Here is a 144,179-nt window from a genome sequence, read left to right on the forward strand (position 1 = left end):
TACCAAGCTTTATGAATTGTCTTTACTGGTTACAGCAGCATTCCTTAACTTTTGTCTCCCTGTTGCTGTCCACGTTTGAAACATAAACTATTCCTCATTTCCCACGAAATCCCTCATCACTCAAATGATAAATTATTATTGTAAACTTACCCTTGTGAATTGGGCTAAAGAAAGGAGACAGTTTTCAAAATTGAATGTTTATAAACTACTTTTTGTACATTTAAACCAGTAAAAGTTGTGAATCGCAGCTTTAAAAATACAAATAAAAAGGTTGAAAAATTGTAATGATTTACGAAAAAATAAGATCTGATTTGTGAGTTTGCACACAGTCAATTTTGAAGAAAGTTTTGAGCATTGACTCTCTCGCTGTCTCTTTGTGTCATTGTCTCTCTCTCTCGTTCATCTCACAAAGCATCTTTCCGGCAAGGCTGAAGGAATCCATCCTGAGATTAGACCCAACTGCTGTCTGGGATACCATTGACATTTCAACATGACATTTGAGACGCACTCCATCTGACTGAAATACACCTTCTCTCTGCATTACTCCATTATGTGCATCAGAAACATTTACAGAATAACAGACTCCATCACATTAACCTTTAACATGTGACTGACAGCTGGGGTTAAAGGTTTCATTTTATTACGCTTCTTTCTCTGGAGTGATAGACAGCAGTTGCTCGTATGTAACAGTTTATGATATTAGTAGTGTCTGCAGAAGCTTTTACATATTTGATAAATGAATGCAGATTGTAGAGGTAAAATAGTCTGGATTTGAGTCAATTTGATGAGAAATGTTTAAATTCGTATTGGGATCTTCAATGATATTGACTTGACCAAACTGAACTCAATTTGTGACATCGTTGAGATCTCTTCTGAGACTCTAATGGAGACATTTGTGAGATTTCTGCGTCTTTTTTCTGAGGAGAAATCTCTGAGAGGCAGACTTTATTAAGGCAAGTTTCCATTTGCTCTCAATTTAATCTCACTGATGTCTAGGAGAAATATTCAAGACATTAAAAAGACCTGATCTGTGATTTTTCTTTTGATCCCAAAATCACAGCGGCAAGGTTCGCACGGTCAAAACAGACAATAAGCCTGAGATTGTGTTGAAGAAAAAGCCCAACAAACATCAGCTAAAGTGGGTTTTTGATGGGATTTGATCGTCTAATCACATTCCTCGTAATACCCATCAGCGCTCTGCGACTCATCACGGAAGCGCGGCGGCCAAAATCAGCTCCAGAGATTGAGAGCGTCCTGGTGATTAACGTGCCCATCCACTGATGGAGACTTCATCTCTACGCTATTAACATCCTAGAGATGGTCTCAGCCCTCAAGTTGTTCTCGTGAAAAAATACGCAAACGATTTGAATAAGATCCTGATTCCAGCTCCACTCATTTGTCTTATTGAGATGGAAATCGAGCGTCTGACAAAACCAACGTTTCTCCAAAGCCTCGCCATCCGCGTCGGTCGACCCGCGCTCACCGTCTTTGTCACATCTAAAGTAGATGTAAAGGCATGGCCTTAAGCACCCGATCTCATCTGCGAGGTCTTATTATGCAAACCACTCCCTGACGCCCACAGTCTAATTAGGCCTAAATTAATTTGAGTGCAATCTTTTATGTCTCTGGGCCAGGCTGCAGCACTTCCCTCCATTTGCAGAATCATATTAATGTTGGTGTGGGAGCACTACTCTTGGAGATGAAAAGACTGATACAGTTAATGAAGTCCCGGCTCTGTTCTTTCCTTCTCCCGGCACAGGAACGATAAGTGCAATGAGCGGGGCCTTATTAACCCCATTATATGGGCTAATAAGGAAGATCATATACAAATCGAGGATGCTGCACTATTACAGGGGAATGCAAATGACGCCAGCTAACGAGCTACGTGTCAACGCTGGAAATGCGACGTTTGAGAAATGCGACGTTCGGCATTCTCCACGCGGCCGCGCTTGCGTAATTGCATGCTGCGTGTGTGCGCGAACGACTGTTTGACATTCTTGTTGCGTCTTCTTTATTCGGTGTCAACGCGGTGTGAAGAGTATTTGGAAAGCTGCTTTCAGAACCATGGACAGCAGCCACTGAGTTACTGTGATGTTGTCGGACGTCATCGGCTCTCTTCTGGACTTCAATTCACAGATGTTTCAAAACCTATATATGACTCTTTCGTATGTGGAAAACAAAAGAAGATATTTTGAGGAATGTCTCAGTGGTTTTGTGTTCATACAGTGGAAGTCAATGGGATTCAGTGATGTTTGGTTATCAACGTTCTTTAAAATATCTTCTTTTGTCTTCTGTAGAAGAAAGAAAGTCATACAGGCTTGAAATGATATGATGGTTATTGTGTCGTAGAGAAATATATTATTATTTGTTAGATTTAATGAAACCATTGTAATACAAGTTTAATATTCAGTATTAGCCAAACGTTGCACTAAACTGCCCTACACATCTAATATTTTAACCAAAATTGCTTGAAAGTGACAATACGTTCTTATTGACATTTTCCAAAACTAGATTGTTCATCAAGAGTGTTTTGAGTAGTGGTTGTAATAGCACATGTCAACCTGTAGGTGAAGTTGTGCAAGTGATCCTTACTAAACATACACAAATTTTTATCTATTACAGCTTTAGGGTAGTTTCTATATTGGGGGAAATTTAGAATGTGTAGATCATCTGTACGTGCAATTTACTGTTTGAAAATCTCTCTCTGAATAAACTCATAAGGTACATAAACAAAAGTAAAACTCAAAACTCCGCGAAATCCTGTCTTGTCAGTTTGTACATTAGGCTTGTCAACACGTTTGTTCATATACCCACATTTCTCTTTGTGTGGTTATGCCTGTATTGTGTTTATTATGTTGATAAGTCTTTTCTGTGATAGTATTAAGAAAAGGCTCGTGGCCAGAATGTGGGGGGGGGGGGGCGGGGTGTGCCGGCAGAGCAGCTGTATGCAAATGAGACGCGACAAGCACGCGCCGCACAGCAAACACGCGCACGCACACAATCCCATTAAAATGCCATCGAAGTGCATTGTGCTCGGTTAAACCAAAACAAACAAACTTCTCATAATGTTAACATAAGCAAAACTTCTCCGAAAAACGGGAAAAGTATACAGAATGGAAAATCTTTAAGTGAGGCAAGATTTTAAATATTGATGAGAAAAACTCCGGCCGTGCGCTCGCGCATGATTAAAGCAAAATGTGGTGATGTTGAAAACATTGAGATATGCAACATTGCATCATAATAGGAATGTATCGTAGTTTTGTATGTGTTTTGTTAAACTCTGTATCATATGATGTTTGTGAAAGTGCAGGAGAGAATGACAGCAGGCGCATATCTGAATGCGCGAGCAATTATTTGACTGGGTCATACAGCAGCTTTATGCTAATGAGGGGAACAAAAGATGAATGCAAACCCGCGCAACACGTCTGTCCAATTATGCGGCCAGAAGAGAATTTAAAGCAACTGTTTCACAGAATTAAAAAAGTCTAAACCTTTAGATAAAGTAAACGCACGGAAAACATCATGGAAAATGAATTCAAGAAATTTGAATACAGGAATTCATTTCTGACATGAATCAAAACTATCTGAAAGTCTATATAAAGATGCATTCAATAAAATGTTTATGTCTATAAGTAAACTACGGAACTAGTTTGAAAAGTTGCGTCACAGCGGCATGCTGAAGGAATTACGCGCAGACCGAAAACTAACTGTTCTGTGCTTCCACTCGTTCATTGTTGTTATTCAAATTGTAGTAAAACAGAGCTACGCGTTGGACAAATGGAGCGAATAACAGAGCATTCTTGCTTGAGTTGTCGTTGGTGTGGGCGGTTTGGAGTAATGTAATGATGGCTGACCCCTGGCTTGACCTCGAGGTCAGTGCGCATCTTTGATTGCGTCCAGCACGCGTCTCCCTTTTGGCCAGATTGCGCGTGTATCCCTGTTTCACAGCACAGAGGTCAATTTGCTTTTCAAAGGCAGAAAAGGCTGTGACGGCTGGCCAGACGCGGCCATTGTGTCCAGAGATGAGATGAGAGCTGCTTCTGATGACTTATGCATGCGTGAGCCAGCTGATTTATACCGCGCGCAGACAGACGCGTGGCATTAGAAATGCCTCCTGATGGCCAGATCCGCAAAGTTAGACAATGCAGGGAAAGCACTTTGGGCGCACTCGAAATCTTCATGTTTCATAAGTACTGATTAATAAATCAACAATATTCACCTTGCGTGTAATCATTTTATGGAGAAGATACTTGGTTAGAGCGACCTTAGACGAAATATAATTTCCCAACCTAAATATTTTTCCAAATACAAAAAAACATTATTTTACAGACAGTGAAAGGTATTATAGATCAAATTCAAATGTAAATGATACATTTAAAGTTTAACAAATAAAATCGATGTGTTTTTCACAGTTGAAAAGAACACTTTTTTCTGTATTTCCACCCAAACGGATCATTTTTTCATTTTAAGTAAAACTAAAATAACAAAAAAATAATCATGTATATTCAAACCAGGGAAATGCACCGACATTGATTTAAAGATCAAAGCTAAGCACACATTACAAATAACAGATCTAAAACAAGCACTGGAAACCAACTTTCTTTGTTGTCACTCATTTGAAATTCTGATGATGATGGCAGTGAGTGACATTTCCCTCGCTCCCCTATAGCCACGGCACGCGCTCCTCTCTATACATGTCCATCAGACCGTGAATAGAGACCAGCGCGCATCGCTAGAAGAAAGGCCAGGTACATCTGCTCTGTAGCCCCCGGTCCGAATCTCTCAGCCCTCCCACGGGCAATTCCACAGAGATCGGCGCTCGCCTCTGATTGGACGAGGTGGAAGCGAGCAGGGGCGAGAACAATAACATCATCCCCGCTTAAAAAGAGTGCAGCTATGCGTTAAAGAGCAAAAGCATCTCTCAGAGGGAGGGAGGCGGACGGCGCTTCTGTTACTGTGGATCATATACCGTTCGTCCTGTTGTGCCTTGTCATCCTCGCCTCATCCATCCGCCGACATGCCCAAAGGATTCCTAGTAAAAAGAAACAAGAAGGCAGCGCTCATCTCCTACAGAATTCGCTCGGATGAGGAAGGAGGCTCAGCTCCAGAATGTCACATCCCTCGGATGGAGTCATCTTTCCCCGCGCCCGTCTCTTCCAAGCCGGACAGAATCATCTCAGCATCCCCCTCAGATGGAGCAGATGCACCGGTGCCTGTCCACAGCGCGAAGCCAGTGCAGTTTGGCAACCCGGAGACGGTCTACCAAGCCCTGTACAGCCCCACCCGGCCCATAAGCAAGGAGCACGACAGAAAATATTTCGAGAGAAGTTTCAATCTGGGCTCGCCTGTATCCGCCGAATCGTTTCCCACACCCGCCTCTCTCACCAGCCTGGACCATCATCATCTTCTGTTCGCTCCGGTTGACTTGAAAATCGGCACCAGCAACAGCAACCGGAGCGGAACGGCGAGCAGCGTCGCGCACGCCCCGTCAGTCAGAACCGGCACCAAAAGACCTTCCTGCGACGCCGAGCGCAAAAACGGCGGCGTCAAAAGCGCCAAGAAACCCAAAGCCATACGCAAACTGAATTTCGAGGACGAGGTGACCACGTCCCCGGTGCTGGGCCTGAGAATCAAAGAGGGACCGGTGGAGATGAAACCACGGACGGCCTCGAGCAACAACACCAACAAGCCCTTGGGAGAGTTCATTTGCCAGCTCTGCAAAGAAGAATACTCGGATCCCTTCTCTCTGGCACAGCACAAGTGCTCCAGGATTGTACGGGTGGAGTACAGGTGTCCCGAATGCGACAAAGTCTTCAGCTGTCCCGCAAACCTGGCCTCTCATCGGCGATGGCACAAACCGCGAGCCCAGAGCACACCGGGCTCGCAAAGCACCAAACAAGCCATTCAACCCGCCAAACCGTTCCCAGCGGAGCTTAAAGAGTTCTCCGCCGACAGAAACTCACCGAGTCCGGGTCTGTCGGAGTCCAGCTCGGACGACGGACTGTATGACTGCCAGCACTGCGGGAAGAGATTTAAACGCCAAGCCTACTTGAGAAAGCACATGTTGGGACACCAAGCGCTCCGAAATCAAATGACGGGAAACGCTTTTCACAACGCGGAGAGGAGAGTGGAGAGCCCCGATGTCGTGGACAGCCAAAGGAGCCAAAGTCCACTCAATCTAAGCCCCGTGGACTGTCTCATGTGTCCCGCGTGCGGGGAGAACCTGCCCAACCGGGCGAGTCTGGAGCGACACCTGCGCCTCGTGCACGACGATTCTCAGGCGTTTCCCTGCAAGTTCTGTCCTGCCACTTTCTACAGCTCCCCGGGTCTCACCCGACACATCAACAAATGCCACCCCACCGAAAACAGGCAGGTCATACTGCTCCAGATGCCCGTGCGCAACGCCTGCTGAAGGGCACCCGCGCGCGTCTCCAAAACCGACACCAACGTGTCGTCTTACATGTCATCAGTTTCCTCTCGCCTAGAACCCCGGAGAAACAAATAAAAAAGTGTTAGTTTGGTCCTTACAAAGGTATTTTTCTAGAACCCTTGCACACATCATGGTAATGTAATAGCTTCTAGACCTAAGACACGTTCGTGTACCTCTGCCTTGAATTCACATGCTGTGCGTTTCGCGTCTGTAGCTTTAATCTAGTATGTGAATGACGGGACTAACAGAAAAACAAATAGATCTTCAAAAGTTTCCCTTTAGTAGCCAGAAATGCCTTTAGAGAGAAATACAACAAACTACTGCCTTAAGAACTCTTAAGCGTTGAAATGATTGTTCTTGATTTTTGAATGTTGCACACAATGACTTGTGTAATAACTTGCTATCATGCTGTAAAATTATTGTAATATGTTTATTATCGGTAATATTTTATTTTATTTATTTATGTATTTATTTAATTTCAATGGCTCCGTGTACCTAAATTATTGTTTTGTGATGTCGAATCATTTGTCAAAGTCTCGGGTGGTGTCAAGTTTGGATGTTCGCTCCCTTGAAACGTAAAGCTCTTATAGATGCAATCCTTTTCTACGTATACAGCCTATTTTCCTAAATGTTTGCTACCTAGTGCTTCACGTGTGCGTCCGTGCTGTCTACTCAAATAAAATATTTTCAAAACGAAAAGCTTTCTATTCATTTATTTATTCTTGCACTGTAAATACATGTCAGGCTTTAACTTTAAAATCAAATGATGTAGTTTTGTTTGGGTACTCTGTATAGGAAGTCCTTTTCTCTACTTCTCAGTCACTGTATGTGAACAGCAGATGGCAACTCATAGTTCTTTCATATGGATTTCAATACAACTGAACTTCAAGGGGCCCCTTAATAAAATCCCAAGGGCCAGATGCCCCCATTCACCATACATCACACATAACCTAATGCTCTTTAATGTTTTTATATATCGATTAATACAACTTCTACAAAACATGAATGTATTCTGAAAAAATATGTCTAAACAACTCTAAGGTTATGAGTATTGAAACAACAAAAGCATTCTTCTACAGGTGTCCGAGATCATTTTAACAACCCATATAAAAATAGAATATTTCAGTATTTATAGTAAAATTCCTACATGCTATAGTGTTTTGGAAACTAACCATAGTAAACAATATAGTATACTATCAATTCACAGTTGTTAATACTACAATACAGAATACAAAGTGTAGTAAAACAATTTATTATTACAATTATTTAATATAAATTACAAGTATATTAACATGTTCTATAGTAAATAATGAAGTATAATACAGTATTTTCTCAAGTTGATACATTTACTAAGTGAAAATACTGTATAGAATCCTAAAAAACACATTAAAGTGGGGAAATATAGGACAGGTTATGATAGTAAGTTCTGAAGAATATAGTATTTGTTAATGTGGGTTTAGTGTCTGTTTCCATTGTGTTGTAAACCCTGTCCTTGCTTAAAGTGCAGTCGTATTGATTGTAAATGTGTCCGGTCATCCTGATTCCCAATGCAAGCCTGACTTGATCAATAAAATCATGTATATGGCTCACAATAATTCAGCTCGAGTCACTAACCATTGTGGTAATGAACACAGATTTGTACAAATGTGATGCATTTCTGCACAGGCAGTATTGATTTTGAGCCGGATTCATCACACCTCTTTTAAAGACCATTTCTGACAGTGGTAACAAAAGGCTGTCCATCATAATCCAGAGGTTTACAGTAATACTGTTACTAAATAAATAAAATCAGCGTATGTGAGGGCAGATCAATTACAAATACGAATCACAGCGAGAGAGAACACACGTCCTCCAGAATGAGCAAACAAATGATTGACGTGTGCACATTATTCAGATGTGCAACGTTCAAAGTCCCTGTCGTCTGTATGACTAACATGACTTTACTACACCATGATTTAATGCACCTTTAAGGCAAGACGCAGGTAAATAGGATTTTTCTTGTTTGAACATGTTAACTTGGAATTTTATCAATAAATGATATTAACATTTTTTGCACTGCAAGTTTTCTGAGAAAACCTGTTTTGATATGCAAATGAGCGAAAATCTCATTAAATATGTGCATAATTACATATATTTAAAAAGCAAAAATCTAGACACTGAAAACAGTTACACCTGTAATCTTTGTTTCATTTAAACAACATATCAGTGCTAGACAATTTTAAAGAGCAAATTTCTGAACTTTTTTAAATATCAAGATGAACGTATATAAAATAAATTATCACCATATTTTTACACAAAAGATGGCATGTAAATCAGCTAAAAAACATTTTGAGAAAACGGCTGCAAAAGATACACAATTAGATGAGGATGGGAGTAACAAAATACCTAAAATCATTAATTTGATTGTGAACCTTGTCATTTTTAAAGTATCACTGTTAAAGAAGACATGTTATGTAAGCAAAATATACCAAATCATCTGAACCATCTGAAAATTTAACGCTATTCACCAAAATGAATGCCTTCCATGTCTCGCCTGAAAGTTCTTTAGCTTTAAAATATACACGCACACACACACATATTCACACAGGTAGGCAATAATTACATGCAAGTGTGATGGAGGCCACCTGCACGAGTTGGTGGTGTTGGACTGCGTGTGCACCTGTACTCTGGTGAGACGGTCGGGAGGAGACGGTTCTCTGCTCGCCCAGCAGCAGGGGAGACAGATGGGAGGAGGTTCAGGTTACTCTCAATATTCCCTCAGCGACAGAAGAACCTCTAACCCCGAGCTTCACCTCCACCCACCCGCTCCGGCACACAATATGTCCAAGCATTCTCTCACAAGAGCACAAAGCCACGGATGATTTTAGACACACGTAAAAACATACGGGATGTGAAGAACGTTTCTTCAACCTGCTCACAGGCAGGAATGCGAGATGTCAGATGTGTCTGAATGTTCAGTATCACACATAAGAGTTTCCAGTGATGAAGTGCTTTGAAATTCAGAGAAAGATTTTTTAAATAAAATACATGAAAGATTCACACAAGATTCAAAATAAGGTTTGACACTGAAAAAGTCCTCAAGACATGAGGAATTTGGGCATCATAGTTTCACCAGTTCTTGTAATTCCATGTAGTTTGTTAATCTCATATCATAGAAATGATAATTATATAAGAATTAGAAAACACTGCTTACCATAAGAAAGCAAAATCACAGATCTCTATCTCAATTCTCTATCATCAATGTGATTAAATGAGTCTCATATGCATCTCAGGTATTTCTCCTGAGAAAAAGAGTCAGAAATCTCACAAATGTCTCTGTCATCAGAGTTTCAGAAGAGGTCTCAACAATGTCTCAAATTGAGCTCATATTTGTCAAGTCTGCAATCAAAAGTCAATATTCTTAAAGATCTCAATACTCAAACATTTCTCATCGAATTGACTCAAATCCAGATTAATATACCTCTACAATCTACGTTCATTCATCACCTCCACTCTCTTCACGCGTTTCAACAACTGTCTCCAATTTGAGGAGAAACACTTAAAATTACACCCAACTGAGATTTTGGCAAAGACATGAATGAAACACACACACATTGCACAAAACATGATTTCAAATCGATTTAATGAAATGTTTCAATTTCTTCACATTTCTAGTAAAGATAAAGTAAGTACTTTGTCTATTAAAAACAGTCTGATATGTTAACAAGTCAGGATGAAATCTTCAAGCTTCAAGGTCTTTTACAAAGATTATATTACAGGCATTAATATATTTATATCCTTCGAAATCTTAGCATTCAGAAAAAACCCCAAACAAACAAAGAAAATCCCAACACATAATATACAAGGCTAACGGCAAGTCTACGATGAACATTATCATTAAAATTGAATCAGGCCATGTGCAGTAAGACACGTCGCCGGCGAGCGCTACGTCAGCATGCTGAACCCAAAAACAGACGGCCCGTTTCAAATCTGCACGAGGCGCGACAGATCGGCGTAGTGGCTCGGATTCGGGCTGTCGATTTGCATACATTCGCCAACGTTTTTCATTCAGAGCGGACTCAGAGATGACGATTCCTATGTTATCCGAACAAACAAACAAACAAACACGACAAACAGGCAACACAAGACAACAAAGAGAAACGTGTACAGGTAAGGCAAAGTAGTGTGTGTCCTGTTGCAGCTTGGGTGGAGCGTTTGTAACACCTGGCATCCATGGCAACCGGGATGGGTCTCTACGGAAACAGAGAGGGGGGGTGGCGGGGCGTTGGCGAGAGCCGGAGAGAGAAGCTCTGGCATGCTGCTGGTACGGCAAAGGGCACTCGGAGAGGCACGTGGGATTCAGAGGAAGCAGGTGGAAAAGAACCCCTATCCAGCATCTAATCAACAGAAGCGCCTCTTACAAAACACGGACAATCTCCTTCAATTTACTCCGCTGAAATGTACGTATCACACAAAACAGTGCAGCTCGCAGGGAAAAGATGGCGCTCCGCATCCGGTGAGTGCCGGAACAATTAAAGTTGAGGAAAAACAATACAAAACAAAAAAACAATGCAATGCAATCACGCTCCAGTATGGACAAGCAGGCACTGTTAACAACTCCCCGTACACACACAGTGCATTGAGTTCAGGTTTACCTGAGGCTCTGCCGGAATCTTCATCTCCATTGAGTCAGGTGTACATCACATTACCATGGAAAACATTCTCCCATATATACACCAAACAAATATATATTATTAACTGAAATGCAAAGCACAGTACATCCAATCACGGAGAGAAGAAATGAAACATAGATCTACGTAACAGGCCGAGTGCAAAAAACACGTAGAAAAACATCGGAATGTCAGAGTACATTTACACGAGATCACAAACCAATGCCTGTTCCATTGCAACACGTTGCATAAATCAAGCCCGTAAAACAATCAAACGAGTCGTTTAAAAGAAAATCATAAGACAAAAACGATTTCATAGCAACCTACTGTAGTTTGAAAGATGTCACTGATTGTCCGCTCCGTTTACACGTTAGCATTAATAAACTTTTTGTGTGAGAATACAGGAAAGTCTGATTCGCGTCTTCAAGAGGTTCAGTATTCTGTATGAACGAACATTTCAGTGCTGGTACGGACATTCAGTGCACTCGCTGTCATTGGTCCAGTTTTCAGTGTTCCACACTAAGACATTTTCTTTATTCTGCATTACTATACACCAAACCAGGAAAACATTAAAAAAGCTTATCAGAGTATTTAAAAGGTTGAGGAAAATTAGCCAAAGCCTCAGTTTTGTAAAAAGATTTCTTCATAGTTAAGTAAGACAGTCAAAAACAGTGATTTTGTTGGTTGACTCTGAATCTTTCTACGTGACTGGTGATGCATTACAATGCATTATTGCGAGCGACGGTTGCGTCTTTCAGTGCTACTCAGAAAGAAAACCCAAAATATAATAAGTTCATGAATACATTCATCCACACAGCTGAATGACGTTGCAGTCCGAAGCGTTCAGTTGGAGGACTTGCTGATGGCGCTGGCCGAGCGGCGGATCTTCCCGGAAACCCTGTTCTTGGAGGCGCGTGGCATGGTGGGCGAGACCTGGTCGCCGGAGTCGGTCACAGTAACGCTGAGGTCGGCGCTCGTGCTGTAGCTGAGGGAACCTGGCGAATGAGAAACGAAGATATTACACGCAGAGCGACCATGCTATAGACATGCTGCCTTTAAAACCAACGGCATGCCATTACTGGCTCTGACAGAGGCGGATGTGAGCGGAAATAAAGACACTCAAGAAATATCAATCACGTCTATCTGCTTAAACTGGAAATTAGTCATTTTTATAACAATCGTTCTTGAAGGTTGTTGCTTTACTAATTTAGAAGTTGTGATGTGAAGCGCAAATGCGAACTATGGATGTGCGACACTCTAGAAAGCATCTAAATTAAACAAGCTTCCTGCTTTGTCAAGATGGCATCTGCTTGGCTATTTTCTTTCTTTCTTTTCGACCGTTTTCTGTGTTTTTTTTTTACGGGCGTCTCAAGTTTCCGTGAGCAGATGGTGCGGGGAACATGCGCTCATTGGAGAGGACCTCCACTCCAGGGCTTCTTTGAAAGAGGGGGAGGAGTCTCAGCATGTGAAAGGAAAATGGGAGGTGTAAAAGAGAGCGGGGTGGGGTCCCACCCAGACGTCCGTAGAGACCAGCGCACACATCTCAGGAAGGCCTGAGATGCCGGCAGAGAGGATCCACACTTACCCACAGTGACAGGGAGTTATGTAGGGGACGTCTGCCAGCTATTGATCACAGCTATATCTCTCTGTCCTACGTTTTCACAAAATTGTTCTCAAAGCACTATGAAGATCAGATTTAACTCCGATTGGTGAGGTGTGTGAATCAAACCAAACATGCAAGCACCCAGATTTTTTCTTTATGTGTGATCCTGTTTCTCATAAAGTGCCCTCGAAAATCATGGAGAGCACATTGTGTTTGTCGTGTGAAGGAAAGTGTGAGAAGAAAAACTAGATCAGCATTATAGGAGGCCAAACATAAAATAACTATATATAACATGCTTTACTGTTTCTTATTTCTACATTTGAAAATAATCTCATTTTAAACGTTAATTAAGAAATATAAATCAATTTAAATTGGAAATAGCAAAGTGGAACAAGAAATAATGATTTTGCTACACACCAGTCAAAAGATTGAACACTTCCAAAGACCAAAGACAACAAAATTAGAAACATAGCGTGTTTATAAAAAACAAACGTGTTACACAGCGTTTACAATATAAAACAAATCTTAAATTTCAGATTTGTTTCTCTAACCGCTTTGAAAATGTGTGCTGGGCACGTGTTGAGACCTTCAAAATGACGTTTTTTATTAAAATATTAAATAAAAATATATAATAATTTAAAAAGCACAATTTGTCTACGAACAACTTTTAAATAGAAGACTTTACAACAAAAGATTACGAAACAATTCCACGTTTCCAAACTTTTGACTGGCAAACATATGATCGGATTTAGGTGCATATAAAGATGTATTAAAAAAGCTTGTATAGTAACCAACTCCCTATTTCAAATGTCTACAATTATTTTCTGTTTGGCCCCTTATAAAAGCATACGTTAACTTGTATATAAAGTAAGTATAATATAAGGTAACCTCATTCCCATCGGCTGCCTGCAGCAATCGGAACAAAAGGCGTAAGTGACAAAGACATTTTCCAGTAGGGCAGGTGTTAGTGTCAGATGCGGCCTCAGGCAAACAGACACACGCCGAAAGACAAAGCAACAGGAGAAAAGAGTGGAAAACAGACAGAGAGAGAGGGAGAATAAAGCAGAGACATGCAGGAGAGGACGGGGACTCGTTCATTCATTCATGCCGCCGTTCAGAGCGTGCTCAGATCAGCCAGCCCCAGCGCGGCGCTCCGTGTTCCTCTAAAAGCTGCGCGCACGCCGATCATTAGTAAAAAATAAAGAGGGGAAAGATGAGGAGACGGGCCGGGGGAGGAGGGAGGGGCTTTTGTTCGGCCCTAGACTCTTACCTTCGGTTACTGTTTTGACACCTGTAACACATTTAATCTACAGGGGAGAGAGAAGACAATAGAGGAACTCGTAAGATCGCACCATCACGGGAAAACTGTGTGTGTGTGTGTATATGTGTAAAGAGAGAGAGTGAAAATGCGTGTGTTAGTTATCACTCCTGATGGGTACAAGATGAAAGAATGTTAAAAACACACACAAATAACACATGGAAAGTGAGTGCCCATTCAGACTGTCCCACTTCTGCTCTTTGTGTCATTCAAGAATGAAAAAACACTGAATGCCGTGAACAGGAGAGGAAAACGGTGGGACGTAAAACACGTAAAGGCAAAAGCACATCGAACATCACTCTTTTCAGAAAGCTACGCACAATATGTGCATTAAACTTGGGTACTGTAACATCAGTTGTCGGCACCAGAAAGAGACTCTAGTTGACGTTATTTTGGAAAACCTGATGTCTGAGCGAGACGTGAAAACCTTTGCAGTGTTATTAAATCTATTTTGCACGTCACGTGATGCTATTTGTATGGTGACCATAAATGACTGGTACTGAAACCTGCTGATGTAGCTCACCAACCCACAGCACATGTATTATATCCGAGATTCATCTCACAACTTAACTTAAAAAACAAACAATGATGTGCCGGGGAGAATGAATATGTTCTCATTACACTTTTATGGGATGGACATGCAGGTCACTTGAAAAAAAAGTGAAATGGGGGGTGGGTGGGATTGATGACATATGTGTAGGGCCACATGCCTAATGGAGGAAACAGGCAGAAAAGTCTTACAGTCCAGCTTGGCCCAGTAGTAATCCATGTCCCAAACCATCCCTGGCCAACGCCTGCCCGCTGTCATGGGTGAGATGAGGATGAAACACGGAGCAGCGTCACACACCCCGAAAAACACACAACAGCTAGAATCCTAGAACGTCTTCTGCAGTCTGTGTGGTCTTTTGAACATTAGAAGAGTCCTTATCGGACATTTGGGTGTGTTTGTGTTATACTTGTAAGCCATTGAGAGCACTTTTTTACAATCTTAGGACGAAGGAAGTAATGGAAGGTCCTAAATATGTGCATGTACTGTACATTGAAGGTAGCAAAGTCCATTAATAGCAGTCCTGTTACTTCTTATTTAACATTCTTCCAATTGGTAAATGGTTATTAAGATCTCATCTGTCTCTTCAATGAAATTGTTGTATTTCTCTATTGACAGGCGAGAAGGCGGTCCTGTGACAGACTAACGTTTACACGATTAGAACAATATACATTATATTATATAATTATACTTATTTACTTATTGTAAGTAAACACTTTTCCTGTAACGTTGTCTTGTTTTTTCTGAGACGCAAAATGAAATGACACAAAAAGAAGAAACGGGAGAACAGGCACGTCAACTCAGGTTAAGCAAATGAAAGTATGAACATGAGAAAATCATGAAAACAAACCGATCTGGATAATTGGCGAAGAACATTTGATGTGTTTGATGGTTGAACAACAAGAAATCGAGGGAGATGCAAAAGAAACTGAGTTTGATGTGTTTAATGGGGTCACTCTCTCTCTCTCTCTCTGAGTGGGCGGGTCCTTGAGCTGTTTAGTATGCAGCTTTGTGACAGGTCCAAAGAGGTCACCATAGTGATTTTCAACGCCCCTCATGGAAATAAAATGAGTGTCGCTTTAGAAATCAAAACGGTTGGAGCTTTGCCTCAATCATTCTGTAAATTCCCCTTAGGAATGTGTATTGTATGATGCATCTCCCACTATTACTGTCCATATAAAAAAAAAAATTACAAATACAAATAAGATAGGAAATTGTAAATTTAACTTACACAAAAACTGAACACAAGAGTCAGGGTATGTTTGGATTAAATAAGGCAGTGTTATCACTATAGCATGTAGTTCAGCAAAATAATTCACTTAATATTCTAAAGCCTGGATATGACATCCATAAAATATTGTAAATATTTATTTACAATACTAAAATAAAAATACATGAAAACTAAATAAATAACAGAATGACACAAGCACAAAACAAATTTGCTAAAAAAACTAAAATTAGCATGAACTCTAAAAATAATAGGATCGAATCTAATTTAAAATATTTATTAAACTGCAAAAGAGCTTAATGAAAATACTAATATAACTCATCTTGACTAGTAACTAGCTCCTATAACTGAAATTGTTTAAATTATTTAGAAAAGTTAATGGAAAAACGTATTTATTAATCTTGTTTTTGGGGTCAAGGCTTTATATAATATAGATAACAAGCAAAAGAATCCGAGAAGAAAAGTTATTTGGCTAAACTTTCCTCAAATATTTTGAATTTAGACTGGTATACCAATCTCAAGCGCTAGATGCAAGTATGTCCCAAACGGCTTCATTATATGCGACAAAACTACGGGACCCATTCAACAAATTGTTTATTTAATACATTATTATACAATAATATAATAATAAAAATGAAAATAGTTATATCATTAGACACTAACCAACACAGACCGGAAGTTAACTGCAGTCCCGGCGCATGCGTCCGATGAAACGGTTAATACTTATACAAGCATGAACATTACCAGAAAAGCCATAATTCATAAAGCTGTAATGCAGTGTGTTCTCAGCATGATGAACGGCATCACACACCCCTGCTTTCCTCCTCAGACTGAATAAGGATCACAGGCCATATTGATTTTGTGTTTGCTGTCATAAAATGTGGCGTTCAGATCCAGATGACCCGTGTAGGGATGTGTTTCTTTCACCCCATGACCTAATGTAGACCCGTGCTCTTTTAACAGCATTATGACAACTCAATAAATAACCACCAAATCCAAAGTGGTAATTTCAATATCACTGAAATGACTCTTCTTACTACTAAACATGTGTTTGACTGCTTCACTGGATTGGTCACTTGACGGAAGTGATCCAATTATAGTTACTATCTGTCAATGCAGAGGTTTTATTGTATGTTTTAAGGAATAAATACACAAAACTGAAGAGACTGAAGCGGTAGGAAGCAAAAGAACGTGATCGGATTCACACAGATGGGTTCTTACCTGCACCTGCTGATGGCCAGTAGCTGGGAGAGGGCGAGAAGACCTGGGCCGCAAAGTCCTCAAAGGTCATGTTCTCCTTATGATTCTGAATGATGGCTTCCAGGTAAAGAGCCCTCTCTTCATAACTGAGAAAGGCCATCAAGGAAAATGTGATTCACAACACAAGGGTCAAAAATACCTGGCTCCATGGAACAAAAAATAGGTACTCGTTATTTAAGTATAAAAACTATTTGACAAGATGTAAACAAAATTGGTCCAGATCCACTTTCTGTTTCTAGATTTTGAACACTACGCAAACACTACAACAACAACATGTAGCCAACTAAACACTGAAATGAATCTAAATGTTGATTTTTTATATTTTATCAAAGTCTATGTACTTTATTATATTTACCATACTGCATTTGCAAGATGTAAACTTCTGACGACCAGAGATAAACATAGAACACATAGAACAGTTATTTTTTTATCTTGTACATCCGTTAAAGTGTAATATTATTTATGTTTGTAGCAGCAAGAGGCACTGCACATGTAAGTTAAGTTTTATTTGTGTGACGAAAAAAAAAAAAATATATAAAAAAAAACATAGAACATTAAAGTTTGTTTATTTAAAAATAAAACATCAGTCCTGAATGTTCTATCCGGCATCATGTGTAAGTAAATCAATCTAAGCGATAATGGAGAGGGAATTTGTTTTTATCTCAACATCAAGATATATTTCATGTTATTTGTTGTCCAAGCTCACTCAGACTGCTCAAAGCATTTCTCTTTATGAAAACAGAAAAGCTCAGAAGATTTTTCTTTTTCAAACCTGACAGCTTCTAGTCGGTCACAGTTTTTTCTGTATGGCAAAGAACAGAATGAACATTCTGCTCAACATCTCCTTTTGAATAAAGAAACTGATTTGGAACAACACGACGTGTGTTGATGTAAGAATCTCAATGTTTGCATTTACTGTCATTTCAGAACATCTAAAACCCTCTTATGCTTCCACAAGCAGCTAAAGAATTGAGGACTAGACACAGTTTGCTTTGGTTTCGATCGTGATTTATCCTATCCCACTTAGTTTTTTACAGTAAAAGACAAGGTGGGCACGGGTTGTACGGCAGATAAAACGAATCCCGCCGTCCGTCAGACTCGTGAAGTCTTTGGCTTTGGAGTCATTACACACATGGCGAGCGTGGCCTGTTCAGTTACAGAGCTCCAGTCCGTTAACCGTCCAAACAAACTCAGGAGCAGGTGTTTCAGCCTCCGCACACCAACTCGTGCCTGCCAATCCCCCAACAACCAACACACGTATACAATCTGCCTGTACGGCTGTATTTATATGTATAAACGGACGAGCGCGCGCTCTGATGTCTAATGAATAGCTTGTGGAGTGGAGGCAGGGGCGTTCCAGGGCTGAAATTCTGGAGGTCCCCACTGATGCCATTCCCATCTCATTAGGAAAGCTGCTTATTCCGCCAGGCGCTAGGCTGTTGCCAAGGCCTCTGCGCTCCGTCGTGACCGCGGCGAGCCGGCATGTGTGCGCACGCCACGTGCCGGCGCAGCAGGGGCCGAGGCAACCGTGACAAATTGTTGAAAAGGCCCGTCTGAACCCAGCGCTGACAAGCACCTGAGTCTGCGGGCTACACATGAGGAGGGAGCAATCTGGACACTTTTTTTTGTTGCTAAACACGCAGTGGAGGGGTGAAGAGAACTTTACAGCCGTTACGGCCTACCCTCGCAATAAAAACGATCAGCGCATCAGTGGCGACAGTCGCTCGGCGACACACGGTGTTCCGGCCCGCCCCGTTTGCTCTCAGGGATCTCTAAATCAGACCTTGCTACTATGGAAACAGGGTCACAGTTTTAGTTTGCTGGGAAAAGCGCACAAAGCAGAAAACTGGTAAAATGTAATGAAAACAAACGGTCGACGTAAAGAGAACAAAGTAGTAGGTGTACAGGAAAGTGTATGCGCGAGAGGAAGGGAGGGGGGGGTAAAGAGAGAGAGGAATGAGAATAAGGGATAATAAGCCTGATCCCACTAGGTCAACAGAGCCATATGGCGCTCCATTATCAGAGATGCAGATGACTTAAGCGTGGCTCGGCTATTGAGATTCCTAAAACAAATATTGACCTCAGCCGCAGTCACCGCTGCCAACCTGCACTCTCTCTTCCCCAGAAGAAAAAAAGACCCTTAACACATTTACACAGCGCTCATACCACACAAGACATCGTCTCGTAGATTCAATTGCGTCCGTCAGTTCTGATAACCTCCGATTTTCGTGATACACTTGCCAGCTGTTTACATAAACACACACTCTGGATTTGCCTTGTCACTCGTAAACAAGCTTAATAATACGACAAATGGAAGCGAATGTCGTGGTTCAACCATAAAACCAACTCCTCAAGTCAAAAAAAAAAAAAAAACACGCTTTGACTGGCGGCCAACTCAATTTCTGGTCGTCCTTATCAAACATCTCCGTTTCAGGTTTCTCTGACACTCCAATTGTTGTGGCACAGGTTGCTCCGCTGAATGAGAAGGGTTCACAGATGACGTGGATTAATTTAATAAAACGGAGAACGGTGACGCAGGTTAGCGGGTAACAATCAGGCCGGCGTTGTACATCGAAACATTGAGCTCCGAATGTTTGCACGGACAGAGGTCGCTCACAGGACGCCGCTCCAGCAAACCACAACGGCTGCGCTGAGAGAAAAACAAACACGAGAGATTTTTTATTGAACCTGCACGAGGTCCGGACGGGTAAGCGAACAGAAGCTCAGGGATTTCCCATCGTGAATGTAATTTAAGTCACCATTTCAGCACCTGCGGTAAAAAAAATCTCCGCTCTGGTAGAAACAAGTGTTGAGGTGGGAATTTCCAAAAACGTCATCTGCATGAAGAGAAGGACGCGATGTCAAGAGGGCAAGTTTAACTCCCTCTTCCCCCCGCCATGTAAAATAAAACGATGACCTCATTCAAGCACGGGTCAGAGCGATGGGAGAAACGGACAAAGAAAAAAATCATGTAAACAAAACGCACAATAGCGCGGTTAAGCTAGATGGGAGAAAAACAGGCAGCGAAAATCCACTTTGAGGAAAAGCGTACTTGAAATTATTTTGCAGAAAATGCTTTTTTCCACTCTCTTGGCCTCCACTTTTCCGCCCCGCGGTGCACCAGGTGACAAAGGCGAGGCATTAAAGGCCCCGGGGACCGTACAGACTCATTGAGTATTCAGGAAGAGTCCAAAACAATTCATTCAACTAGGTCTTCTACCAGAATGGTGGAGCAGAACACAGTCGCACAAATTTCAACTGTTGTGTGTATACCGTACTTAACAAAATGACAATAAAAATCAAGTTCATACGCTATTGTACCCAAATGTTACCCAATTAGCCACCAAGAAAACGATCGTTTTTTTCTGATGTCAATGATGGGGTGTGAAGAGTATGTGTGCTGTTGTCCAGATGGTAAGGGGTGGCCGGTGGGGAATTGAGAGGTCAAACACTTTGGCAGATCAAAGCCAAGGTCAGATGGCGGTAGTGGCCACGTTCAAGGTGCGCAGGGACTGGAAAGGCCTCAGATGGCTTCTCATTAGCAGTCAGCTCAGGCCCCGGACCCCCGGGACCGCCTTCTGAACCCGGCTCACCCTAAACCCCTCCCCTTTGTCCACACAACAAAAGATCTCACCCCGCAGGACACCTCAGCCTGGATATAACACCAATGACTCTGGGTCACAATGGCAGTTTGGCAAAAGGCATAAATCCGACATTAACATGTTCATAGAGCAGCAGATAATGCGGGCGAAGAGTTATGAAGATCATATTGTCAAATTGAATAGTAAAGTAGATGTCATATTGCATATAAAAAATAAATGGCACGGAACGAGTCTATTTAAGAGGTGAATAACTGACAACCAACAACTCTTTCCGCAACGCATTTTCAGCACCTCATTGTGTAACATTATTACAAGTACAAGCTTGTCAAGGGCAGGGAATTGTTGTGCCATAAATGAGGAAAAATCATAAGTGGTGGCGAAAAGAGATAAAGTTCAGCCTTAAATAAACAAGTCTTATACCCTGACAGAGAGTTATATGCATTACTATATTTTGTAGGTATCATTGAGTTATTATAGTTTGATTTCAGTGTTATAAAAAAAAAATGTAGTTTTATTTTCATGTTAAATTCCGATTGTTTCCGATTCCGATGTTTATTTTTTATATTGCTTAAAAGTAAGTATATATTTCTCATTTGGATTTGGATGAGACAAAGTGAAGAGAGCACAGATGGACAGAGTAACCTAGAGGCCTGAGGAGGAGGCAGAGGTTCGACTCGAGAGCCCTGACAGTTGGGTTTAATGGTTTATTAGCAACGCAGGAGTCAATTAGCAGACAGAAGGTTGAGGCCTTGCACTGCTGAGTCTGGTTAAGCTGGAAGAAAGGCCAGGTCTGGTCAGAGGTGGAGACTGTAATTGAAACATAAGAAGCCTGGAGCTGTAGCCTGAGGAGAAGGACCGCGCTGCAGGGCCTGACACTGGAAAGTCACAATGATGCACATGACATCAGGCTGTTGAGTACCACAAAAATACTTTTGCCTTGTATGAAAAAACAAACAATTGCAGAAGTGCGTTTAGAAAGGTTTATAGGATGAGACTGCCCAGGAATAAATGTTTAAACACCATATATACAATTTTTTTTTTTACTATTTTCAGTCTAAAAGGAATTATGTTGGTAGCGCATAAACAGAATAATGATCCCACTATGAATATAATGATGTACACACATTTACAGATCCGACCAAAAAAAAATACAAGCTGCACTTTTTTTAAATATCTTGTAACGCAGATTTTTAAGTCTAGTGCATAGCTAGGGGTGTCTACCTCTTTTATTTATTTTTGGTTTTATTTGGCCAAGCACTGTCGAGATTGCAGAAATGAAGCAGTAGTGCCAGAGGAGAACTGGTTTTCCTGGCTGGGACAGGGTTCTCCTGAGTTTTTTGGGGGGTTCCTCGCCCCCTTTGCAGACTGGCTGCACTCGTTTTGCTGGGGATGCTGACATCAGCTTTAAAATGTTGTACTTGTTAATATTATTGTTAATTGTTAATATTATTGTTAATATTATTGTTTTGGTGTGTCGGTGTGTGTATGTTATGTTCGGTGTGTGCAGGCAAGCATATGGGTTGTGCGCTGTGTGAGTGCGTTTGTGTGCGTTTCTGTCTCATGTGAGTGAAGGTGCAGTGTATATATATTTTATATATATATTTTTCTATTTTATAAATTTAATGAACTGATATAGTTAACATGTTTTTATGTACAGATGCTTTGTAAGAATGCAAATGCGCTATATAAATAAAAATGGGTTGAGTTTCACAATATAGAAGCATTGACTTTTTCGATGTTGAAATTGTTGAGATATTGTGACACCCTTATTGATTACAGAAAAAGATGCTATAAGGTATAATACATTTTAAAAGATAAAACCAAATGAAAAAAAAGTAATGATTGCATTAATTCAGCATAACATTAATATTGTGAATTTGTTTGGCCAAAATAATCGTGTCGTGAAAAACAACAAAACAGGGATGGTCCTCAAGCTTCTATCACATGTCATTTTAACGAACCTTTACTAAGGCCATAATAAGATAATAACTGACTAAATGTTAAAGATCAAGCCTCTGAAGATTCAAGCACAGATGCAAATTTCCGTCATTTCACCTGGGCCACTATTGAGGCACGGCAGAGGTTAACAATACATGCCTGCTTCCCTCTCTCTTATTTAGCCTCTGAATGGGCTTTTATGTGAGGACGAAGAAGTTGAAGAACCGGAGAGTGACCATGCATGCTCAACCTCCACTCCAGCCAAGCACCAGCCATTAACCTCGACCAATCACATTGACCTTGCCGTCTAGTCAGGGAAGAGGATAATTGGCTGGTTAGGAAAAAAGCCCCGCTGCTTTTGGGATATTCTCCGAGCTGGCGTACTGCTGACATTCATAGAATGTTCCGCATACAGATGCCATCCGCATTTGGGCACTAATTAGGCACCGACATCAACGGTCAGATTACACGGGGACATCAACAGTCCCCGTCTAAGCGCCACAATGTCATTTACACTCGTAATTATACACTATTACCGTAACGGAGTTTGTAAGAAGACAGGATTTTGTTTTACAGTCGACAAGACTGAACTAGATCTAATAATTACATTTCAGTACACTGTGTTGAGGCTGCAATGTTGCAGTTTAAATGTTTGTAATGTTTGTTTAAATAAAAATATAAATTTTAAATCATTATGCAAAATTTAAAGTGGTAAGCTTAAATAATGATTTATTTAGAAACGTCAGTTTGATGTCATTAATTAAGTAAAGTAACATGCAGTTTAATGTTTCAAACAGAGATGGCGATAGAGAGGGAAAGGTTTCAGATTGAAGCTCTTACGTTGAAATAGCCTCGAGGAAATGAGTCTGACTGTACTCATTACTCCTAAAACCGCTGTATTCAATCGAAATTATCCAACTGGGTGATGAATAGCGCAAGAAATGCTAGCCCCATGGCATGCTAATTACGCTGTTTGTGAACACGAACCATTTCCAGAAGTACACCCAACCATAAACGTTAACTCGGAAATGCTCGGCCAATAAAAAGCCCTGGAGTATCACTTTTGCAACTAATGAACCATTTCTGAGGGCTTTCATGGTAAGGAAAAAAGCATGTGTCGAAAAGCACAACTAAGAACAGCGGCTGGCGAGATAAAACCGCTAAAAAGAGAGCGCGAGTCACTCCTGACAAATGGACTTGATGCCAGTTACTGTCAGCTCTATCTGCCCATGGGATAGCAGGTGTTGATTGGTGGCTTTCTGTGGCGCTGCCATAAGTGTACCTGTTGTCACGGTACCGGACGGAGGCGAGAAGTGCGTCTCGGTGGAAAAGCCCAAAGGAGGTGTGAGGTGATTATGGGACGGATGGGGGAGGGCGGGAGAGAGAGCAATCCGGAGGGACGAGTGAAACAATGCTGCCGATATGCTTGTCATTAGCTCAAGGCCCTGGCGTCTCATTAGTCAGCTTGTTCTCAGTAAGACACGATGATTACTGATCAAGAGTGCAAGAGCGAACAAGTGTGTACGAGAGCGAGTCGAACCATCAGAAAGCGTCCGTAAGATATGTGTGTGTGTGTGTCTTCCGCTATAAGCCGATGCTAATTAAACCCAAAGCCTAGAGCTGAGGGGACGCGGAGCTAAGACAGGTTAATTGAACCTCCAGGGGGACGATCACAACCTCCACATCTCACCTCTTCAGCATCCATCTCAGAACAAGACGCAACAACGTAGAATTACGAGCGTGACATCACTGGCCATACGGATTCCCACATAGAGCTGCCATGTTGGCCGCGTCTTAGCGCAGATTTACGGCGGGTTTAAATCAAACGTCTGCCGTTTCCCCGCGCTACCTGAGCTTGCCAAACAAAGGGCGCCTCTCCCTACGGCGCTCTAACTATTGATCCGATCTACGGGTCAAGGAAGAGGGCTTGTCAGGACAGAGAGAGAGAATGTGGTTAGGTAACAGGTTACACCATACTGAAAGATCCACAGCAGTGATACAGGTGGCAATCGTATTATGTATCTCGGGAGAGATGTCAGTGAAAACGATGCGTGCGTGACTCAGCGGCTCTCCGCAGCCACAGATTAACCAACTCGCATCTGCGGACCACCTTAGGAAAGCTCTGATTTTCAGGTCTGAAGTATGACAAATATGACTGCATATGGTCTGTTTTGAGGATTTGGAAAAAGCAAGCAAATTGGATTTTTACAAAAAGCACAACTTGACCCGAATCGTCACGTTGTCATTGGGCGACGGATACCAACATCACTAAAAGCTTCTTCATGTTTCATATGTCACTTTAACAAACCTTTTTTCGCAGGCTGCCATCTTGCGTGTATCCGATCTGCATCGTTCAATACTCTCTTTAAAAGGCTTCCATATGGGATGCAATGATAATGCGAATAAGCCAATACTATAAAAGGCAACAGGTGACAAGCAGCGCTTTTAAAGGAAGTTTTAATAAGATGGAGCCATCAAGGCAGACGCATCTCAAGTCGGAGGTGGGCAGTGCAGGTTCTTTGAAGAGCTCTTTTGTATCAGACACAAGGCTCTTTGTGATAAAAAGCTTCAGCGTTTATAAAGCCCTCCTCGCCGAAACAATGAGATTAATTCACATGCGAATATGCATCGGGTGCTGAATAATTAGCTAAACACAGGCTTGTGAATGGACGTGGACTACGAGATGGAATCGGTGAACCTCTTGTAATGTATCACACAGATGTATGAAAATTAATAAAGGAGTTCAAATAAATAAATAAATTTGTCAACGTTGGACAAAACCGAGGGGAATAGACCTACATAAACTAAGGATGACTGTAAAACTTCTGTATTAAACTGACATTGTGACTCCACCGTTCTGCACTCGATATGTTTAATGTAACTTTTATTTCGATTTTTTCAATTTAATGCAAAAAGTATCTGTTTTTTTAAGTAATTACATTTTTTAAATGCCTCTATATTTTTAATTAAAGGGATAATTTACCCCAAAATGTAAATTCTTTTATCATTTACTCATCTTCAAGTTGTTCAAAATCGGTATAAATTTCTTTGTTTAGATGAAAACAGAGAAATATATTTGGAAAAATGTTTATAACCAGACAGATTTTGCCCCCATTGAAAAAATACAAAGGTAGTCAAAAGTGCCCCAGATCTGTCCTACATTCTCCAAAATGTCTTCTTTTGTGTTCTACAGAAAAAAAAAATGCTAAAGTAATTTTTCCTTCTAGGGAAATCAAGATCTGTCTGGTGATAATAATTTTTCCAAATATCTTTCTCTGTGTTCATCAGAACAAATAAAAGTATACAGATTTGCAACAACTCGAGGGTGAGTAAATGATGACAGAATTTTCATTTTTGGGTGAAGCTTCCCTTTAAACACTTCATTTGACAAAAGATATTTTGAGAAATGTCTTTTGAGTGGTTTTGAAATTTGGATTTCTGTCACGTGTAACTTTTCAAAACGAAGGACGTTTAGGTGGGGATGGGGAAAAGCAGTAAACACACTTTGGGGTTAGAAACTCTTTCAATCCATCCTCTCTTTTCTTTCTTTTCTTGGGGGGGTTAATTCTTGCCTGCAGGCGTCCCGAGCAGTCAAGCGCACTATTACGAGGCAACAATTAAGCAGGATGTGGAAGGCGGCACCTGGTCCGAGGCATTCAGAGGCTTTCAGGAGCAGCTGACTGTACAGTGTCCTCCACACCAGGTGGTCCTCCTTCAATGACATTAGCTAGTGACTCCAGGGTTAATAAAGGGCCCGAACTGGCCCAGTGTGCTCGCACAAATCCCATTCACTCGCTACACACACTGGCTTCTTAAATAGGATGACCAAACAACGTGCTTTCCCAAGACCCACAGAAAGAGAGCTGAAAACACAGCAGACACATTGAGAACGTTACTTGGGATGGCATTTGAAAGCAAGGCTTTCTTCTCTGGATACGTCACTTGAGGAGCCGTAATGTTTGCCACATAAATGTTGCGCTTTCTTGACCGATATATATTGAAAAACTACTTCTTGAACAGTGTTACCTTGAAACTACAGACTGTGTCTGTATCTGGATCCTGTTTATTAATTTTTGTTTGATCCACAGAAACTCCTGCTCACACATTAGGTTTCAATGTGTTCTCTTTCAGTTGTACACTGTCATATCATTTGTAGTAATAGCAACAAAAAACAAAGTTGGAGTTAGTAGCAAAACTAGAGTTAGTTTTATGGGAAACAAAGGTCTGAGAACACAAGTTAAATAGCTTACCTATTATTTCTGGAACAAGCACGATTTGAGCAAGTTCTAATGAGCATCTTAGGTAAACATGGAAAAAGTAATTAAATAACAGTATAGTTTTGTGAAAAGAATTTAAAAATCACGTATCACAGGCAGTTTCTGCCAATCTTTACTGCCTATACAGTAATATTGTATATTTCGTATCTTCAAAGATTGTTTAGATCGATCAAATGTATAAAAGAGAGATACAGCTGTACGATTATTTCAGGAAAAACACGAGCTTCTAGAGGTGTTACTAGTGGGGAGAGTGAAATAGAACTAGAGCACGAGCAAGCAACACATCATCACATTAATCCCTTCGTGTTTTGTACATTATGCTAGTACACGTCGATTGCCAACAAAACACGGACCTATGACTTACAGCGTGCGGTTCATGTCCGGTATCATTTAGCACTGTGACTGCGCCATCTATCAGTTTCAAATGATCCCCAAATCCAGCCTTATATCCACCGTTTATATAACATCCATCACTGAAATGCTGTGAACAAACAGACACACCTAAACTTCACTATCGCAAGATTAACGAGCTGGAGCGCAACCCATCTTGACGCAGCGCAAATGACCTTGATTGTAAGTAGATTTTGCTCGTCGGTTAGCTCGTGGGCAGGGTCTTTTGCCTTCACCTTGCTTTTGGCCAATAAAAGGAATAGGATCCCTTTGACGACAGAGATCCAGAATTAGAAAAAACTTTCGGAAACAAGTTGGAGTGCTGGGGGTGTGTCAAGTACAGTAATACTACGTAATACTTCCAACTCGTTTTTTTAATAAGTTGAACATGTTAAGCATGAGAAGCAAGCGCGTTTAAGAGTGTAAAGTAGTCAGAATGCATGACATAGCATGACAGCTCCGCTTTAACATGACATAAATTTAACAACAACAAACAATTCACTGTGATTTCACACTTTTGGACTGCACTATATGCACAATGTGCATTTAGTTGTCACTAGCTACCCCTAAATTCATTATTTGGAATTTCTTCACAATTAAAATACAAAAATGAAACAAAATAAAATGCATATTCATTTGGATGGATTTACTAAAATTGATGTGCAGCTATATGACATGGATTGTAAACAATGCAGCAGCATTTTGTGTTGAATACAGGGGTTTGACACTGAAACAACTTTACAGTATATGTGCAGCTAGGTTGCCAATCTTCACATATTTACATTTTGTCAGTAAGTATGAAAGCTGAATTAGCAAAGCATTAGCACAACTGTACAGAAAATATTGCAATCCACACAACATAATGGGAGACATGTCACAGGTCAAATATGAAAAAATTGCTGGTGCACTTCTCGCTGGTGCATCTGTGAACTCAAGTGCCTGGTTAATGTCCCCATACTATGACAAAGAAAATATTTTTTGCAAATATACCCTCCAGACATCACCTTTGGCCACTATTGTACATGAACAAGGAAAGCACCAGAGGGTGAGGCAATCTGGACAGAATTGTAATTACATTGTACATTGTATTTTTAAAGAATAATACACAAAACAGCTTACACAGTACTATAGAGGTGAGTTGGGATGTCAAAGTATCAGATTTTCATCATCATAACAGTATTATCATAATATCTACTGAAAAAAAACTGATATTAATCAAATTGATCTTTAATTTCGTTAATTTCGTGTTTTCTATTTGTTCCACCTATAAATTACACTCAAAATATATCTGTAACCATTGTGCATCTTAAAGGCAAAAAAAAGAAATTTGCTAAATGATGTAAGATATCATTAAATGTGTAGAACACGATTATCAATAGTCGTGTTTTTATAGTTATTGTCAATACCGGTATATTGTGACACTGAAGTGGACGAAAAGAATGAGTGTATCTTTGTATCTGGAAGATCAAGACTAAATACGGGTTGAAAGGGGGTCTAGGGACACTTTCTGGTCCTTCTCACATCAGAGCTTTGTGCAGTAAGCATGAATAAGACTAATATACATGACAACAGATATAGCTTTGTAGTGGTTCTTCTATAGTAATTAAAGAGCTGTCTGAACGGTTTGAAACCAAGATGTGTAAATCACAAAAAAAGGCTAAGTGCTTTAACACGCTGGATGTCTGGAAATGAAAAGAAGGACCCAAAATAAAAGCATCACGATTGACTGATGTGCAATGAAGTTCTGAAGAATGGCATTGCATTACAATGAACATTTAATCGAAAAATTGCATGTTTTGTCGAGATGACGCATCGCTGTGCATTTACGGAACGCAGTCATCCAGCGTGTAACATAAGGGGAGCTTAGCAATACACCAAACAAACTGCACTCTTGCACTTCAGCACCTAAAGAACCTCCATTTCCACATCAAAGCCCCGACAGAAAAAAGCACGAGGCACACTTTAATGTCGCGATGCGTATTATTTCGTTGTTGTTGTTTTGTTTATCTCGCCTATCCTCTTCGGACAGACTCGGTTTTGTGCGAACATGCAAATGGAGAAACACAAGGACATCCTTTAGCTCGGAACAATCGCGGGCAGCTCGTGGAGACGACGTCTGTTCCCTTTGAACTGTTTAAAGTGGTATTAATGTCCAACTTATAAATAATCAACTAATTCCCTCTTTAAAGATATCCGCCAGGAAGCAGGGCGCGCTAGTCTTTAAAGAATCGACCGTTCTGACCCGAACCTGCAGTAAAACAACCTCGTGAAGCTCTGCGGGCATTTTTTATGTTACAAAAGAATGATTTCCAACATAAAAGAGCTGTTAGGGGTTATTCGCAACAATGTCTGTGAGCAGCATCTGTGGCATGCTCTAGATGACCGAATCTATGTAACTTGATATGTAATATCGAAAACATTTTTGGGATTGGAATGCTTTTCGTGATAATGAAACATGTAGCTAGTGCTATTCAAAAGCAAAGCTCATCCCAAAATAAAAATTCGGTCTTGAATGACTCACCGGAACTTAAAAGAAGATATTTTGAGGAATGTCACAGTTGTTTTGCGTGCTTTAGTGTTTTGCAGAGAAAGGGACACGAGAGTGAGTCAATGATGTAAGTTTTTTTATTAAATTAGCATCAAAGTTACTTTTGTTTAAAAAAAGAACGAAAAACCACACATATTACAGGAAGAAGAATATAGTTGCGGGTTATATGGCGGCTGACATTTGAGTGACATTTAGGAAAGAATCGGAGACGTGCGGTATATGAAGGGATAAAAAGGGACGGCGGTCTTCATTCAGGCCGAGAGAGACAAAACTGAGGAGGAGATTGAATGCTAATCAGGGCACTGCTGATACTCTCCGATTGAAGACTCTTTCTCACCATTGGAGGATTTCAATATCACAAGAGCCCTAGAGGCCGTATTCTTATCAGCGGCGGCCGTGGACAAAAAAAGCCAAATGAGATACAGCGTTTAATGAGGGCCCGTCCAGAACAACCATGACGATTAGTGAGAGGGAAATCAGGCGTGCATGAAGACCCAAACACAAAGGCACGTAGGCCCTCAAACGCGCACATATATGCTGGCACGCACTCGCGCGCAAACAAACACGAGCCTTGAGACGAGGGAGCGCTCCAAAGAAATCTTTTGAGAGACGCTATTGCGCGAAGAATACCTCCGCTGCTGTAGGCAATTGAATTCTAATGAGCGAAAAACAAAACACAAACAAAACAAAGCCATGGCGCTCTGGATACGCGCCGTCTCTCGTACGTTCAGATGCTCTCGCACTTAAGTGGCGAAGCTTGCCAGAATTGCTCATTATCACTCCCTTTACAAGACTATAGACAAAGAGCGCCCGAGACAAAAGCCACACGCAGCTCATCAATGCGAACGCACTCATTGTGAAAGAGAGCGCGGAGAGGCGTCCATTCGGATAACCTGAGAGGGCTAACAGCTTTCTCCTGGAGTTGGCAGGCCGAGGAGGGAGGAGAAGAAAGTTCATTAATTAAACAGGGCTTGGGCGGACAGATGGAAGCGCTAGCTGGATGCTAATTACTCTGAGAAGACGAGCAGGTTTAACACTCGTCCGCCCCTCCTCCGCCATCAATCACAATTAGCGCGCCGTTCCAAACGTCCGTCCTGCCCAGCGGATCGACAACAGCATAAGCAAGAAACAACAACAAACTACAATCGGCTGACCGCTTCACGTCCAATTATGGAAAACCAAAGCATCATTTATTTTGTCTTGGATAACGTTGATTAGGGGCAACTGCTCTGCAACAGGTTATTCACATTGGCGTGGCATGTAAACGTGCACTAGCATGCTACTTTTTAAGCACCAAGAATCATCAGTGCTGGAGGTCAGGTCAACCTCGTCAAACATTTCCTGAAAAACCTGCTCATGTGTCTATCACGGTCGCCTCATATCCAGAAACAAAGTAAACAACAACAAAACAACACCGAGTGCAAAAAAAAAATGGGTGGGCAGGTGCCAACAGGAGCCGCTCTCACGCTTACGAGGCGCTTTAGTACCGTCACTCCTGAGGGAGCAGTAATAAAGGAGCAAGCTCTGAGTAACTCTACCTCTCTTTCTCTCACACACACACACACACTCGCCGGGGATCCCACCCTGAGCTGGCAATGGCCCCTCCATTCACAATAGTGGCAGAACATAGACAGATGTCAAGCATGAATGCCGAATGGAGTGCCGGGGAATTCTTTCTTTTGTGGGAGGAGTTTCAAATTTAAATGTACACTGTCAAATTCAAACTCAATGAGAACACAAAATGTCCTGATGACAAATACGCCGCTGTTGTGCCTTCAAGAACCTTTTTATTTTTTTAATTCACCCAATTACTCTTTATTACCTCATCCTCTTTAAAACTCATTACCAGAGATATATTGATATTAAATGAGGTAAAACAGTGGGGTAATTCCTAGATTTGAAGAAAATGCTATGCAACAATTTCAAGGGGACTAGCAGGACGCAGGGGTTTATTGTCATTCTCTATTTATGTTGATTTAAATCATAGGAAATGTTGAGCAAAAAATTATTTGAGAAATAAAAAATGTTGACCTTGCAATGAAGGGAATAAAGTGTAAATATAGGCACTACAATTATTAACAGAAAAAAACATGAAATAAATGTGTAACTGAAATAAATATAAATAGGAATAATAGTTTAATTTGAGCTACTTTGACATATTTTTTATTATTCATATTAGTACTAATTAAAAAATTAACACATTTTAGCGAAAAATAAATAAAAAATACTACAACGAAAAGGAGAATAACTTTTTTCGCGTGTGCTTAAATGTTGTGAATATTCATGTTGCTTTGCAGTTGCTTTTGCATTCTGGATTGTTGCTTGGGTTTTCAGGGTGGTTGCAAACGGACTCATGTCAAAAAGTCCACCTCAAGTGTCTATGATATTTAGTCTGATAATCAATAAAAGCAAAACCACCTCTTGTGGTCATAAAATACAACTTTCCTGTAGCTCAATGGTAAGAGCATTGCGTTGACAACGTAAGGTTGTGGGTTCGATCACAGGGGATTGCAAATACCTATGTAAATTGTATACGATAAAGCAATGTAAGTAGCTTTGGATAAAAGCATCTGCCAAATGCCTTAATATAAATGTAAAATCTGAGGTACACAAACAATGTGGAACTATAGTTGAATTCATATTTCTTTAATTCTTATGTAGGAGCATTAGTAATGTTGTCTAAGCAAACAAAAGTAACAAAGAAACTGTGAGTATTTTGCTTCACATTGATACACATGAAGAAGTTTGACCCGGTAGCATGCTGTACTCCTATCGAATTAGACCTGACTCGATGACTCGCGAGTCTTCCTGCTCCACACGGAAATTTGATTAAAAAAGCTATTGAGGATTCCAAGCATGATTATAATGCGCAGAAAAGAAAGCCCAGGCCGAGTCCAGATAAACATGAAGTACACGCACCTATTACATCTGCCACCTGTTTTGTGCCAGCTCTTTTAACTCTGTCACTGAGTTGTTTACTGACCTGTGCTTAAGTTCTGGCTTTACCATAAGAGAGAGTCCCCTACGGGCATGAATGCATGTGTGTGTGACTATTCATTGTTCCAGGCATCAGGAGCAGCAGGAGGGGTAGAGAGAGAGAGAATGAAGACTAATGCTATGAGTCATTTGGTGCTGGAGAGAGAGAGAGAGGGTGGGTAGGTGGGGGGGTGAGAGAGGGAGAATACTTGAGTATTTCATATAAAGAGGCAGCAGTGAGACGCCATATGCCATATGGGCAAAACTGACTTTCCACTCATGGCTGTGCTTGACAAGCCTGTGGATGGCAGCCCCCCCCACTCCAGCGTGTGTGTGTGTGTGTGTGAAGAACAACAACAGTGTTAGGCTATGTTCAGAATGGCATATTATTTAAACAGTATCTTAAAAGTACTTCATAATTCAGACATCAGTATTCTACACTGATCTCATTCCATTGAACATGAAGTCTTCAATAAATAAACATCAATCCGATTTAAACCCAATTTATATCTTAAGTGTATTCAAGAATGTTCACACCAAAACAACAAATATAAAGGTAATTCGATTTTAGATTTAGATTACTTAACATTTGTATTTTTTGTTACACCAGTATATACAAAACAACTTGTAGTGAAATGTAAATCTGTTAAGATTTATCTTCAGTGAAAAGATTTGTATTATTTTTACTGCATACTTCTATTACATTTTCATTCAAATGTATTAAAATAATTACAAAAAAGTATAATTGTAAAATTAAAAACAAAAAATGTGTTGTTATTACATATACAACACAACAGAAATTTAGGTGGTGACATTATTTCACATTTACATTCAAAAAGGATTTTGATTGGCTGTCAATTTTTTTAAGGCATCACCTTAAAAAAAAGTGCCCCGAAAGAGACAGCGATTATATTGTTGATGTTTTTTTATTTTATCCTAGGTGTAAATAGTCACGAGAGTAAAATCACTGCTTATATAACTTTTGGTTTGTCCGCTGCGCTGGAAATAGAAGTGCATTGCATTGTGGGATGCAATATTCATCGCAGGGTGGTCTGTTGCATATTATGGCGAATCCAGCTGGTCATCCGGAGAATTGAAAAGATTAGGATTCATCCAAAACATTGCTGCAACATTAGGAGCACTATTCTAAACATAGCCACAGACTGTGTGCATGTTTGTGTGCAGGTGTGGAACCGATGCCGAGAGGGGAAAAAGAATGGGCGCGTGTGAGTGGGTTGGCGTAACTCGGTGATCAAAACGCGCCGGACTTTGTCGGGTCCTCCAACAACAGCTGGTGAGTTGGGTAGAACAGGAAAGCAAGCATGGGGAGCGAGACAAAACCACGTGGGGAAAAAGAACAGCATGCTGGAATGAAAATGGGATTAGAGGCTCTGAAGTCATCTCCATTCATCTCTAAGATGCTCTGCAGGGCCAGAGACATTCTCCAGGGCCGAAAATAAATGCGAATGCTTGGCCGTCGCTATCAGGCCCTATGGGAACATACTGTAATCATTTCATCACTCATCTGTAAAATAACACACTATCCATAACTACATCCATAATTCTCTGACCTGAACGGCTTGCATTCGAATTGTGCTTTACATGGGACCACGCCCCAACCTACCCTTAAACATCCTCCTGCGGTCACAGGTGCTAAAAGCACAGTCTTGCATGACTGACGGCAGGCAGGAACAGATTACGGCTATTGATTTGTGCCCAGAGATGGATGCGAGCCAGGAGGAGAGAGCGGGGAAGGAAGCAGGCTAACTCCATCGATTCTCGGTCAGCGGGGGAGGCAGCAAAAGATACTGAAGGTCAGTGAATCTCTGCCTCACGTATTAAAGGCCACCGGCCTGCCATTAGAAAGCCCTCACGGGCTGAAGCGTCTCTCTTGATATTGCCTCTCGCAGAGGCGGAGAGAGGGGCTGCCAAAAACACATTGACTTTAGGCCAAGAAGAGGTGTTGACTGTTGCCGGTGAAATCCCACCACTCCCTACTTGAGGGCATATTTTTGGCTGCAAATCAACATTAGGCTCATAGTGTTAGTGATGGGAGCTTTTAACTACCCACCACATGTGTCTGGTCGTGAACAATATGGATTGAGAGTTATTCGGTGTGAACCGGAGGTCAGAAGGACCCCTTTGGTCACTGTCAAGGTCAAGAGAAGCCCACGCCTAACAACTGCCACCAAAAATAGAAAATATTGCTCCTGGAGTTTGAGAACATAGTTGGTCAGGCAATAAACACAGCGGGGAGTTGAGCAGATGAGGCTGTTAACATTCATTAACTCACTGACAAACACAGTCGTGTGCGCCGACTCTTCATTTTCAAAACAATTATGCAAATTAGGTCAACAACTGAAATTCGCTGGTCGCGGACAATTAAAACCAGGGGGACTCTTGTATCAGACTAATCTTAATTCTTTTGTAATACCCTGTTTCGAAAAACTTGGCCTGCATCAAACTCCAGCTCATGAATCAATAATCTTGGATCCTTATTTCACCTTCGGCACGATGTGAATGGTATCAGCGGGAGATGGGACTGTCCATTCAAACATCTCCGTTAAGCCCTTCGGAAAAACGTAATCCCAGAGCCGTGCGTGACAGAGATCCATACTCACCTGCATACACAGGCGTACGATTGCAGATAATAGAGTGCAGGCGCAGGCCAGCGTAGGGCACAGGGGTGGATTGCGGTGCCCCATGCCAAGCGCTGGTGGTCATTTCACCAAAACCCATCCAATTAGAGCTGAGTGATGGTTCGGACCGCTGGAGTCCCCTCCATCACTGCAGCGGGGCCAGAGAGAGACACCTGCTTTTATCAGCCGGCGCAGGGTGCACGAGGACTCTCTTTGAAGAAATATTCAACTAATTACATTGGAGCACCGAGCACAACAAGCGGGAAGATTGCAGGGACCCCGACCCATTGTGAAGCAGAAAACTCCAGCCAAGATTTCATCTCGGCACAAAAACAGACGCCTTTCAGAACGAGAGGCATGGTCATTGTTCTGACCGAGAGCAGAGGGAGGAATGGAGTGGAAGAGGCTATGTTCATACCGCAGTTAATGTTAGAATTTTTTTTCCCTTTACATGTGATGCAGACCTGCCTTTGGATGACAATGTGAACTGGAAAAAGCTAATTCTGGGCTGCAAAAATGAACTTCTTCGTATTTCTAAAACTTAGATTCTAAAACGTAATAAACATGCAAAATCTGTAATTCGTTTTTCTAGTTATTATAATATTTATCAAAAATATGATCAAATTTAATTCAATTTGATAAAATAAATGTATAAATAAAATAATTACGTTAAATAGAATTTTTCTAGCCCAATCAGGCAGCCATTTTTTATTGTTTTTGGCATAAACTTTTTTTAAAACAAGACTAGACGTTTTAGATAATTTTGCTTCTCAGTATAATATATCTCGATTTAAGTAATTGCAGACATTTGTATAACAAAACAAGACAAAGATCGCATTTTTTGTGTCTCCTCTATTGGCATGACATGTTTTTCCGTCTCGTCTGGGTCAGTTTAGGACAACAGTCTGTGAAGCCCCATGTCTTAAGTGGTCCAAGTTAAAAAGGTCATGTTAAGAACCTCAAAACAACTAAAGAAGGATTTTACCAGAAACGTCGCAGAAGAGATGTAATGGAAAGACCAACAGTGAGTGAGTGAGCGGGAATGCACTATTGTGCCGATACGTACAAGTAGTGACTCTAGAGCAGATGTTCATACGACAGACAGATAAAAGGCAGTGGTATAGAGGCAGCAGTAAAATGCAGATCAATTATTCATAGGGACAGATCAAGTTATTGCAGGAAGCTGTGAAAACGAAATATACTTAATGGCAGTTCACAACCTATTCACAGGAGACCCAATAATGATCAGTGACGTCATATTGTTCCATGAATGAAAACACTTGGTAAAAATGTAAGGAATGATGTCTGTTCCACTGCACGCTGGAGGTGTTATACGGGCCTATTGCATGACTAAATACTGATTACAAAATAATATAACGTCTTTTCTAGTGCTGCTACTTTGCCCTACTTGGATTCTTTTTGTGGATTGGTCTGACTGTCTATATCTTGTAAAGGCATGGTATTTCTTTATGTCAGGTGTTATGCGTTGATGCTGTCGATATACTCCAGTTCCATATTAATGCAAAACATACCGATAATAGCATGTGAGGATCTCGCAGTCTTTAAAAGTAAAGGATACAAACTCTGGTAGAGTGGCAATCGAGACTTCACAGCCCTGCTGGCGTTGATGCATGTGGCCCGCACCAGACTTGGCAGCAAAGTTCCCGTCACTATCGCTCCGTCAAACAGAGGCCCGAAGAACGGCACCTGATGGATGGGAAACAGAAGAGAGGACACGGTGAGACAAGCGAAACGGAATCGTTTTTCGACTTTCATATCTAAACCCAAGACCCAAGAAGTCTAATCCCAACGCCGTGCGCAAAAAGCAGAAAGAAATAAATGTGTAAAATAGCTTGAAGCAGGACAAACGAATCCAGTCGATAGATAATGCAGCACTTCCATTTGTGGAGGCTTGTGTTTATCGAGTGGATGAAATAAGAGTTATTTGAGCGTAGAAGCAGATCACGGCGGCACAGCCGAGGGAATCTCACTAATTGCGGCTGGTGACAGAGAGCATGAAACGTACATCGGACGCCCGTCTGATTATCGCGGGCCCGCTCGGCACAAAGCAGCAGAGTTCTGTGGCGGTGACGTGTTTACGAGAAATTACAAATGATGCGAGTTGGGTTTCTCTGGGGATCTAGTGGCAGATGCAGGAGGAGGAAGATGAAAGGCAGCTTGACCGCGATGAGAGCGGCGTGCCGACGGTGCAGTAATGGACTTTGAGCATTAGTGCTCTCAGAAACGAGACAGGAAGAGAAACTATCCCCTCCAGCCACAATCCACATCTCCTCCAATCAGAGAAACATCACACATCCTGATCTTAAGACGCCTCTGGAGAGGCATTTCACGTAAGACGTGAAAATCGGGTGAATTACAGCGGATTGTTGCGGTATATAATGTAACGTAATGTCATTATGATCACGTTAAGGGACATACCTGCGGTTTCTTCATGATCTGAATGAAGAACATGTGGTTTTTCATCGGGTAGATGATGATCAGGACGTCTCCGAAGTCGGTGGGGATGATTCCTCGCCTGTAGTCCCGCGTGTGCTCCGACCACACAATGTGCACTTCGTCGTTTCCCAAGTGACGAAGCTATGGCAAAACGCATCAATAAATCTTACGCTCAACCCATAAAACCTTGCGGACATTAAACATTCATTTCATCGCAGAAAAACAATTGCAGAAATACATTTGTGGAGTGCATACATGTTGAGTAAACAGAAAAAAGCCTGAAAAATAGAACACAAATGTTTACAGCAATCAAAAAATCGCCTGCACACATACTGTATATTTACATGCAGAGGGGTGTTTTTTTAATAGTGAGCAATAATTCCAGAAAAAAAGGGCAAAGGCAAAACATCTATTTTAGTCTGTAACAACTCCTGAAATTATTTTGGGAATTTTCAATCTTCAATGAAATGAGCTGGAGAGATTGGGCTCATTATGTTTCAGTCATTTAAACAAATTGATTTTACCTAGAAAATTGCTTAGATTTTCATTTTACATACAAATACACATATAGGAAAAGCATTTTTGCAAGCTCATTTTGCTAAGACCCTTCCAACTCGAAACGCAGGAGCTCCGAGAGTCTATTTAATTTGTAAAGCAAATGTTAAACCACCAGTAATGTGTTCAGATCATTTATTTCACATTGCTTGTAAGGAAATGTTCATAATAGGTGCAGAGATACGTAGTGTACCAGCATCCCCAAAACCTGTTTTATCTGTCAAGTTCATGCAAGAGAGATATTGTCTGTATTACACCAGTTTAGAGTCGGGCCGTATACTGGGCTAAACATTTGTAAACCAGTATACATTTCAAGCATCATTTCGAAGTTATGATTCTACTATAGTTGCAAGAAAATTTTAAATAACTCACAAAACATGGTCTAATCTAAAAAATGGACATTCTAATGTGAAATGTTTTAAAGCATCTTTGAATTTAACTTTGATGGCAAGAGTTCAGGCTCTCTTGGTGTGTAGTGCCTTTCCACTCCTGTTGAGATGTGCTGCAACGTAGTTTTTACAAAGATGTGGTATTAACACCACTTGTTCATTATTCATGTGCACCTGCACAACCCACATCTTCAGTCTCGTCTTATTAATTGAAACACCTGACTCTTATTATTTCTGGATGAGTTGTTCACACTTTTCAGTCTGTACTGTGCACGACTGTGTTTAATACATAACTGTACGTTATGCGTTATTAATCAGATTACGTTTCTCTATAATTGTGAGTTGCGTTTCTATAATTGACAGTAATCATGCAGAATTCAGAGGGTTTATGCAGGTAAACTCAATGTTTTCTTGCAACTGTATCTAGAGAGCAGAATGGCTGATTTTCTATATGGATGCTATTGAATTATACATAAGCTGTAGATATATAACTGATAAATTACATTTTACATTATTTACTCAAATAAACTTTGAGTTTGAGAAAATGTGTAAAAAATGAAACGTTCAATATTCATTGAAAAGGACTGATGCGTGGTGTGGCACTGTTATCTCTAAACATTTATTGGCCTGGTCAATATAGTGGCGTTTCGTCAAAATTGATCAGACTAATTGTTACTATTGCGGTTGTGGATAAAAACAGGCAAACCAGTCACTTTAAAGAGTACATAACATGAGATTATGAAAATTACATTTCATGCGGTGTGTAATGTTGCCGTGTTTGAAAGTAAGCAGTCTATCAAGTTGTAAATCCGAAGGAGAATGAACAACAAAGTTATTGGCTTGGAGTAAAGGGAGTCGACTCTGAATCACGCAAACGAGTCGTCCCTATCCCGATTCGTGAAGCGCTGCAGAATTACGTCACTACATTTAGTCCCCACCTACGTTTTGCTAGGACTGCCTGCGAAAACTTCACTCTTCTCCCCAAAACACTGTAGCTCGTGAGCCTCATTCGCATTAGACCAATCACAGCAGACTAGACCATCTAACCAATGTTGTAGTGGAAAGCAGAGGATTAAACAGATGAATGTGGGAACGAATCATCTGAGATTCAGTCAAGAAGTAAGGTGAGAATAACTGCATATTATTACGAAATAATAGTGTTTTACTTCTATGTAAATAAACTTGTTTTTGGACACTCCATAAATCCCTAGTTATGCTATATAACTATATGATAGGCCCGACTAACATGGCATTTTAAAGGGTCTTGTTTATAAACCACCAGTCATTTAAAAGCACATCACAGATGTATATTATTATGATATCCCGATCCTATGACCTGATTTAAATTTTTTGCTTATATCATCCACATCCACCGTGTGTCGTACACCGTAAACGTGATCATGTTAACACACTGTACATTTGTTTCCTTGCGGGATCATGTATGTCCAAAATCTATAAAACTGCACCGACCACAAAGACTTCACCGTAAACAAATGACAACAATAAAGTGGACTTACTAAAATGGTAAGAATCAAAGTGACCTGTTTTGAATTTTGGAAACAATGTGGTCGCGATGGCACGACCTCCAGCGAACTCCTCTCAATGGGTTGTTAAACATCTGCCGGTGCACCGAAGCCTAATGAGCCATTACCAAAACATGTCCTCTTCACCAAAAAATGCAATTACCACATTTCCCCATAAGCCCTTAATTATGCTAATAGGCTAAATTAAACAAATCCACAACAAGCTGATTGGGCCGGCGCATACCGAGCCATTTGGAGAGACGGCAGAAGAATCGGTGGTATGTAAACAGGTTGGGCGGAGACATGAGATGCGTGACATACTGTACGTGAGCACCAAATCTCAATGAAAGGGAGCAGGTGTCAAAGAACGCAGACTTTGAAGAAAGCCTTCTATTTGACTTCATTTAAGAATAGATAGCCGTGCCTGCCCGTTCCGAACTGGCCATTAGCATTTTTGAGTTGCGACAGCGGCTGTCAGGGTGTTGCTTTGTGGTTGCTAAGGGTTCTTGAGTGGTTTTAGGTGATGCTTACATTATCAAATACCACTTATAAGAGAATATATCAGCTCATACGTTGCCTGGAGCACAACATATACGTTGTCTATTAACACTGAACAGAACAGAAGAGATGCCCTGAGGCTCAAATGCTGCCTTGTACAAACAGCAGCGTCCATCGCTCTGCAACAAAGAACCGTGTGTGCGTGTGTGTGTGATGACCGGCTGCCTCCTGACACTACGGCCTCGAATGGCAACACCCTCCCAGTAACTGCATTACCGGGCAAGCCAGCTGCTCGGCTCCCTTCTGCCCCCCAGCACTCAATTGGATTCAGAAATTCTTTCTCTGTGTTTTTCATGGTGTTGCCCCTCCTTTCTGTCCCTGTCTATGAAAGTTGCGTTTGTAAATTAGAGGAGTTACTTCCTGCCTGTAGCAGATAAAACAGCCCTACCCCCGCCCGACGGTCACCCTCTCTCGCTCCTAGAGTAATTACGGAGCCAAAATGAATGGAGCGCAGCTCTCGGCACACGAATCGGAGTGCGGCTGAGACGGGCTAATATGAGCTCTGACAGAGTCCGGGTGGAGACGGGAGCCTGATTAATTTTTCTTCTCCGCAGGCCACATGATCGGATCGAGCGTTTGAGCTACGCGGGTTTCCACCGGCTCATTTCGCCAGTGCCAACCTGCTAACGCACGTCAATCGCTATCCTGCCGACACGGGCGGAATTCGATAGCAGGGCCCTGCTGGTATCCGGCAGGCCTTTGGCCCTTGCGGTGTGAGTTAATGTGCTGATCGGGGCCCCGGTCACAGTGCGCGCGAGAGCCCGGAGAGCCAGAGCTGTTACTAAATCTGAACACGCTCGGATCCCTCGCTGACAACATGGTGTCTGAGCTCGCAGCGGTCTGACAGAGACATGCAATCGGTGGAACATCTCTGGAATCACGCTTCAAACACGTGTCACTCGCTTGCTGCTGTGCTTGAGTGACACGCCAGCCATAAAACACAGTAAAGGCGAAACTAAACTGTTTAAAACATGATCAGGGTCTGAGTCGGGTGGATGATATAAACCCAAATAAGATATTCATATTTTTACAGAAAAAAGTCATTTCCACTCTTTTTTAACTACAGAACTATATTGCCCACGACTTATTGAAATAGTTTAATACACATGAACATGTCTAAGGCAATGGATACAATGTGTGTGTAACGATTTGTGATATTTTGAATGTACCTTTTTAGTGATGGAATCATCTGAGTCGGAAGGCATGCGAGTCGACACGTGGAAGATGACCTCCACGTTGGAGGTAGCGTAATACGGCGCTGTGTTTCCCGTGCTGCCGTTCCTCTGTAAACCTCCCATGAACCCACAGTGAGTGGCCAGATCCACCTGAGAGAGAAACAGAGAGAGATTAACGATCACAGATGAAGACTGCTGAAGTTGGTTTCATTTAATGTGTTCAATTATGTGAGCATCACCTCCCATCCGAGTCCAGAAACAAAGTCTTCATAAGCCTGAGTGCCTTCAGTGTTGGACAGAATGGAGTATTTTTCTTCTTGGCCTTCTCCAATGTAGAAGACGGCAATCTTATGGGTCTCTCGACTGAAATAAACAAAATAAACCAAAGTCGTTTGGATGAAAATTGATAACTAACGTTTATTAAGGCTGCAAACTGTCTTGGTTAAAAAAAAACTAAATTTGGTTCTTGAGGAAATACAGAAAACATTTGTGTTTAAAACGGTCCCCTTACCACAATTGTAAGTTTATAAGGATTTATAAGTTCGGGAAAGTTTATGTTATTCGTTTTCAGAACCTGTTAAAATAAGTGTAAATTAATCTGCAATTTAATGTTTCAAACAGAGATGGCGATAGAGAGGCAAACGTTACAAGATTACAACTTTACATAAGCTTTAAAAAAATGAGTCACAGACATATCTTTTAATATGGGATGGGTATCGTTAAGATTTTATCGATATCAATACTGCTTATTGTTACCTGTACTTATCAACCCTATGCTCTATAATTTGATGCAACAAACACATGATGTGAAAAGATGTTAAGATTCTTTATTACAGCTGAGCTTTAGAACCGTAGATTACAAATGCCTCTGAGCATACAGAAAATGCCACATTACAAAACGTGTGTTCTTAAGCAAACCACTTAAGGCACTTAGCATGTGCATAGGAGCACATCATAATGTAATTCAACATATTTACTTTACATCACTATGGTTATTTGGCTGGTAGAATTTATTTATTTCTTTCTTCTTTTCTGTTTTAGGTCTACACAAATTGAAATACTATTTTCTAAGCAAGGTATATTTTTATAAGTATATATACTATTTTTTATAGTTAAATTCGATTTACTAAAGTAATTAAATATACTCCGCGGCTGAATTATTAAAAACAATAAAGGACTTTTATTTTGACGGGTTGCCGCAAAGGGGTGTTTGTCGGAAGCTTCCTCGTTGTGAAACGCAGACGCTGAAAGCTCCACAAGCGGATTTAGCGCACCCATGCCAGTCTTTTTACTCATAAACACTCAGAACAAGCACAAATACTATTACAAATACATCGCGGAAATCATATGGCCCTAGATATCACACATATGTCGAGCAAACTTCGGCCATTATTCAGGGATGGATAATGACAGGCATCAGGAGCAGCCTCTAATTCGCCATTCGCCACAAGAGATAAAACAACGCAAGTATCGATAACAGTATAGTTATTCATAAAGCTTATCGATACTCGGGTATCGACCCAATTATGTACCGTTCCAGAAAAGTACCGGTTCTCTGTACCCATCCCTACATATGATATAAACTTCTTACATTTTTGTTGGTATTTTTATAAATGCACAAATCACTAAATAATCCTAAAAGAAATTAAAAAAAAAGATAAGAGGGAAATAAGAGTGTTAATTAGTAGGAGTGAGAGGAGTGAGGAGTGATAATAATATCAGATTTAAATTTCCCCCAAACTACAACACTAACAATTTTTCTTACAACACAGCAAAATCAACTCAGAAAAAAAATTAATGAAGAGTCCACATGACCACATGATAATATTACTTGGTTGTGAAAATGTTATAAAGTATTTCCCATTTTAATAGGGACATTAAATGGGCTACGAGAAATAAAGAATATATAAAATAAATATACTTTCAGAAATGTTTTTTAAATTTTGTTCCTAAAACGGACTAAATAGAAAACTTCAATAAATGTGTAGAAGCAATTGTTGGATCAAAAAGGAAGGCAAAAAGAAATGGATGCGTTTCCACCGGCTACTTGTTATACTGGGAATTTTATGTTCATTATTAATTTACATAACAAATCTAGACAGATACGGTCTAGCAAAGAAGCCTACGTGTTCAACCAATCCAGAATTCACGAAGACATGAATTTGAAAAGACAACTGAAGCGTTGTTGCACCGAGTTCCTGTCTAGGAAATAAACAAACCACTGGTATGCGTGAAAACGGGCGAGCGGCGTCTCTCTCCGAGCGGTGTTGCTAGGGAAGCATCATGCCCTTGCAGCGAGACGTTTGGCATGCTCAGTCAGCGGTTGCCATGCGTGGGGCAACTCTGAGCACCGAGGGGAAGTGCGGGCCGGTCCTGGGGGTATTCTTTAATAAGCCTCTGTAATTAGGCACTCTGAGCACCCATTGATCGCTGCTGGCAGAGAAGTGTGGAGCTGTGATCAGCCAGACGTGAGCAGGATTAGGCTGTGAGGAGCAGAGGATCTGAAAGTGGTCTTAAGACATGTCTCTTTAATAGTGCTTTTAAAGGATTTAGCCGCTCTCTGTAGACTGGCATTAGGCTGCGTGATTGAGCTCTCCAAATGCTGGCTCTTATTTGCTAAGATTTGTAGCGTTAAGTGCCGTGAAATCTAAAGGAGGGTTAAAATAATGTTTTCCTGTGGCGTTGTGCGTGATTTTCGGCATGAAACTTTAAGCCACGGATGCTTTCTAAAAAACGAAAAACCTTACCACTGTCTTGAGTCCAAATTCTTCAGCTCTCTCAAGAGCTTGGAGTTCTTCTTTAGAAGATGAAAGCTCTTCCTGTGGAATAAGAAAATGGTGTAGTTAGGAAACCAGACGTTCCACTAGTATGCTTACTTTTAAATGGTAAGAGTAACGTAAAACATTGGTTACACTAAAAAACATCTCAAAGTTCAGTCAGATTTTTACAAAACTAATTAAATTACAGTATTTACATTTACACTGTAGGACGACCGATTAAAAGTTTGGTTTAATAAAAATCCCCCAAAATCGGCCCAATTAATCTGCTTTTTGGGATATTAAATGAATCGAACACAATTTACATATGAACGCGAATGAGGCATATAAACATACACCAACACCACTGTCTCTCCTGCACTTAGCCATCTTTGAATGTTGTGTATGGAAGAGCTCCAGTGAGAGTGCTTCTGTGCTCTGCTATTGGTCAACATATTGGTTAACATCACTACACCGTCACAGCTGTCGTGAGCGACCAGGGAAAATATTAAACATGCTAGTCTTTCTGTTGTGATGTAGTGCGACCTAGCAGGAGCAGTTTTGGTTGTCGTATACTATGGCGAACTATACGAGACGACACAATTGAATCTTGTGAATAGATGCCCAATGTCGTTTACGAATTACTATGATGTCCTACGACTTGCAAATCGGGCTAAAATCGTGTAATCTGGAGAGGCCATAAGTATGTGTTAGAAGTCTGAAATGGGGAGAAAACATTCTGCTTGATAGGTACGTTTTTCGTCATTAAACAAAACTTTTAACTTTTCAGCAAAAGTTTAAATCCTGGCTTGTTAATTCCCGTTGTTTACGCATTATGTCCTTCGGTGGTACTTTCCTGTCAGACTTTCTACTATCCAATAAAACAGGAAAAGGCTCAAAGCTAAGTAAAAACGGAGTTATGAGCAGCAGGCTATGTAATATCAGGGATTTTTTTATTTTTGTTTTCACTAATATTATGACTATTTGACTTATAGCAGTGTCTGATAACAAACATAAACAAAAAGCTTGCCTCAGAACAGTTTGAGAAGGTGCTTAAAAGTTTTTGGCAATGTGTAATTACTATGAATTAGACTGCTATCTTGAACCCTGCAATAAACACTTACTCAATCTTTCTCAATCAAGTGAAAGTGACCTATTTGTCAGATATGTAGTGCACTGATTTGAAGAGACATGTCTACAATAAAAGCTCAATTTAACCAATATTTTCTATCACTTCTTATTACGGCATACAACAGTAGCTTCTTTCAATGTCCAGGACTGAGTTTAAGGGAACCGCACTTGACAATCGGCTAACTGCTGTGTCATTGCCATCCGTACGACATGAAGCATGTGTGTCTACAGTAGTTACTATTTGCTGTCAGTCACTAATGTTGGGCTATCCACTTCTCTTGGGTTACGAAAAAATGGCAGAAAATGGGGCTATTGTGTGGTCTGAGAGCCCAACAAAAGCCCTGTTAAGTGTTCGAGTCACGTGTTAGTAAATACAGTTGTCAATCCCAAATACTGTCTTTATGGTTGTAGTCTGTATGTGTTTTAATAGCTAAAAATAGATAACAGATGTCCGAAAAACTACAAACATCTAGAGTATAGGATAGTGGAATTATTAGCATTCAACTGGTTAGATTTTCATTGTTCTCTGAAACACAAAAGAATGTGTTTTTTAAAACTCTTTCCCTGCCTGAATTTTACATACTTTATCAGCCGCCATTGGCTCATTTACGCTACAATGCTCCCTGCATTTTAATGTTGTATAGTAGGGGGCACTGTTACACATCTTTTGAAAGACTACAGCATCCACTGATACAAAAGCAACAAATACTCTGTTTTAATCATCATTCTGAACCTGACGTAGTCTTTGACCAAACGCATTTCCTCTCTGTCGCCTGCGAATTACCTGCGGTCCCACGAGTTCATGCCGAGGTCATTTAGGAGGAGTCTACAAAGGTAAAAGGGTGATTTGGGTTCCTGGTGCGTGGGCTCTCTCTGACAGGCCGCTCTGATGCTGGAGTCCTCGCTTTGTCTCCTCGCCAGCTCCTCATCCTCCTGCTGAATCTGCGTGAGGATGGCATCCATAATAAGCCCTTCCATCTCAGGGTTCATGCCCATGGGCGGAGACGGCGGCTGGGTGAGTCTCTGCTCGGGCTGCGGCAGGCACTCCGGGCTACTGTTTCCCAAGTCTTCCAGCAGCTGATCCAACACATCCACGCCATCTTCCACCTCCACTTCTGAAGAATGGACGGAGTTCTGTTTGGATGCATCAGCAGGCCGGATGGTCTCGTGACATGACCCCTCTCTGCTGCCAGCCGAATTCGAGGCAGCTCCTTCCAACGTCTGGTAAAGAACGCCACCGTCCCACGAGTACTTTCCAGAGATGTCCCGAACGATGATGCGGACCTCTGAGGAGTAGTCTCTGGGGTTTGAATTAACCGGAGCGGTGCTTGAATTGTCGGAGGGGATCTGCATGTACGAGACTAGCGTGCTGTCATTGAAGACGAAGAGCTGCAGATTGGGGCTCTTGAAGACTTCGGAGGAGAGTTCGGAGGACTCTACGTAAGGGTTGTCGTGGTTCTCATTCACCAGGCTGTTTAGGATGGCAGGGCCTCCGCTCAAAGGATAATGTCCTAAATGATTGACCAGGTGTGTCATTACCATGCGAGCAGTTAGGGGAATCAGCTCCAAGCTTCTTCTTTTCTTTTCTGAAATAAAAGACAATATAAACAATATAATAAATGTAAAGTTTAGCACTTTACATTTGAAAAATGACTTAACCTTAGTTCATCTAAGATGAAGGTGACACTGTTTCTACAGCAGAGAAGTTTTTTTTTGCTGTTTTACCGAGAAACAATGTCACCTTCATTGTGGATAGCATGGGCATGAGAGAATTAACAGCAAATGCTTACTTTTCGGAAAACTAACGCCTTCTGGATAGTGCAATATAACAAATTTGTTTCACTAATAATGGACTGACTGTGCATTACCTTGTACATATTGAAATCTGGCTTTTAGCACCATCCAGTAGTATGTATGGGGGGGCTACCAGACACCTTAAAAATATCTATTCAGTCTCTTAACACCCGTCTGAAAGAGCTGCACTAATGAGCATCACACCTTTAGCCACGAGTGAATGGGGCTCGACAAACAGCGCACAAATTAAAGACCTCCGAAGGCTGAACATATCTCCAAGTGAGAAATCTAGTGTTGTCATTAGTGGATATTAAGATTAAGATGAGAGAGCGAGGAGAGGGAAAAAAAGCCAAAGTGCTCACATTGTGACAGTGCTATCAATACTATCATCCTCATCAAAGTGGAAAAAGCTCTTTGGAAAGACGAGCAAGTCGCATTAGGGATGCATGGAGCTTTGAAGTGAGCTAATCAATATGAGCTAGGTACTGGAATATTGCTCGCGAGTTGCTCTTTGGCTGGGCTTCTTTGTTTTTTTTCCTTCGCCGAGATATAAAAGGCATGTCAATGGACTGAGATGTTTGCGTTGCAAAAGCCAGCATTCTTTCTCTTCCTCTCTGCCGCAGATATAAATGTACTGTCATAAAAGGCAGTTGAAAGAAAGCACTACACCCCCACCCCCCATTCCCACCCACAGATCAGCCCACCAAAAACACATGACATTTGATGACATGCCAAGGTAGAGAACACAGAAGAGGAATATTGCCTAATGGATAAAGCAAGGTCGGAGGAGGAAAAATCATTTCTTTAATAATTGGCATAAATGGGCTTGCTTTGAGTGGATGAGGGAACTAATGCACACCTCTTTAAAATTCTATTTCATTTCACATTGTGCTACATTTGCTCTAATATGATTCAACAGAGCTCAGTCAAAATTTAAGGGACAGATTAAAAATGGCCCTTTTTTGCTCTTTTTCTTTGTTGTTTCTACGGGGATGCAGCAGTTTTGCAATTAAGGATGAAAACCTGAAAGCTGCTGTAATACGTTTTGTAAATATAAATATCCAGAGTGCTTTGTCTTGATGAGGCAAAAATATTCCAAACAAATAATAATTATATCATGTAACACACATAAAGGTGTCTTATGAAGATCACAAAGAAAATGTCCACGTCCCAAATCAAAGTGCACAGTATGTGTATATACTGTGTGTAGAGATAAATCATCTTGGCCTGTTAGGAATCACACTGTACTAAATCAGGATTATTGTCTCAATGTTTTGTGACTTTCACCAAAATACTATACAAAGGTAGTCCAGACAACCTTAAATATGAACAATTATACTGATTATGTTTACACTATCGCCAGTCCTTACCTTCAGCCACAGTGAGCAGATTTCCAAAGTCTCCCATGGCATTGTGTACAGGGGTTGGATCAAAACTCTTGACTTGGCCTAGTGTAAGGAACGGCTCGTAATCTGTGGACAGGTCAGCGAGACTGAGGAGGTAGTGACTCTGTTGAGTGTGGAGGTTAGACCCTGATACACAAGTGTGGAGCACCTGAGATAGCGGAGAGAGCAGAGAAACAGTAAATTAATATTCTAATGTATAACATATGCTTAAAAATTACACAACAACTAAGAAGCTGCATAGGGTCTAATACAAAACTTTGAGGAACACCTTCACAACAAAGGTGAGATCGAAAGGTAAAAACTATTTATTTATTAATTATCAGCTTTCTTGGATGTAGAAGCATTGTTGACATTCTGCCAAAGGTTATTTAAAGGACTTGAAAGCCTTTTACATGCATCGAATAGTGGACTCCAGCCATAAAGATTTATTTTTTTGGCAAAACACTGAGATGCATTTCAAAAAATCTGTCATACACTGAAACGTTGTCACACCCATACGGTGTGGTTGAGCGCTACAGGGTCACCATATGGAGATGGGAAGATATTTACCATGCTAAGCCAGCAAACCCAGGGAGAGGGGCTTTATGGGCTAATAATCTATTTCTTGTGTGATATGGGAGTGTATCGATGTGCAAAAACAGATGGCCATGACTCGAATGGCTAAAGAAGATAAGACACAGTCCAGCATAGTTTATCATACTGCCTGAACAGGTTTGCTCTGTTTGATTTAATTAAGACTTTATCCCTTGGCTCATTCTCAAACATTGCACACTCGCATGCAAACAACCACCCTGTAAGCTAAATAAACATAAAATCCATGTAAAAATACCTTAAAATACAATAATGCAACTTTAATTTCGAGCATAATCACCACCCTTGAGCCGTATAGTGCAATCTGGTTCAAATGCAAATAGCCGATGTTTTAGAGACATGGGTCATTCAAGATTGTGACGGATGACCTCTCAATGTAAATCAGTAACAAATGGCATACTTCACAACTAATTGTCTAGTACATGAAGCAAGATTCATTTGAGCTACATTCTAATTGTAAACTGCAGCAAATGGATGACTTTAAACCACATCAAAACTTCTTCCTTCATGTCAATACATTTTTACACCATACCAAACAGTAATCAAAATATTTTCTACATGTTATAATCATATACAGTTGAAAGGAAAAGTATGTGAACCCTTTGGGCTTACTTGTATTTCTTCATAAATTGGTCATAAAATGTGTTCTGATCTTCATCTAAGTCACAACAATAGAGAAACACAGTCTGCTTAATACCGCACAAACATTATACGTTTTCATGTTTTTATTGAACACAACATGTAAACATTCATAGTGCAGGGTGGAAAAAGAATGTGAAACCCTAGGCTAATGACCTCTCCAAGAGCTAATTGGAGCCAGGAGTCAGCCAACCTGGGGTCCAATCAATGTGATGAGATTGGATGTGTTGATTAAAGCTGGCCTGTCCAATAAAAAACACACACCAGTTTTGAGTTTGCTGTTCTGAAGAAGCGTTGTCTGATGTGAACCATGCCTCGCACAAAAGAGCTCTAAGAAGACCTGCGATCAAGAATTGTTGACTTACATAAAGTTGGAAAGGGCTACAAAAGTATATCTAAAAGCCTTGATGTCCATGTGTCCACGGTAAGACAGATTGTCTACAAATGGAGAAAGTTCAGCACTGTTGCTACACTCCCTAGGCGTGGTCGTCCTGTAAAGATGACTGCAAGAGCAGAGCGCAGAATGCTCAATGAGGTGAAGAAGAATTCTAGAGTGTCAGCTAAACACTTACAGAAATCTCTGGCACATGCTAACATTTTTGTTGACAAATCTACAATAAGGAAAACATTAGACAAGAATGGACTTCATGGGAGGACACCACGGAGGAAGCCCCTGCTGTCCAAAAAAAACATTGCAGCACGTTTGATGTTTGCAAAAGAGCACCTGGATGTTCCACAGCACTACTGGCAAAACATTCTGTGGACAGATGAAACCAAAATTGAGTTGTTTAGAAAGAACACACAACGCTATGTGTGGAGAACAAAAGGCACAGCACACCAACATCAAAACCTCATCCCAACTGTGAAATATGGTGGAGGGGGCATCATGGTTTGGGGCTGCTTTGCTGCCTCAGGCCCTGACGGATTACTGTCATCGATGGAAAAATGAATTCCAAAGTTTATCAAGACATTTTGCAGGAAAACTTAAGACCATCTGTCCGCCAACTGAAGCTTAACAGAGGATGGACGATGCAACAGGACAACGACCCAAAGCACAGAAGTAAATCAACAACAGAATGGCTTCAACAGAAGAAAATACGCCTTCTGGAGTGGCCCAGTCAGAGTCCTGACCTCAACCCGATTGAGATGCTGTGGCATGACCTCAAGAGAGCGATTCACACCAGACATCCCAAGAATATTGCTGAACTGAAACACTTTTGTAAAGAGGATGGTCCAAAATTTCTCCTGACTGTGTGCAGGTCTGATCTGCAACTATAGCAAACGTTTGGTTGAGGTAATTGCTGCCAAAGGAGGGTCAACCAGTTATTAAACCCAAAGGTTCACATACTTTTTCCACCCTGCACTATGAATGTTTACATGTTGTGTTCAATAAAAACATGAAAACGTATAATGTTTGTGCGGTATTAGTTTAAGCAGACTGTGTTTCTCTATTGTTGTGACTTAGATGAAGATCAGAACACATTTTATGACCAATTTATGAAGAAATACAAGTAAGCCCAAAGGGTTCACATACTTTTTCTTTCAACTGTATAATGATTTGTTTATTAAAGCTTAACATTTTGTTAAATGAACATTTAATGAGCAATTACATTGATGTTACTTTGAAGTACTCGCTCATTAGTTCGACTGTCATGAATACTGATTTTAAATTGTCTATAAAAATATCTATAAATAAAACCCCTGCAATTTAACGAATGAATTAAGAGTCCATGACCCTAAACGACAGTCAACACAAATGAATATTTGAGGAGCTTGAGGCCTTCAGACACACAAGTACTGCCAGGGTTACATACATGTGCTCGCGTTAAGACACCACTCAGCTCTGACAAATGGGAGATTAAAGTAATCCTGCTGAGCGTATAATAACTGGAGGAAAATGATTAACAGTCAAACGAGTGCGGAGGAAAACAAAGAACATTTATTCTTCCCTTCTACCCTTTGCAGCAGGTGCATTTTCTCTCATATGATGATGAACCGAATTCTGCCGTTCGCCATTCATTGGCCAGTTTATCAATCCCACAAAGGGGCATTTAAATAATTTGGCCATTTTTTTCCTGGGAGCATGACATCTGCACAAAGGTCCGGGTCTGTCCGCATCTGCACAACAGCCAGGGACTAATATCTCATTTATTCTCTGCCCCTTTGTGCCCTCTCATTAGTGTCTGATGACTAAATATGAGCCGCCTCTCCCTGCGATGAGACAAGTGCATTTTAAACAGAAGAATATCATACGCGCGTGCTTTAACATTTCTATTGCCGTGGATGGTGACCTGTGCTCTCTCTCTCGGCTGTACCCACCCTGTAAATGTAGTCGAGCAGAGGGGCTTTCTGCGAGGCAGGGTCGTCCAGCACGGGCATAGTGATGGGCTCCAGGAGGATGGAGAGGGGTACGGCCATGCACCAGTCCAGCAGGCACAGCAGTAAGGACACCATTAACTAGAGCACATGAAGAAAGCTTTCATTCAGCACACTCATAACACCACTAGAAAATAATCAATAAACTGGCAAAGAGAGGACAGCAAATGAAGTACGGCGTTTCACACACAAACAGAGATGGACTCACAGCTTTACCTTTTTATCCGCCTCGACTGTTGAGTGCTCCGCACTGGGCAGAAGAAATGCAATGGTTGCTACAAATATCTAAAAAACAAGATAAGCGTGAGATTGAGAAGAGATCACTATGTTTTTTGACATCAGAAGTGTTTTCCAGAAGGCTTCATACCTCTATAATTCTTTTGGGAAGGGATGACTCCAGTCTCTGTAAATGCTGCCAATGAGAGATCAGCAGCTGAAAGATGTCACAGGCCACACTGGCCACCACCTTATTTCCAAACTGAAAGACAAAAACGCATCGAATCAAAGCTCAGAGGAGAACTGAAACCTCATATCATTTCGTGATTTTTTTGCCATAAATCATATTATATATCTCGCTTTGTTTGTAGCTGAGTTTTGCAACTATCCAACCAATAAAATAATTAAAAAGTGCTTTATGCACTATATATAGTTTCATTGAAAAAGTTCAGTGTTTTTTTTCCCCATTTCCTGAAAAACACCATATTTGGATATATGAGGACAGTCAGCGGCACTACACAGCCTCAGCCAGAGCGATAGAGTCAATTCAATTATTTTAATTTTAACAGACTTATTTTTGGGTATTTTAGTTTGGAAACGATTATCTTTGGCTTTTGGGTAAACAAGTGAGCAAATAAAAGCACCTAAAAAGCTTTGGTAAATCATGATGTTTCAAACTGAATCATTAACACAATTTGAAAGAACTAATTGATGGATGTAATTGCAGAAATTTTAAGACGTTAATGCTGTGAGCATAAATCACTGGCCTACTGGCACAGTCTTTAAGAAACTTGATGGCCAAGTAAAAAAAACATTAAAATCTGGGCAAAACAATAAAATAAAATGCAATGTAATCATAATAAACCATTACAACTTTTCTGGTAATTGAAACCAATATAAAATATATTTAAAAAAACGTAATTTAAAAGAAATTAGAAATGTTGCCTTAGTCAACATGAGTCACTAAAATTATAAACTGAAAATAAAAAGCTGAAAAAGGAAAACACAAATTTAACCTATATAGCAATATTAAAATATAACAAGACCAACACATTTGCTAAACATTAAAATACATTTACATTCTGCCCCCCCGCAAAAAAGTTACAATAAATAAAAGCTGATTCAAAATATAAATTAAAAAACTGAAATCTGAAATAAAACTGAATAAATCTGAAATTCTCAAATCTTAATAAAATCATATATGAATGAATACTGCTTTAGGGTAGATGGACCTGAGCCCTCATACATCTGTAAATATATGCTATCATTGGTGTAACTTTTGTCTCACAGCCTTTATTTCTGTTCAACAGGTGTTTATTGTAAAAGACAGATGCAGTGAAACACATCCACGCAGAGATTAATGGACACTTTACCCACAATCCTCTCTTGCTCTGGTAAACAGAGGTAAATAGCATCTGGGCTTACAGACGGGATCTCAGTGAGCTTTATTTGGTCTTGACCTGCTGTGTCAACTTGTACAGGACGTTATAACTGTTCCATGAGGAAAGTGAATGCTCAAATTGGGAAATGTCATCTGAGAAAGGTTTGAAATGACTGACTCAAAAATGTTTCAGAAAAATTCATCAGTTATGTATATTTATGAAGCGTATCTAGGCAAATTTATAGCATGACGAGACTTTAAAATAAGATTATTTGTTTGTGTTTAACTGAAGATTAGAAGTCGGTGAGTAATGATGAGCGTTTTCATTTTTGGGTGAACTCTTCTTTTAACTCATTCACCGCCAGCCTTTAAAAAAAAAGGTTGCCAGCCTACGCCAGCGTTTTTTAACATTTTCACCCAACTTTAATGGCTCACAGTAAATATTCTGTAAAGAACATATTGAAAAACAATATGTCAAATGAAAGAACAGAGTCTCAGCTTTTAAACAAAAGAAACCTTATTCTTCTATCTTCATTTGTTCATTTTTTATCACTCCGTATATGAGGGTAGGTTTCTAGAAAAATGCATCATTTTGATTAAACAGCTGAGAAAATTAACCTTTTTGTCAAAGATTCCGCCCAGATTCCACTCAGAATAATTATTAAAAACCGCTAAAACATATACGTTCTAGGTTCTGGGATTCTGTACTTTTTCCCAAAGGTGTGTAATAGCGCCACCTGCTTTACAACAGCATTGCCGTAATAACTCGTCTTTGGCGGGGAAGAGGTTTTTTTTAATTGACGAGATAACTCGTCAATGGCGGTGAAAGAGTTAAACATCGATAATAAATGAATCCTTGCTAAGAAGAATATAAACACATTATGGCACAGCAAATGACTACAAAGTGGAGAGCAGATGAACTAAACTCACCTTTAAAGTGACACCCAGGACGTTGATTGCGTCTTTCACCTGATGATGAGTTTCGGGTTGCACTAGCTCCTCACACACCCACAGCCCCAGACTGCAGATAGCCACACATCTGAACCACAGTGAAATAAATAAAAAATACATCATCAGACTTCAGCAAGAGACGGAAGGGGAGATTCAGTGTTGTTCTTGAAAGGGATCATTGAATAAACCATTAATAGATTCTTTAATAATGTAAATGAACCAATGGAACGATGGGTAAAGGATGGTTTGATTGTACCTGGCTCCTTCACACGACTCATTGCGGGCGGTCTTCAAAAGGATGTTCACAAGATAGTCCTAAAGACAGATAATATCCATAATAAACAAAACCTCTAATACATAAAGAAAGATAAAGGGAGTACAATTTTTGGGTTTGGATTAACGCAACTTCTATTGAAAATGATATACCTTCATGTCTTCATTGCCAACCATGATGTCCTCAGATCCCGGATGAGTCTGCAAAGAGGGGATCTGGCGATACAGGTTAGGAAAGCACACCAGTGACCCCAAAACCGTCTGAGCCTCGATCCGTGGAGCCTGTTCAGAGAACGCATCAACCTTAGGCCGTGTGCTTCATTTAGGGCAGAACAACTCAGATTTAAAGCTAGCTGCAGGTACCTCGAAGGTGTCCATGTTGAGCACGCGGGCGGCGGCGGTGATGAAGTCTCCCACGAGCATGGTGAAGCCCGGCAGGCCCAGGAAGAAAAAGCGCGGTGAGCACCATTTGATCATTGTGTTTAACACATCCTAAAGAAAAAGGTGAAAGCGTAGATAACAGTGTAAAACGTGATGTAACCCTGTCAGCTTCCGGAGCAATGCGTACAAACAAACATGGCTGCTATGTACCTGCCAACTCTTCCTTAATTGAATCTTTTGTAAACACTGTCAAAAAAAGCCCTGTACCGTAGGCAATCCAGGCGCACAAAAATGGTCCTGCTGAGAGGGAGATGTAAAATTGGAGGAAGCGGCGCATCTGCAGGGACATTTTACCCTCATTCTGCCATAACTGACCTTTGCAATGCTTAGCAACCAGCGGTAATTAAGCGCCACCAAACTGCACCGTGATTACCCAAAATGAGCATTTCGGAGGAAGCGGCAATTGCGCAAAGCGGGTCTATTATGCAGCGGTAAATACAGACGGCCCAATCTAAATCTACAGTGTGTGTGTGCGTGTTTAACAGTCTGAATTGTCAAGAAAATACAGTACAGACGCGTAAGACTGTACATGTCGCTAACCCTCTTAGATTTGTGACCCTTACGTGACTCTAGACACGGCAGAGGTTAAGATCAGTGTGTGGATGCTCAGCGTGTATTGAGTCGATGCAGATGGCATGTCCGACACCTGTTGGCACTGGCCTTATTTGTTGACTTACCTGTTCCTATAGTGCGGCACAAAGAACGGCTCGATCATTAACTACAGACTCTATTTGAACAGGTACGGGAACATTTCACAGCACATGCTAAAGTAAACCAGCACACAGAGAATACAATAATATGTAAATAAACTTGTTTAGTAAAACTAAAATATAGAATAATATAACAATGAAGAAATGTCTGAATTGACACACTGCAATTTTTTTTAATCAAATGTATAGTTAAACCTAGTCTCATAATGATCTTTCTTTTTGACCACAGAATGACGATTGATGCCAGTGAGTTTAAAAAAAAAAGAAGAAGAGACCACCTATCATCAAAAACACCCTGCCCAACTCCTCCATACTTTCTTATTCAACACATTATTTCAAAGCCGCAAACATTTTTTTAGCAGCAGAAAACATTAAAATTGCAGCTCAAATCGATCCCAATTCACATCGTTTTGCGGTCTGCCGGTAGCGTGTATAGTCTGTTCAGACCCTTCACATAACCAGAGTTAAACTCAGCTGTACCGACTCCAAGTGAAAGCTAAAACACACAGAAAACATCTGAGCTCCATTTGAGCAGTTGAAGTAAGTGAGAAATGAAGTCAACTGTGACACAAACACATCGGGATCATTATCTAGACACTTAAAGCATCCACAACGGTGCCCAAAGCACTTTTACTGTCTCTCCCATTCCAAAACCTCAGTCTCTGATCAATCTCCAGATTCACATAAATGCTTTAGACACGGTATAAAACTAGGGCAAAAACACAAAAGCTGGGTGTGAGAGTTCGATACACCCATCCAGACAAAGAGCTTAAACAGATTTCATGAATTCTGATTTTTACTAGCTATTACACTTTATTCTATTTAAGAAATGTAGTAACAATTAACTATTCTGTGAAGAACCAACTTTTGCTACAGGAAGTGGTATAAAAGAAGTATAAAAACAAACTTTTAACAAGCACTAAATGTACACACACACACTCAAACTTTCTTCCTCTTAGTCACAAACATTAGTCATCTGATGACCAACAAAGATTGTTCAAGATTGAAGCATCTCACACAGAACACAGACAGTCATCAGATGCTTCATCACATGATAAAAATGACTGCGGCACCATCTAGTGGTCAGAGATTGAACAGAAATAAGACAATTATGCCCTAAATGCATACAATGATAGGAATATCTGGGTGTGGTATACATTAAGGGCTGTTACAAAATGAGATTATCACTACACAAGTATTGTGGCCAAAATATTTCACAATAACAATATATCGCGATAGAAATTATAATGCCATCACTAACCTAGTATCCCTAATGCCTATCACAAGCTACTATATTGCTGTGTCAAACAGATACTGAAGCTGGATTATTTATGATAATAAGACATGTAGCAAATATAAATCACGGTTATTAATATTACAGGTATTGACAATAATATAGAGTAAAACACTTTTAATATGTTTTTATTCAAAGCACAAGAGGCCATGCATTGACGTCATTTTCATATGGATAACTCCACCAAAAAAGAAAATTTGTTCACCAATTTCTCATGTCTTTCCTAAAACATTATGACTTTTTTTCTTAAGCAGAACACAAACGAAGATATTTTGGATAATGTTGGTGACCAAACCATATTGAACCCCATTGACTTCAATTGTATGAACATGAAACCACTGAGATATTCTTCGAAACAACTTGTTTTGTATCCTACATAAAAAGAGTCGCATAGATTTGAACCACATGGAAGCGAACAAATGATGAATTTAGATTTGTGTGTGAACTATCCCTTTAAACAGTGTAATTTAGTCAATCATTATTTATTTATTTAATTATTTAATGTAGATGGGTCAATGACATATAACAACCACTTATGTGGTGAGACCGATAATATCAATAATAGTATTAAATTAAAAATAAAATATGTACTTTTTGTGGCTAAAATATGAATCTCTGATACATAATGCTAAAGTGAATGGTACGTTTAAAACATATGAGTTGTATGTGTTTTTCAGAAAAATATGTTTGTTCATTTTGTATAACATATAAGATGATTACTTACAAAAAGTCAAACAAATACTTTGTTTCTAAACACGTTCAATGTTAAAGATTAGTTTTGGTAAGCATGTCAATGAATTTAATTAATCACGGTCACACCAAATGACATTATCAAGGCTATGGCCAATTCAAGGTAAAAATACACAAAAAATTGCATTCATGTGTACACCACATTCTTGAATAATAGATATTAATATTTATAAAAAAATGCATGACAAACCTCCTTATACGTCATTGACCCATATATATTTCCTTTAGTAAGAAACAGTATGCAGTCACTGAATTTGAGCCAGAATATCCCTTTATATAGTGCATGAAGAATGGTACCTGATCGTCGTTGGTGAAGCCCTTGTGCATGACGTGGTAGAGATGCACCAGGAAGTCGCTGTTGGGCAGCACGTCCTGATGTTTGGTCATCATCTCACAGATGAGTTTAAACGCGTGCAGCTTCCAGCCTTGAACTCTGACGGCAGCATCGTAGCCTGAGTGAACACATTACAGTCAACTATCACAACCTCAACAACTCCATTTAGTAAAAAAAAAGCATTGCATGTTACCTTAAAGAGCCAGGAGGCCAGCATGCGCAGAGGTGGGATGAACAACGGTCTGGGCATGGCTGTCTCCGTGTCCACTCTGATCCCGAGGTTATCTCTGATCTGATACAACACAAACATCAAGATATGAATCTTATGGATTACAAGGTGACCACATGTAAGGTTCTCCAGGGTCTGCTGGTGACCCACCTTGGCCAGCTTGTGCCAGAGCTCATAAAGATAACTGAAGACCTTGGCATGGATACGGGCACAGCGGATGCTGTTAATGTCGCCCAGAATCCCCAGGGTTCGCCTCCAGAGGACGAAGGCGGAGTCGGGGTGCCATCCGGTCAAACTGCCACCGGCGATGATGCTGATGTCGTCCGCCAGAAACTCGCTGCTGTCTGTAATGAAGAGCACACAGAACGTATTGATGCTCAAATATGTTTCCCTTTGTTCCCCTGCAGATTTGATTCTCTGTTGGATACAAATCACACTTCAACAAACTACACGTCTGTCCACTAACTTACTCACTAGAGGGGCAGAAATCTTTTCTCTCGAAACGATAAGTACGGCTTGATGAAATCATCTCCGATAGTCTAGAGGTCACAACAAGAGGAACTCTGGGTTGCGGATGTTTAAACGTTGGGCTGAAGTTCTCTTTGAGATTAATTAAGCAGAAGTCAGATGGGTCAGGAAAAACCTCACCGGGTCTCTATTAATCCTTGACCGTGCAGAACATTCGTCAGAACTACAACAAATCCCAATAAAACACTGCCCCACCGCTTTCATTTCGTGGAAATGTTGTTTTGTAGAAATGTTTTTTTTTGTATTGTTCAAAAGTGCATTATAATCCCTTTCTGCCTCTCTACAAGTCAGTCAGAAATGCAGGAACCATTTCAGATAGACAAAGTTCTAATGAAAGCTTTTGAATATAAACGTCAGAAAAATTATTTAGTGTCCAACAACAAGTTCACATACTGTACATACACGGTGTAAAAACATTTTAATTTCTAATATTAGGCAGTTGTTATTACCTCACTTCTTGACTGACTCTCAAATGATTCGTTTGGCGAATCATCCGTCTAATCCTCTCCTGTCTGTTAGCCTACTCTAATCTTATTGGTTAAATGGTCTAGTCTGCTGTGATTGGTCGACCACCTGCAGTGTCGTAAATGGAAGTAGGCGGACATTACATGGAGCGACGCAAATCTGACCCGGAACTGAAATAAGAACGACTCGTTCGCGTGATTCAGAGTCGACTCCTTTTCTCCCAAGCCACTAACTTTGTTATTCGATCACTTTCGGCTTTACGACCTTGCAGCTGCTTACATTTACACACAGCAACAATACACACTGCATCAAATGTAATTTAAGGACAATGTAATAGTTGCTCTTTTAAAAAAACGTAGAAATCTCTATTAGGACAGATCATAAATTCTAAACTAATTTGGTTTGAAAGTGCGCTTTCAAACTAGACAACATTTTAAGTTATCCAAAGAAAGAAGAAACACTCTGTTGCTCATTTCTCCAAGACACAGTGCAGTGAAACAGCAAAGGTGAAGGCACAAAGTGATGCATGGTTTGAAGGTTGAAGGTAGAGTGATGTAAAGATGAGTTTGAAGGAGGCAGAGAGGATGAGTGCTATACCCAGAAGGTGAGGCATGTTCATGGCATCCTCCAGGAGCTGAGGGCCCTCACAGTAGCCGTGAGGCAGGAGAAGAGCTGGAGACACTGGTGGACAGTAAGGAGGGGCCGCATAATCTGACCCTACACATAATACAACATACACAACACGGTGATGGATGGGGCGGGGTGGTGAGATCACAAAAATCACAAACACAATCATCAATTGACACATGAGGGGGATCATGATAGCCTCAAACAACAGATCGAATTATTTAAAGGAATGCTCCAGGTTTACATATTACCGACATTGACAGCATCTGTCATTTATCCGTAATCAGTGTATTAGTGGTGGACGAAGAAGAGTCAAAATCTCTTGGAGTAATTTAATAATATATTATATATTTTTTAATTTGTTATATTTAATGTAAAAAAATATTATAATCACACCGGGCTTATGACATCATATGCAATATTTAACCGAAAGAGTATTGTCCATAAACCCTGAATATTCCTTTAATGTTTGATCCCATGAGTGCTGATGCCAATGACACAACTTTACACACAACAGAGGCTAAGGGACAGGAGGTCACGTGACTTTGGGATCACAGAAGTGATGCTTGATCACATGAGCGTCGGGCAGTATGGAGGTGAGGAGAGGAGCCAGTGATGCATTTGTGTTATTTCGGGTACCTGCGAGTGCTTCGGTGTGGCTCAGAAGTAGACTCCTCTGGCTCTCTGTATCCACGGTAATGCTCACGTCATGAGCAGAGGAGGAGTCCGGCTCCTCCTCCGTCGCATTCCACGACAGCAGTCCCGCATCAGCATCGTTCAGAAACCCGTTAGATGTCTCGCTGCTCACGCTCTCACCTGAGACCAAACACAGAAAAGTTACATGTGTAGAGCTCAGGACAAAAAAAGACAATAATCAATAAAAGATAATAAAAAACTTTTAGAAAAGTCCACGCTAAATTTGGGTAGTTGAAAAGTGAGATGAAAATATTTTTTATTCTTTTCAATTCAGGATTTTAGTCTATGATTTTCCAAAGAATTTAAAGGAATGGGTCATGGTACCGCTGATACGTCAATCAGACGGGAACGAGAAATCATGTTAGCGGAACAGGTAAAGTATAAAGTTTTACAAATGCTACGTTTGATGAAATCATTTTATTTCATTATAATGAATTAGACCCGAGTAATGTAAGGTTCAAAAGTAAATTGTTAGTCATAGATGTTACAGTAATTTTCCAATTCGATGGTGTGATAACACTGCGCAGTTTTAAGTTTTCAAATCAATCAAAAAAGTTATTTTGAACGTACCCACATCATTTGCAATAATGCTAGATGGTTCGACGGTACAAACTACTTCCGCATCTGTCTACGAAAGTGTCACACGGTTGCTACGTCAGTAAAGGCGGTAACAAAGGGTAGCACGGATATGACGCCATTGACAGGTGACTAAACGGCCCTGGTCTACTGTTAAGAATGGCGATTTTCTCAGAATTTAAAAGCAGTTGGAAACATTTGAGATATTGTAAGTACTCAGCTGAAAAAGTATATAACATTGGCCTAGTGGTTTTCGGATATTTCACTGCAAAATTCTTACAAACTGTACCATTCATTTGATTATTATTTTAATTTGTATTATTTTATTAATTAAAATAAAAAATCTATAATTATTTTATTCAAATTATTAATCTTTACCTATCACACTTTTAAGTATTCATGTACAGTATGTGGAAATTACCATAACTACAATTTATAAAATAAATTGAAGTAAAACATTTAATTCACTAAATGTCATACCTCATTATCCAACATAGACGAGACAAACTTTTGTTTAAACTAAGCTTACTCTTCTCCCGCAGTTTAGGCTTCAGGAGCGCTGGAGCTCCTTCTGCTGGATAATCCAGATCGGACGGACTGCTGCTCCTCCGGATGAAAATCTAAGGAGAGATGCACACATCACATCATGACATCATTCACAAGAGACCGATGTATGACTCGGTGATGTCACTGACCGTTGGAGCATCACTCTCTCTCTTCCCTGCAGAGCTGATGTCTGACACAGATGTTCTGCCCGTCTGTGGAGACTCCTCTCTTTTCTGACCTGTAGTTTACATAATTCCGCATTTATCATTCATCATTCACGCCAGTGAAACTACTTGTACACAGATCTGTGTGAGCATGATTGGATACCTGGGAACGTGTCGTTGATCTGCTGTGTGATGTCAGAAGCGCTGCTGCTGCGGGGTAGGGGACTGTCTCCATCTCCTGTCTCATATTCAGAGAGCTGACACTCCTCCACGTCTGCCGGAAAGACAGACAGACCATCAGCACTGTCTCATCTGACACTCAACACTCACATTTATCACAGCTGAATGGATGGAAGTGTATTAAGCAGCTCGCATACTAACAGGGAATTGCTAGTTACAGATGTTGCTGTGGTTCAGTGACTTCCGAAAACGCTGGTGGAAATCACTCTTGCTTTGATGGAGAATTGAGTTGTCATTTCATAAGCTCTGAAAGCTTTCAAACATGTCGCCGGTACAACCTGATGGGTTGTTTACAAATGCAGCCACATCAGCAAAGCAAACAAACAGCTGGTCTGTCCCGTGTAAAGATGCAGATGGCTCCTGTGCTGCTGCTGTTGTTTTTCAATCCATATCAAGTGATAATATTTTTTTATGAACAATGCCATTTAACTGTTAAGTTTATAAAGAACTAATAAAATGCACAGGCAAATGATGTAGATGAGTAAGGAGGGGGCATCTGTGCACCATGTGTTGACAGTGTATAACAGACATATCTCTAATGTCCTTCTAAAACCTTGAATCTCCATATTTCATGATTTTAATTTTCTGCCATACATCATTATTATTATTCACCCTTTATGTTTGTCACTGGGTTTTCCAAATATCAAACCAATAAAAAAAAAGTGCTTGTCAACTTCGACACCACAGTGCAGAATCTTCTTCCATTTCATGAAAAACAGCAAATTTGGACACCCAATGTTTTGGAAGGACATTGGTGATATACAAGTTTTTTCAGAATTCTTACTTTAATATACAGTCCTACAATATGTAATTTCATGACAAAATAGTATTGACTCTTACACATGCTGTTAAGGTTTAAACAAAAGGTTAAAAAAAGGTTTTAAGCTATTTTAGTCATAGTGTTCATCGCAGCGGACATAAAAAAAACACATTTAGATAAAAACACAAGTTGGCTAGATCAACACTAAAACAAATCTGATTGGGTGGGTTTCCGGCAAATTGGGCTTCTTTTAAACGGGTTAGAGTTTGTCAAAAATGTGGTTGACAAAATTTGGGCTGCTTATCAAATTAAAAACCCGCCAAGAAGCTTGACATTTCTTACACTTTATTTAGTCAAGTTATTTCAAAACGTTCAAAAAATAATGTGTAGTCATAAACATTATACCTTAAAGGAATACTTCACTCAATAATTTACTCACCTTCTAGTTGTTCCAAAGGTGTATATCTTTCTTTGTTCTTATATTAAATAATAATATTTGGAAGAATGCTTATAACCAAACAGATCTCGCCCCCCGTATTCAATGGGGGTCGAGATCTGTTTGGTTAAAAGCATACAATGGAGGTCAAAGTTGCCCAGAACTGTTTTCTGTCCTTCATCTTTAAGATGTCTTCTTTGTGTTCAACAGAAGTATTTTTCCTAATATGGGAGTCAATGGGGGTTTGGTTTTAAGCATTATTCATCGTGTTCATCATAACAAAGAAATGTATACACCTTTGTAACAACTAGAAGGTGAGCAAATGCCTACTCACGTTGCTTTCTGATTAATACTAGTGGTTTTAGTGGTTTTTAAGGCTTAAAGTCATTGATTAATTTTTTGTTTATCGCTTTGAAGTTGTTTCTGGACATATTTGGTATCATATTTGGTGCATTTGGTATTTTAGATCCCTTTGATCTGTTTTCCTAGTTTTTATCATATTTTGCCATCTTGTCGTACTTCGTTTTAAGGAGATAAAATGGTTATTATCATCGTAGAATGACAAATTATATTCGCAGTTAAAATTGTGGGAGGGTTTTAGTGAGCCTTTGGGCCAGAAATTGTCCACCCAATCTGGCAACAACGCCTGGTATTAGTGCCCCGAAAATGTCCACCCTGATTAGATTTTTTTTTTTATAAATGAATTTTTTTTATTCACGTAATTTTACAAAATTAGAATGAAGAAATCTGTATTTCTCTCTATCCTCATTCATTTTTAGGGGTGTATGTGTGTGTGTTGTGCATTGGGGATATAGTGTATGTTTTTATCTGCACTGTGTCTTTTATTGAACTTTTATTCGGCAAATAACAAAATAAAAATCTATCTGCTTTACAGTCTAACCCATTCATTTCCTACAATTGGCCACTTTAGTTTTGAACCACAACAGAGGATTAAGGAGTTTTTTACATACAAATTTAGGAAAGGAAGTCGAATTTTAGACTGCACAGGTTAAACAAGACATTTCTTTGGCCCGAACAAAAGAATTAGGATTAATGCGTAATGCAGCATTTTATTTTTATACAGAAGAATAACTTAAACACTTATTCAAAACAGGATAAACATTTGTTTGCGAAGGCTTACAGTGGAAAACCGTTTGTCAGCCAGAAGAGGTGTTTTATCAACAGAGATCAAAGCTCTTCTGCATGGTATTGTGTTCATCAACAACGAAACAAGAATGAGCTTTAATAACACTTCAAAGGTGAAAGCAAGAGTGTTTTCCCACCAACACTTTCATTAAAATACAGCTTTGTCCAAACAGAATAATTCACACGCTTGGACAGATTTTCTCACTCTATCACAAAAGTGTTCTTTGCAGTGAAGTAGCTGAGATGATGAGATGACAGGATGGAAATGAGGAAAAAAAGAGACAGAAGTTACCTGAGAGTCTGTGAGAGCAGTGAGAGGTGTGAGAGATGCCAGGTAAGAAAGAGCTGACAGTGTGCAGCAGCATGGGCACACTCTTAGTGGCCGGAAAAGCCTCACAAAGATGCACACAGTTGCTGATAGACTGACTTCTCTTAGCTGACCGCAGAACCAGCCAGAGAGGAGAGAAAAGTTTGAAGGTACAGACAGAGACAGAGAAAGAAGGAAAGAAACAATTACATTCTACAGTTTACATAAAAAAACATCAACTTGAACTTAAATATACATCCCCACCCAGCAGAGCAGAAGAATAAAAGCAAATTGAAGAAAAACAGTGATTGAACAAACGTTTAGTCTTGTTTCTTTCAAAGACAAACATACCACACCATTTATTTCTGGATGTTTAGAAAAGAAAGAGAGATGATGCCTAACGCCGGGTTCACACCAAACGCGAATTAAGCGATTTGGATTCAAAGTCAACGCACTTACTGTTTGACCGGTCCATATGCTTGAAGACATCCTTGTTGCGTGATGTTTTTCACGTCACTAACACAAAATTACAAACTTTTGCCACAAGTAATAAAGCTTATGGAACACGATTGTTCGTGTTTGGTGTGAATACAGTATAAGAGTTTCGAGTGGTTGACACCATGTTGCTATGCAGTTGCTAAGGTTTTCTAAGTAGTTGATAACATGTTTTATGCAATTGCAAATGGGTTCTGAGTGATTGATTGCGAAGGTGTCCTAAATGGTTTACGGTGTGTTGCTATGCAGTTGCTAAGGCATTTGGACAGGATGACAGCACATTGCTATGCAGTTGCTAAGATGTTCTGAGTGGTTAACAGTGTGCTACTATGTGGTTGCCAAGGTGTTCTAAGTGTATGATAACGTGTTGCTATGCGGTTGCTTAGGCGTTTGGACTGGCTGACAACATGTTGCTTTGTGGTTATCAAATTATTCTGAGGGGTTGAATGTGGGATGCTATGCAGTTGCTAAGGTGCTTGGACTGGCTGACAGCGTGTTGCTATGCCGTTGCTAAGGCATAGGACTGGCTGACAGCATCTTGCGGTTATTAAAATGTTCTGAGAGGTTGATAACATGTTGCTATGTGGTTGATAAGGTTTTCTGTGCTGTTGACAGCATTGAAATATAGGGTTTAATAACTTAAATGTTTATTGGAACTGGGCTCTGGCCTGAAGATGTGCCACAGATTCCTCCTTTATTCACAGGATCGGTTAGAACCATAACGTCACATTCATTCGAGTTACATGTCAACAATAATTTCACCAATAAAACCTCCAACATAAACAGTAACAGTAACACTTGTCACTTGGCAAAGTAAAAGATCATTGATCCTCTCCTACAATTCCACAAACGCTCAGCGTGTTTGAACATAGATAAGTCAAACAGAAGACGCTCTTTGAGGAGTTCTCATTTGGCCCTCGGCGTGTTTTGATACTCTAGAAGGAAATACGAAGAGCGTTATTTTTAAGTTTGCTCTGCCAGCTGTGATAAGACGAAATATTAGCATTGTGTTTTCTGGCCACTCCATGTCGCGTCTGGAGAAGTGCCGTGAAAGAGAAGGGCTCTATTATTCCCACTTTAATTACCGCCTTCTCTTTCCAGATTACATCGCTTTCTCCGACTTACCTATTTATGCATATTAATGAGCATTAATTACGCTCTTAATGAAACTATCAGAAACGGGCAGGCGGTTTGATGAGGCGGCTCTCTGAACGTTTGAAGATCAATGTGGGAGAAATCCAATTAGGCGAAAGAAAGGAGGGAATTTAAAGCCACGGCGTTTCATGTGTCTCACGCGACCGCGGGCGTTTCCGTGTGAGAGGCATCCTTCAGTCTCAAACGCATCTGCTCCAAACTCAACAAGCTCTCCACCATAAAGAGATACAATCATCTCAGAGTCTAGAGAGAGCGAACGGAAAGCTTTGAAAGGACACAAAGAAACCGAGCGAGCTTACCCGAGGCTTTCTGTCGGACGATGTTACGGGCTTTCTCAACGGCCGGAGCTCCAGTGGTTGTGGCGCTGCGGAATCTCATGGGCTCCTGAGCTCCCATCTGATCTCCAGAGTGCCTCCAGCCCAAAGAGAACATGCGACTACTATCCGAAGACTTCTGAGAGTCCTGCATCACTCCTGAAACACACACAGTCAGAGACAGATTACAAAGAGATATCATTTGTCTGTTCTATATTTGAGTTTATTGCATTGACATTAGAACATTAACATAATGAAATGTAATTAATATACAGTATAATATTAATATAACGTTTCTCCATCAGCACATCAATTTTGTGCTTGAAAAGTTAAAAAAAGTGTTAATTCTTTTAAATGACAGTTAAATCAGGGCAGGCCTAGAATCTCTTCAATATTTTGCCTTTTTGTTAACTCTTTAAAATGTTTTAGATTGACCTTTTTTCAAGATTAGGGAATTTAAGTAAAAAAATATAATAATTGATTTTTGAGATTGCTTTTACAAATATCAGATAAAGTTTAGTTTTTTTATTACTGTAATATTGTTGTGTTATGATGGTTAGTAAATTCATATATTTTAAAATAAATATTGATTGAAAAATGTAATATATATATATATCTATATAGTATATATACATAAAATATTTTTTTATAGTTTTAAAATATTATATAAAGTTAAATGATTAAACAGTTTACAAAACATTTTTTATTATTTATTAAAGAATCAATAAATAATTAATTGTTAATTTACTTTCTACATACATAAAAAATTGTTTTTGCTGTAAATATTTATATAATAAATACCCTTTAACCACTTTCAAGGGAATATATAAATAGAGATACATTATTAAATACCATATTAACCAAAAGACATTTTTGTTTTTATCACCCTCCACACAGCATTTAAACACACACCCCGGCCGCGCTGCTTCTTTTCCTTCTGCTCTGAGAGTTTGTCCAGCGGCAGGTTGTGCAGGTCCAGACCGTAGACGTATCGTGCCAGTACGGCAGTGAGAGAGTCCATGATGTTGGCCCACTCGAACACCAGCTCCTCCCAGTGGCTGAGAGACGACAGCAAAGCCAGCAGCTCATCCCACAGCTCACGGGAGATGAACACCGCCAGGTTGGCCCGCACCCATGCCACGAAGATCGTCTGATTACAACAACTCAAATGTTATGCGCACAGTGAAATCTTCAATATCGATGAAGAGAACTAAATGGAGGTTAACACTAAATGAAGTGATGGGTGACTCACTTTGAAGAGGATGCTGGCCAGGCTGTGTGCAAACACATCTTTTCTTTGGCTCTCCTGCGGTCTCTTCATCACCGCTTCTGTGATCCTCAGCAGCACCTGCAGCAACTGCTCCCTAAACATTACCCACAATACCTTTTAACAGCGGCGCCTCAGTCAATCTCTGAATAAGTGTGGAAACGGGACTGACCAGGTCTGACGGTCCATGTTCTGCTCCATGATGATGTGGCGGTACACGCTGAGCACTCCTTTGCACACCTCCAGCTGGTTGTCCATCAGCTTCGGCACATCCTGACATGGCTCCAATAGGAACACGTTAGCAGAGTTGGTCAGGAACACCTGGAAACCAGTACACAAGACTTTAAACTACATAAATACAGATGAATGTGGAACTCATTGAACCTTTGCTGTTCTGTGTGATGTGAGCTGGGACTACGATTTAAATTTAAGTGGATTGTCAAAGGTTTGGATTTGATATTATCGGTCCATATAAATGATGTGTGTTTATATGTTTATAAGCATGTTTGTCTGTGCACCTGCAGGGTGGGCTGAATGCCGGCCTTCACATTGTGGTTCTGTTCTGCAGTCAGACAACCTCTGCTGATGGCGCTGCTGAACGAGTAAGTGCGCCCCCAGCTGGATGATCGTTTGTGTCCGTGAGTCTCGATGGCCTGCAGGATTGACGGAGGACAGGTAAGTTAACACACTACAGTGTTTTAGCATGAACAGTCTCTGTGTATAAACATACATGAATCTGTGCGCTGTCTGTCTCAGAGACGAGCTGTTCTTCCTCGCTGTCTTCCTCCTGGGTTCTGCTCTCGGGCTCATTCATGAAAGTGGGCTTCTCCTGCAGGAACCACTTTCTGTAAACTTTGATCACCTTGCGGGTGGCTGAAGCTTCACATGACGGCAGGAGGAATGCCTGTAAAACAAAAAAACATTGACGCTCAAACAATTGGTCACGTTTATTCATCTGTCATACCTGTGATATTTACATGTGGGCCCTTAGCAGACCCTTCTAACGTCAAAAAAGGATTTACTATAGTAAACTGAAGTATATCACTGTAATTATACTACAGCATTATATGACTACTAAAGGGAACCCCATCAAAGTTTTTTGTGTACTTTTTCTTGTGTGTTTCAGCCAAAGCGTCCTACAAAAATTTGAAAAACAATGAAGCAATTCACACTGAATAAAAAAAAAATCACACTGTAATAGCACAATCTGACCACAGTGTGGCAGCAGAGAAAAGAATAGCTAAACATTATTTGTAAAGAAAACCTGGCAAAACACACAGTACTTTTTCTTGTGTGTTTAAGCCAAGGCATCTTACAAAAATTAGAAAAATAATGAGTGCATTATAATCAAATTAATATTATGTAATGTAATATTTTTAGAATACTAATGTAAATTAGTATTATTATCATTTTTATGATTATATAAATACTACGTTTATATACAAATATTATTATAAATTACTACGTTTTAGTAATTCAGAAAAAAAACTAAAACTAAAATCACACTGTAATAACACAATCTGGCCACAGTGTGGCAGCAGAGAACAGAATAGCTAAATACTTTCCAATTTTGTTTGTATAGAAACCTGGCAAAATATTATTTTGTGTCCAGTCTAATGTACTGTAAAAAAACACAAACACACACACAGACATATTGGCCACTTTGCAAGATGCAAACACTGGTGCAGAAGCACTTTCCGTGTCAATATTAATGTTATTATATTTTTACATGAATAAATCTTCAAGACATTTGTTTAGCATTTAAATTGGTTATACAAGTTTTATGTGCTCACCTGATGGAAGACCTCATTGACGAAATTGACATTGTCTCTGGTGGACAGCAGGATGGACTGCACCATGTCGTAGACGGTTCGATGTTCCTCCTCAATGCTACACAGACTGGAGTTACTGCCCCTGCGATCTGACAGCGTGCTGCTATTTGAGTGACTCTTGTCCTGATCCACAGGACCGTTGAGTTCAGAATCAGAGCTCTTCTCCTGACTGATGCCGCCCGCAGTCACAGTCTGATCACACAACACAGATCAACACTTCCCCGTCATTCTCAGCGATGATCAAAATAATACATTTCCAAGTAATGTTATACTGGCCCAATATCTAGGTGTGACAGCCCTTTAAGAGTGTTTCAGTTCATACACATGTTTGTCAGGATACTGCCTAAAGAGGCGTCTCTCTGGGTTTCAGAGTTTCAATGCAGTTAAGTTCTACATGATCTTGTTTCCGCTCACCTGGATGAGTTTAGGAAGCACCTCTCCTCCATTCTTCGAACTGCTCGTGTTTGAGCTCACATACTTCTTCTCCAGGAAGAAGTTCACGAGCCACGTGATGAAGGCCACGCGGGGAGCCAGGTACTGGTCCCTGGTGCAGTATGTGCTCTCGTTGTTACGCGTCACGGGGACGTAAAGAGGCTTTGGTCTGTTTATGGGAAGATCTGAGAGAGACAGAGAACAACATATAAATGGCCAGTCAAAACCGTGTCAAATAGTCGTCTAACCGATTTTCTACACAATTGTGCTGTCTCTTGCAGCTGTTATTCTCACCTTCTTTAAGTCCACTTTTTTAGTTAGTATGCTTTCACTTATTCCCAGAAGTGTACAGACAATAAATCTGTCCAAATATCCTTTACACATGATATATACCAAAGATGGCTAAAAATGGGTGAGGCTGCCGCTGTTCTAATCTATTAATAAAACACTACTGCATTTGAGACAGAATTTTGGTCACAGTGACTCATTTGACAGAGTACAAACTTAATCCAATAGATGGCGCCAGGATGCACTATGCAGTTCCCTGGTGCCTTGACATGACTTAGAGAAAAATAACTGAGTTAATAACTAAAAAGTCCATGATGATATATTGAAACTCACAATGCCATATATTATGTCTGTCCTTTGGGTCAATTTTTTAATTTTGTCAGGATACAACAATATATGGCAGAGATACTAGTATTTGAAAAGCTGGAATTGAAGGTTAAAAAAAATTAAGAAATATTCAGAAAATTGCCACTAAAGTTGTCCATCAGAGTCGCTGTAGCAGGCCGTTGCTAAGAAGAAACAGGTTTGTTTTAACGCTCTCTATTGGCTTAACACTGTAATGATGTTGTGGAGAATAGATGAACCCGAAAGCTGAAATTCTAAACTTTACATAGATACCAAACTTGAATGTGTAATTCCCAAAGAGCGGGCAGCAGCAAGTTAAATTTGAGGGCGTGTTTCTGGCCATTTTTTTGGCAATTTTGCTGCATCCACTTACATAAATAAAGTGATTTATTTACAGTAGGAAATTTACAGCATATCTTTATTGACCATGAACTTTGCTACTATACTAATGATTTTGGCATAAAAGAAAAATAGATAATTTTGACACATACAATGTATTGTTGGCTATTCATCCAAAATCTACCCATGTGACAAATGATTGGTTTTCTGGTCAATATTTGTACTTAATACATCGACCTTGCATAGCAAGTATGTAATAAGTATTTGAGATGTTCTTTTTATTCTTTCACTTGGGTTTGAAACTTAACGCGGCTTCCTCATCACAATGTTTGCACAAATAAATGAGTATTCATTCATTTATTCTGATGAGTAAAATGAGTTTTAGGACGCAGGGGTCAAACCCACCTAACTGTGGTTTGTAGAGATTGGTGTGTTTTGTGAAGGAGGGGAAAAGGTGAGACAGGTAGTACTTCTTGAACAGCGAGAACAGAAACCTGAAGCCTGTGTCTTGGTTCTCTTTGCTTTTCCACTCCAAGCTGGAGGCCTGTGGAGGAATCAGACATTTAAATGTCATGAAAATCCGGTTATGAGCAACATGCACGTTCACCGTTAAGCCGAGCGCTGACTGATAGACCGAATGCCGTCTCACCTGGACAACCATGACCTTCAGGATGATCTGGAGGATGGAGCAGATGTGGTCGTCTGTCACTTTCTCTCCTGGAACGGCAGGCACCAGTGGGGTGATCTCTTCTGCTGCGATCTTAGCTGCAAAACCACAAACATGAAGTTACACAGGTTGTCTCGAATAAAACACAAGATGATGTTTTGATTTAGCTCTATTCTAAAATGCGAAAACTTCACCTTGTAACTATACATGCACAACATTAGACTTTTTTCAGACATCAGGCTGCCTATGAAGCTTCGTTCTACCTTATTTCCAAATTTGTCCCTATGGTTTTTGACATCTCAAAAAGAAGGCAAAACCTTGAGCGTGAATATGGCTTTCACTTACAAAGTATTGAAGCGTTTTGGTGCAAACAGAAGGAAAAATTCACCCATTTCAAATCCGCTCAAGCTCATTCGACGTGCTTGAAAGGAACGTGTCCTTACCAGTTCAAGGGCATTTATAAAATCTATTCTGAGAGGAAACATCAAGGGAAATAGCTTCCTTTCAGAGTTTAACTGAGTCTGACCTCCATCCCTGAGCACGCTGTCTGTGCGCTGCGATTTGATTATAACGCGCTAATAGTAGATTTAAAGTGTCTTTGTGCCACGAGAGCATTAATGGCCATCATCAAAAACTGCATTCCATGGCAGAAAGATAGTAGATGGGTTATAAAAATGGTGGAGAGGAAATGCAAGAAGGGCAAATATGTGAACAGGGAGGAATAAAGGGGTGACTGGGTACTTCAGGTGAAGCGGCCTATGCTGCACATTATTGACTTTAACCTATTTGTCCAGGTGCTTTTGTTGAAGAGGGAACAAGCATTATCTGAACGTTAGTACATTTCATCTCCAGCGCTCAGAATTAACAGACCGTTCAATGGGCCACCTGATACATGTTGTGGGCAAAAAAGGTGTGGTTGTGTGTGTTTTACCATCAGGGGGGTTGGAAAAGGGGTTGTATATGATGGTGTCCAGTGTGCAGGGTCCTCTGGATGAGGGTACAGCAGGGAATCCTGGGATCAGACAGGCGAAGATGAGGAGCTGCTCTTCGGCACAGTTGTTCTGCAGAGCCTGCAGCCAGAGCAGGAACAGACGCATGCCCTCGCAGCGGATCTACACACACAGACAGATCATCACAACCTTACAATCACGGCATTTGGTTACACATATTTCAGATTCAGTGCCAAATGCCATTATCATAATGATTTGGTTTTATGTGAACCAGATAATAATTTATTTCTTTGGGGATGCATACGCTACCTTGAATGAGTTTCCAGTGTGCAAAAGCTTTTTGAGAATCGAACCTGAATAATAAAAACAACGGTGTGAGAAAACTTCCAGTTAACACACGTTAACAGCTTTCTGACACATAAATGCGTAGAGAAAATATAAAAATTAAGGTTTAATAATATTGACAATGTACAGCGCACAGATATATATTTTATGTATACATAAATATTCATATGAACAGGCTTATTGTGTGGCAAAGATTTTTGACCAGCACAAGCACAAACCTGCTGATTTTAAATATGGTAACACATCGATAACTTTGAATCTCATTGGTTCTTGCGTGTCTCCCCATATTTTAGCTATTAAATGCATTATGACTAAATGACTTTAACATTTATTAAATAATAATCGTTTTAGCATTCCTATCAATTCACTACAGAAGGCATTTATTAACCCACTGCTTTCATTTGGACTGCTTTAATGATGGATGTTTGTGCTTTTTGGAGCTTTGCCATGTCAAAACCATTTTAAGGCATTTATGAAATTATTTGTTTGTTCAACTGAGAAAATGAAGTCAAATACATCTGGAATGACACAATTTTCACAATTTTCATTTTTGGCTAAACTATTCAGAGCCGATCCTTCCTATAAGCCGACCACCTCTTGAGTCCCCTTGAGTACAGAATGAAAAACACCATGTAAACAAGATGCTATTTTTATTAAATAACTCACAAATTCAACTTTAAAAGTTCATTCAAATTGAAAGAGGATTCATTTAGAAATTTCCTTATCAATACTTAATCTATTTAATAACTTTAACATGCTCGGATATCATGCAGTGGGTGGCAGGTAATAACTTGTGCATGGTGTGCTGATTTGCATATTTACATATGACTATGGCTTCAAAACAGAGCTTTTCGTCTGGAGCGAGAGAAAAAACTGCAATAATGCGAAACAAAAGAACAAGAGGTCATGTGTTATTACACTATTTTAATTTATTTTAAATTATTTAGTTTTGCCAAATTATTCAAAAAAATGCTTATTTAACAATTCTCCAACGTCAATCATATGTCATTTTATGTTTGTGCCATAACATTTAGACCATTGTGTTTTCATATGCTTAGCTGTATTGGGTAAAATGTTTTTTTCATGCTATATTTTTGTTAGTTTGTCGCTCGTTTGGTTAGTTTTTTTGACAGCTGGATGTTCCAGAGCAACGCATTTCATCAATTAAAATTCGAATGAACTTTTACACTAAATTGTTCTTACTGTCAGTCTTCATTCATTTAAGTGTGTGAATTGATTTATTATTTTTTGAATTTACAGTTATGTTTATCTAATTTTAATTCTTTGTACAAGGGCCCCTCACAAGTTTGCTTAGGGCCCCAGACGTCTAGGATCGACACTAAAACTATTCCTTCTAGATCTATTGCATACTTAAAAAATGCTGATCCCTACTTGCTTGTCTCTTAAAAAGCCCTTCTATGTGTTGATGCACTGAGGACTGTGTGAGGTGAGCAGAAGTAAAATATCTTTGCCCAACATTCAAACAACTGGAAATATCCAAAGACACCCAAACTGTTGCATAAATCTCTGACTATATTTCCCAGAGGAATGAATAGAGACGGTCTGTGTGTCTGTCTGAATGAAGCGCACTAATTGAGGTTATTTCCCCCTTTGAGGGTCTTCCAGTATGAGAGACTGAAACCCCCAGACGCATAATTTAATTTAGTCATTTGCATTTCAAATCATGCCTCTCATTTGCATTTCTCATTTATTAACCTCCCGCTCGCACTCTCTCTGTATCATATTATTTTCCATCAAAAAGCGAAGCGTTTAAACCAGGTTACAATGCCTAGCCGCTGAACCCGAGTCACCAGCATATGCACGCTCAAAACACACTCGATGGGTCACAGTAACAAAGACGCTGTTTCAGTGAATTACTGCGACAGTGTTTAGAGTCACTTACCTATACTGTGAAACTGCCATCGACTGTTGATTTTCTCAGGTAGAAGTTGCAGAATTTTCTAAAGGAAAGAGAAGATGTTAATATTGAGTAGCTAGAGCTAAAAATGTTGCCATCACAATTTCCACAATTCCAAATGACACACCTTTGATGTCATGAGGGTGAGTCAATTATTTAAATTTCATTTTTTCAGGTGCACTATTAGGGTAATAAATGAAGAGATAAGTAGACAAGGTCATGTCATCAGTCACAGTGCATTATGGGTAATGCCATCATGATACACTCTACCAAACAAGTGCGAACCTGGGATCAATTCCAACAATGCAACGTCCCTCAACACTCCTTCACGACTGAATGTGGCCATCCTAATGAAAGCACACTTGAAGAGTGTCGGCCTTGACACGCTACACATAAACCTGCCTCTCTGTCAACATAATCTTACATGTTGTGTGACAGCCGTCACTCAAGAAGCGAACTGTCCTGTCTCACATTGTCATCCTCGATTACTTCTTGTGCTGATATGATACGTGATGACACATGAGGCTGAGAGCATTCTGGCACGCTTGTATTGATCAGCAGCATCTAGTGGACGACGGCTCTGGATAACAGACTGTCATTGCCCTGAGGAAGCAGACAAACAATCGGTGGCGACGTTTCTGTCTGTTTAAGCTCGCACACTCGGGGTCCACGAAGGAAAGCCGAGGTTTTCGGTGGCTTTGTAGTCCATCTTGTCGCCGTGACGAAAAACACCCCCTGCGGTGCGGCAAAACAAGTTGGGATGGTAGCTGCGGATGCCAGAGATGGCGGTAATCTGCAGCAGCTCTCCAAGCATAAGGATGAAGCATTACAGCGGACGTTCCTGCCTCTGCATTATCCACACTCAACGTGCATGCCATGTAGCGGGCATGACTTAGAATATACTATGTGATGACCGATGGGCCTGCACGCCGTCTGGGATTTACAGCTGTCACGTGCCACCACATCTTCTAAAGCGGAGTGTCTGAGTGGCACCAACAACCAATGAAACACTTCAGAACTGATATCTGTTATTGGAACAAACATTTTAAGACAATGTTCTTGTAAGCGAAGAGCTCTGTGGTACAACTACTGGGCAGTTTATTAATAGGAGAGTGAATAGTGAAGTTCAATAATGTGTGAGTGTGGAATAGAAAGTGGTCTTACTTCTTATCATAATAATTATAATTAGTGTTACACTAACATTCAAAAGTTTAGGATTACTTTAATAATTTTCTCAATATTTTTGACTCAAAAATACTCTGTTTGATGATATTTAGTGTAGTCAGTCTTTGTGTAGAATTTGCAGAAATGTTCTCGTCATTTTATCATCTTAAAGTCTCACCTTGTGATGCTTTTTAAACAGCAGTGAAGGAATTGACATCTATTCTGACTACGGCTCCAACTAAGAATTATTTTTCAAATGTATTAATGTTGTGATTATTTTTTTATTAATTGGTTAATCTAACCATTTTCTATTTAAACAACCGTTTATTTTTTGATGAGTAGATTATTTATTAAGACCAGAAATCAACAAGACTGATTATATAAGACTATGCCAAGAAAGGTAGATCAATATGGCTAAAATAGACTAGAAATTAGGTATGAATCGAAATAAAAATTCTTGGCCAAAACTGAAACAAAATTAAACACTTGTATGAAACCCAAATACCAACACTGAAGATGGCTTTTTTGCATTTCTTCTATGTATTTATTTAGCCAATTTTGTTCACTATTGCATAAACTGAATTGAATTTATTTATTGAATTTAACTTTAAATATAAAACTGAAAAGATTAAGGAAATAAAAATCCTTCCCTGACTGCAGAAATAATGTTTTGCTGCCGCCCTAAGCAGGTCTAATGCGCATCCTATTTTCACTACTCTTTGCATTCATTAAAGACTTAATTTAACTTGTTGAAGACACTTGACCAAATGTGCTTTCTGGCATAATCTCGTGTTTATCTGGACAAATTTATCGCATGCGTTAACGTTTTAACGTTGACAACCCTTATATTTATATATTTTAAATTATATATAAACATTTATCAATTTCAATATGTTATATTTTTCTTAAATATATGAAAGTGTGTGTATATAAATACAATATTAATATGCAAAGCAAGCGCTTAAGGTCACAAGGTTTTTATGAGAAACGGTTCAGTCAAGTGACACTTTTGACCGGTAGTGTTCAGTATATTTCTGCATCTGCCATTTGATAGCATGTGACGAAAACAAATTCTGTGCGAGTAAAGAGACGTCACACAATGTAACAGTTACAAGACTACGTAAGTTTTAGGCCGAGATATACTAACAGCTTGCGACAGCGCCATCGACTCTTTTGACATTAAAAACTACTGTCACGATTTAGCAATAAAACTTCCTCCTCTAAGCACAACAGTACAAACATGAAGCACCTCTACTGTAACAATAATGTACAACTTCAAGACAGCGTTTCTTGCTGTGAGGAATAACCTTGCTTTGCACATGTAATTTTCTTTTTGACAGTGACAGTTTGGCTAATAAAAGGTAACAGGCTTTTTTTGCCAGCAGGCGGTCAACAAAATAAACTCCAAAGGGTCAGAGTACAAAGTCTGTAGGCATAAGGCTTAACGTTACGTTTATTCCTCAAAGCACAGCACAAGAAACAGTGTTTTTACTGCAAATGTTTCGCTGTAATGCTGTAAATAGAAAAAGGCCCTAATGGTGTGAGGAGAAGAGGACATGATTATACAGAAACTCTATTTACAACACACACACTGCAGGCCAATAAAATGATTTCCCTTGGACTTTGACTGCTTTTAAATCCAGCTTATATAACCCTCACTACGCATATGGACAGCAGGTGAACTCGCGCAAAAATCAGCGAGACCAAGACACTTTAATCCCAAATTAAAAATGGGAAAACTATATAATTTTTAAAGACTACTTTAAATCCATTTTCGCATTCCTTTTTGGACAAATGTGTACAAGTGTTGTGTTATATTTACACATTCAGCAAATCACAAAAACTGAAATCCTTTTTAGACACAGAATAAAACAGAAGCAACAGACTAAAAAAACTATAAATAAAAGTATTTTAGGAATTATGTGATCAAGTTATTGATCCAAGTATTTTTACAAATAAACTGGTAAAGGAATAAGTGAAAGAAAATAATTTGTCATTCGACCTCCTATGATCTTTAAGAGTTTATAATAAAATATAACAACAATAAAAAGTCATATCATGACTCATGAATCATAATATTGAGACTTGTGCAAGCAATGGCAGTATTTAAAATGTCCCATTTTAGAAATACTATTTCATGAGAAATGCCACTGCAACACTGGGATGATCCAGAAGGGGGAAGCAACACCATGCACATCAATCCAATAAATCAAATAAAGAAACAGAACTATAATTTCACACATATGGTAAATTAGGAGAGATCCAATCATAAAACCTTACACAACATGAATGCCATCTGGATCTATAACAGAATTATATTTTATACAATTAACCTTCAACAAATTAAGAAAAGAGAAAAAAAGAAACAGTGGGAGGGATACAGTCAGAAAGTCAGAGGTATAAAGGAACAGGATGTGCCAGTATTTCCAGATCACTAACTGAAATAAATCTAATATTATTAAAGACTATCAAGGGTGTATATCACCAAGGGTTCGGTTTTTATAAAACGGTGAATAAATAGACAATAAAAAACAGAGTTAATAGACTATAATTTTCTCCTAACACCGATTAGCAAATAAGCAAATCGTAAAATTCAAATCCAACACTAACATAAAACATTTTTATACCATTTCATGTTTTACTCTTACATACATTTGGCATAATGTGTTATATGTCATGTTGACTGAATAACAGACTTAACAGTGAGTCAGTACCATTTCAGTCTCTTCACTTTACGACACTTCAAATTTATTTTTTAATTCTTAATTATGTGTTATTAATATTTGCTCTCTTCTAACACAAATCAAACAAACAAGACAATAATCTAAAAAATAATAAAGACAAACAGTGCCATGCCTATATTCACAATATAACACAGCCTTGTGATAACCCATCATTACTGTGGAAACAAATTAGTGAAGAGAAAGAAGAAAAGATATATTCTCCAGAATCAGATGGTTACATGAGGCCGTTGACATTGATGAGAAAAGAGGAAGTGAGCGATGAAAGAGAGAGAGAGAGAGAGAGAGAGAGAGAGACTGGTAGAAGACTGTTTTTCGAGCTCCTTGCTCTCTTATTTATGACCTTCTTAGGCCATTTACATACTCAAGCCTTCTAATGGGCCTAAATGGACATTGCTGATGGCCAATGAGTTACAAATGTATTACGCACAGTCAAAATCCTTCTTCATTTTGTAGAGAAGATGGCATCATATTAACACAGGATCATGGGGTTATGTTCTCATCAGATTAGGAGAGTGCTGATACAATAAAAAACGATTATTTTCTCAAAATGCTTAATTGTTGAGGGACATGCTGAATAGATGGTTTAAAAAGAAACAACATAAACAAATGTAGTGAATGTTTGTAGACTGCGCTTAACTTCCTCTACACATTCACAAACAACAGAGTGCCTGTAGACAATAAAAAAACAAGGAGAAGCATAATTGGCTAAACCTGTCTCTCCAATATTTGCGATACCAAGCTCAACCACTAGATTTTAACAAAATAAATTGATGCTGCGTCATCACTCTTGAATTTACAGATTATAGCATACTTCCACCAGAGGTTGCAAAACAGTGACAAAGGCATAGCTAGACATTATGAATGAGTGTAGATATGGTTTTGTCTTCAACCTGGGATAATGTAAGTACCCACATAAACAAAATATACAACACTTTGCTGGTAGTTTTGGGTGTTGAATTGCAACAAAATCTTACAGACCGTTCCTTTAAAACATTAACATGTAGTCATGATATGTGTCCATGTTATGAACACAACTGTGGTTAGATTTACATTTTTAAATTCACTTTGAATAAGGGATGCTCATTTTGACCTGTTAATACTATCAGTTAAACGATTTAAAAGGTATGTTTATTTTAAGTTTATTAATATTTTTTAAATCATAAAAATCATTTAATAATACGTATTTTAAATATCTATTAAATCGTACATGTTTTTAGTTTTCAGTATGGTGAAAGAAAAACATGCTGAGAATTAACTCACTAGGTTTAAATGTCCTCTAAAACAGATTAAAATCTGATCACGCAAGTCACTTGACGAAACCAGACACGTGTAATTCATCTGATTGTTGAGGCCACATTTGTCATGGCTTTACTCGTCCAAACAGAATGCCACTGGCAGCCTTGCTCAAGCTCAAGTTAGACAAGGGACAATCACGCATCACAATGCGCTGTGACATTCTCTTCGAAAGCATGTCTACGGCTCAGCAAAGCTAATAGCGGTGCTACTGCAATCTCATGGATGCTTTGCATCGGCTGCCCGTGCACTTTGGAAAGGAGAAGAAAATGGCGGACCGGTGGTTTCCCTGCCTTCTTTTAGAAGTTAAATAACATTAAATAATGTTTGTATTGTGGGGGGTATAGCAGATCGGATTTATATATGTTTAGCTAAGATTGGCTAGTGGAAAGGAAGTGTGACGTGCTTTCCGAGGCCTTATCTCTACATTGGGACATCCGTGCCATCTGAAAGTGTGTTATCTGCCGTGGATCTAATTATCAACAAGCTCCAAACTGTCACCACAACACATAAACATGTTACTTTATTAAATAAAATCCCCAAGCTTTGGATTGAGGTAGGCCTGCTATTTTTATTTGATGAAAAAACTTTCTGACAGAAATAAACCTTTCAGGCTCTTCTGTGTTTTCGTTTTGTCATAATTTGTTAATTATTTCAGTTTTTTTCTTGTCCGTTTATTTTATGCTTTGGATTTTAGTTTTTATCCATTGTCCTTAGTGCAGCAGGTTCGTGAAAATGTGATAATATGTGAATGCAGGTGATGTTGTTGATGTATTCATTATGCTGCTGTTTGCATGTTAAAATTAATCTTTGAATTTTTATGTTTTATTTTTAACGTGTCACGGACCCCCATCAACTGTAGCTGTATTCTCATTTTGAAGGCTGCGTCCTCCGTATGTCCCGTATGAAGGCATATTGGCGGACAAACGCAACCTCTGGAGGACGCAGCCTTCGAAATGAGATGCAGCATGTATTTTTTTTAATCCAATTTATTGTTAAAATCTTATCAGTTAACTGTTAATGTTCGGATAACGAGTGCCGGTTCTCAGTTAAGGAAATGAACGAAGTGAGCATCCCTACTTTGAATGCAAGAATCTGAAGGAAATCTCATAGTGTTGCTCCATGATTCAAATGTGAAGTCAGAGGAAAATTATTCATATAAATTAACAAATAGCATATATAATCAATATGTTATAATAATCATGATCAGAGTAAAACGATGTTAAAAGCAATATTGCTGCATTGAAATGACCATATCCTTATGCTTATCCTTCAGCATCTTTGGCCTCAAGTAGCTTCACATCTTCGTGTTGTTAATGTTTATGTTCATCATCCTTTCTACAGACAATTAGTGAAGAATCAGAGCAAGCCTTCAGAACGTCTGATATCCACATTCATAGTTAACAACAAACATGTAAACATCACCAAGTTTCCTTTGCTAAGTAAAGATGGCAAAAAAGGCTACCGGACAGTGCTGACCCAGGGTCAAGTCCAGTCACATGAAACTAGATTAAAGATGCAGGGATCAGAGGTCTTATGGTGTCTGACAGAAGGGCCTGAGACCACAGGGGTAAGAAACCGCTTCAAGGAGTTTCTCACAGAAACAAGCATTCTCCTGTTAAACCATCAGCGTTATTTCATAGAAGCTTATTTAAATTCTCTTCCTAAAACATGAGCACTTGTATATTAATTTTACAAACATTTATATTTTTAATATATTACATCAATGACATAAAATTAAATTTCATTGATGCTGAACCTAGAGCGGTCCTTTAAGAGGAGATGGAACACCAGGCGAATGCTGTCTTGTTTTTGCCAAATGGCTCTCTCTCTTTGCCATAAGAGACTCTTTGTGTTTGTGTCGAGTGTGTGTGTGTGTGTGTGTGTGTGGCACCTGTGAGTGTGAGACAGGGCTGTGGGCAGCAGAAAGGAAGCCGCTATTATGTGCCCATCTGGATGCCAAAGACGATGTCTTAAGCTAATGACTATCGAGGGTGATAACAGTGCTCTCATTCATCATCTGAGAGGTTTCCTGACCAGCCGTGATCAGATGAGTGTTTGAGACAAAAGGGCGTTCAAGATGACTCTAGGGTCTGCACGAAAAGACACACTGAAGATAGTTGATCTTCAACTGTGCACCACTGCAATGCATGATATAGCCCGATCGAACGCCTGACCTCACTTCATGACTAACACTGTTTACAGCATAAAGCCTTTGTCTGTGTATCCTATCCTATGATGTCAGAACACACAAGCTTCCGAGCGCTAGTCGTCGCATGGCTATGCATTTGCATAAAACTTTAACACGTTGTCAACGGTGTCTGTCACTCACGCGACAATGAAACTGGATTATTTCGGCATGGCAAATAACAGTTCCTGTAATGCAGGGCGATGGGATAATGTGAACGCTGCTTCATCACACGTCAGATTTGTCAGGATTTCATTTCCACAAAAACACATGCACTTGAAGCATGTTTTCAAGCATGTGTTCATTTACACACAGCGAAGCGCAGCCAACATCCACGGCGGATGGTGCCAGACACAAAGAGAGAAGCTCAGAAGAGGAGGAGGTGTTGAACAATACCACCCCCCGCACCCCCCTCTCGACGGCAGCTTGAGCGATCATCTCTCCTCTGCCGACCCATAAAAAAGGGGTCAAACACCCATCACACCGCAGTTTGGTATAATCTCCTCCAGCACCATCATAACACACAACAGCAACCGTGAAAGGATGAGGGAGGAATGAGAATGCTGCTGATGGAGAAGCAGGGCTCATGTAAGATGGTGGCTGTGGTTCTTTCATGCTGCATTAACAGTGTGACGCTGGCACAGCATGAAACCAATCGTGGCCCGTCTCTTGCTGTTACCCTACACTGGAGCTCCACTAGATGGATGCGGTGTGTTTATGTGGACACGAGACGCTTATCAGAGTTTTGAAACCAGTCGGACGTGAAGAAAGGAGCAAAGTACACTTTCAAATAGTCTTATAAAAACATGCTTTCGTTAGCTTTTTCTTTTAGTTCATTATATGCGTCCATGTAAAATAAGTCTTACTTTAACCGACACAGATGGAACTTTGTATCAATAGGTTACCGCTGAAGTTGTAGACAGCACACACACACACACAGAGAAGTGGCTTGCATTTAAAAGCAATGTAAAAAAGAAATAGCAAGATGTACAGTGTATGTACAGTATGTGTAGATTTCTGTGCACTTATGCTGTGAAAGAAACTGCTGTTGTTTCACACGTTATCAGTTGAGATAAAGGTCCAGTGTGAATTTTTTTGGAGGATCTTTAGACAGAAATGCAATATAATAAACATAACTATGTGTTCAGAGGTGTATAAAGTCCTTACATAATGAAGCGTCAAATTTTTATGATCTTAAAATGAGCTATTTCTATCTAATTACAGCTTGATCCCATTCGCTATGTTGTTTTACAATAGCCCTAAACCAGGGGTTCTGTACCTTTTTGACTCCAAGGCCCCCAATAGTATTCAACACTATTCAAAGACTTCCCTTCCACTCACAAAACCTCAAAATTTCTACCCAATAAAATACAGTGAGGGAAATTATTATTTGATCCCCTGCTGATTTTGTAAGTTTGCCTGCTTACAAAGAAATTAAGGGTCTATGACTTTTATGGTAGGTTTATTTTAACAAAAAATCCGTGGGAATAAAGTTATACCTTATAAAGGTAATAAATTGGTTTGCATTTCAGTCAGTGAAATAAGTATTTGATCCCCGAGCAAAACATAACTTTGTACTTGGTGGAGAAACTATTCTTGGCAAACACAGAGGTAAGACATTTCTGATAGTTGGTCACCAGGTTTGGACATGTATCAGGATACATTTAGTCCTCTTGAAGGTTTCTTGGCTGTCGCTCAGCAAATTGGAGCTTTAGTCTCCTTCACAGATTTTCTATAGGGCTAGGGTCTAGAGACTGGCTAGGACATTTAATGTGCTTCTCCTTAAGCCATTCTTGGTTGTCTTGCTTGTCTTGGTCTTTGTCATGTTAAAGGCACATCCACGACCCATCTTCAGTGATCTAGTTAAGGGGAGGAGGTTCTGTCCCTCGGCCCCTCAATGCGGTGAAGTCATCTTTTACCCGTAGCAGAGAAAAAGCCCTAAAGGGAAGGTTTTCTTGGGGTCATAGTCAGCATTTCTCTACCTCCAAAAACAGGAGTCAATGTTTTGGTCTCACAGCACTTTAGGTCTTTCAGCACTTTCTCCAAACCTTTAATGAATCATCTTGATATTCATTGTCAAACTTCAGCCAGGCGGGCCTTCTTCGGCAGGAGGACCTTGCAGTTGGTAAAGGATTTCAATCTATTGTTGCATAGCGTGTTACCAATGGTTAGCTTGCAAACATTGGTCCCAACAGTCTTGAAATCATTAACAAGCTTCTTCCATGTAGTTCATGACTGATCTTTAACGTTTCTCATGATCATCTTTCCCCTATTAGGGAAATATTGCAGGGAGTTCCAGACCCAGGGCAATTGATAGTTATTTAGTATTTCTTCTATTTCAAAATAATCACACCAACAGTTGTCTCCTTCTCACCAAGCTTCTATCTGTAGCCTATTCAAGGTTTGTGCAAGTCTACAATCTTGTCCCTGACATCCTTTGAAACCTATTTGGTCTTGACCATGGTGGGTGGAGAGGTTGAAATCGAAGATACAGATTCTATTGGCAGCCGTCTTTTATATACATAACAAACTGATTTAGGAGTACTTTCTTAAAGTGACAGGACTAATCTATGGTCTATATAGGCACATAACTAATCTCTGGAGCCAGAATTCATGATGGTTGTTAGGGGATCAAATACTTATTTCACTGACTGAAATGCAAATCAATGTATTACCTTTATATAATAGATTTTTTGGTTGATATTCGGTTTCTATCAGTTTAAATAAACCTACAATAAAAATTATAGACTCTTCATTTCTTTGCAAACTTACAGAATCAGTAGGGGATCCAATAATTATTTCCCTCACTGTATTTTGGTGCTTAATGTTAACTGGAAAAATATTTGTTAATTATAAAATGTCCAAATAATAAAAAATATATAGTTTATTTATATATTTCGATGCTAATTTTTTCAATATTGGTCATCTTGTGGCCCTCTTGTGGGCCCCGAACACCCTGTTGAGAACCACTGATATGGAAAAACTGCTCTACAGAGCGGGTTTCCTAAATACGTTGTCTCCTTCAGCAAAACGCGAACCATTGTCAGCCAGCATAGTGCTTAAAAGTGAGTGAGCCATTGGTTGCAATTCGCAACCTCACAACTAGATGACGCTAAAATATCCACATTGCACATTTTTAACAAATTATGCAAACGCCCCGTCAAAATGGAGTAAACTTTGAAAGCCGTACACATAGCCTGAGCACAAAGTGCTGAATAGAACTACTGCCCCTACTACTGTTATAACGTCCAAACTAAGAAATGAAATTTTAACAATACGATTTATATATTATCAAATAAATGGTTTGGCTTCTAGAACATCGCTTAGTAAACATAGTAAGCATTTTCGATGAACTACCAGATGTATTCAGAACAGGCCTGTTGCTTGGTACTAAGCCAAAGTTTGCCAAATGCCTTTGAAAACTTACAGTATGCTGCTTAAAATTGTTTAGCTTCATTACTTTAATATTTAACAGATGTTAAACAGCTTTCAGAAGAGATCCCAGTGTCCTATTCCATAATCTGATCACAGGGAACATCCCAATTCTGACATCCTTCTCATTTACTTATGCACTCACGGTCCATCTTTGGCAAAAACAAGTGCTATTGCATGCAAACACTTAATAGTGACACTAGCGAGTGAATGTTAGCTGCGTGGCGTTCATTCAGGAAAATTAATTGAAAACAAAAAGCTAATTGTTTTGACAAAAAGCCAAACTCATGAAAAGCATTTCTCTAGGCTGACTTTTTAAATCAACCTTCGGCTATGTAACGCAAACTCCTCTCACACCCAGACTATTTTTCCTGAAAGACACACACCACTCGCCTCTCCGAGTAAATGAAACCAGAGAGCGCCGGACTGCTTATTTGTATTGCAAACTAGAATCTAGCTTTCAGCCAGGTGGGAAAAGCACAGGGAGGATGGCACCTCCAGGACTGAGTGGAAAAACCTGCTCCACTCATACAAACAAACAAACAAGTCACAACCGGATTGCACAAATGCAAAACCAGGAGGTTAAGCGAACATCAACAAATCAAGAGAAGCAGTGTTTAGCATTTTTTTACAAGACTATACAACGTGTGTGTGGAGGAAGCTTACTTCAAAAATAAAGAGGATAGAGTCCAGCTCCTCCCGTTGAGATTTGTTCCCTGAAAAAAGCGACACAATTAGTAGGTTATGAATTGAATTTCAGATTCTCTATGTGTTAGCAAAGATATAATTTAAATTATGGTGTTGAATTGTCTTACAAATACTTCTACGAGAGAATAGCATTTCCAATAGAGTTATGTTAGAATGTAAACTAATAACCCCGTACATTAACACCATCTCTACACTTGACCCCGATGCGACTCACAGCTTGTTGTTAAAATTTTAAATGATAATGGGTTCTAATGCGTTATATTGTCTCTTGTCGCAGGGACAATGTTATAATATTGGAGGCCATGTTGTTATCTAGTATCTAATGGACTAGTCAGCCTACCCTGTGTCAAATCTGCAATCTTACAAACCACACTACAGTCTAATTGAACTAGAATTTATCACTAAAAGAAATGTAGCACTTAAACACATTACATTCATTGCTTTTCTGTCACCATCAGTGTTTAGATTGAATATTTTAATTTCAATATATAACATCCATTTTAACCTCCAGAGAGCACCCAATAATAGCTTAAACATGTGTCTTACCTTTTTGTTTTAAGTTACTTTCCAGTGTAATGAAATTTTCATAGAAGATAAAATAAATCTGCGAGCAGTTGGTTTCAAAAAATGCCTTCAGTTCACTCCTCTCAGTATTATCTGCGGAGAAAAAGAACAAAGAAAGAGAAAAATTGTGAAAATTGTAAAATAAAGAATGTGACGTAGAAACAACAGTGTAATCCAATGTTCAACAGCTTATCCAATTTACAGCATAACTCAGAAAAATTCTGTGTCATTGATGCAATTTTTATACCAGTGACGGAAAAACCTGAGGGCCCTACTACGTCATATTGACAGATTACAATGAGGGCATTTTGTAATTCCCTATTTTATCGAGTTGGTAGCATCGAATCATTTCCTTTCATCAGAATGTTATCGCAAGCGACCAGACGAACCCCTTCCCTGAACGCGAACGGACACGTGTATTTCCCATTCATTACTCATAATCACCTCGTCCATTAAGTAAAACCAACACGGGATCAGCGGAGCCTCACGACGCAGAGCCAAGAGTGTATAAAAAAGGCATAAGACTATGACAGGCCGCCACCGCCTGATTTGTTTCAGCATAGTTTCAAAACTAACTGAAAATCTTATTACACCTTAAAAATAACACAGTGATTTCTAACGTTGTTTGTGGTGTTGTTTCTGGATCTGATTCTGCAATGCATGTATCTGTCACTCAATCAGACCCTGGCGTCGCGTGCGGTGTTCACAGACTTTTTCCCTTCCGAGAGCGACAGCGATAAACCTGTGGACAAAACGTCTCTCTGCGTCGTCTTCATCCATGACCAAACAGCAGCTTAAAGTTACTTAAGTGAATGAGTGAATGATTTCAAAACAGCGTTTAAAAGCACCTGTCATTGTTACTGACTGGACATATGAACAAACATTTGTCTGTATAATATTATATGTCTAAAATACAGCAATGGCAGCATATAAAATGCACAACATGACTCATATTATGTCTAATCACGCGCACACCTGAAGCGCTTCTGCGAATGGAGAGACACAGTTCACAGACGCTAGAAAGTGCATCCTTTTTATAGTGGTTCTAAGTTAAAAAATGTAAACTCTTTAAAGCTTTGAATGATATCATACGTGTCTGATCACATTTGATATTGGCATTTTAAAATATTGATTTTATTAAATATATGCGTGCGAAATGTCATGTGAGCACGTTAGAAGTGCATTTTACGGGTTCACAGGATTACAAACTCACACTTCCCCTGTGAATTTATGTCTGTCCGAACACATGAGTTTTATCACCGAGGATCCACGCAGATGTATTTTTACAGACGTCCTCATGAGAAACAATTACCTTCCGACACCCAAATCAAACAAGCAAACATCTTTAAAGCTCAAACAAGATCAGGGGGTTGTTTAGATAGATGGAGTGACTCTCAAGCCCAAAGTATCCTTCACTCGCCCATGTGTCCTCCCGTCTCACAGAGAACACGAGTGAGATTACATTCCTAAACAGAAAGTTCACTAAGTGGAGGACAGATTGGAGAGGAGAATACATGTATACTAATGTCTGACTACACATTTCGTCCGTCGTGAATCATTGTTGTGGCATAAACATTATCTCTTCTTTCCAAAACAAAGCCATCAAAGCACCAAAAGCTATAGCGCTCTCCAGAACAGGTCCAACGAGTGGCTCCAGGGGAACGCTGGCATTTGCAGCCCATTTGCAGCAGCATGGCCTGATTTTTAATAGCAGCGGGGAGAGATGACAGATGATGACGAGGGATGGATTTGATGGCTAAAATAATATTTCATCTGGAGCCAGAATGGGAGGGCTGCGAGTACAGCCATTTGATAAATGTGCATGAAGTCACCGGGCCAACAGTGCTTTAGATGGGACGCACTGTATTTTAGGTAATTGCCCATTGAATATTACCAATTTCTGAGTAATGGATAAGAACATCTAAATGTAAATTACATGATACCGCCAAAAAAAGCTATGAAACCAGAAAATATATTTTGATGGGTGAGCTACCCATGTTAAACACACATCTAAGAACAAAAGAAGATGAGTTGCATCATCATTACTTTCACTAGCACAACAGAGGAGCTACAGGTGAAAAAGGAAATGACTTAACATGCCTTGGAAAGAGATGTTCGATTTATAGCGGTCTAGTCTAGATTTTTTTATTTTCTGTTATTTTTGCTCGTAGAAAATCCGTCATAATCTATGTTTACCCGTCACTATGGTTCAATGTGTTGTTACGTGCTAATTAGCATGTTTGTGACATCATCGCTATGTCAGGGCTCTAGACTGCGACCAAAATGGTCGCAAATGCGATCGTTTTTTATATTGCATTGGTGCCCGGTTAAAGATTTAATTTAACATTTAACATTTAAAGTGATTTATGAGTGGAGAATGACATGCTTGTGATAAGTGCACAAAGAGCGTGCCGAGAGCTTGTGCACTCCCTCTGTCTCCAAACCAAAGTATGCGTTTGACCTCATTTGGTGTTGCGCAGAACAAACGGCATAAAAGTATCGCAGGACAGACTCTGCTCCATATGCTTTTATAACGCTCTGGCGAACATAGATGGCCTATTCCAATCATTCTGCGCCGCGCTTAATGAAGACGAATACGTCGGTTTCTGAACTATCTCTCTCCCTAAAAGGTACGTTCCCACCAGACGCGAATGAAGCGTTAACCTCAATGCAAAGACGCGATAGACATCCTGCGGCCATCCAGAGGGAAAATTTAGTCTAGAGCCCTATATGTACATGGGTTTACTCTATAAACGTAGTGTTTTTTTTATACAACTTAATACCCAAATAAAGTTGAAGTTGTTTACATATTTAATGTTTCTGTTGTCAGACATAATAAAATAATAATAACAAATGGTTATAATCATATGTCCAGACGCTGTTTGGTTATGAATGTGCTGCTTCTGCCACTCATTGAAATGAAAGAAGCAGAAAGAAATTCCACTTACTTAAAGTTAAGGTTTATCCAAATTGACGCTAGTCACATACGCTCTCTGACGTAAAAAAGTCTGTAAACACCGCACCACTGTGCACGCCTGTGTGTATATGTGAGCACGCGACGCGGGGGTCTGATTAAGTGGGAGATGAATGCTTTGCAGAATCAGATACAGAAACAACATCTCAAACAACGTTACTGCTGTGATGTTATGAAAAGTGAAAAAAGATTTTCAGTTCGTTTGGAAACACGGTGAAACAAATTAGATGGTGGTGGGCCATCATAGTCTAATGCCTTGTTTAAACACGCCTGGCACAGCACAACTAGTCTCTACTGATCCCGGGTGGGTTTCCCTGAAAGATTGAAAACGTTTTTGGGTAACAAATGAGAAACATGCGTCATTTCTTTCGGAAACTTAAGATCACGTACAGGGATATGATATGATTGGATGTGTCTAATTTGACATAAGGGAAATAACAGTTTCCCCTTATTGTAATCCGTCAAAATGACAAACGGACTCCAGATTTTCCCTTCAATGGTAAAAAAATCTAGTCTAGTATACCCACAACGTCTGTGATTCATGCTTAACATAGATCATATCATATCATAGATATCCAGCAATTCAATGTAAAACCTACTATTAGACATCTAAATTTTAATTTAGATGTAAATAATATAACAATAAATGTTAGCTATACATTTCAACCAAGCCCAATTTTATTGTATATCAGCATTTCATGTTTTTTAGCAGCAGTAGAATACAATGTCAAAACTAAAGTTATATGCTGGCATATAAAAAAGTAAACAATTTAAACATTTTACATTTTTAAAATTTTGAACTTCTTGATCAGAAAGTAGCACTGAACGGCAAATAAAATTAGTAGTGAATCAGATGCCATTTAAATATGTAATCTACCTGTTCTGCGTGTCTCTGAATGAATGATTCAAGCGGTTTTCTGTACTGCACGCATGACACTATTGTTTACAGCATCTCACTTTAAGTGTAGGTGAACACATCTCTAGAGCTTCACTTCATGCGCATTTCACCTCTTTTTTTGAGTAAAGCTCATGTCCAACATGCACTAAAAGCCTTTGCAACAACCCATCAAAATAAAAGTCTGCAGACTCATTTCCAGTCGTATAACACTATTGAGTTGTTTTGGCTTAAGCGCTCAGCTAAGCAAAGAGGATCTGTCATGTCGCTTGTATATTATTTTCTTCGTTTTTAACTTAAAAACACCAATATATGCCGGCTAAAGAGCCTCCTTTTCCCATAAAGTGTTATATGTCCGGAAATGACTCTGCCGACTCACAAAAGCTAGTGTATTATTTATGACACACCCACATGAATAAACTAAAGAATATTATATAATAAACTTTATTAAAGTAAATGTAATAGTACACAAAAAATGGGAGTAAAAAAACAAAAGAAAAATAGAGCAGAGATGCTGGTTTATATTAACATAGTAGTGTAATGCGCCATATTTAGGTTCAAAACACTGTAGTGATGTAATGGATTACTAAGGAGGACCCTATTAATGCTCGCAGTATATTTCCTTATATACAATCCTAATATATATATAATTTCTAAATCTTGTATAAAAAAGTTAGATTTAGTGAACCCTGAACTTTGGAAACAAAAGCATTATCAGGTGACATTTCTGACATCCAGGACATATTAGATCTCAGTGAGTTTCCCTTTTTGTGGGCAAAGTTCATTAACAAACAAATCAAATGTCTCTGTGTTACAAAGCGTTCAACACAGAGAATAGCAGAAGATCAGCAGTAACGGCAGAGGCGTGTCTCTTATCACAGCGTCTCACATGCACTACATTTCAACCTTCATTGTGTCGACCGTCTTCCTGCACTCTAAACAAGCCTTGCACTCATAACAGAGAGACCCGGAAACATCCTCACACAACCAGGAAATCTGAGTTTTAAATGAACGTGTGGAAATAGAGATGGGTGACAACTGACATGCTGTCAGAGGCATGTCAACGCAAACACACACATATGTCTATTTTCAGACGTAAATGTGATGGTGCTAAAGTTTATTTCCATCATCTTACATCATTTAATAACAGGCAGACAATAAGGCAAAAGACAGTGCTTTAAAAAAACCCACTGCTTGATTGTCTTTATCCAAACACATTGACTGTAACAACGCTGAACTGTCTAGTTCTGAATTTTCGCTAATTTTATGAAGTCAGACTTTCTCTTATATGCACGACATGTCCGCTTTGCAGGTTATTCTGTCCATTAAGCAGAAAGAGACTGTCTGGATAACATGTCAAATGAACAACCACAGTTTGTTTTCTTGCATTTAAAGGCTGCTAAATTACAAATCAACAATATCACAAAAATAGACCGGTGAGGACAAAGTCAAATAATGATGCAAGCAGTCCAGTTAAATGGGGGCAGGGCATTAGTGGGGGGCGGGGCAAGTTTGTCATTACTTACAACACTGATATTAAAATTTATGTAGATAAAACTATGACAAGATTGAGTAAAATAATTAAATCAAAACTGTTAGATTATCAAAAATTCACCATCAATGTTTTTGAAAATACAGAATTATCAGCGTGAGGTGAAGCTTCATCTCCTCTGCTCTTTCTGTCTGTCAGTGTCTGACGGAGAAATCTTGTCTGACTTGTCTGTCTGGTAGTGGTCTCTGCTAGGCGAGCACCACGAAAGTTCAACTTCTATGGAAATGGATTGAAAAGGCTTGCCTTGCTCTGCCAGCAGCGCGAATAAAAGACTAGGACCCATAATAAGCAGAAGTTCATTCCCCACTGGATGCAGCGCGACAAAAGCATGTTTGAAATGGTTAGATCATTATATTCATTTAAATTAAGGCCCAGAATACATAAATGATAGTGTTTTTATTTCTCAGCACAGTTAATCATGCAATAACAACATTGCAGTCATGATCTACAAGCATCTTTCTAGGTTCAAATTAAATGTGACTTTTGTCTGTCGAAGTAAAAAAAAGAAAAAAGATATAAAATCTGATTTGAACAATTTATTTGTGGTCAGAACTGGATAAATGCATACAGAGTGTAAATAAATAATGTAATGATTCCAGTGGCAATTTAAAACGAATTGGACTAAAATCCTCAAGTGTTCTGAACGTTCTAACTTGCATTAATGAATTAGCTATTCGCACGTAGTTGGACGCTTGAACATTTTGAGTTTACTCGCTTCATTCGCGTTTCAAATTCGCTAATTCAAGGTTATATTGTGTTCTAATGAAAAGCAAGACAAAATATAAAAAGCACATTTTGACGATTCACCAAAAAATTGGATAAATAAATAGAAGAAATGCGAAAAACCATGTTCAGTGTTTGGTATTCAGCCTTCGGCTTAATGTTTCATTTTTATTCGGATTGGCGAAGAATCTTAATTTCGGTGCATACCTATCCACTACAGGGCTCGACATAAAGGACTGCCCGACGGCCCGGTGCCAGCATGTGAGATCCTCGGGCCAGTTAAGAGAACCTTCATTTGCAGGATCGGGCCAGTGCTGTATTGTTATAATTTGTACGTTTTTAAGACTTGCCTATTTAAATATTTCCAAGAAGATGCAAAAGAGGACTGGATTCGGTTCTCATGTGCTGTTTGAGATAAGCACACGGCCACAATGCCACATCAGACATCACGTCTTCTTGCTCTTAATCAGACATATCAACACAAAAGTTTGCCAAAATGCCAATATTACCAAGTATCCTTCTAAAAAAGTAATCAATTATGTCTTACGGGAACAAAACACATGTGGAAACAAACTGCGCGCGTTACATTATATTAGATCCGTGCATCTCTTAAAGGGGCAGCAGCATAAGGCCAGATTCACATTTTGCGTGTAAAACCGCCCGGAAAACGTGAGCTGTCCTTTTTTCCCAAAGCACCTGGACTATTCGCTCTCCTGGCGTCTGTCGTCGCTGAGCAACCATGGGCCACGATAGCCGTTGAGACGAGGAGGAATAAACAAAGGATATATGGATTATATGCACCGAAATTGCTTCCTAGGAGATTTAGGTATGCTATATATTATATATACGGCTGCATTCAAAATAATGAATATGCGCCTGAAAAAGACGCGAAATGTGAATCAGGCCTAATAAACGTCTTAGTTTTGTTCATCAAACAATAAAGAAGGAAGACAAAAAAACACTCACTGCTCTTTACTGATTAAATTATAACTTTAGTAAGGTTAAATCAATGATATATTTAATACAGTAAGACTATAAAGTATTCACATAATTTAATTTCTGTACCTGATAAATACTATTATTAGACCAATCTAAAACACCTGAAATGCACTGATATTTGTATATTTGCTTTATAACATTTACCTGTGGTATTGCACATACTTTGATTACTTGATCTAATTTTATTACTTACTGATTATTTGTCTTCAGCGATATTTGAAATTTTGAGTTATAGGCTAATAGTTTTATGGTGTCATACCCTTATTTATTAAGATTACATAGGTAAAAAACAACAAACAAATAACTAGATATTGTTGAATATTTTTTGTGCTGGGGCCAGCGAAAATTTTGGCAGGCCAGTAAAAAATGTAATCACTTGTCTGACAGGGGCAGTAAAAAAATTCTTAACGTTGAGCCCTGACCTTATCATAATAAAGGCAAAAAGCCCATAACTATAACTTAAAAAAAGAAATCTTCATGGGCAAAGCATTCAGGTCCTTTCAGGACAAAATGTTATCAACAACCAAAGAAACAACTATTTGAATACAGTCAAAAAGGGATGTAAACAGAGGCGAGTGGCCTCAACTGTTTCGGACTGCTCCAGAAGCTTGAATGTACAAACCCATCGGAGCCTGACATGTCCCTTCTGCAACAGCTCAACACGTCAAGCCCGACAGTACAAGACCACAGATGAAGCAAGAGAGAGATATCCTGTCCATATGATAGAAATGAAAAACTAAGACAGGAATATCAAGCAGCTGTGGTGAGAATTCCCATGCATTTGGAATCGAAATCAAGAGCCAGCTCGAGTTGTCTTTTCAGTGAATCTCATCTTAGTCTCACGTCTAACTTGATATTCGCCTCTGGGTTTGACTGTTTGTCAAAGTCTCTTTACACACTATGTCCATGTAATGACAGAGGACATCTGACACTTAAATTCTGACACTCAGATCAGGCCTCAGGGTTCAAGGGCCATCAGCTTTAAACAGGACAATGGTCTGGGAAAGGTAGATACATTTCCTGATATATAAGAGGAATGTGTTATTAGAAGTCACTCTTGACATAATCCCTGCATTTAACAAAGATGAATAGATCGAGCTTTGAAACGTTTTGTTGCAAAAAATCCAAGCCTATTTATGCATTTACTTCATGCAGGTGTTAATAACATAAAGTCTGTAATAGGGCTGGGCGGAATGACGGAATATGCAGTTACCGCTGAATGAAATGTCATCCATAAGAGATTTTTGTGTTCCGTGTATTCCGTGGAATGTAAATAAGTAGGCATGGTTAACCCGTCGCTCTGCAAGTTGGGAGTTATGATGAAAAACATTTGAAATAATACACCCATAACAAAATAACAAATTAAATACTCTTTTGACCCTCTTTAAGTATCTAGTTTAGTGAGTCTCTACAGTCCTGCGCATTCTCTCTCACCCGCAGTGCTCTTGCAGGGTTGCAGGTATCTGCACGTGCATATTAAAAAGCTCATTCTCACGTATTTCATAAGTCAGATTGTTTTGTAAGGCTGTTAATAGTTTAAATAAAGTTCAACTTTAGGCGAGCCGAGGCGAAACTTGCGTTGAAATGCGCGATGATTATATATTGTTTCCGTCATATACCACAAAATAAAATTACTATAAATAGATTTTTGGTCATTCAGCCCACCACTAGTCTTAAATAACATTCTCAACTCAACTCAACTTTATTTATATAGCGCTTTTTACAATTTTCATTGTTACAAAGCAGCTGTACATGAGACACATTTAATACAAGTATGAATTCTAAAGCAGCCCCCCCGGCCAGGCAGATAGTGCAAAACAATATGCAAACGGTGGTGAGGAACCCAAAACTCCCATCGAGAAAAAAAACCTCAGGGGAACCCAGGCCCAACCAGGGGATTCCAGTTCCCCTCTGGCAAAAGCTGCTGCCTCTGCACAAGCTCATCAGTGCTTGCACAACAAGGCTAAATAAAAATATAAAAATTAAAGATTATCATTAACAATCTAATAGCATTTGAAATGTTGTAGAAAAAAACAAAGTTGTCGCGTCCTTTATCCAGCTCTATCCTCTTAGCACTTGTCAGGTCACCGCTTCCCATTCTCAGCTCTGCCATCAGGTCTGGGCATGAACTGCATCCTGCGGTAACCTTGGAACAAAGAGACAAGACTGGCTGAGAGTAGAGTACTGTTCTGCACTCTTTGATGCAACAAGTACATCATTTGTTGTTGGATGTGTTCCTGGTTCCGGTTGATCTAAATAATGCAGCCTAAATCCTCTGAGGATTAATATTATGGAGGTGTAGTGTATGCAAGATTAAAAAGATGAGTCTTTAGTCTAGATTTAAACTGACAGAGTGTGTCTGCCTCCCAGACCGTGCAGGGAAGAATATTCCAAAGTTTAGGCGCTAGATAAGAAAAGGATCTACCACCTGCACTTGATTTTGAAATTCTAGGTATTACCAACTGACAGGACCCCTTAGAGCGTAATGTACGTGGTGGTCTGTAATACAATAGAAGTTCATTCAAATACTGCGGCGCTAGACCATGTAGGGCTTTATAGGTAATAAGCAAGATCTTAAAGTTAATGCGATGCTTTATAGGTAACCAGTGCAAGGTTGACAGAACCGGGGTTATATGCTCATACTTTTTTGTACGTGTAAGAACTCGAGCTGCCGCGTTTTGAACCAGTTGCAGTTTTTGTAATAGGCCCGCAGGGCAACCACCTAGAAGTGCATTACAGTAATCTAGTCTTGATGTCATGAATGCATGAATTAATTTCTCTGCATCTGACAGTGACAGCATATGACGTAATTTAGATATATTCTTAAGATGGAAAAATGCAATTTTACAGGTGTTTGCGACATGGCTTTCAAATGAGAGAGTACTGTCAAATACAACGCCAAGATTCTTAGCTGATGACGAGGATTTTATGGAGCAACCGTCAATCGTTAAGCAGTATTCTTGGTTGTTACGCATAGCAGTTTTCGGTCCAGTAAGTAACACTTCTGTTTTGTCCGAGTTTAGTAGTAAAAAATTGTTACTCATCCACATTTTTAAGTCAACTATGCAATCCTTTATTCGATGAAACTGCTGGGTTTCATGAGGCATCGAGGAAATATAAAGTTGAGTATCATCAGCATAACAGTGAAAGCTAATTCCGTGTCGCTTTATTATATCTCCTAGAGGTAGCATGTATAATGCGAAGAGCAGGGGTCCCAAGACTGAGCCCTGTGGTACACCGTACTGGACTTGTGATTTGCGGGACACCTCATTGTTTATTGCTACAAATTGAAAACGGTCGGATAAATAAGACTTAAACCATTTCAATGCTATTCCGTTAATGCCGACGTAATTTTCGAGTCTATGTAGAAGTATGCTGTGGTCAATGGTGTCAAATGCAGCACTGAGGTCTAGCAGCACCAATAACGAAATACAGCCACGGTCAGACGCTAAAAGCAGATCATTTGTAACTCTGATCAAAGCAGTCTCTGTACTGTGACATGCTCGAAATCCAGACTGGAATTCATCATTAATGTCATTCCTTTGGAGGAAGGAGCATAATTGAGTTGAAACTACTTTTTCCAGAACTTTAGATATAAAAGGTAAATTCGATATAGGCCTGTAATTCCCTAGTTCTTTGGGGTCGAGTTTGGGTTTTTTTAAAAGAGGCCTTATAACAGCCACCTTAAATGCTTTAGGCACATGTCCTAATGTCAGAGATGAGTTAATAATACTAAGAAGAGGATCTATAATTTCGGGGAGCATTTCTTTCAGTAGTTTTGTAGGTATAGGGTCTAGCATGCATGTTGATGATTTAGATGATTTAATGATTTTAGACAGTTCATCGTGATCTACTGTAGAAAATAATTGCAATTTCTCCTTAGGGGTGCTGTAGTTAGTTTGTTCAGCGGATTTCACTACAGGTTGCATTGTTATAATTTTTTCTCTTATATCTTGGATTTTACTTGTGAAGTAGTTCATAAATTCATCACTGTTATGCTGATAATCAGAATCTGACGTCGATGACGACTTATTTTTTGTTAATTTATCCACGGTGTTAAATAAGAACCTAGGGTTGTGATGGTTTTCCTCTATTAGTGTTGAAAAGTAGGCGGATCTAGACGTTTTTATTGCATTCCTGTAATTTCGAGTACTATCCTTCTGGTATTCTGGTTGTAACACTACGGGTAACTGATCACCAAGCTTAACTAAACCTTACAACAACAAGATTTATCTTAAGGAGCCATAGACAGTTATTTTAATAAGCAAATGCTTTGTCAATAGATGACACCAAACTGCAGTTTTCTCAGGATTTAGAATAAAAGGTTTAAATTACAGTTTACGTGTCATCGACTTGATCCACAAAACCAAATCATTGAAAATAGACTTTATACAGGCCAGTTAGCTGCTGCTAACTTTCAAGATTTGAGTTAACCATTGAAGTTATTTCTGAGGATACTGTTGTGAATGCAAAGAAACTTTAAATCTTAATTAGAAAACAATTCTAACATGATCCAATGAAAATCCTTGTAGCATCCAGAGGAACTGAACTTTAAGCATCCTCGATGACGTTGACCAAAACTGTCAACATTTCTAAATGTATCAGAGAAAGAAGAATGTCAAAAAACACAAAAAAAATTAAAGGAGCAATGTAGAGGTTTTAGCGGCTTCTAGTTGTGAGGTCCCAATTCGTTTTGAAGCACTACAGCAACTAACACAGGACAAACCTGACGGCATGTTTTCGCTTCACTGCCCAAGTAGATAACGTATTTATGAAACACACTCTTTAAAGCAATGTAGATAGAAATAGCTCATTCTAAGATAACAAAAACATAACACTACATTATGTGAGGTCTTTGTAAAACTCTGAAGATATAGTTATCTATATTACAATGCATTTCTGTCAACAGATCCTCCAAAATACTCCACCAACTGACAAAAATAGTTGAAAACCAACCTATCTATTTCTTATGTTACTTTGTTTCTGTTAAAGGCTTTAAATCAAAAGCTTTACAGTATTTCATAACAGAGTTCTTCACCCCAAAACCTCTTTTTCCTTCTAAGTGAACAACTTTATTATTTGACACCTCCTGCTTTTCAAAATAAATCTTATGTGTATTACAAAACACCGCCCTGCAGAACAGTTTTAAAGAGACTGGAGAGCCACAAAATGAGTTATGAGTTGTTTCCTAATGGTCTGCTTGTTTCAGTCCGCCTGTTTCCTGAGGCCATGAACACGGGCCCAGCAGCATCTGTTAAGTTATCATGTGGGAAAGGAAAGTGTGAAAAATTCAACCTACAGCAAGAGCTGATGGGCACATGAAATATTCAGAGCGGGCGTTCAGGGAGAAAATAACAGCTATTTAAGGCAGGGAGAAATCTCTATGTGATCAGACATATTGAAAACAAAAGAGAAATCATAGGCTGGAAATCACAGACTAGAGCTAAAGAGATAAACAGATGCTTTTAGCGAGCCAATTCCAAAGCATTTAACACGCTGACCTAACCGCCTTCTATATCAATAAATACACCACATTTAATAAATAAACTAGCACACACTTTGGACTGTAGTGACTGAATGCAACATACAAAATTCTTAAGTCATTTGGAAAGGAAATTTGGATCATTGTTTAGTTTTTATCTGTATTAGATTTGCCAACATCTGGCACAATTGACTAGATTATCCATAATGAGAATTTCAATACGATCATGTACATCTAGAAGTTTGTAATCACAAAATAAATCATGATCAGGAAATTGCATTTCCAACAAATGTAAACCTATAATGAGGAAAGTTTTAGTGGTTTTCTGTACGTTTTAGCGATTTTTATTTGGGAATACAGACCACGGAATGTTGCACCTAGGCATGGGACGAAGAGCAGTTTCAAGGTATAACACGGTTTGGAAAAGGTCAAGATTTTAAAGCCACTAAAATTATTTGTTATACCGTTCCCAAGGTATGAGCTCTTATTTAAGTCTCATCAAAGATGGAACGTTGAGGAACACTATTTTTTGTTTATGCTTAATTTGTTGTTTACTCATCTGCATTTAATTTATATATATATATATGCAAGCATGTAATGGCACTTTTCCATTGCTTGGTACCATCAGGTTTAGTTAGACTCGGCTTGGTACAGCTCATTTCACTTAGGCTCACTTTGCTTTTCCACAGCAGTTTAGTAGCAATCCGAAGTGGGTGGGGATTATAAATTTATCGTCATGGTTGCGCTGCCTCTACTGCCATAGCATCATTGTGAATGCGACAAACACACGCACAACACAGGAGTAATGGACCATATCGATTTGGATGGCAGTAAAACGTTATACTGCTGAAATACAAGAGAGTTTGTGAAATTTTACAGCGAAGAGCAGACAACAATCATTTGGTTTGCTCGACTGGGCACGAGGGTAAGCTAATGTAGCATCTAGCATTGCATGGTGTCATAATTCCACCTCACCTTGTCAGGTATTTCTTGGTCTAGAGGTGGAATCATACAGGATCCTCTGTTTCATGTGGGGAGAGACGTTTTGACCTTGTGGCTTTCAATACTCTCCCCGAGTCTCGTCTGTGTCCCCGCCCTTTCAGTCTCGTTAGCCTTCCCTTAGTGTTTGATATGTGTCACCTGTTCCCTATTAATTATCGTGTTTGTTCCCCATAAAGAGTCCTCATGTTTCTTTGTCCTGTGCTCGTGCATTGTACTTGTACCTGTTGGTCCTTCTGTCAGGAAACTCTGGGTGAGACATGGCATGGGAACCCAATATGCAGGCAGAGACAGGCAGGACGAGATAGTAGGGGTAAACACGGGAATTTAATAACAAAGAACACTACAACAAAAGGCAAAACAAAAACCCACGAGGGGGAAAACAGGACAGGCTAATATATAAACTTCAACAAGGACTAGGACACTGACTTACAACTAAACTAAGAAAAACACTTGATACAAACACTAAACTGACACTGACACTTACTATACACGAGGGAACAGGAACAAGGTAACAAGCATATGGCAACAAGGCATTCACAGGAACAGACTCTAACACAGCAAAAAGCAAAACAACTGCAAGGACCAACAGGTATAAGTACAATGCACGAGCACAGGACAAAGAAACATGAGGACTCTTTATGGGGAACAAACACGATAATTAATAGGGACCAGGTGACACATATCAAACACTAAGGGAAGGCTAACGAGACTGAAAGGGCGGGGACACAGACGAGTATTGAAAGCCACAAGGTCAAAACGTCTCTCCCCACATGAAACAGAGGATCCTGTATGATTCCACCTCTAGACCAGGAAATACCTGACAAGGTGAGTTAGAATTATGACACATGGAGGGTATATCGGTACGGTATGCTTGAACCTCAACCGAGGTGTTACTAAAAACGTATCATGTACTAGGTACTTAACCCAGTGGAAAACCCCCCAAAAGAGAGCTGTACCATGCCGTACCATGCAGTACTATGCAGTGCAAAGCAGTGCAAAAGCGCCATAAGTTACTAGAAATGCATGTAAAAAAACTACTAGAAACGGGTGCCATGCATTCGAAAGCTTTGGGAACCACTGATTTAAACTGACATACACTACATGTTTACTACTGTTCCAAAATGTCTTTGTGTTGCTTCAAAATAAAATATACTTTGTCCAATGTATTTTACGCAGACATTTAAAAGAACATATTTAGGGATGTAATTGTAATACCGTCATACTGCAAAACCGTTACGATTTGGCTTCTCATACCCTCAAAATATCAGCGGTTCCAAGTAAGCAACTGACCAATCAGAATAAATTCATCCTTTTTTATCACTTAGGGTTCTCAATGGGAATTTAACTGGACTTGTGATAGGGTCCTGACAGGCCTTTTGTTTATTTCAACTGATGTCAATATACCAGCAGAGAATGACATTATGTGAGCTGAAACATGTGTACTTGCCCTCTGGACATCAGGAGCTGGAATGTATCTGCAACAGCCTATTAAGTTAATTGAGAAAATGATAGAGGGAGCAGCTTCTGACCAAATTGTGACAGGGGTTAATAACAAATCCATGGCTTTCAGTTGGACCTCAACCCATATGAATGAAGAGGGCAGTAAAGATATGGTTTGCTCTAACACAGCAAGCGGCAGTCTTGGAACGGCCTCAACATTCGAGACGCAGATAATCAATTCATCATCCTCAGCGGGACAGACAGCTTTTATTACAATGCCAAACAGAGGCAATCCCTCGAACTCCAGAACGACCTACGGAGATGCTGAAAGCATCAGAAAACATGTTGAGCTGCGAGTTTCATTCATAAAGCTTCACCTGCAGGACAGCGGGGGGTGAAGAACGGAGCTCTGCCACATGAATATGCTCAATAACAAAAGCCTGTTAGCAAGCTGATGAATAAAACAATAACAGCACAATATAACAGGCCTGTTTGTTTGCTGCAATGTGCATTTTAGGATTCTCAAAAATTGGCTCAGACGTCCAAATTGTGTCAAATGTGGTAGGGATGCTCATTTTGGTTCATTTCCCTAACCGAGAACCAACACTCCTTATCCGAACATTAACCATTAACTGCTAAGATTTTAATATTAAATTGGAATTCAATAAAAACACATGCTGCATGCCTGCATCTCATTTCAGCAGCATTAAGAATAGATCAACAACAGAACCTGCATTCACATATTATCACATTTCCACGAAGTGGCATCATTTTGGACAGTTGAGGAAACCTCAAATAATTGAAATCCAATGCATAAAATAAACAAGCAAGAAAATAACAACAAATTATGACAAAATTAAAACAGAAGAACCGGCAAAGTTTTTACCGCCAGAAAGTTTTTTCATCAAATAAAATAGCAAGCCTACCTGAATCCCATGATTGGATAGTTTTTATTTAATAAAGCATCATGTTTACATGTTGTGGGGACAATATTTGCTTTGTTAAGCTTTATTTCACTGCGGTTAAGACACGCTGAGAAGACATGGAATGCAATGGCGCGTTGTGAGCGTGATTGTTGCCTATATTCATTTTAAACAACGAACTTGAGCTTGTGCAAGGCTGCCAGTGACGCACTCCATTTGGAGGAGTAAAGCCATGATAAATGTGGCTTTAACAATCAGATGGCTTACACCTGTCCAGTTTTGTCAAGTGGTTTGCGTGATCGGATTTTAATCTGTCTCGAAAATGTTTCGGAGGGCATTTACACCTAGTCGCATGCGTCTGCATGCTCTGCGAGTTAACAATTGTTTAGCAAAATTTTCTTTCACCATACAGAATAAAAGTTAATAGTTATTTAAATAACTTATTATTAAAATATTATTATTAAAAAATATTATGAATATTATTTAACTTTCCCTTTTAAATCGTTTAACTGAAATGCACCGATATGTAAACGATAACCTATAATTATTTAACACTGGAAGCCGATGTTTGATATATTGGCCGATATACAGTATCTAAACATTAATATTACATCTTCTGAGACTGAAACAAAAGCCAAAATGTGGAGAGCTGCTTTTATATGAAAACATTCCTGTACCATGTAGGCATGTACCAAGCCTACTTTACACTAATTAAAGATTCTTTAACTTTTAAACTTTTCTGGTATGTTTATTCAATAAACAAGTTACATATGTTCTTCCAGAGCAACCCAGAAAAGTGTTTTTAATAGCCACATGTTTAACATGTGTCAAGACAGAAAGCATTCAGACAGCAATCAGCCTTAAAAAAATATATGCTTTTGATCCTATCGTTTACACATTCATAAATATCTACATACTGTGCCTACATTACTAATGTACCAATGTGAATGATCATGCAGAACGACAGTATTGTACTTTTTTTTTTAGTTGTGCAGCTGAAGTGGTTTAACCTGAGAAAATGATTCATCATTTATCGGCTTTATTTTATCGGCCTAAATTTCGTCTGATACCAATAACACTCAAAATGACCATTTATCGGCCAATACCGATATGGACAATAATATATTGTGCATCCCTAGTATTAATCGATAAAAAATTACAATGAGTTAATCGTTAAATGATCAATATGAACATCCCTTATATGTGGCATTTTAAAAGAATTCTTATAATTGTTTTACTTATGTATCTACCTTATCTCAACCTCTAATAAGCATGTAGGGTAAATGTATCGCCTTTACCATAAGGCCAAAATGTCCTGCAGGTTTCTTTGTTTTTATTACACCAATGAATATGACCAAAACAGAACACAATTTAATAGGAAATTGCACAGAATTGAACAGAACAAACCAAAAAAGGAGCACATAAAACAAATGCAATGTTTGTTATGGTTTCCAAGTCATTACAGATAATAATTCAAAACAGCATTATTCGTAATAACAATGAATTTAATGTAGTCCTGATTTTTTGCAAAATATTAACCCTTCATAGGAGAGGGAAGTGAACTTTTTATTTTCAAACAAAGCTTGGGTCATCTCAATTTCAACTATGGAATTTGTTTACAAAGTTACTGCTAGAGTCACTTTTAGGAGCAACCAAGACCCATTGTTCCTGCCAAAGTGAATCTTTTTGCTAGTTGACATTTAATCTTTCTTACATTGAAGCCTCACAGCCGACAGTAGCCTCTATTATACGAGTAAAGTCACCTGTGCAGCATGTCTGTGTGGAATAATGGATAGGAGTGGCACTACAGCCTGCTGAGCAGGAACAGGAGGGGCACTCCACTCCCTCTGTTCCTCCTGCATACCAATCCCCAAAAAGAACTTATTATGACATTACAATTATTACAACTGTCATGAAAGTGGCAACAGCAGAAGGGTGGGACTCCAATTTTTTATAAATGTCACCAAACCAGTGCAACGTTCCCTTTCTCAATGGACCTGCCAATGTTCACCTTATCGACTTCAAAATCACAAGACGAACTTGAAAATCATAATCTGAAACAGCATCAGTTTGGGTGATTTTTTCAGTTCTATTATTGTGGTATTGTTTTATCAAATTTAGACTTATCTGACCCCTAAACAGCATGAAAGCTAAGTGAATTGTGGTTAGGAACATTACATATTGAAATGGCCGTACGTTAACTTTTTTGCACATAGGTGCTATAGAGGCTTAAAGTGTTGTAGCACAGGGAAACTAGTTGTAGCATAAGTATAAAGAAGTGAAACATGTTAAAGTGTGCAACTCATTAACACGTACAAATGCAGAATAAGCAGAGGACATATTTAAATAGTAGGATTCTGCTTACGTGATTCCTTACACATTTCCCATACCGCGCAGATCATAGGGTTCTAGATAAATGGACTCAATGAAGGCGGAAAACAGGCGGCTCTGTCTAATGCATCTGTCAAACTGTATCGCACCCGTGCTACACTATAACATTTTTCGTAGCACGTATGTCGCACTGTCCAGCCCTGAATTGTTTCACAAACATTTAACAGAGTTTCAATGGTAAATGTTTGCAAAGGATATTTGAAGTCTTGAGACTGATGGCTGGATTCCTGTACAGCTCTGTTTTTAACCAAACAGCTCAAGGTTCAAAGTGACCTCAGACGGGACCTGGCCAGATGATGATTTGACTCATTCAAACTCACATGCAAAAACAGGTCTCATGTAAATAGGTTTCTATTAGCTTCCTGGTAATCCGATGTCTGGATAAAGGTGCTATATCTGTAGAAGATAAAAATATCATCATCATCAGTTCTCCAATGCTGCGTACACACTGCAACAATTCAGGAGTGACAACTGCATTTAAATGCAGGAGGGAATTCACTGAACGATCGTTCCATGTTTGTACGGAACAGGAGTTACTCCCGAATTTTAATCGCAGCAGGAAGGAAACATGAATCCCAAGAGTTTAACCTGCTTGGTATGTTGGATTTCGGTAAAGATTGGTTATGTTCCACATTTTGAGCTAAAGTACCGCTAAGAGAGATGCTGTGATTTGATTGTCATCGAAGGTCGCTTCACCTGCCATGTGCTCTTATTTATAAACGTTTCATGTTTGTTAATCATTCATAAAGCTATAGTATAGAAACTTATCGTTAACAAAGCTGATAGCTAGGTGTAGCGTTTTTTATTGGTCTAATAAAATATGTCAATTTTTTTGGTTTATTTTGGGCTTATCCCTATTTGCTGACTTTTCAACTTAAATATCTGGCAACACTGTCACTTTACCGCTGGTCTAGTCTCGCGTAGCCAGACCTTCATACTTTTGACTACTTTTTTGGTTAAGGCCTGCTCAAGATTACATTTGACTGAGTAAAACAACCAGTTACTTTTCATTTTGTGGCGGGTTATGTTTAGTTACATGGAAATACACAGTAAAAGACTGGTCTACATTCACAAAAGTGTCAAAAGTAAACAACGTTTAGCTCGATGTTTATGCCGTAAACGTCGCATTCGACATGCTGAAATGTTTCCAAGAAAGTGCGGCTTATGTGTGGCTGAGACTACCGCAAGTTTTAGCGGTTTTAGCAACTTGCCCCGTTTCAAATCATCTTTCAACCTTAAGGTCTTGATCTAGATCGATGACCAGGTCTGATAACCTCCATTTTTTTTAATCTGACCGTATCTTTTGTACTATTGTATGTGTTACACAAAAACACTCACTTTCTTCTCTTCTTCTCTTACCTGAAATTAAATTTCACATTGGACAAAGTGTATCTGAATCACAGCTTCCAATGTCTTCCCTGCAGCAACAAAATGTGTTGGTAGGTAATATGAAAACAGCAACTTCTTAAAAATCTAATTCTGCGAACTAGCTACATATGATCCCCCACAATACAATACACTGACAAATACACTTTGGTCTGAGCAAATAGCACAATAAATACACAAAACTTTTTCAATGTCCTCCTTGGCAAGATAAACACAAAATGTTACCTGAAACTTTGGAGCTAATTTATTTTATTAAATGGTTGAAGCTCCTTGGGTTGGGTGAACTGGCTCAGAAAACCGCAGAACAGAGGCTTGAACTGTATTCAGCATTATACCGGTTAATAACACATAGCTTATATAATCCAAATTATTGACTAGTTACATGACAATTTAGAGGTTATGACCTACAACAACATCTAGTAGACAAAATAATTCATTAAACACGGGAGGGTAAATAATAGCTTAATTGTTAATAATTACTCTGCAGGAAGGTATCTTTGTGAACAGATTTTTACCAAAATGGAAAATGCATTTGCATCATCAGTCAACAATGTCGCAAAACTCCCTGCGTGCATCAAAAAATGTTGATTGTTTGCTTTAAGCATGGCAATATGTATGAAAATAAAAATAAAAATATATGAATAAATTCTTAATCAGTTCTCAGTCAAGATCACTCAAAACAAAGCACTGTGTTTCAACATTATTGTTTGGCTGACTGAAGTAAATTAACTGCCAGAGTAAATACATATCAAGATATAAATTGGATGTTGTCAAAAGTTTGCTAGATTTTTACTATTTCCATAAAGGCTAATTGAGGTTGTTAATCTATGCAAGATAATATATTTGTTTGCAATTTATGATGAATGAGGCCTTTAGACTATCAGTGTGCATTAACACAACAAAGAAAACAGCAAACACAAGGTGAGTACGTTTACATTCTCAACACTGGATTAAATTTACAGCATCGTACCAAAAGTAAACAGCACTCTCTGGACAAACAGCATAATGTACAGCATGTGTCGATCAGACACTATCCAATAGAATGGGTCATCTCGTAACCCGGACTGTCGACTGTTGGTCCTGTCTCAGTGATATCGGCTGTGGGGGTTGGCTGTGTGTGATCAGGTGATGCTGTAATTACCAAACTCAACCAGGCATGACCAGTGACTGCATGCACAGCAACCATAACAAAGCCACAGCTAAAAACACACCTCTACCACATCTAAGATAGAAAAATCCAGTTCGATTCAGTAAACAGTGTTTGCCGCCAACAAACACAGAGGAACCAACTGCAACAATATATTGTTTAAAACTAAGAAGGTGAATTTACTAATTCCTGCACCACCAAACTAGAGAAGAAACAGGATGGTCAACAGAATCGCACAGGAATTATTAGCTATTTTATGAGTTGGCTAATTCATATTAATTTGTACAGCCATATTTGTACGATTTGCTTTTGTGATAGTATCGTAAAGGTTAGGTCTTCAAGTATTACATTTTCCAAATTATCGTATGTTTTGTACGATTCAAGGCGTTCAAATTTATACAAATTTGTCACTTTGTAAAATAGTTATGAATTCCTGTGAGATCAGGCGAGGGTTATCTTGTTGAGATGAGAGGGAAATAGCTAATATAATCTTCGATTTGAAAGAGACTAATGGATTTCGAAGGTTCTGGCGTGCTCTGCTTAAACATGCTAAGTCCAACGATAACTGTTATCGAGATAAAACTATAAGGTACACAGATAAAAAATAAAAGGTTATTTTGCACAACGATTTTTTAAATATCTACCAGGGTCCTAGACAGACTATTTGACTAGTCATTAATTATTTTTTTATGTACGCTATGAGCTTATATGCTAAATTAGTTGTCTACATCATGGAGGTCTGCTGGCAGTGGCAACAGTATAACAAAGCTGACACTTAAGCAAGTAAAACAACACCTGTGAAGTTTTGCTTGAACAAATTTGGGAATGCGTGATTTAGCCTATTAAGGCCCGATTCACACTAAAATTCAGATAAAATTGGTCTCTAATGTCCTTTCTCTTTAGTGTCCATCACTCATCCCCATTTCCTGTCTACACAGGAAACAGCCGGTAAGAGGAAATCCTTTTTTCCTTTTATAAAAACACTGCACCATGTCACATTGCTGCCGGGTGAGAGTACATGGAGATCCTAACAACAGCTGATGGCAAAACAGACCGGTTTTATCCAGCTCAAAACTTACAGCCTAGTAAAAACACCAGGAAGTTCGAGACAGGTCCCTTTGTGACCTGTGACCTCTGCTCACTTGTCTTGACATTGAAACACAAATGAGTCAGCATAATAAGGACTGATAAACTACTCACACAAAGTCAGAACTCAACCAGACTCCTTTGAATGTCATTGAGATATGCCTTATAATAAAATACTAGAATAAATAGGCTTTCTCATTACAGTTTCAAGGTTGTTAAGACTAAACAAACAAACATTTTGGGCATCATGGCAGTTTCTGATGTGCAAAACGCTGGCAGAATTGTGTTTTTTTATTTTAGGGCAATTAATAAAATAAGTGAAATTTATAAAAACCATCACACATAATATACCTGCATTACTATCTACATCCCAAAATAAAACATTTGTTTAGTTTGAGATAGAGATCCACATGGACCGAAACAACACAACATTATGTGAATAAACGATCAAGTAACAGTTTGCACTGTCAAGTCTAATATTTTTAATAAATGAACACATTATTCAGTTTTCTTACTTACTCTCACGTGTCAGTTTGTTATAATATTATATAGATAACATGCAGATACATGAGCCTGTTTGCTGCTATGCACATTGACACAAGTAAGGTCTATTGCTAGATTAATTATAAAATGAATGTAATGTTTATTCTATATTTGCGATCTATAGTTATACTCTGCATATCAGTCTGTTGAAATATACTGTGTGTAACGTTATATTCAAACACATATTAGTCTGTCATGTCATTATATAACCTGTGTATATTTACACATACACACCAGCCTGTCAGGTGTGTTGTTATGTATTCTGTGTATATTCACTCATATTAGATCTGTTATATATTCACACACATTTACCAATAAGATCATTTATTATGTCTACACATAAATTAGTCTGTCAGGTCTGATGTTGTTCTATATTTTCATGATTATTCGCAATACATACATAACAGTCTGTCAGGTCAACTGGCATATATTATATGCATATTAACAAATATATCAGTCTGTTAGGTCTCTTGTTATATATTCTGTTAATATATTTACACGTACACACAGACATCAGTCTGTCAGTCTGTTGTTGATGTAGCCCGATAAGCTAGCTAACGCTAGTAATTCAATTTATACATTATCGATCACAAATATCGCCCGGCACATATTACAGGCCGTTGTTTATACATCACATGAACGTCTCTAAGACATTTAAATCAAAGACAGGGATGATTTTATTAGGACAAACCCGCGCTGAAGGTAATGTGTTTCTGAACGCTCCAGTCCTGTCAGAGACTCACTCACCTAACAGCGCGCGCAGATGCTTCAAGCGCGTGAAAACATCCTTCTTTGGGTCCAGAACTTTCTGTGTAGATTTCTTGACGTCTCCATAACCCCTTCGAGTGAACATTCCGCTGTAAAAGGCGATTTTGTGGCCGGGTTTTACCTTCCTTTCACCATTCAGACCCGTGTGTCTCTGTGTGTGTGTATATGTGTATGAAGAATAGCAGCCGCCTCACTGACTGACCGACCGACCGGGGCGCCAGATGCTCGTGAAATAATCCCCACAGTCATCGAAGGCAAACTCCCGTGTTTAGTTTATAACAATCACATGAACTATTGCATAAATAAGATAATATTGTTGTCAGCCAAAAATCTAAGTTACAAAAGAAAAAACTTAAATGTGAAAAAACGACTAAATAACGAAAAAGCAGGTTTGGTTTCGGACTGCACCGAATCGATGTGTCTCCAGCGAAGAATAATGTATTATGGAAAACATGTTATATTTAAAATATAAATTGTGTATAATTATATTATGTAAGTTTCACAAATTTTAATATTGACAACAGATTTTTACAGAAACACATAAAGGGGTCTTGCAAAAATTTGGCAACACGTTACCGTTTGTGGGTGTGTAATTACGGAAGCAACCATAAAAGATTCAGATGTTGATGATGAGGAACATGATGATGATGATAATTAATATTAATATCACTATTATTTTTTTATGCACAATTTTAAACATTATCCAGTTGATATCTTTACAGCCTATGTTTTTATCATTTATTTGATCTTTTTAATTATGCTTCACATTTTCTAGTCGTAATGTGCCATTATATAACACTGCAATTCTACTTTCATAATAAAAGCAAGCTATGATTAAGTCAATGCGTTATCTTACGATCTCTAATGACATTTATCATGTGTGGTGTTACATGGACTGTACTTCAGCGCCATCTGGTGTTTCATTTTTATACTGCGTTCATACACATTTACCCACACTATACGCATTCGCTCGAGGTGTAATAATAATAATACGCTTATTATTATGTTTAATAAATGTACACTAACGTTGAAACACGTTCTGGTCAACCATATCTCTCACAAAATTAAAAAAACTACTTAAAACCCTTCCCTTCTGTGAATACTTGACATACAAATGAAAAACCGAAACACTAACCCTCTTTTTTTCTCTCAACAGGTAGTGGTCTAGCTTTTGTTGAAACCAGTAACTTTGTTTTGGCACCTACTATTACTCCTGTATGACATATCGCTTATTTCTCCCTAAACTCGTTGTAAGTCGCTTATGACTTGTTGTTAAATGACTAAATGTAAATATAATGTTGAAAGGTTTAGCGTATTTTACTCATTCGTTCCTTGTTTTTTTTTATTACATTTTACAATGATCGCAAACTCATCCAATCTATGGAATAACACAAAACTATGTTGTTTGTCAGTGGAGTAACATGAATAATTAGCAAAACTGTGAATAATTGGCAGAAATGCTCTTTTGTCCTTTTATTTTGAGGTCTCACCCTGAGATGCTTTAAACAGCGTTGAAGGAATTCATATCTACTTTCAGCTCTTAGTTGCTGCTTTTTTATTATTCATTTCAAGTCGTCAATTTCAAACACATTTTCATGTTGTAAAATTGTAGTTTTCTAATACCATAAACTCATTGGTTGCACGATTATATTTGTGTCCACAAAACTAATTACAGACATTCAAGCAGTTTAAGCCTTTGTGAGAAATGTTTCACTGAAGAGACTTTTTATTTTTACTTTGTTCTAATGAATTACATGACACGTTTTTGTAAATTATTGTAGGATAATGTTCTGCTCAAACGTATATGCCAACTTAGTTACTACAGCAAAAGGGGGACAAATACTAAAAGAGTCTGAAATAAGTAATAATTATAACATTTACATTTTATAATCCTGTAACTTGTGATGCTGAAAACGAATTAAATTTTGAAAAAAAATGTGTTATGTTAGAAAAAGGCATTTCCACGAATGGTGTCAAACATTGGACACTGTATAGCCAGGAAAGTATAAGAGACCACTCTCAAGTTATACTCAAATTATTATTATGTGTAAAGTTATAGTTCGCCTAAAAATGAAAATTCTGTTATCATTGTCATTTCAAACCTTTATGACTTTTTTTCATTTGCAGAACCACGGCAGTTATGAAATGACAAAATTTCTTCTTTTTTGGGTGAACTATCCCTTTAAGTGAAATTATCATTTTTGTTTCATTCCCTTCAGGTAACAACATTTCTTCGTAATTCCCTCAAACTCTTGCAATATTCCTTGTTCAGAATACAAAGTTTTGTAAGTTGGGCAAACTTCCAGGAAGAACATTTTGCAAGTTGGATTTTTTACAGTATACAGAAATGCAGATTAAATGTAAAACTATATATATTGCAAACAACAGGCCTTGAAAGTTTGATCAGATATTATGACCTAATGGGTTTATTTTGCAATATTGAATGGCTGACTGCTTGACTAATAAATAAAACATAAAATTTCAGTTTTAAGTTGTTTTAATCATGGGAAAAAGGCAATGAAACGACATGAAACAAGCACAATTACTGTATTAAACAAACTCAAAGAACAGTTACACACAAAAAAATGGCATGATTGTAAAATTCTAAACCAAATATTCAAAATATTCATGTAAACAATATAACAATCTCTCTTTTTTTAACAGATATAAATACGCATCAGTACATGGACAGAAGCTGAAAGTTGTTCTCTGTGTGTGTTGTGTTTGTTACTGGCTTGTGTATGAGTTCCTCAGTGCTCACAGCTGGATGCTGCACAGTTGAAGGGCATCGGGTCATTGGCACACACGACCAGCCGCCAATCATTTCAGCTGCATACAGAAATCACAGAAACACCTCCTGTGGTGTCAGTGAACTAAAGCTTGCAATGTGTTATGTCAAGGTCGCCTTATTAGCCAGGCAACAAATTAACATTTTGTGCAAGGTGAGAATGTTCTGGCAAAGCTGAAATGTCATGTAAGATGAGATTGATATGTTTTTCTTTACTTCTTGATCTACAACAAACAAACAAAAATAAATAAATGAATTGGTTATTAAACCTCTAAATAAATAAAAGGTTAATTGCTTGAATACCTAGGACATGAAAATATATATTTTGTATAATATAATGATAAATATAATATGTTATCAGACTATGTAACAGTATCTATCATGCGTTAGAAAAATGGTGTGCAAACAGATAAAATTATAATGAGCAGCTTTCTTATTGACTATTATAACACTGAGACAAAAGTCATAGTTAAGGGTTTATATTAATACCGAGAATTGGACCTTAAAATAAAGTGTGATCTTGCATAAATGCTCACCTTTTGTTTTTTTATCTAGTTTTAATGATGCTAATTTCTATATGTGTGATAAGACTATGCACGAAAAGTTTATACATTACTCATTACAATCGTATGCAATTCATTGTATTTAAACATAAAACTATAATTAACCAGAAAATAGGCTACACCAAGGCCCGGTTTTAACAGACATGGCTTATCTTAAACCAGGACTATGCCTTAGTTGAATTGTGTGCATCATTAGACAAAACAATAGCACTAATATATTTTAAGATATTTTTGGGAAAGTTATATTCAGTTAAGACAGGTCAAACATTGTTTTAGTCCCTTGAAACAGGGCCCAAGTGACATTTGTAAGTGTAGGATAACACAGACAGCAGATGGCGTCGTTGAGCAAAAAGGCAGAAAAAGAAAAAAAGAAAAATATAATAGAATGTCTTAAAAATCCCAAAAGATCTAAATTCTAAAGTAATTTAAATCCGAGTATTAAATTGTATAAAAATTGTATCACGTTTTATAGGCCAATTTGAGATATTTTTTGCCACTTTGAATTGAAAATTAATTATAAAATAGAGTTATTATATCACTATTGCTTTGTTCTACTGTAATAGAATGCCATAATCATGTGATTTAACTGTTAACAAATTAATTGGATAAATCAAAGGTGATTTGTTGATACAGTTCATTACTGGGATGAGTAATTCTGGAGGCCACAGGGTGGCGAGATGACACCAAGAATAAATCCACTGCTTCAGCTTCAATAAACACATTGGTGAAAGGCTTGAAGCACTTGTCTTTCCTAAATTCACATGGAGAGCTTAGAAATACTTGACTTTTCTCTTTGTGTGGTTATGTTTTCTCCTTGATGTGCTTTAAAGTGTCATTAAAACTTTAAACACATCCGGCGAAGATTAAAAAGACAATGAGCCCACACTATTCATAAAACACCATGCCATAAATGTATCTTAAACACAATATCATGTCTATGACTGTAAACTTTTAACATTCTGTATTAGTTAGCACTACTTATACTGCAAGAAACTGATATTGATTTGCTACACACTTTTAATGACCATGACAGCATTGCAAGCTTTTATTTAAAATGACATCTTATACACCTAAAAGCTACGTTTCTTCTTAACCTTGAGATTTACACGGACGGCATTATATATATATATTATAGATAATAAATGATAAATGAATGATACAAATTTAAAACAATGATTTATAAAGAAAAATGTGCATTTGTAAATAAGACGTCTTAAATGGATCCTTCTTCCTTTAACAACCATGTTTCTTTTCTTCTCCACATGGTGTTGGGTTTAACAAATTTTAAGATGATAGACTTGTCCTCCAGGGGGCGTTGTCAAGTTCATCTTTCAAAGAGCGACATGCATTTAAGTATCAATTGGTGAGAAGAAATTAACGTCAAAATGCATTGATACAATAACTTTTTTATAGCTGTTATCAAACTGTTTTGATTGAATAGTTTTATTATCAAAGATACGGGCAAAGGTGCATTTGGGGATATACATTGAGGTCATGAAAAATATGTATTTTTTTTAATAAAAAATAGTAAATTCACATACATTTAATTGCTTCATAAAAAATATTATTTAAAAAATAAATTCTAATAAATGAAATACAATATTTAAACACAATTACATGAGGCTAGCCTAATATTTATAATAGAAAAACATTTGTAAAATTCTACTTAGACAATTCAATGCTTCATTATGCCTACTTAGAAACCCATGCACACACTCAATTAAAAACCACAGCCCCCCAAAAAAACAAGATGTATCTGAGCAGATAATCTAGTGTGAAATGAATGAGCATTAGAGAGGGGAATTCTTATAATGGAGTGAAGGTGTTTTGGAGCGTATACATGGCAGGGGTCTCTGTGCTGAACGTGTAATAAAAGCAGCACAGCAAACAGATCTTCAGTTTCTCTTCCTCTATAATCTGATTCCAATTAAACTTGTCATCAGACACTTAGGGAGTGAGATAGCAGATGTGTAATCCAAACATCTCCATCTTAATTGAGTTCATTTCAATGTAACATTAAATGCCTTATCGGCACTTATCTTTTAACGTCGCAGTTGGACACGATTTGAACCGTACATCAGTTAAAGCTGGAAATGACGTGTCCGTCCATTTATTCATCTTGGAAACGAATAGACGTGCACGTAAACTATAGCCGCCTTTGGTTTCAAAAAGCAACATTCATCTGACCAACTAGTTTTCAACAAGACGGCTTGATTTTCAGTGTCCTTCAGTTGTGACGTTATCAAATTGCATAAATTCTCTGTATTTTAACAAAAAGAACAAAGTATTTGTTATTCTTACTTAAGCTTCATTTTGAGTAATGTTAAGACAACGGAAGTCAATGGGGTTTAATGTTGTTTGTTTATTCTTCAAAATATCTTCTATTCTATCCTGTAGGAGAAAAAAACGTATACAGCACCTATATGTGAAATGACACGAGGGTGAGTAAATGATGAAAGAATCTCTGCAACTAACATTAGTCAAGTCTAAAAAATGCTGTAAAAATATCACGTCTCTTTTTATGTTATTTACACCATTCACTAATGTTTATAAAAATTACAATAACGTGTTACCCAACAAGCAACATAAAGGCACCTGTATAAATTAATAATACACTTTAATATAGATACAGAAATCAGCAGTCGGTTCCATAAGGAGACGTAATCTCCGAGGTAATTCCACCCAGTTTCATCACACAATCACATCCCTTCATTCCCCCACCTTCAAAAAAAAGCATCTTCCAAAGCGTCTCTCCAACACTGATTGGTGCTCTGGCAGTTTGAATACTAATGCCCGCTGTGTCCGTCCAACCCTATGCACACAATCCCCAACAGCAGCTGAACATTAAAAGCATGTTTGAGACAAAATGTGGTACATAGGAATTTATTTTACAGGAAGAGCATAACATAGTGTGATTCAATCTGATTGATTCTACTGTATATGTTGATAACGTGATAAGGGTAAATGCCAATACCTTTGAAGCATCTGAACCTTTCCATTAACCAAGATGTAGACCACAAACATAAAAATCACCCGATTTGTTGATTTAATTTGATTCTTTTTGTGTCACTAGACATAAAACCATTAGGCTATCCAATACAGCCTCCCATATTTTCCTGCTCCCGGTCAACAAAACATACACATTTAAGTGGCTCTTTAGGGACCTATTTAGATGGCCAAGAACAACTGTCTTTTCAGCCTCAGATTAACCCTGTTAGCCCAGCAAGTTTCATTGCTAGTTTTTAAGGGATTGTTTTCAAACTTGTAGCCGCAGGGGTGTGAAATAACAAGCGCCGGAGGGATTTCAGACCGGCCGCCGCCACACCAACACAGTCCACTGAAAGTCCGGCGTGGACAGTGTTTTGCAACGCTTTCACTTTCTCTCAGTCACTTCAGTGAGAATGCTAGAGAGCCCAACATCATCATTATTTTTCCTCCCCGTCTGCATCCGAGCCTGCCGATCCACCACCCTTTTTAAGGTTTGTTTTATTAGTATCTTCTCATCGCGGTTTATTGTGTACCAAGTGCAGACCAAAAGCCTCTTTTCTGACGTGTTGACAGAAAATCGATAGCTGCTTTCCTACGAGCGGCTAATTAACGAAACACTTGTGTCACGTTGGGTCCACAGGTAGTGGCTTTGTGTCAGAAGATCGTATCGGTTCACTGAACTACAGATTAAAGTGTCAAGAGGTGAGAAGTAAACGCACCGGCAAGATAACGTATTCATTTTCTCCGCTTTACCACAAGATTTGACTGGAAAGTTCTCTGGCTGAAGATTCGGCAGAAAAAAAGTAGAGGGAAACATTCGAAATGGCCAATCCGGAAAACACCACACCAGGAGTGACACTTGCGAATTTCCAGTGCGGACAAGGTGGCGGTACAAACGCTTGATAGATGGCAGGGAATAAAAGGGCTTCTCCTGACAATCTTTCAGCAAATGTCAGCCTTTCATGGTGTTGAGAAGGCCCATTTCATATCTATTACAGCAGGCTTTCCACGCCCGATACTGCCGATTTTAGCGCTCGCCGCGCCGCAAATCCTCTGCCAATCTTCCCCGCAAGAATCTCTGCCAGCCTCCCCGACACATTCTTCCCCTCTGTACCTCCCTCGCTCGCGTCTTTGATGTGACAGAACAAACCGCGACCTATTAGGATTAAGGCTTTGAAAAGATCTTTGATGCTGCTCAAGGTTCCTTTAAACTGACAATATGAGCTGTGTGGAGGCATCCTTTGAATGAGGAGATTGGTCGTCCTCATCGAGGTCCCCCACCTTCCCCGAACGACACCCCTGAACCTTGCGAGAGAATTCTGGTCCGGCCGCGGCCCGGTGCGAGACACCTACGAATGTGTGTTTTGCTTTGGGTTTTCGATTAAACTGCCGCCGTCGTCTCTTGCGGCAGACTCGGTTCTGCGCCCTTGTCGTATCTGAACTGTTGGCCGGGAATCGGAGCGAAACAATAGCTCATTTTACCCCCACCTCCCCTCTATTTATTTCTAAGGACAAGTAAGCAACGTCTAAAGAATCTGCCGACTGCAGAGCCGAGGATGTGAAGGACAGAAATAAATGCTGTGCCACGTTATTCAAAAGAAGCGAGCGATGGAAAAACCTTTAAAAGAAGAGTCAGCGTACGCAGAATTGAATTCCAACCACACCCACGAGCGTTCCTTTATATCCGCTATAAATCGAGCCCCACTGTTTGATGACTGTCGTCGACCTCGGTGGGGATATTCGGGGTACGGGTGTGCGACCGATGCGGAGAATGCTTAAACTGTGACTGAATGGACGGCGGGAGTGAATAGCTAACTAGCGTTATTATATTACACTTCGGTTCAATACTGTTCATTTTCAATTTCAACATAATCTATGGTTACGCAGCAATAAATTCAATCAATAGATGTCATAGAAAGATCCGAGTTGAGTTTTGAAGTGGAGACAAAGAGTGAACGAAGAAACAGCGTTACAGAGCAGATCTCTTGTGTCACGCTGGCGCCGCTGTAGTTTTAGTTTCGACCTTACTTTCATAACCTTATTGACCTCGTCTCTGTAGCTCTGCATTTCAATGCTCAATACTCTGAAAGCCTCTTGGGTCTAGAAGAGGGGTGGCTGATCTTTACAAAGAAGAGCTTCGAGTTTCCTCTCTGATTTGGAGATTGCCTTTTTTCATGAAAATAACAGCGAGAGGTGATAAAAAGGAGAGAAACATCTGGTCTAAAGCGTGTGAAGTTCTTAGAAATGTGGTCTTTTTATTCACGTCGGATTCATGCAGTACATTTCTGAAAACCGTTTATACCACTTTGACAATTTTTTTTATTGATGACTATGATGAAAATGTCAAGTGGTGTAACAATAAATAAAATCCACACACTAAAAAATGCTGGGCTGTTTTCAACCCATGGTTGAGAAAAATATGGACAAAACCAACAGCTGGGTTACAATTGAACTTGTGCTGGGTTGTTTAGACTAGTGGTTCTTAAACTGGTTGCCAAGATTGATCCAGGTCAAAACAGATTTTGTCATTTTATGAAATATAGAAATGTTTCATATTTTTTGGGATCAAACATCAGAAATGTGAGACCAGAAAGAATTAATGTTCCAGCATTGTAGAGTGGAATATGTTTTTGGTTTAATTCAAATTACAGGGTTCATTTTATAATATTAAATTTAAGATTATGAGTCCTTAATTGGGGGCAATACAACGATAAAGTTAGAGACTGGTTTAGACCCTTTGGTTTAGACAACCCATCATTTCAGGTTCATGTAAATAAAATAAATCAAAATATCCTTTCAAGGCATAATCAAGACATTTTGTATATTTATTCAAGACATTTATTTATCATTTTGTATATTTATGTCACCAATTTTTTTATTTATTTATTGAAGCAGTTTAATGTTTTATTTGTTCATTTACTCAAGCCATTATTTATTTGTTTTATGTATGTATTTGTTTGTTCATTTAAGTCATGCCGTTTTTTTTTTTTTTTAATTTGATTTTTTTACTCAAGCCATTTATTATTCAATTATTGTTTGTTCGTTCAGGTCATTTAGTTATTAATGTAAGCCATTTTGTATTATTTATTTATTCAGGTCATTATGTGTTTGTTTATTTATTTAAGCCATTTTATTTATCGATATTTGTTTTAAAGAAATTAATCAATTTATTTGTTTTGTCAAGAGCCACTGGGTTTCCCAAAAAATCGTACATGGCCCTCTGGCACGCTTGATCGTGATTGGTCAACCACAGCTGTTAAATACATTTTGATTGTAATATATCACATTTACGACACACCGCACGTTTCACCAGCGAATGTTTCGTTCACTGTTTTGCTTTTTGGTACGAACCAACAAAGCAAGGCTTAGGAATCTGTTTGGTCAACAAACAGTGAACACTGAACAATGCACCATGGTGCTTTCATTCTCTTCATAGATTCACTCCAAGGAGAAGCGACAAGGCTTGACCAGACATATTGTTTCTGTGTGGTGGTGCCGTCAGACGCCTGTTTGTTTTTAGGCCCGCTTTAAAAGACCCAATGATGCATTTTGTTAATTCCACACAAACAGCAGCCGAACATCACCGGCATGCCATCCCCAACCTTCAGCCATGAATGACCGTCAAACAATAACAGCCGTGACGATGTTCCAAGGGTTTGTTTAGCACCGTTGGCCGCGGATGACTTTAGTGTATCGTTCCATTAAAAATCCCCGGGCGTGAATCCATAATCCATACGCATAGTCCAAATTCCCTCCTCTCCAGCTCGTGTCAATTTTCAGCTCCTTTTAACATGAGATTGCCTGCACAGAGTGGGTTCTTATGCCGTCGTTCAACTAATCATATCCTCTTCTGTCATTTCATGAGATGTAAAAACATGAGATAGCGACCATTAATCTGTTATTGCTTCGTCTGAAATTAAAATACGGCCAAAACAGAAAAATCAAGAGAACAGCTAATCAATATGCCATAGTTAGCACGTTCACTTGAAAGGAAACATTAATTTGTACCATTATCTCTCTGAAATCCCATTAAAACTGGGATAATGTGCTACCACTATCAGATGACTTCTATATCGATATCCTACCGACATGTGTCGAAGGTGACGTTTCATTCTTAGTGAGATTTTATTTGGGGTTACAGAATGTTAATCTGATTTTTGCTGATGATATAGAGTAACAATCCTCAAGAAAAATTTATGAGTTATTGTGCATTTACTGTTAATGTCACATGTGTGTCTGGATTAGACTTTAAAAATAAATTAACATTATAGAATGGCCTACTCAGATTATTTTACACACTGCCTTCCACAAATGTCTATGTACACTTCAATCTATCCAGTCGTGATTCTCCTGTGCGCTGTGAGGGCAGTAAATAATGCTCTTCTGAATGCTCATACTCAGAGGATCGCAGATGACAAGAATGTGCATTTAAATGGGCTTATGTTTCCAAGAATATAAGTAAACTTGCAACGCTATTGTATTGCAGACAGCAAAATAAAGTGTGTCGCCGGATACTTGATATCAAACATAGCTTTTCATAAACATATTAAAGTCAAGAGTTTTCGAGATTAAAAGAATAAAGCAGCAAGCTTGACGCGTGGCCCTTAAAGACGGCCGAGGACTTGTATGGCGCGGATGCTGAAATGAAGTTTACAATTCCAGTCAAACACAGGTAAATGGAGAGGCATCAATTCTGCGTTCTCCGAGTCTTCTTTCATTATTTTGAGGAATCAAGGACTCTTCACCAATAGCATCGGCTGTGGCTCTACAGTGTGTTAAAGACGCCTCATCTGCACCTCACCTTCACAGCATCTTTGTCTCACCGTCCCCCAGCTGTCATTTCATTTCTCTCTTTCACCTCGCTCGAGGTTTGTAAGCCACTGATTTATAATAAACAACTGGATTGCTTGTGCTGTCATTACATTGACACCAACGCTCTGGCTAACAAAGCAAACCTTATACACATGCAATTTTTTTTTTTAATAATAATAATTATTTTTTAGCACAGTAGCAAACATCCAACCTGATCTCACGGGAATTCGTAACTATTTCATGAGATGGCTTATTATATCTGAATCACACAAAAACGTATGATTACTAAAAAAAAGCAATTCTGATGCCCCGCCCCTAACGTCACTGGCGCGACAGCATCATACTAAAATGTAAGAATGAGATCGTACAAACTAATTTGAATTAGCCACATCATAAAGTAGTTTTGTAAGATTGTGTTGAAAGATCCGATCATTTGCCACCTCAACACGTTTTGTAAATGCCAAAGTTTTGGAGTGTACCTTTATGAATTTATTTTTAACAGTACAATGTAAGATTTTTTCAGCATAATGTCATGGGACAGGATTTTATGAGGTGCCTTATTTGTATTATTTGCACAATGTGATCTGTTCATAATCGTACAATTATAAATGAATTCACAATAATGACGGCCCACCCCTAACCACATCACTGGCACTAAAGTGGATCATAATGAATCCTAGAAATTATGTTGTACAAAGTCATACGAATTTGCCGTCTTTACAAAAAGTTAGGAATTGACATTCGATATTTTGTTGAGTAATTTTGTATGTTGCATTCAAATTCATTTAGAATAACCCTTGGAAAGCTTACGATCTAATGTTAGTATGAGATAATGATTTATGATCAAATCTTGGCTTTCAGTCATTCACATTCTCAGGCAGATGGCTATACAGTATATATTAATATGGTGGCCTGGTGGTTTCACTTTCTCCTGTTGCTTTAGAATTACATCAACAATCCAGTAACACATAGAGATTAGTGGCATATATTCTCACTACATTTTTGTCAGTTGTTTTGTGTAGCTCTCTGCCTTTTAAAAACCAACCTCAAAGAACTGATCTATGAAGCTAAAAGAGTGTTGAGCGCTTGTAGAATCGAAATTGAAAAGAAGTTCAATCAATTTGTGAACAGATGTACACTTAAAGCAACTATCTGTAAATTTTGCCTCTCTTTCGCCATCTCTATTTGACAAAAAAAATTGCAAAATTACTTATTTTTAGGTGTGGTCAAGTCAAATAACGTCAAACTGACATTTCCTTTGAAAGCATACACGAGGGTTCAAATCATTATGATAAGTTTGCTGTTGTAAATCATGGAAAATTGTATTTTATTATGGCACTTTGAAAGAAAGTGAAGCTGACCACACTGTGCGTCTACACTTAAATATACAGATATTTTTCGTAGATAACATTCTCTCAATCTGTTCTACTAACAATCTGGTTTTCTCTTCTTTCAGACCAAGTCTTCTTTTCATAACTTTTGTGAAAAGTACGCCATATTCAAAAGCCAGACTTTCTTTGCTTTTCAATAGTTAGATCTTATAGATTGAATTCTGTGTTTTGTGAGACGTGAAAATAGAAAACTCATTGTTCATGCATGGATCTATTTCACAGCCGTATTTGTTAAAGTAAATGCTAGTGACTTCTGTCTAAAAGGCATTGTGTTATTGTCTGCCCATACATACATTCACTTCAGTGGAATCGTTTATAATGTCTCACAAAATTTAAAAAAGGGATTCAGACCTCCATCTTACAAGTAAACTTTATTTCAGCACCTTAGGGCCTCAGTGAAATACTAGCCTGATTCAATATATGCTAATATAAACCCTCAAAAGAAAGTTAATTCAAAGTCATTACATTATCAGGGCAGATAAACACTAAACAAACGTTACAAAAAGTGTTGTTAAACAATTTTTTTCACTGTTTAAATTCCACCTCCACGGCAAAACGGAAGTTCTTCTTCTTGTTTGTTGCGTGACGGATGTTATGATACACTGCTTTGCGAAAGGCAAAAGTTAAGTAATGTCATTGTAAAAAGGGCCTATTGTCCTTTGTCACGGTGCAAGACACGGTGTAAAAATATTATGAGAGCAACCCTTAGCAGTGTAAACAAGCCTTTGTATGCAGATTTTAAAAACAATAAAAACAGCACAAAGAGGGGAATACATTGTGTTATGTGTATTGTCTCTATATATAATAATATAAGAATAATAAGCTAGTAGCAAATTATGATGTCGTTTTAGCCGTATGCTTCTTTCCAATCCGCATACTATCCGTCCTAAATGGTATTCGAAAATAGAATTAGTATGTCCCAAATAAAAGTATGCGGAAGTGAAAATTCTCAAAGTACCCAGATGGTCTACTGTTTTCGGTAAAGTGTGAATCCATGAACACTTAACCACTGATATTACCCACAATTCACGGCGAGAGGGCAGAGTTCAGTAACGCTACACATTACATATGAAATAATGAATGAATAAGAACCATATTTTGATGTTCATGACAGTTCATCATCACAGTGTCGTCTAGGCAACAACGGCCACTTCCGTTTCATGTTAGTTTGTCGGAGTGCGTGCATAAAGTTCTGCATGCACTATACTGTATGTACTTTTCCATAACAAAAACAGTACATACTTTTAGTGCATATTATAAGTAGGCGAATCGGGACGCAGCAATAGTCTTTTGACTAAAATGCAATTGAACGTTAGTCATGTTCTAGTCATCTGCACTGTTTTAGTTTAGTCTTGATGTAGTTGAATAAATCAAAATAAGATCTGGTTGACCAAAATCTAACGGATTTAACTGCAACTTGGTTAAAGATGTCATTAAATGAGCCACACAGGGAAATAATTAACTTTTGTGATACTGTATATACATCTTTATTTATTTTTAAAATACATTAAATCAAGAAGTGTGTACATTATTTAAAAACAGAAGACCTTGATATTAAATCATGAAAAAAAAATTCCCGTACACTTTACACATAACAAACGTAAGAAAGTAGTTCTGACTGGAACCCCTGTTAACATTTACATTTTTATTATTTAATTATTTTTTTTAAAGTATTTTCATCATAGATTTATCCTCAGAAATCATTTTTTATTTAGATATGGTCTCATTTTTATCAGTGATGGTTAACCTTAAAACGAAGACTGTCGTGATGTATGCACTCTCATCTCGAACCTGTTTGAGTTTTTTTCTTCTGCAGAACACGAAAGAAGATATTTTGAAGAATGTTGGTCACTACAACATTGAACCCCACTGACTTCCGTTGTATTATCACAAAACCACTTCTGTTCCGCAGAAGAGTCATACACAGTTTTACAACTAAATGAACGTGAGAGAATAATTGCAGAATTTTTGCATCTGGATAAACAATCCCTAAAGGAGTGAAAGAAAAGCCGTCCTTGAGCTAGTATGGCAGTGAGGTGTGTCCTCACCTCCGGGGTTGGGCTCATTTACTCAGTCATCTCTCAAACGGTTAGTGTTTGACTTCCTCCCTGTAGGAGTGGGTAATTCAGCCGCACCGTATGAGCTTGTTAGATCACCGAGGCCCACGGTGGTACCATTCTTTGCAGACCCTTGACAGCAAATATGTAGTAATGATATTGTCTCCAGCTGGGTAATAACACACAATTCAGCCGGCCGCACCGCTGCAGAAATAGAGGGGAGAGAAGGATTGCGCTGAAGTACTGCAGGAAAATCACTGTGGAAATGTCTCCAGCCTGTGAAGTGGGGCATTGAGAAACGTTCTCCTGTACAACTGGACCCTCGATAGCCGGTTGATCTCTCAACAAACAAATACGATGCTCGTATAGATATAGAATGAACTAATACAAACGCAAATAGGGCCCATATAGAAACATTATCGTTGACTTTTAAAATGTTTAGGTGTTATTTATTGTTTGAGGTTGCCTATTTGCTGGTTTACTTCTAAAACGTTTAGCAAAAATATGCACTAAACTTTCTAAAAGGCTATTGGCTGCCGCACATCCCACCCCAACTTTCTCTTTCAATAGAAGATATATCAACAAATGAAAGAAAACAGTGCTCATTAATGAGAATCAATTGACATTGATGGATGGGACTGGCACAAAAGCAGTAAAAGTTTCCTCGGCTCACCCCTGCTGTAGTGTGAAATGGTGGCACATGATCTGTAATGAGTGTGAAGTGTAGACAGGGTCTTGACATAATACCTCTGGGGCCTCACTGGAACAGTCTATTAGCTTCCCGCTGGGCTTTGGCTCACACGCAGAGTTAACTGCTATAGATTTGCTCTAATGTCCCTTCATGGATGCCTCTAGGCTGTAAGCTCTACTTCTGCTGTCAATCACGCCAGTTAAAAGACTGGCAAGTCAACAACACCGCTGAACTGTTTGCTTTACTTTTTAGTAGTGCTTGCTACAGGCACCCTAGCAACTGCATAGCAACAACGTGGCAACACCTTAGCAGACCTCTTTACCAGATGTAAACACTGGTCCAGAAGCACTTCCGGTGTCATTTTTTATTTCTAAAATTTACATATAGTATAAAATCTATAAGATATTCATTTAAAATTGTGATTCCGTTCTAGATGTTCTGTTTGTTGTATTTTGTTCAAACATTTGTGTGGTGTTATAAAGATGGTCTTAACCATTCACACTTCAAATATTGAAAATTAATGTAAAGATTTATGATGTTATTTTCTTTATTTAAGATTATTGGATGTTGCATTATAATTCGATCATTTATGACTGAATAAGAAGCCAGTGTTGATACCCACTTATACGTTGCAAAAAATACATTTTCCCTGTAAACCAAATGCTACAACATATGTCTTGCTTTTAGAGAAATCTAACAATTCTTTTCTTTTGTGTGCTTAAAACAAGAAAAGCTGTTTGTCAGTTGGAAAAACAAGATTCTTTCGAACCTTTTATCACACAAATACGAGTTGGCTAATTTGTATGAATTAAAATGATTTGAATCGTACAAGATCGTACAATTGCAAGGAAAGGGCAATAATGAAGCTCCGCCCCTAAACGTGACTGGCGCGAAAGTAGATCGTACAAATTCATGTGAATAAGCCGAACATCTTTTTTATTTTATGTATAAGCTTCACAAGTCTGTTAGTTTTCTCTAATGTTAGGACATAAATCCATTTTATGGTAGTTTGTGGTAGTTTTCTGCAAGATCTTTCCTTTAATTGCCTTGTAGTAACATTAATTGCCTTAAAAAGCTGCTCTAAATGTGCTTTTGTAATAGTTATAATAAATTGTCTAAAATAAATTGTAAATAAAAACTCTAACAAGAATTGAAAAACAGATCTAAAATAAAACTAAACATTATACACAGACTACACATACTATACATAAAGTGCACACGTGCAAACGTCACTATTTTTATTGTCAATGTTTTTGCTTATGAAGTCAGTAAGATTATAAGATGCATTGTTAAACAAATGGAATGAGTTGTAGTACAGGCTTGTATATATTTACTGCAACTGGAAGGCTCCATTGATACTAAAGCTGTTGCAGTGACCTCAAACACCGCGGGAGACCACCCCCACTCCTACACTTCCACGCTCTCGCAGACGGATTGTTCATGAGGGGTTGTGTATGGAGAGCTGTCCTCGGGCAGGAGAGAATATTTTAATCTGAATGGCTGATCGTGGCTCTGAATCGTCTCTCTTTCACCCCGCTCAGCTTGTGGCCCTGAACTCCGTCTCCAGTGTGAGCGGCGAGCGAGCGATTGGATGATAGAGAGAGAAAGAGAAAAGAGCTTCCTGCTCCTCTCTATTATTCCCACAGTCTGATGCTGATATTTCATAATGTGAAAATAAATTAGAATGCCATGTAAAACGTAGCCTTGATACACCCCGGCAGAGAGAAAAGAAGGCACAATAAAATAGACTAATTCATCGCGTTCTTGGGCTGGAGCTCCTGCATTGAATGCAGGAGAGAGGAAGAGTACACAGCATACATTTCATCCCCCGTGACCTCTAATGATTAAATAAATGCAGCTAAAGAGACATAAATGATGAATCCCAGCCATACAACTTGTTTCTCCTATTGAAATAATAAAGAATTTATTTCTTTCGCTGACATTTAGCTTTAGCTCTTTTGAAGTGCTTCATCCAAGTCTTTGCTTTGGACGCTCGACATCTAAAACCCATGAAAGATGTACAGTAGACACATAAAGGAACTCTGACACCGAAGCCACGCTAAAAATGTATATGAATGTCATTGCATTATATGACAAAAAGTGCCATTTATTCAAAAAATGAAGAAAAAAATAAAAAATATGTGAAAACTTTCGAGTTGTTCCTGGTTAAGGTGATAAACTTCACCTGTGCAGTAGTGTATACTAAAAAATATTTTTACGGTCATGAAAATTCATACTTTTGAAAACAGAAAAGTCTCCCATGATCACGCAAATGTCACTTGGTTTGATATTTTATACGAGCGGTGAATGTTAATTTGTCTTTTATGATTTTTTTAGGAGTTTAACGTGGAAGTAACAGTGTGCTGTGCAATGTCACGTATCGTGTTTTGTTTACATTTTTCGTACATTCACGATGAATTGCATCCAGAATAAAAGTTTGTGTTGACATAATACATGTCTGTGCACTGTGCATGTTCATTTTTTTTCATAAAGACAAAATAGATGCTTATAATTGAGAACATTTTAAACATATGAATTGATTCATATATAGATTTAAATTCAATTATACATGTAAATATGTCCTTAATATTTATGTATATTAATGTGTTTATAAATACAAAACTTTATATGTACGCAGTAGACAGACACGTATATTATATAAACACAAACTTTTATTCTGGATGAGATTCATCGCTTGATAACCCGACTTTATATGTATGGTTGCCAACTTCAGAAAACTAAGGGACAATCTTTGTTCTTTGTGGAAAGATAAATGGAACTCCAAATATGAGTACTGTATAGCAGAAGATGGATTTCCATCAAAACGTGAAGCTTATCTTTTCCAAATTCGCAAAAAAGAAAAAATGTAATTACGTTTACATGTCCGTCAAGCTGTTCATGGTGGTGAAAATGCTAATCTAGTAAACCACAAGTAAATAAAAAAAGTCAAGCATCGAAAATGGAGCGGAAAGACACCATCAGCAGAAACCAACACATTCTCACTCCCGACTCGTCACATATTGACGCTCGGTCAGCACCCCTTGGCGTCACTTTTTAACGCGCAGTGCACCCCTGTGGCGTCGCTTTTCAGGCACACAAATTTTACCGTCGTTATGAAATTATAATTTACAATGATAGGGTGTCAGGGGGTGATATAATTTCAATGGCAAGGATAATTGTGTTTACATGACACTATTCAGGCAGTTTTAGCAAGTAAACTCATACACTCCTCTGCGCTGGCTCAAATCCTACCTCTCCGGCAGATCCTTCAGGGGGTCATGAGGGGGCTCGTTGTCCGCTGCTCACCACATGATCACTGGGGTCCCTCAGGGATCGGTGCTTGGGCCGCTGCTTTTTTCCATCTACACGACATCCTTGGGACCCATCATACGGGCACACGGCTTCTCCTATCACGGTTATGCTGACTACACCCAGATTTACATCTCATTTCACCCAGTCAATACCACTGTAGCAGCACGCATTACAGCCTGTCTAGAAGACATCTCAGCTTGGAAGAAAGAGCATCAGCTCCAGCTGAACCCTACAAAGACAGACTCGCACACCCCATGGTGCAACATGATCTCACCATCCAACATGGACATACCACAATCACTCCTTCCAAAACAGCCAGGAACCTCAGAGTATAATAATATTATAATTGATGAACAACTGTCCTTCAATGATCACATTGCAAAGACAACGTGGTCATGTCGGTATGCTTTATTCAACATAAGAAATGTTAGACCCTGTCTAACTGAGCATGCGGCACAACTCCTTGTCCAGGCCCTGGTGATCTCAAGGTTAGACTACTTCAATACTTTCCTTGCTGGTCTTCCTGCAAAGGCTATCAAACCACTCCAGCTGGTTCAGAATGCAGCATCTTGCCTCGTCTTACAACACCCCAAAAAGGCTCTTGTGACACCCCTTATTTATATCTCTCCATTGGCTACTGGTTGAAGCCTGTATCAGATTCAAGTCACTAATGATTGCCTACAGGACTATCACTGGATCTGCACCGGCATACTTTCACACCCTCCTACACTCCTTCACCCCATCAAGAACCCTGCGTTCAGCAAATGAGCTGCATCTTGTATTGCCTTCTCATAAGGACAGTAAATCATTTTCCTGCTCATTCTCCTCCACAACTCCTTCCTGATGGAACATTCTTCCTAACCCAGTCCGGTCAACCACGACATTAAAAAAACTACTCAAAATACGTCGCTTTGGATAAAAGCGTATACTTAACGACTAAATGTAACTGTAATGTAACAGTTTATTTATGGTAATATAAAACACAAGATAGAAGCAGTCACAATGGCATTCACAAATACAGATATTCCAAGGGTAACAATGAAACGATCGATTTGTACGAGGAACAGATGTGAAAGTGATCACCATCCACGGTAAATCTCAGGGGAGTAAAATTTAAATATTCTGGAAAAAGACAATTGGAATCTTATAGATGCTCTCAAATTACAAAAAAGGAAGAAAAAAAACATTGACAAAATATTTATGTATAATAAAAATTAAGAAATAGTTTGAAAAAGAAGTTTCCATCACTGATATTAGAAAGACTTGAGGATGAGTAATTAATGTCAATTTTTGGGCAGAGTTCCCCTTTAAGTTTGATTTCAAAAGCCTTTCAAATATCTTGCAGGTTGACAGAATAATTATATTTTTCTAGTTAAAACGTAATATTTTCTTGACACACTGTGTACAGGACTTTATCATTCTCATTACCGATACAGGTCATTTTCCACATTTAGAAAAAGTACATTATTGTCTTATTATGAATCATTAATAAAACTTGCTTAGGCATCATGGCTTCTGTTAGAAAAAAACATGCTATGGGATTGACAGTTTTAAATGGTTATGATAATGAGATTTTTTTAAGACCTTTCTTTGTGAAAAAAAAAAAACGTGTTAAACTGTCAGGAAAAGTATTGAAAATAATGTTGTTAAACATGTCATACCTTGTTTTTTTAACAAGTAAATTGGGTGTTACGAGTGTTTTTAAGAATATCATGTTTGACATCTTGAAACCTAAGATTTTGTGAGAATCACCCTCAATGTTGCATACACGGGATGAATTGTGTTTCATGTGGGTTTATAACGGAATAAATAATACAACACATTTCAACCTTAAGATTTTATTAGCGTAAACTTGACAACAATGATACAAAATGCTCACTGTGTTGAAAAATACACACACAGGTAAACAGTTCACACACAAACCTATGTCGCCATTGAAAATAACATGTCAGAACACGGTACACCTTCTTCCTCAAATCTCTCATTTTCAGCCCCTATATTATTTTCAGGCCCTATATCATAACGCCGGTGTTTAACAGCGTAATACACTCCTCAACATCAGTCAATCTACCGCCTACATGTGCTGGCAAATGGACAGTGACTGGTGTTATGAGCCGGCGGTCTGCGGGATTGTTTTATTATCTCAGAGTGAGGAAACTTCAATGCTTCTCCATCGCTCCCCTCCCAAGAACGCCGGTGACCGCGCTGCAGAAAGAGCGCACTGCAGGTGGGGAAAAAAGCAATTTCATGGTTCATTCAGCCTGTAATGTGCGGCTGTAATCTTCGGATAGAGCCAGGGCTTTTTGTTTAAGTTTCTCAGAGGACGGAGCCGAGCCCGGCCCAATTAATCATTCTGCTAAAGTGAACAGCGATGGCGGGGGAACCAGAGCCTCTGTTGCTTATGCATGTGCAAAAAAAGGTTTCGTCGAAGATCGTTCAACATGCGTGTTTGATTTCACGGGTTCGCACGAGACCCGAGTACATGAATATGTCACGGTGTGGATTTGGTTATCCTCTCTCTCTCTTTCTCTCGCCATCTCCAGCTTTTGTTTTCCTCTCAGAGCGGCAGGGGAAAATCACAGCATGAGGGTCATTTTCTGCAAGAGCTCACCTCGGCTTCCCCTCTTGGCCAGCAGGACCACTAAATTAACACTTCACTTCACGCCGCTGAACCTTGCCGCTGATGAGCTCTAACTATGGCGGGAGGAGGAGGGTGGGAAAACAAACACTCCCTTTCCGCTTCGTTTGGCCCTCCAAAAGAGAGATACTTTCACCTGCAAAGGCAGCGACAGATGACAGCAGCCCACTTTTGCCTAAGCTAACTCTCATAGGAAGGTCGCTAGGGCCGTCTGTTTCTGTGTTTTGTGAAAGAGTGAGATTATGAGACGATCATGAGAACTTGCTAACCCATTCTGCTTAATACTATATGAGGGGCTCGTACGCTAGCCGCAAGAGCCACGCTAATGACTAGCACGAAGCCGTGTCATGGCCCGGAGCCCATCGGTTCTCTTACACCTGTTGGGCTTCATCTAATTACTCAAGCAGATTGTATGCAGCCCGTCTGGGCCGCTGTGAAATTGGAAGATGGTGACGGCGGCGGAGCGTGAAATATGGAGCGGATCATGTGTGGCCAGCAGACATGATGGGAAAGCGAGGTTGTTGTGTTTCCGTGCGTGTTACCGAGAGGGACCTTGTGCATTTGTTTTCACACTCGATGTGCTCAGAAAACCAAAACATTGTGCAAACCAACGCTTGACATCCTCCGCGCGACTAGTTTCGTAGCCTAATTGCGGTGAAGAGACGTTCCGCACGTAAATCCAGCAGAAAGCGGCATGTCGGAGGTGAGGGTAATTTACGGGGTGGCGTGAGCATTCGTCATTTTATACCTTCAGTCAACATTTTTTTATTCGTTTTTTTCAGTTCTCTTTGTTGTTCTGAGTGTTTATTTGTGCGCATAAGAGGGATTTGACGCTTTGTATCCGAGCAAATAGAAGCGCAAAAGTGCTTGAGAGTGGAATTAATTAGTGTGCTCTTAAACACGAGCGCCCGGCGAGTGTTTGTGTTTGTAGGGAGAGGCCAAGCAGCGGTGCGGTGAGGGGGTGGATTGCAGGCAGGTTAAAATTACTTGTTATGCTGGAGCTCATCATGATAGGATTCCAATTGGTCAACGCTGGCGACAAACAATCAACAGGGCTCATCGACGAAAACGCTTCATTCCTGGTATGGCCGCTTGAATGCGGAAGGATGCGAGCGGTCACGCATGTGAATGAGGAAAGGAAAAGCAAATCAGGAGTTCAGCTTTACGTGAAATACAAAATCGTTCACAAAATCGGGCAAAAAAATTTGGACATTTTGAAACAACCTAGCATTTTTAGAATGAACGGCCAATAATAATTAAACAAATAAGGCAATAGGAACTGTGGACGAAGATGTTTATAGAGATCTCAATGTCATGCAAATATTTCAGGTCTGCTGTTTAAGTGTAACAGACACGATCAATAAAAAAGTGACATCAATATCAGAAGTGGCTTGTCTGTAGTGAAATGGAGAATCAAATGTCTGTTTTGGGTCTGATAAGATCCAGGTAAAGCCTGATGTTCCTTTAGATAGTGCATTGCTTAACATCTCTATTTCTGAAGTGTGTAAAGAGAGGGATGTAATCACAGATTAACAAGTCGATAGAGCTCCCATCTCAAACGTACAACCTTCGACTGGAAAAACACAACATCAGCGTTTTCCCACATAAATAAAGAGACAAATAAGTTTTGGGGTTCTTGTGTTCAAACATTTAGAGTCTTTTTTAGAGGCTTTTATAGGATTGTCTTATTTTTTCAGTATTCTTTCACACACACGATCACATGTAGATGCTCCATTCTTCTATAGCAAACACTTTCCGCCTCACAGATTTATAAAACAAACCACACAGAGCGATCTTATTCTAAAATATATACTTCAGATGCTTGTTTCTAATGCTGTGATCATTCAGAATAACATGAATAGCAACAGGTGCTACACAGCCTGATACAGTATGCGACACATCTCACACTTGTTGTCAGTTATTTTAGTGTTCTGGGTTGTAGTATCAATGTGTCTAGCAGGATGAGTTTTTGAGTAAGTATGGGCGTTCATGTGTTGATGCATTCATCGATCTCACGTCAGAAAGTTGTACAAGTTGGATAAAGTTCTGAAGTTATCATAAAACAGCTCTTTCACTCACAGTGTAAATGCAAAGGAATAGTTTATATCCCCCTTTTACAAATGCCCATGATAGGGAAGGTCAGTGAGACAAAATGGCGGCGATGCCACGCTCGCTCATTTTCAGCGGTGCTGTTAAGCTCTCACACCCTGAAGTGGAGGCACTTCAACATCGAGAGTGACAGAAACTTAACATAAGCTAGAAGGACTCCGTCAACGGTCTCCCTCCTACTTTCTCTCCCAAATATGCCTCACCCCGGGGTCGCCCCACTATTCTCCCGGGTCACAGGCCGCCCCGCGTGGGAGCGCACGGCTACAGTCACAGGTAGAGATTAGAGAGGCGATAGTCCATGATCCCTCGCCTAAAAAGCAAGAGGATAAAAGAATGAAAGGTGGGATACGCGGGGGGCTCTCGTCCTCTCTGCGGCAAGCCGTAATTGTTCCGCTCGGTTCCCAGTCACAGGTGCCACCCAGCAGTACCGCAACCATGTAATCCCCCCAAATCCAGCCTCTTCCGACCAGCACTAACCAGGAATGTTCTAGCGGGGTCAATGGATTAGATGGAATTCGCCGACACGGCTCGGCTCGAGAGGCCGAATTAGAGGAAGGAGCGACGGACGCGGAGGGAAAGAAAGGCGTTATATTAAAATGAGCTTACCAGGTGGTCCCACGAAAAGTGGACACAGTGTGTCGAGTAATCTGAAAAGCTCCCAGCTTCACTCGCCGCTCATTGGCTACCGCTTGAAAAAGCGAGAAAATAAGGGAGCCAGAGAAGGGGGTGGAGGTGGGCCTTGGAGGTCGCACCCATGTGCTCTATTGAGGTCTCAGTGAAATGTCTGTCAGGCTTGGTTTACCACAATCACAGCAGTGATTAGACTTCTTTTGATGATAGGTTTAGTTTTCTGGCCATTCTGAAGAAAGAGGAGAAGAGCAAAGGCTGGGGGAGGTGCGGGCGGGATGCGCACAAGGAACGGGGAGGGCTACGGGGACGGCATATTAATGTCCCACACCAGGAGGGACCTCCTACGTAATTTCCCAGCGGGTCGAAGAGGTCAGGTTTGTATTTAGTTAGTGGTAATGATCTCGTTAGGGATCTGAATGGACCACCGTCTAAGCCTTTTCAGGCCAGCGAGCGTGCCTGTCCTCTCCCCCTCCCCCCGCCGCCGCTGTGTGGGCTTCCGCAGCCCCTGAACTGTGATTAATAGACTTCCAGGGCTTAATAACTTGCAAAACAGCATTAAACAAGAGACGGACTGGGACAATCGGCCCGGGGGAGCCCGGGAAGGCCGCTGAGGGGTGGGCTGTAAAACGGGGACGGTAACAATCGGCAATGCCTGGAATTAACTAAGACGGCAGCGGAGAGCACAATGCTACAGCTGGCCGCTGGCGAGGTGCCGGGGTGGGGGCCAACGTGCAAACTCCATTGCAGCTTCCAGGTGGCCTGAGCCCAGCCCAGACTGAATCTTTTCAGTTTTGTAAGTGTTAAAAGATAGAGAAAGAGGGCGACGGGGGCAGGCGGGTGGTTGAGGGGCTGGGTGGGTGTGCTGGGGGACGGACAGTGAGAGGAAGCCATTGAGCAGGGACAAGAAAGAGTGTAAAGAGCAGAGAGAGTGATAAGCAGATAATAGGCAGCACATTCAATGGAACAAGTAATCCTTGACATGTCAAAGCCCGAATATGAGCGTGCTTTGTTTTTGCAATTCGCTTCGCCCACAACACTAAAGTGGGAAAAATGGGCATGGTGACCCATACATACACAAACACACGTAAACAACTTCTCGGTCGCTGCCCCCCTCCCTCCACTGGCCCGCATATCTTCCAGCCCCTGCGCTCTCTGTTCCCACCCTTGTGCTCTCTTGTCTAAATACAAATGTGCTCAGCATGGCGGCTTGTTCAATCCGCCCTCTCTTCATGTAATGTAGCGGTTCTTTTCTTTCGCTCGTGGGTGTGCATTTTATGCCAATATATCAGTGCTTTATAATAAAGTTGTGGTGGACTTCAAAAGAAGCACTTTTGATGAAGAAAGGCTCCGTGGCCTCTTGTTGCAGGCTTGATGACTAAATGTATTTTGTATAAGTGTTCACGTCAATTAAATACCCACAGTTTCATAGAATTTCACCTTATTTTATAACATCACATAGGGCTGCCTTGATAAATAAAACAAAACCGATCAAATAGTTCTTATCGTCGCTAAACCTAGCAAGTCCATAAATCGAACCCGTCTTCTACATATGCGTCCACACATGCACCTATAGGAGACGTGTTTGCATTGGTTTGATGGATGCATCTCTTTGTATAAAGGCACTGATTGTGCTCCATACTGAGAACATGTGGCCTCTGTGAGCAGGGACAAAGATGGGTGGCAATACAACATTCATCTCACAGAAAAGCTTATAATCAGACCATCAATTAAACAGGACCGCTAAATGGCCGTTGGCAGGAATCGCGTAAATCGTGCAGCATGTGCTCAATTATAACCAATCATGAGACAATTTCAAAGGTATCTGCTTAGAATAAGAACAGATCGCTTTTCCTCTACGATTTTATGCTATAACATGGATTGAGCGCATGATGCTAAAATAGTGTCGTACCAAATACTAAATACATGTAGAGTGAAACCTACTGTTGTTTTTAAAGAGGAGGAGTTTATTGCATAATAGTGTTGTAATAACGGTATATGCAAATTAAGTCATGTGATCAGTTCAGATGCAGCAGGCCACTTGTCTTTCTCCAGACACCTGTTAAATATGGGGCTATAACGTAATTTAAACGAAATAAAGTGCTTTTCTATTATAGAAATATTAATGTGAACAATTTTGTTGTATCGTCTGCAGAACTAAGACAAGGCTCAAAAGTGTCTTTGTACTTCTTCACTTCGTTGTTTCGCTCCTCCTCGTTCACTCTCCTTTTCCCATCCCGAAAACCCTTTTTTTTGTGCCTGCTTTGTCTCTCTCCCTCTCTTTTCTGACCTCTCAGTTCCCTCTTCCCACCCTTTCTCTCTGCTTCTCCCAGCTGTCGCTGGCTCGGCCTCTATCGTAGCATGGGGGTCTGGGAGGGCCGGTACGGGTGGGCTTCTCTGCAGTACTAAGCCCCTGACTCCATGCTTAGCCCTGCCATGAATAATGGATTGAGAAAATACATTTATCTTTTAATAGCCATGGCCTCCCCCACGCCCCCCTCCGGCTACTCCCACTCTGGTTGGCTGACACTGGAGGCTAGGGTTCACACTTGTCAATTGTCTCCTGTCTGTTTGAAGCAGTCGCTTCTTAGTGTCCTAGAGAAGTTTAATCAGGCTTGATTTGATCTGTCAGCGATATTTCGCTTTTTAGTTTGGGGGATCAATATCAAGCATCTTTAGGGAAGATATTATCATACATTCTCACTGAGTGTTTTTTTATTATACTCTTGCACTCTGTAGTATTTACAACATTTACAAAACATTTTAGTAGTGGAGCATATAGTCCTGAAATTACAGTCAATGTAGTTTATTATTTAAAATACAAAATAAAAACAAATTATAAAATAATTTAATTTTAAAACCATTTTGATTCAATTGTAAATGTTCTAGTTCTATTATAAAAAATGTGTGTTCAATAAGTTATGGCAATCATTTTATTAACTCTTCAAAATAGGTTAATAAATGTTAAAGTAACAGAATCTGCGTAAATGTTCAGATGAAATGATGTGTACAGACAATTTGATTTTACTTATAAACAAGAATTTTACAGTTTATTTCAAAAATTTTAACAGGAAGTGCCAGTGTTGTTTACGTCTTGCGAAATGGTCTAATTTAGAAAGTGAATCTAGATTTTATTTCAATCAAAAACAAGTGTGTGCTTTTGTTTCTCTTACAAAATCACAAAGTTCTGTTTTTATTAGTATTATTTTAAAGTCTCATGTAATTTCAATCGGAAAAGTCAAATTTAAAATCCTTGATGCAGATCTAAAAATCTTCCAATAAAATACAATGTAATAAAGGAAACAAAGAATACATGGCTACATTCTTTTTCTTGAGAGTATTTAATTTTATTGTGCAATTCTAAGAGATTTAAATAAGCATCACACAGAGAGAGAGAGAGAGAGAGAGAGAGAGAGAGAGAGAGAGAGAGAGAGAGAGAGAGAGAGAGAGAGAGAGGGAAAGAGGGAGAGGGGGGAGGGAGAAAGAGAGATAGAGAGATAGAAAGACAGTATTTGTGAAGGCAAATGAAGAGTATTTGCAACAGAAATAAAGGAGCACTCCTTCAGCAGCTCATTCGCTCTCACTCTTAATAAAGTGCCTTTGAGTTTCTATCAACCAGCCTCTCAGGCCCTCGGTCTAATACACCAATAACTGCGACTGGCCCAAGTGCAAGAACACATCTTTTATTCCATCATCACATCCATACATGTGAGCCAGAGTAACGCAGGATTGCTCGAAAGTCCAACACTGCACCCTAAAACTATGTTTTTTGTTATGAACCTACGAGAGAACACGTTTCGAACTAACTAATCTAGAACGCTTTGAATGTTGTTACTTGTGACAAGTTTGACAAAATGTTTACATTTATAATGATCCTATTTTGAATATGAAACAATTAGCACAGTGTGATGCAAAAATACCCAGTGTGCATGAAAATTATTGCTGTTTGTTATTGTTTTATGTTGTTTCTCTAAATTCATATGATTTGTTTCTTCGGTAATTAAAAATCACAACAGGATCAGAAGAGGATCCCAAAAAACTTGTCCGGCTATCGTCCACCTGGGTCTACTATGATATTACTGATGGTGAATTTTTTTAATCCATTCTTAAAGGAATAGTTCACTCAAAATCAAAATAATTAATCATTTACTCACCCTACATGTTCCATAACAGTATACATTTCTTTGTTCTGCTAAACACAAAGGAAGATATTTGAAAGAATGTCAGTAAACCAAACGGATCTCATCACCCTTGACTCCCATAGAATTTATTTTCCTTGCTATGGCAGTGAATGGTGAATGAAATCTGTTTGGTAACTGACATTCTTACAAATATCTTCCTTTGTGTTTAGCAGACCAAAGACATTTATACTGGTTTGTAACAAGTGAGGGTGAGTGAATGATGACAGAAATTACATTTTTGGGTGAACTGTCCCTTTAAGGAATGTGGAGTGTGACCTTTTTAATGTTAGAAATTCTTTATCTTTTTACTGCGAACTAGAGAGGTCAGAATAGAGTATGAGATACTATCGCCCTTCAACGGACGACCATCTTAATTTCCACACCCACCGTTTGCCTCATATAGACCCCACTCGTTCCGCCCGTCCCCGCAGCGGGAGCCGTTCGCCGGCCAGCGGCTCCTCAGCACTGCTTTCTGGCTTGGAAGAGCAAAAAGAGACACAGAGCGTAGACTGAAAGCCTCATTTATCATGACTTGTGTGGGCAGTGTTGCCAAGGCAACGCTCAGGCTGGCAAATGCCACCACGTTGAATACTAATGAGGCACTTGGCAGGGCTGTGCGGAGGACACGGCTGTCGCTCCGCTCCAGAAACCCTCAGAGCCGAGGTAAACAGTCAAAAGGGAAATCAATTAAGGGCCTTCCACAGGGCTTTGGCAAGGGTGTTAATCTGCAAAGCCACGTTTAAAATAATGCTCCAATCTGCCCGTGGTACCCTCCAACTTTTGGCTTCGCTAAACTAGAGGAAAAAACAAACAAAAACACCAAACAGCAGAACGAGGAAGTTTCACTTGAGTGGCATATCGCTTTTTATTATGCTATATACCAGAACGGCAGGGTGTGCTTTGGGAAACAACATCTTAGAAAAGTGGCCATCTAGAAATGTAATCATAACATAATTATATCCAAATATAACATATTTGGTATTTTCTATTTATTTCAATGTTAGCTAATGTAAAGCTACAGTGCTAGCAATCCATTTATTCAAAATGATTTAAATTCACTAATAAATATACAGAATAAAGAAAACACACCGTAGCATCATCAACGTTAAATCCCTGATAAAGCCTTTAAATACTTCACACCAGTGTTTCTTCCGAACCTGACCCACAATGCCTCCCCGAAGGCACATTTACATAAATCCTATAGCGAACAGCTCTGCGTTAACAAGACCACCAATTTCCACCTGACAGATCGGTGTGCTTTCTCTCCTTTTCTCAGGTAATGGTGCCGGGGATAAATTAAGCAGGAGCATGTCTTCTCCCGGCTCGCTGCGCTCCTTTATTGATTCAGGCACTTTGATCGAGCAGGTCCTAATCAATTCTTCAGCGCCGAGACGTGGGCAAAATCATTTCCCCGACAAACCCCTTCAAATGACTTGTCATTAATTTGCCTCTTTACTGGCACTTGTTTGCTCAGAAAACGAGATGCGTTTGGCTTTCTCTGTCTATTAGCAGGGGTTGTGCTCTTTGGGGGATTTTCATGGGCTGCTAAGCGTCAGGGAGGGCACATGGAAGGATTGGATACACCATGTTTGCTCATCCTTACCGAGTCACTTATTAGCGCTAATTGGGTGGGACAGTTCAAACAAGCGAGGCAGAGTGGGGTGTCATGCGAGCGTGACACGGGTGCAAACAGGCAGGCGACGGTCGTGACGCCGCGTATGACGTGGGGGTTACGCCGTCCACGCATCCGGCCAACCTGGCACGTTCTCGACAGGACCTCCCGAACCCCAGGCCTGATAACACCCACATTCATCATCCTTATTCACACCCTTGATATTGGAGGTCAGATGAGTCGTGAGTCGAGACCAACAACACCTGGTATTTCTTGCTCCATTTCTGAATTGCATAAATACACACCCAGTACAATACAGGGCAGCCGGGCGCCGTTACACGCTGCCCCTGGGAACCTTATGCTAATCCAAAATCACCCCATCTCACTGTCAACACCGAGACCCTGTCCCCCCCGCCGCACTGTTTAGGATGTGTTTTGGCAAAAAATGCTAATTTTCAGGGATTATTTACCTCCATAATAGCTGCAATTATATTCCATGCTAACCGATTTAAAGTATAAGCACCAATTAGTAACTGGTCATTATCTTGAGCATTTCAAACTCACAGTGAAGTAATAGGCTGACATTTTCTAGCCCGTGCAGTGGAATCGCTGTAGTGCCTCTATAATTAGAGCCTGTTTACCTTCAGTCTGCAGAAGATGCTAGAAATTCACAGCTCTACTCTTCTGCAAAACTTCATGAAGCATACATCATATCCTGCTCAAAGAAACAAGTCAAAATCATTTTATAGATTTGCCGTATTCTCTTGTTTACAGGCAAACAAACGATTGTAATTTTGTTACTAATCAATACAAAGCAGAGCGAAAACGTATGTTTTGAAAAGTGATGTAAAGATAACTGGTTTCCTGTATGATACAATTCATGGACTTAATACTTAAAGTGGTCAAGAGTGTCCATACACTCAAAAAAGGATCCTTGCCACAAATCAAAATTAAGCAAACGATCCAAAAAAAATGTTTTGTTAAAAAGTACTATTATTGTTCCTAATGTCGATTACACACTATGAATGTAATGGAAACAAGACCAACCTGATCAAATTACTTACTATAATTGATTTGTATAGAAAAACTGACAAGTTGAAGAAGGCGTGATGTAGACTCAAAGAAATGTTATCAACATTGTTTTAAATACAAATGTAAAAATGATGTTTGGATAGTTCATACCATAGGGTTGTGTAAATTATTAATTATAATCCCAAACTGCACACAGGAAAGTGGGTACGCAAAAAGTGGCTATTAAAATTGCGTACGTAATTTTCCATACACATATCATGGTAAAAAAAGATCTGCTTAACAGCATAAATATCTGCACACCCTACACGGACAGTTTTGACTATGTTTACACATTTATAAAATTTTAGGCGGACAAACAATTAATCGCATCCAGAATATTTGATGCATAAACATACATATTAGCATATTTAGCAAATATTGGGGATTTATTTATATTTACCAATAATTTGAACTATATAGAAATTGGTATTGTTTTGTATATTTTCTTAAATCTAGGCATGTATTTGTCTGTGTTTATAGATACAAAAATTATATGAACAGTACACAAACTTTTATTCTGAATACGATGAATCGCGATTAATCGTTTGACACCCTTATTTTTAAAATAACTTCAAAAGGTAAACAATTAATACATCTGCCTTATTTATTTTCAGTGTAAGGTGTGAGGGTAGGGCTTGTCTTGATTTTCACAAATGTGAATTTACAATCCCAGATAATGTAAACAAAGTCTATTTAAAAAACAGAAAAGCCTTAAATGTCGCAAACAGTCGTAAATGCTGTCGAGCGTTAACTAAGAGCAGCGGCCTGTTTTGGTTTTACTGCCGTCCACAGCGTTCCCTGCAACAGTGGGGCGGAGAGCCTCCATCTCCCAATAAATCAAGACAATACATTGGGTCTGGCTAATGGATGTTTAACAAAACCCCCTCATTTCAAACAGTTTGACCCCACGTCCCAAAACACAATGTGAAAACTCCCCCTGGATTACCACTGACCCCGGGGGCAGGCAGGCCACACAGGCTCTATTAGAAGGTACTGTTGCCGTCTCGGAGCATCGGCCCTGGCAGGACGCGTGAAGAGAAAAGGGATGGCGTATGCGTCGGGGACATTTGTATGCATGTGTGTTAGAGCGTTACATGACAGTGGGTTGGAACAGGTCACCGTTGAGACTTCTTAATGGACGGTCACTGACACCCACTAAAGCTGCGTTGCGTCGGGGCGCTTTTTAATTAGGCTTTGTGTTTCCTGGCCGGTAGGCGTCGTACGTGGTTAGGACGGTACTCCTCTACCGCATCCCACTATCCTTTTATACCTGTATATCCTACCTGCAATGCACAGTGCTCACCCTCGAGAATCATACTCATATTGCCAAGATCAAAACAATTATTTTTCTTAAAAACAAGTGTATTCTGTCAGAAGTGGCCCCATTGAAAATGTGAATGCATCCATCAGAGGAGGACCTAGTTTTCATGAGCACGAACGTGAGATTGAGGTGGGAGCAGACAGACAGGCATGTCGAAATTACTTTCGTAGTAACTGACCTTGATCTGACAATCAGACAGGTCAAAGACTCTCCAGTCATCCATTTAGGACCCGACAGAATGATAATGAATTGCTGCGCCGCATATTAAAACAAGGCTTTTCAGCGGCGCTGTCTAAACTGTTTCGGCACGTCGAGTATCTCTGGCTGAAAGATGAGAGAGATCTGGCCGTAAAACCTGGTACAACAACGGTGAGGGAAGAAATGGGCTTGGAGCCATTCCACTCTATTCCAGCAGGGTGGGTATTTTCCTCCTTATTCTCTC

General features: G+C 39.3%; 2 protein-coding genes across 2 annotated transcripts; one reads left to right on the plus strand and one right to left on the minus strand.

The window, feature by feature from the left end:
- The first annotated feature begins 4,650 nt into the window (after nt 1-4,650).
- On the plus strand, nt 4,651-7,075 carry insm1b (insulinoma-associated 1b). Its single transcript, XM_056768176.1, has one exon. The coding sequence runs from the start codon at nt 5,018-5,020 to the stop codon at nt 6,410-6,412; it is 1,395 nt and encodes a 464-aa protein (XP_056624154.1). The 5' UTR covers nt 4,651-5,017; the 3' UTR covers nt 6,413-7,075.
- Nucleotides 7,076-10,035: 2,960 nt separating this feature from the next.
- ralgapa2 (Ral GTPase activating protein catalytic subunit alpha 2) lies at nt 10,036-112,090 on the minus strand. Its single transcript, XM_056767081.1, is given in 41 exon segments — nt 10,036-12,074; nt 16,997-17,121; nt 36,985-37,112; nt 37,845-38,003; nt 42,057-42,212; nt 42,302-42,425; nt 44,810-44,881; nt 46,734-47,535; nt 49,114-49,297; nt 52,699-52,836; nt 52,972-53,040; nt 53,123-53,233; nt 55,283-55,391; nt 55,560-55,618; nt 55,730-55,858; nt 55,940-56,068; nt 59,069-59,190; nt 59,193-59,223; nt 59,299-59,397; nt 59,485-59,678; nt 60,925-61,044; nt 61,594-61,770; nt 62,756-62,846; nt 62,922-63,010; nt 63,100-63,210; nt 67,775-67,948; nt 68,702-68,939; nt 69,042-69,153; nt 69,229-69,377; nt 69,575-69,709; nt 69,787-69,960; nt 70,850-71,080; nt 71,303-71,505; nt 72,698-72,836; nt 72,942-73,057; nt 73,891-74,071; nt 74,219-74,262; nt 76,158-76,215; nt 87,660-87,709; nt 88,248-88,358; nt 111,556-112,090. Coding segments are annotated over 41 exon segments (5,901 nt in total). The 5' UTR covers nt 111,662-112,090; the 3' UTR covers nt 10,036-11,922.
- Between the last annotated feature and the right edge of the window lie 32,089 nt (nt 112,091-144,179).

Source organism: Triplophysa dalaica, chromosome 15 (assembly GCF_015846415.1).
Source record: "Triplophysa dalaica isolate WHDGS20190420 chromosome 15, ASM1584641v1, whole genome shotgun sequence".
Taxonomy (NCBI): domain Eukaryota; kingdom Metazoa; phylum Chordata; class Actinopteri; order Cypriniformes; family Nemacheilidae; genus Triplophysa; species Triplophysa dalaica.

Bases quoted from the DNA above. Each gene is read 5' to 3' on its own strand.
- insm1b (XM_056768176.1), top strand. From the start codon at position 5,018: ATGCCCAAAGGATTCCTAGTAAAAAGAAACAAGAAGGCAGCGCTCATC.